The sequence below is a fragment of the Limanda limanda genome, chromosome 11 (genome assembly GCF_963576545.1).
Source record: "Limanda limanda chromosome 11, fLimLim1.1, whole genome shotgun sequence".
Lineage (NCBI taxonomy): Eukaryota > Metazoa > Chordata > Actinopteri > Pleuronectiformes > Pleuronectidae > Limanda > Limanda limanda.
Genome location: NC_083646.1, coordinates 10,182,936 through 10,320,541, shown reverse-complemented (window position 1 = coordinate 10,320,541; position 137,606 = coordinate 10,182,936). Strand labels below are relative to the sequence as shown.

The 137,606-nt window shown below is 43.4% G+C and overlaps 9 protein-coding genes across 11 annotated transcripts; 6 read left to right on the top strand and 3 right to left on the bottom strand.

Moving 5' to 3' along the window:
- The first annotated feature begins 18,016 nt into the window (after positions 1–18,016).
- Positions 18,017–41,314, top strand: ddr1 (discoidin domain receptor tyrosine kinase 1). The gene is made up of 19 exons (XM_061080696.1): positions 18,017–18,116; positions 20,642–20,744; positions 23,306–23,381; positions 23,710–23,862; positions 24,547–24,694; positions 26,293–26,395; positions 27,167–27,353; positions 30,160–30,409; positions 32,253–32,405; positions 32,965–33,021; positions 34,535–34,695; positions 35,087–35,294; positions 36,285–36,404; positions 37,574–37,875; positions 38,008–38,135; positions 39,392–39,589; positions 39,683–39,950; positions 40,188–40,337; positions 41,066–41,314. Exons 1-19 carry the CDS (start codon positions 18,017–18,019, stop codon positions 41,204–41,206), a joined length of 3,006 nt encoding a protein of 1,001 aa, XP_060936679.1. The 3' UTR covers positions 41,207–41,314.
- Positions 41,315–43,381: 2,067 nt separating this feature from the next.
- Positions 43,382–50,206, bottom strand: flot1b (flotillin 1b). The gene is made up of 13 exons (XM_061080745.1): positions 50,103–50,206; positions 49,367–49,417; positions 48,655–48,730; positions 47,395–47,485; positions 47,074–47,217; positions 46,833–46,952; positions 46,399–46,494; positions 46,143–46,295; positions 45,805–45,986; positions 45,678–45,723; positions 45,290–45,427; positions 44,944–45,108; positions 43,382–44,837 (listed from the first exon to the last, which is right to left on the bottom strand). Exons 2-13 carry the CDS (start codon positions 49,407–49,409, stop codon positions 44,808–44,810), a joined length of 1,284 nt encoding a protein of 427 aa, XP_060936728.1. The 5' UTR covers positions 49,410–49,417; positions 50,103–50,206; the 3' UTR covers positions 43,382–44,807.
- Positions 50,207–52,083: 1,877 nt separating this feature from the next.
- On the top strand, positions 52,084–56,488 carry tubb5 (tubulin, beta 5). Its single transcript, XM_061080743.1, has 5 exons — positions 52,084–52,253; positions 54,561–54,669; positions 54,921–55,031; positions 55,133–55,377; positions 55,499–56,488. Exons 1-5 carry the CDS (start codon positions 52,197–52,199, stop codon positions 56,309–56,311), a joined length of 1,335 nt encoding a protein of 444 aa, XP_060936726.1. The 5' UTR covers positions 52,084–52,196; the 3' UTR covers positions 56,312–56,488.
- A 1,333-nt stretch (positions 56,489–57,821) lies between these two features.
- On the top strand, positions 57,822–68,418 carry mdc1 (mediator of DNA damage checkpoint 1). 2 transcript variants are annotated; one of them, XM_061080681.1, is made up of 12 exons: positions 57,822–57,867; positions 58,421–58,582; positions 58,700–59,284; positions 59,365–59,443; positions 59,562–60,817; positions 61,092–61,178; positions 61,269–64,897; positions 65,387–65,527; positions 66,093–66,275; positions 66,383–66,508; positions 67,058–67,168; positions 67,270–68,418. In XM_061080681.1, the coding sequence occupies exons 2-12, from the start codon at positions 58,447–58,449 to the stop codon at positions 67,462–67,464; spliced, it is 6,528 nt and encodes a 2,175-aa protein (XP_060936664.1). In that variant the 5' UTR covers positions 57,822–57,867; positions 58,421–58,446; the 3' UTR covers positions 67,465–68,418. The 2 variants fall into 2 exon arrangements, with proteins under 2 accessions (XP_060936664.1, XP_060936665.1); XM_061080682.1 differs by lacking the exon at positions 57,822–57,867 and having other exon boundaries at positions 58,235–58,582; positions 65,393–65,527.
- Positions 68,419–90,220: 21,802 nt separating this feature from the next.
- On the top strand, positions 90,221–93,681 carry ino80e (INO80 complex subunit E). Of its 2 annotated transcripts, XM_061080782.1 has the most exons (8): positions 90,221–90,284; positions 90,565–90,647; positions 90,737–90,807; positions 90,903–90,955; positions 91,085–91,172; positions 91,756–91,873; positions 92,218–92,316; positions 92,839–93,681. In XM_061080782.1, exons 1-8 carry the CDS (start codon positions 90,257–90,259, stop codon positions 93,043–93,045), a joined length of 747 nt encoding a protein of 248 aa, XP_060936765.1. In that variant the 5' UTR covers positions 90,221–90,256; the 3' UTR covers positions 93,046–93,681. The 2 variants fall into 2 exon arrangements, with proteins under 2 accessions (XP_060936765.1, XP_060936764.1); XM_061080781.1 differs by lacking the exon at positions 92,218–92,316 and having other exon boundaries at positions 90,241–90,284.
- Positions 93,682–95,057: 1,376 nt separating this feature from the next.
- Positions 95,058–98,722, top strand: LOC133014530 (uncharacterized). Its single transcript, XM_061081796.1, has 3 exons — positions 95,058–95,360; positions 96,004–96,999; positions 97,732–98,722. The coding sequence occupies exons 1-3, from the start codon at positions 95,058–95,060 to the stop codon at positions 98,254–98,256; spliced, it is 1,824 nt and encodes a 607-aa protein (XP_060937779.1). The 3' UTR covers positions 98,257–98,722.
- Positions 98,723–99,656: 934 nt separating this feature from the next.
- vars1 (valyl-tRNA synthetase 1) lies at positions 99,657–113,483 on the top strand. Its single transcript, XM_061080693.1, has 29 exons — positions 99,657–99,718; positions 100,220–100,578; positions 101,273–101,416; positions 104,128–104,335; positions 104,423–104,538; positions 104,665–104,740; positions 105,110–105,210; positions 105,301–105,428; positions 105,533–105,697; positions 105,786–105,867; positions 105,969–106,088; positions 106,401–106,509; positions 106,609–106,788; positions 106,948–107,072; positions 107,216–107,319; positions 107,422–107,580; positions 107,968–108,058; positions 108,182–108,287; positions 108,446–108,516; positions 109,215–109,340; positions 109,443–109,547; positions 109,965–110,112; positions 110,295–110,422; positions 110,702–110,857; positions 111,018–111,242; positions 111,313–111,424; positions 112,415–112,590; positions 112,877–113,026; positions 113,113–113,483. The coding sequence occupies exons 2-29, from the start codon at positions 100,222–100,224 to the stop codon at positions 113,191–113,193; spliced, it is 3,849 nt and encodes a 1,282-aa protein (XP_060936676.1). The 5' UTR covers positions 99,657–99,718; positions 100,220–100,221; the 3' UTR covers positions 113,194–113,483.
- abhd16a (abhydrolase domain containing 16A, phospholipase) lies at positions 113,376–121,339 on the bottom strand. Its single transcript, XM_061080757.1, has 20 exons — positions 121,208–121,339; positions 120,643–120,699; positions 120,473–120,539; positions 118,942–119,028; positions 118,602–118,687; positions 118,412–118,485; positions 118,130–118,237; positions 117,883–117,997; positions 117,698–117,799; positions 117,512–117,575; positions 117,371–117,420; positions 116,921–117,044; positions 116,706–116,810; positions 116,561–116,624; positions 116,390–116,446; positions 115,559–115,621; positions 115,390–115,466; positions 114,794–114,892; positions 114,626–114,672; positions 113,376–113,989 (listed from the first exon to the last, which is right to left on the bottom strand). The coding sequence occupies exons 1-20, from the start codon at positions 121,304–121,306 to the stop codon at positions 113,906–113,908; spliced, it is 1,629 nt and encodes a 542-aa protein (XP_060936740.1). The 5' UTR covers positions 121,307–121,339; the 3' UTR covers positions 113,376–113,905.
- A 1,903-nt stretch (positions 121,340–123,242) lies between these two features.
- Positions 123,243–135,625, bottom strand: g6fl (g6f-like). The gene is made up of 11 exons (XM_061081795.1): positions 135,007–135,625; positions 133,257–133,589; positions 132,770–133,036; positions 132,414–132,449; positions 131,727–132,059; positions 129,029–129,283; positions 125,596–125,715; positions 125,313–125,386; positions 124,248–124,274; positions 123,866–123,912; positions 123,243–123,553 (listed from the first exon to the last, which is right to left on the bottom strand). Exons 1-11 carry the CDS (start codon positions 135,623–135,625, stop codon positions 123,532–123,534), a joined length of 2,133 nt encoding a protein of 710 aa, XP_060937778.1. The 3' UTR covers positions 123,243–123,531.
- Positions 135,626–137,606: the final 1,981 nt, after the last annotated feature.

Sequence of the window (137,606 nt, the reverse complement as noted above, 5' to 3'; positions counted from 1 at the left end):
TGCACAGCTGTCAGACCTCGACAGGGGGTGGACAGGGTGCCCGAGAGTGAGTGTGTGTGTGTGTGTGTGTGTGTGTGTGTGTGTGTGTGTGTGTGTGTGTGTGTGTGTGTGTGTGTGTGTGTGTGTGTGTGTGTGTGTGTGTGTGTGTGTGTGTGTGTGTGTTAGAGCTGTCCCCTGAAAGGCCTTTGAGTCAAACTCTCCTATTTCTAATTCCGATGTTTGTGTTTTTTGTCTTAGGTGATAAATTCAAGCTGTACCCTCAGAACGACAGGCCATAGATCATCTGTCATCCCTCCTGAATAGAATTATGGCAGGAAAATGCCAATTTTCTGCTGAATGCAATCACCCTTTTAAAAAAGTAAAAGTTTTTTATTTGAACTTTTAACACAGTTTGTCTGGGCACATGATTGATGTCTCAGCAAACTCGTTCTCCTCTCCCTTTCTTTATCTTTCCTCACAAGTCGCATCAAGTGCTCTCCTGTCCTTGCTGACTCATAAGCGATACAACTTTCCGGCTCGCTCTGTTTGTTTCTCTCACCAAGTGAATTCCTCACAGGATCAGACCTGCTTTTTATGCTTCGCCGGCTTTCTCCCAAAGCAGAATGAGGAGAGAGAGAGAGAGAGAGAGAGAGAGAGAGAGGAGGTAGAAAATGAGAGGGGGGGGATGTGTGTTTGGTGACAACAAACCAAAACTTTACAGAGGAACTGAGCATATGTTGTTTTTAAAATGGAAGGTGAAACAATTAAAAAAGACTAATGAGAAGTGAAAGTGAGTGACAAAAAAGAGAATAGAGAAGCGGAGGTGCGAGGAAGAAAGGGAATAATGGTGAATAAGGTCATAATTTCTGCCAGGGGATTTGCTGTTGCCCAGACGACGAACAAAGCACAGCCAGCTGGACTATGTGCCCGACAGAACGGGCTGAAAAGAGAAGTGAAAAGCTCTCGAGAGTGAGAGAGACCAAGGACCCAGAAACACTGTGTTTATCAGCAGGATCGTTTCTGGGAACCGGTTTACATTCTGCTGGTGAATGTCACAGATAATAACTCTCAAATATCAACAGTGGTTTGATCATTACCCTTTCAACTCGAGCTTACCTCCATCCCAGTCATTTTAAAACGTATTTAGCATTACAGGAAAACAAGGGAGTTGAGAGCAAAACAATACTTGTATGAAACAGACACTTCGAGAAAAGTAAAACATTCATTAATCTTGATTAAATGAAACACAGAGAAAACTGTTGACGCAGTGAAGTTTAACCATTAAACACAGAGGAGAGGGGAGAGGAGGGTTTGTTTTAGCTCTGAAATTGAAAAGTGGTGATAGGATGTTAATGATATGCAGAGAAAACTAGTCCAGGCCCGAAGAAAATCCAACTTGAGTCTTTATAAACACACAGGGGTGAGGACGGGGGAGTGTGCAGGGAGCTGTGACCTTAACGCAGGAGAGGGCAATAAAACAATATCCACTGGAATGGCTCATGCCTGCACCAAGGCCCAACTGTCCCCTGAGGAACACACATTCAAATGTACTATTTCGTGGTTATTTGTGTCGATCTGCACCAGATTGCAACACTCATAAATATCAATCTTCTAAATATGCCTGATTCTTTTCAGCAAGATCCCTGAACTTAGAGAAATCGACGAAAATGTTTCAAAACACCACATCCTGTAGATCCTGGATCTGTCGCCTGATTCGGATCCACACCAAAATATAACAGCTTCTTTCTTGGATCATGCCCCACCCCTCCAAAAATGTCATTGTAATCGTTCACATGCTTTTTGATGCATTAAATATATACCAATATAATTAAAATGCATTATGAGGAATGACATATGAATGATCGACCTCAGATTTGTGAATTTTTTTGCTGTTTATTGAGTGTTTTTCAGAAGAGTTTAAACCCCACAACCTTCACTCAGGAGCAAAAACCAGTCTTTAACCTGAAAAGAAATAAAAATGAGACATTTATCATGATAATTATCTATATCATAAAATATGGAAAATGTTGTATCTCAATGTCATTTTTGTCATACACAATTACAAACACAAATACAGTCACGTACACAGACACACACAAGAAGTGAGCCGAGCAGAGAGGGTCAAAATATAACAGCTTTTTTCTTGGGTCATGCCCCACCCCTTCAAAAATGTCATCGTAATCGCTCATGTGCTTTTTGATGCATTCAATATATACCAATATAATTTGAATGCCTTGTGTAAACACAGTGAGGAGGAATAACATATAAATGATCGACCTCAGATTTGTGGAATGTTTTATTGTTTATTAAGCGTTTGTCAGAAAAGTTTAAACCAACAACCTTCACTCAGGAGCAAAAACCAGTCTTTAACCTGAAAAGAAATAAAAACGAGACATTTATCCTGATAATTATCTATATCATCAAATATGGAAAATGTTGTATCTCCATGTCATTATTGGCATACACAATTACAAACACAAATACAGCTACGCACACAGACACACACCAGAAGTGAGCGCAGCAGAGTGTGTCTTCTCTTCCGTGTTTATCCAGGGTGGGGTCAGAATGTGCTAAGTGACCTTTATTGTCCCCGGCTGGTGATGGAGCTCCAGCTAAAGTCTCCCTCACTCTCATTCACACAGACAGGAACACTGTAATCGCTGCTAAACATTTCCTCCTCTGTCGGTCTCCGTCTGACTCGTCCCACTCTCGGTTCAAACACACGCACATGTGGCTCTTTTAAAAAACATGAATTCCTATCTCACTCCAGCATTGCCTCTGGGTGTCATATCAACAACTCTCCAGGTCCCGGCCCTGTTGCAGTGTTTTACTGCGAAGCCTTCAATCTGACTCATTATAGCCCAGGGCCAGTAATGGTATACAGTTACACCAGCATGGCTCTGTAATAAAGTTCCTTTCAAGGCAGGCTGCTGTGGGCCTGTGTTGAATGCTTCACTCCAGGTGCTGAGAGGCCAATGAGATAATTCAAGGAGTTTACAAGTTTATATTATATTTAAAGGTTCTGTGTGAAGAATTTAGTGACGTCTACTGGTGATGTTTCAGCTGAAGACCCCCCACCTCACCCTCCCCTTCCAAACATGAGAGACAACCTGTGGGAGCCTTCAGTTTCCATATAAACTCACAAAATGTTTTGTTTGTCCAGGTTGGGCTACTGTAAAAAAAGACATGTCAGCCTCTGTAGAGAGGATCCGCTCCTGATGTAAATACAAAGTATGAATCGATGTACTACATACATATAGTATGATTAAACAACAATTTGTTAAAATATCACCAGGGTTATGTTATATTACATTTATGCCAGTAGATCATTTACACACTGAACCTTTAAAACATGGTTGAAACTTCCTGGTGACAGTTTTTCTAACATGCAAAGGGTTAACAAGGTGAAACCACCACACTGTGAGCTGCTGGATCAGATGTCATATTCTGCAAATCTCTGTAACAAAGAAACAAACCCTCTCCCCCCCTCTCTATCTCTCTCTCTTTCTCTCTCTCCTCTCCCTCTCCCGCTTCTCTCTTCCCTCTCTCCCTCTCTCTCTCTAGCTCTCTCTTTCCCTCTCTCTCTCTCCTACCCTCTCTCTCCCTCTCTCTCTCTCGCTCCCTCTCTCTTTCCCTCTCTCTCTCTCTCCCCTTCTTCTCTCTCTCCTTCCCTCTCTCTCTCTCCTACCCTCTCTCTCCCTCTCTCTCTCTCCCTCTCTCTCTTACTCTCCCTCTCTCTCCTCTCCCTCTCCCGCTTCTCTCTTCCCTCTCTCTCTCTATTTCTCTCCCTCTCTCTCTCTCCCTCCCTCTCTCCTTCCCTCTCTCTCTCTCTCTCCCCCTCTTCTCTCTCTCCTCTACCTTCCCTCTCTCTCTCTCCCTCCCTCTCTCCTCTACCTTCCTTCTCTCTCTCCCTCTCCCTCTCTCCTCTTCTCTCCCCTCTCTCTCCCCTCTCTCCCTCTCTCCCTCTCTCCCCTCTCTCCTCCTCTCTCCCCCCTCTCCCTCTCTCTCCCTCCCTATCTCCTTTACCTTCCCTCTCTCTCTCCCTCCCTCTCCCTCTCTCTCTCCCTCTCTCCTCCTCTCTCCCTCCCTCTCTCTCTCTCTCTCCTCCTCTCTCCCCCCTCTCTCTCCCCTCTCTCTCCCTCTCTCCTCCTCCCCCCCCCCCCCTCTCCCCTTCACACTGTATCTCATTCTACAGCATTGTTAGGGTCACAGATCCCGCCCACACCAGGCGCTGATTGGACGGAGGCCCTGTAGAGAGATTCCCTCAGACACCTTGCTCTGGGCTGTGATTGGTCCAAGCCGGTGTCGTTATGTAAATGAGCACCTGGTGGCGCCTGGAGCCGCGGAGCCCCTGGACCGAGGGAAGGAGCCACACACAGCCGGGGATCGGGCTCAGCGAGCGGTCACAAGCGGAGGGACACACCGGAGACCGCACCGCCGCTTTGACTTTTTACTTTATTTCTCTCTTTGTCGTGAAGTTGTTTCCCGAGAGGAACACGTGACGTGACGGGTCCGTGTCCGTGCTCCACCGGGAGAAAGGCTCCGGAGAGTCCCGGTTGTTTCCCTGAGTTCTGACACAAGTCGCCCGCAGCTGCTCCGGAGCTCGGGTTGGATTATCCACTGGTTCCGGGCCGAGAGGCAGCTCCACGGAGGAGTCTGCCCGCTGTCAGAGAGCTCTTCTCCGGGTACTTTAGGTGAGCACCGACCAACTCCTCCAGACCCTGCTTTACGCGCACTTTACGCGCACTTTACGCATTAAAACCTGGCTTATAATGATGATAATATTGCAGCGGATAGAGTATTTCCCGCTGTCTGTGTGTGTGTGTTAGTTTGTGTGTGAGTGTGAGTGTGTGTGTGTCTCTCCTTGTGGTTTGGCGTCAATAAGTCTCGGTGTGAGGCAGCTCAGGACGGTGGCCACGGGCTGTTGGTTGGAGCAGATGAGGTGTAACGTTGTGTGTGTGTGTGTGTGTGTGTGTGTATGTGTGTGTGTGTGTGTGTGTGTCTGCGTGGCTGAAATACTCTGACAGTGTACATCATAGTTGATCGCGTCCTGTTGCAAACCGTGCAGTCCAGCATCTCTCTAAATGTGGGTCCTTGGCAGCAGAGAAAACATTATTCTGAACCCCGATGGGGGCAATGACTAATGCTGCCACAATGTTTATATCCACCTCCATGGACTTTTTATTTCTTCCATCATTTGCAGATCTTTCCCCACACTCCCTCACACTGTTCCTGGTCGTCACCAGTCATTTCCCTCCCTCACAGGCTGTTAAACGCATTCTGCACCAGCCCCACGTCGCACCTCATTCACCAAACCTCACAAGTTCAACAAGAGTAATTCCTCTCTGCATGTGGAGCTTTCAAACCACAGCAGGCAGCAGCCCCGATGTGTGCCTCAGTAAAACTGTCTAATGTGTAGGTTGAGCTCCTCACATCCAGGTGGTCCGTGGCCATCGCACCAGCCATTAACCCCTTCGACCTCTCCCAGCACCACAGGTGACTTCCAGTGGGACCTCCAACTCTGGTTTCCTTCACCTCTGGCCTTGTACATGAGGCGTTTGCTCCTTTTGTGGAGAGAATCAATCACCGAGAACCAAGCTGAGCCTGGCACTGGAGGAGAGAACATGTCAGACTCTTGTGGTTTAGCCGCCTGAAGGTTTGGACTTTGAACAGGATGTTTACATTTCGTGTGAAGACCAGGGAGGTGAGAGGGACTCGTGTAGTGCTATAGATGATTACTGCAGAAACCAATGGAAAAGTTGTGCTCAACGTGAACATTCCAGCTGGTTGCCTCTTTACTTGTGTATGATGGAATGAGAGAGGTGAACATCGGGGTGTGACTGTGTTCGTTTGTGTTGCCATCTTGTTCCTGTGTGTTTGTGCATGCAGCGAGGAGTAAGACCTGGTGGCCTGATGGAGGAATCAACAATGGGCTTCAGTAGGTGTGCAGTGCACCGGGCAGTCACTTGTCCCATCAGATGTGGGTAGTTTGTTATCCGGAGGGCGGGGTGGGGGGACTGAGCAGGCAGTCCCGAGGAGGTGTAGCATTGTTAGACCTTCGGGAGGAGGTGGGGGGGGGGTTGGTGTGGCTCCATGTGCTATTTGCCAAAAGATAGAGAGGCTGTAAAAGGCCACTTTATCCTCTCTTCGCCCCTCCTCCCTCTTCATTCTGTAGCACAGGCTGGAAGTGAGAAGGAGCGCTGAGTGTTGGTCTACAGTCCCTCACGGCGAGCGCAGGTCGGCTGGAGCCCGGCCTAATGGGCATCTGGCTGCTAATTCTCCCAGAGCATCCCACGAGAGCCGTTGGCCCGACGTAGCTGCTTTTTATCAGCAGCACAGTCCAGCAGTTCCAGAGGAGGCGGAATATTTGAAACACTTGCATAAACAAATGATGTGAGTATAAATTTAAATGCACCCACCAGGGGAATTGTTTTAAGCAAAATTGATTTGCCTTTGCCAAAGCACGGTTAGAAGAAAGTGCCTTTAATTGCACCATATATGATTTGTGGAGAAGTAGGGAGAGAGGATTGGTGTGACAACTTTGATGGAATCACTGTTGTTAACTCCACCAAGAGAGTTATGATTTCCCCCCTGTCTGTTTGTTTGTTGGTTTGTTCATATGCAAGGTTGTGGGGAAAAAACTACTGGAAGGATTACCATGAAACTTTGTGGAAAGTTGCGTTACAGATCAGGGGAAGAACTCAGGATCAGGGGGCAGAGCCAGGATTTTTATATCACTGTCATTGACATCGGAGATAGGATGTTTCCCGGGGAATAATTCACATATCTCGATTTAAAAAAAAAGGGGAAATATTTAGGGGGACTATTATCTGTGTGAGGAATCAGGTGAGGGTCTGTTGGACCTTGGGGGAGGCGCCATTCTAGATGGTTTTCTTGGTCTTAAGAGAATTTTAAGAATAATCTCCAAAAGTCTTGAGAGATTTTGTGCTATTTCTGTTTGGTTATTGAAAACACATGGATGTCTCCCTGTGTGCAAGCGTACACACACACAGAGGAGCAGGATTTGGTGTCGCCGGTGGGAACGCTGGTTTGTATAGTCTGGATGATCATTGACCTCGGTCTGCTGTGCTCTATCTGGCTCTTTGTTTTGGTGGGAGTCGGTGCTTTATGCCATTCTGTGTGGGTTTCAGGTCGTTGACTTTTCTGAAAAGACTCTAAACAGGTGGAGAAGAATAGAAATCTCAAGGCAAATCTCGCACAATGACTGAATTGCATGTTTTGCACAGATGCCCGGTCTTTATAGCAATGTGGCTAATGTGGCTGGTAAACCGCATGAAAGACTGCAATGATTTTATTGGTGTTTTAAATCCAAAAGGACTGTTTCCTCTTATAACAATCGTGTGTTAGGCAGCTCAACTCTGAGTTGGGTTGTAATTGGCTCCCGACAGACTGAGCGGGAACCTCGAGCTCGGTGGAAGAATTCATTTAAGTACAAAGAGACAACACGGTGCCTCCTCTCACTATGGCCCTCATCTGATGGGAAATTAAACCAATTGAAGGCAGCACTCCACTGTTCACCCTGTTCTGCTAAACCAGTTCCCACCTCATGTCTAGACAACTCATCTTTTTAATTGCATTTGCCGTGACTTGTGGTCCCATGCAGAGCGAGCTCGACTCAACTGTCTGAGAAACACTTCGTCTTTTGGGCGGTGACACTTCAAAGCGGGATCCGTGGTGTTCTCAGGCATTAGTTGTCAGTGAGTTGTCAAATCTCTCATTTTGATTTCTTGCCTATGAATCTCCAAAGTGCGCCCTCTCCTCCAGCCGGCCCTCATTGACCTGTCCCTCCATCTCACCCTGACACCCAGCACAGCTTTCATCCCCTGATTGATCATTCTAGCAATCTGCCTCTTTCCACCATCTGACAGTGATCACGCATTTTCTCCTTCTTCATCTCCTATCTCCCCATTCCCTTTGAAGCAGCACTAGATGTTTCATTTATCCTCCTCCTCCTCCTCCTCCCTCCTTCCTCTGCTCGTCCATCTCATCCTCACCCTCCCTTTTCTGTTATCATCCCTGCGAGTGTCCTCATTTATCTGTTTGGTTTACCCGTCGTGGTTGCCTCGGTCAGATAGCTAAGTTGTTGTGTGAATGTAAGCACACTGGGGTGATACTGCTGCTGAGGTTTCTTCAAATCCACACTCTCATATCAAGGTATCGCTTAAAACCCTGCATGTGTTTGCAAATGTCCCAAAATGAAAGACAGCATTTTCCAGGTGCTAGTACATATATAATCTAATTCATTATCCATCAACATGTGCCAAAAATGTAAAAATTGGCAGGTAACGGCTCCCTAATTTAGATTATCTTAACTGTGAGAAATGTTTTTGATAATAGATTCTTATCACAAAACTGACAGACAGACAGTTTTTGTCATTATTATTCCATTTATTCCACGCCTATATTGTGGAGATTCTGTATGTTATGCAAGTAGTGATTAGAGCAGCGTAGATGAGGAGCTGGCTACAGATATCTTGGATTCTCTTTTTATCTCCACACCTCCACGTCATTTTTCAGACTTTGCACAGCTCCCCCTGGAGCCACAAAAAGCTTTATGCAACTTTTTCCTCCGTTTCCAGTAGTGCTTTCTCCCAAGTTCCTTTAAACAGACTTTATAATCAGTGAAATCCCCCTTTAGAACCCTACGATGCCGAATTAATGATCCAGTTAGAGAAAGACCATGCTTCTGTACAAGTGCAGAATCCTGTGAGCTGAAACCAATTGTCAATCATATCGTGTTGCTTCTCACGTCCTGCCAACAACTGGCAGTTGAAGTTATCGCCTCTGGAAAAATAAAGATGAACCTTATGAAAGCTGGAAACTCTGACAACTTTAAAAGCCAGTGTGCTCTCTGTTCTCTCCCGCCCTCTCTCTGTCTTTCCTTCTTTAGTTTCTTTTTTCATCCCGGTTCAAGACCTCTCACTGTGGTGGTGTTTTTCGCCTAAGCTGCCACTTGCCAGCACACACCGTGCCTCCCGTGGCCCAGTACACCAGTAATGATTACTACTGGCCTCTGGCAGAGTAGATGCTTTTGAAACCTTGTTTGAACATGGAAGAAAATTGTGTTCCACTTCAAAGGTTACCTACTTCTTTAATATTCAGATGATGAATCGAAGTTCACCGACGGCACATGTGTGGCTGTGTGATGTGTAATAATTAAGCTTATCTCAGTTGGGGTTTAAGTAAAGCCCTGGCCTCATATTAATCAGTTCATTTATCAGCTTGGATCATAATTTGCTTTTCCGACATTGTGTTTTTTTGTTTTCACACCGCAGTAGCCAAACATCAAACTGCTGTGAAAAGATTTTCTCTCTGCTCGACTGTCATTCACTATGAGTAGAAGGCATTCTGTTAGAAGGCTGCGTTAGGTCAGACTGTTTTTCTCACTTTTACTCAAAACGCTGAGTCTCGCTGAACTCATTCCTGTTTGACCTGTTCTCTCTGGTGTACCGTTTCTCTCCGGGCGATCCCTCCCTCTTTCCCTCTATCCCTCTTTCAATTCTCTCCATTTCAATAGCTCCTCCCCGGATGATTAATTCTTGCCCTCCTGTAGGAAAGGAACTGCCTTTGTCCCATCCTCATGAGTCTCTTCGTTCAAATACTGGAGGGATTTTTCCTCAATCATTGCGTATTCTGACTTTCTGTCTCTGTCTGTGGTCGTTTTCTCTCTGCCCATTGTGAGAGTAGCACTGTGCTGTCACATGCCTCTCCTTCATCCCCTCACCTCATCCTCCGCTCAGCCTCTTACTTGTCCTCTGACCGGTGGGATTGAGTCAGTGCAGATTGAATTCAGGGAAGTGGGCTGCAGTTTGCCATCACACCAGAGCCCTAAAACGGCTTCGGTGTCAAACTAGAACCAGGGATCCACATAGCAAGCTCTGCTGCCATGCTCTCATATTAACATGCTAATGCTACCACACACCTGCTAGATTCTCATTATGATCTTCACACTCACGCTTCAGCTAAGGTCAAATTCAGGTCTGATCTTCTTCGCTCAGTGCAGCGGTGATGCAGATAAATTGGGTTCACGTTTAGTTTAGGAGAGAAAGGTCGTTCACCAACTTACTTTCACCAGAAAGTGAAATGTCACTCCTCTCATTCTAGTCGAATTATAGCGAGAGAAAAAAAGAGCTGAAGACAGTTTTAACTGCATGTTCTGGCATGTATGAAGCTTCAGGCCCTGAGAACGAAATCCGTGTTTCAGTTTCTGTCAGTCAAAACGGTTTTCCAGTTTCCCACAAGACACGATAACAGATAACCTAGTGTTTTTCCTGGGCGTGCACAGAGAGAGAGAACTCGACTTTCTGATTTACACTATGCGGCTCATAAACAACGGACTTCATGTCAATCACATCGATCGCCAGAGGGGCTAACAGTTCTGAGCTCGCTGTTCTTTGTCATATCTCAGCTTTCACACGACATCTAAAGTATTGTGCATATGGAGCTCAGATGCTGCCTCTCATCATATTCGCTGAATCACGTGATTTTTCATGATAAATAAAATGTGAATTCAAAAATACTACTTATAGGTTTTTGCTAGCACACCACAAAACATACCTTCTTTGCAAAATCCGCTTGTTGGGCACCCAAACTCAAAGATCGTTTCTTTGAAACAAGCACATTTGTACTTGTAAACCACAAACTATAATATTTTTTTATTTTTATAACCATAAAAAATAAAAGCTTCTAGACTCTTCTACTATCCAGAGATTAAGCTAAAATATACAATCTCTGCCATCTTGGCCTTAAGACGTCTGGGGCCAGAGTGTAACAAATAAAAAAAAACAAAAAACTTACCAGAAAAACAAACATTTGACAACTTCCAAAAATGACAGGAACCATGGCATGTATTTTTACTTTTAAGTTTGGCACATGTCCCATCTGCTAAAATGGAGGAGGCAGGGTTCATGATCCAAACTGCTGCCAGCAACAAAGGAGCGAACAGGACGCATTGGCTTCACTTTTGGGGCGTTGTCCTGTCGTCGATCTTAATATTACAGTCTCTGGTAATGAAACTCAAGTCTGGAGAGCATGTTCCTGCAAAGTACAAACTAGGCACACAAGCCTGTCTCTTTCTTTACAGAAAAATCCCTCGGCCATTTCTCTTAAATCGCAGTTATGACAATTTACTACATATCGTTTACCATGACCTGACTTGAACTTGAAGGGACCACCCTGAAGGACATCAGCCTACTATTTGATATTATTACTTATAAAACGGATAATTTTTTGGCATTTCTAAGTCGCTTTTATACGAAGGACTCTGATCTCTGTGTGTGTGTGCATGTGTGTGTGTGTGTTTGGTGTGTGTGTGTGTGCACTCAGCTGAGAGGTTCTGTCCTGCTGAGTAGAAAACAGAGAGCTTTCCTCAGTGTTTGACAAATCTTAGCAAATAAGCCGATGACAAAACGGAACAGGAATTTCATTGATTAAACAGACAGGAGACATCTTCATTAGACGGACGAGAGCTTAAAACACTGGTGGCAGGAATTTGAGTAACAGTCTTCGGCTTTGTTTGGTACAAAGAGAGTTTTCAATACCTGCTTCCTGACGATAGGTGTTTATCACTAGAGAAGAAAATCCAGAGGAACGATGTCTCTGACAGGCTTTCTAATGAAGATCATGTTTAAAAAATACATGAAAAATGCCCCCAGACCTTCACAGTTGTTTTCTTTTCTAACATTTTTTTTACTCCATATCCTCGTGGAAATAGCTGCATAACAGCAAAAGGCATAATAATAATGACTCTAATAATAACCATTATTAATATAAAAGAAAACGCGCCAATGATTAAAATACTGATGTAGATCACCATGGCAACCACAGAGGCGTAGAAGTACACAGGACTGCCATACTGAACAGTATCTACAAACTGCTCACCTCCCTGTTTTTTGTTTGGTTTGCCCCTGTGTGTTTGAAGGAACTGTGGACTTGGACACATGGAGATTTTGTACATTATACAAAATGTTATGTGTTATTTAATCTAGTTTAAATGTGTGTGCTTTAAGGCTCATTTGTGCTTAAAATGAGATACGGAAACGTACGGGATTGTCTTAATTTCATCCGTAATTATGCTCTTCCCCTGAAAACGTACGGATACAAACGAAACAGACTAAATTAAGCAGTAGTAGTAGGGGGTGGGGGGTGTCGCCAATAGTTCAAGTGAGGGACGACCGTAGGACACGAGGAAGAAACTTCAAACTTTTTGAGGAGACACTAGAAACTACAGGCATCTATGATACTTTGTCAAACACAAATCAAACCCCTATTATTTTAATTTCCTCAGTGTTTCTCGACCAAAAACAGAACCAAACAGAAAGAAACCAGAAGAAATTATGTCTCTGTCTACAAGCTCGACCTAATTCTTTGTCTCTACGCTTTCAAAAAGCCTTGTCTGGCTGCCGTTGATGAAGGCATTCTTCACTTGCCAGAGCAACCTGTGGTAATCAGTCACCATTTGTCTCTGTCCACCATGAGCATATGCTGAGCAGCGCTGCCTCTGGAGTGGACTGAGGGGCCAAGTGGATCTGCTTCCATGTATCCACGAGAAAGAGGAAAGAAGTTTCCCCTTGTAAGCGATGATTGATTTCTGCTTAGTGTAGCCAAGCACTAACTGTGTTACATTCGTTTTCACCTGTTTTTACACAGCCCTTGAGCCTCAACTGTGCTAAACTACCGCCGGTGTTAGCTCATGAATTAGATTTGTTATGAGCTGTGTTGCTCTGCTGCTGTATGATGCTGCCCGAATGAGTCTGTGCCACTGGGAAGGTTTGCTTTGAATTGGTTTTTTTTGTGTGAGAGCTGAGCTGTCTTAATGAGTCATTTCATGTTTCCCACTAGTCTTCCAGGAAATGTGTTTTAATTTTTACAGTCCTCTCACCGTGTTCCTTCTTCATGATTCACCGCCTCCTGAAGTCATCCTTCTGTCTGATGCTGCACTTTCTCCTTCTCTGGTGGCTGCTGTTTAATTTGTTTTTCTGACTCGGCCACTATTCCTGTCGTCTCCATCAGCTCTCGTTCCCTCGTTTAAGTGACTCATCCATCCTTTCCCTCTGCTTCCTCCTCCTGTGGTAAAACTCAGTAAAATCAGATTCCACAGACGTGACTGGCTCTTCCTTGTTTAGGTGAATATTATGACGCACAGTTATTCAATGTGATGACCAGTGTGTGATCAGCACTATGACCAACAGAGCACGGCACCAAACTTCACCTTCTGTTACTTAAAGCTGTTTTCAGACATGCACTGATCTTTGGACATTTGTCGGAAATGTCAGCATTAGTCAGTTGCCTTGGAAATCTTTCATGAACTTTTCCTGCCAGCCCCCTACTTAAATGTCCGAGTGACCCCATGTGAAAATGCAGAAGGACAAATGTTTGGAAAAGCTTGTGGACATGTTGATGGCGTAAAACTGACAAAAACAAAAGAATACAAATATCTCAGGATTAAGAAAGATTCATAGAAGATGTGCATGAAGATGTCAACTTAGAAAGACAACGAGATTCAAGAGTTTTTGGTGATAGAGGCCGACGCTGGTATCATTGTGCTGTAACACAAAAATGTAATTTCCACAGCAGAAGTTATATGTGATGTTCTGCCTCCTTCCTGCTCTACACAGACGCCCCCCTTCGCCTCATTTCTAAAAAACGGCAGAGGTAATAATTAGAAGTACTCTGTGTGTACTCTCAGTTTTAGAGTGGATTTCTCAAGCTTATCTCAAACCTCTTAGTTTCTTCACTATAGGGAGTGGTTGTGTTTTGTCCTTGCTGGGAGTAAAAGAAGTATCACACTGAGTGATATTTTAATATCTAACCAAACAAAGCTGAAGGCAATTATTTCAAGATGAGACAAAAGGAACCCCCTGAACAGATATTTTGCAGCCAAACAACTTCTGCCTGCCCTCGGAGTGCATCTCCAGTAAAAACAAGGAAACAGTGGCTCCACAGCGACAACAACTCACTCCCACTGTCTCCGAGTCGCACAGAAACAAGCCGAATGACCTTGTTTCCCACCCTTCAAAGTGCGGGGAGGGTTGAAGATTAGTTTGAGCTTCCTTCTCTCCAGGACCCCGAGTGGCGGTGCGTGTGTCCTCACACACTGATGGAAATCCAAAACAATGAGCTCACTACTCCCGTCTCCCCTTTGGCCATTAGACACGTCCAACAGATACAGCGTGGTACTTAATATCGGGCCATGATTGGGGACTGAACACGTGATCTGTGTTTGGAACAAGAAAGCTTAGAGAGCAAATCATATTTCTTATTACAGTTTTATTCTCTGGCTTATTATCTTTGTTCAATTTTGTCAATTTCTCTGTACTACTTGCTCATGTGGCATGGCTCAAGTTTCAGACTGATATCTACACATTTACTGGATGAGCCAAAACCAGGGGTGTCAGCTGCACTGTAAAACAAGCTGAGCCTGGGGGAGGGGGTAGATGTAGATTTTAATAATCGGCCCCTAGTTGCTTGTTATTTTATTAATAAAATAAAAAAAGCGTATTTTCTTCCCTAGTTAAGAGAAGAACATCCAATTCAACCAGGCACCACATAGGATTAATGATTTAATCTCTGTTACATAGCTAGAATACTTGTCCGGATGGAGCTCATTTTCATTTGAAAACTTTAGGGAATGAATGTGGATGTCGAACACAACTGTCATCAACAGTTCATTTTTAAACAAGCTGCTGAGAATCTCAGCATTCAGTTTGTTAAGCAAAACCCAAACTCGGCAAACATTGGCTGTGAATGAAAGCTCTGCAGCTCTGTTGTGTCTTGGCTGCGGATAATGTAACTATGAGAGAGAAAAAATGTCTAAACATTGATTGTGATTGATAACTTCTCATAAGTTTCAAGCCTCTTCAAGCCTCTTGTTCACTCTGCTCTGACAGACTGGAATTCACGGTCAGGAATCCTGAAGAAAACCTTTGCTTTGGAAAATGTTCGGTGGTGATGTAACGCATACATTTAATGAGCTAAAAATGCAAAAGCACATGATCCTAAGGTCACTACTGACATTTTGACAGGCTTTATTACCCAACTGGAAGGAAGTGGAAAGAATAACGAACGCTAACATTCGATTCCTACGCGAGGGCCTCTCCTGAAGCTAACTAGTGCCAAGGCAGTCTTGCCACTTTTTACTGAAGCAATCTAATTATAGAGACTCTGGCAAGCTATCTCTAATGATGCAATGGCTGCTATGCAAGAAAGTTCTCCTGTGTCTCTCTGCTCTCGACTGTGTTGTTGTGGTTCGATTGGGTGGACAGAAGTAGCAGCTGTTCATAAGTATTCATTTAGTCCCGTCATGGATTAGCCATGAGTCCAAACGTGAGAGGGTCGATTGGGCTCCATACTGTGGCCTCTCCTCCACACAGCGGGCCCTGCTGCCTCTCCCTGAGCACTAACCACAGCTGTTCAGCAACACTTGACTTTCCCAGCAACAATGTTCTTGGACGACTGTGGTCACTTTTGTTCCCGCTCCTCGAAACATTTGTCTGGTTTTCGTCCCGCGTCAATGACGTCGCGGGTAAAAGTTTGTTCTCCGGCTTCCTCCTCATTGACAAAACGGCGATGAGGCACTGTCGAGGATGATATTCTTTGACATTGTGGTGGTTGTCATGGTGATTGCCTTGGATTTGTTGCCAGTTTCTACACACGCACATATTGCCAGACCATAACTCACCGTTTTGTCATCTGGCATATGTGCATGTATTCTTTGGACGGAAGGATGTCAGCCTCTCTTTCTCTCTGTGTTTCTCTCCCCTCTTGGAACACATGCACCGTGGATCGGGTGCGTTGTGTCTCCCATTCAGGACAGCTGCACTGGCTGGCTATCCCTGAGATCTGCTCTATGGCCACATACACACCCTGCGTACCCAGGCACACACACACCACACACATACAAACACACACATACACACACACACACACACACACACACACACACACTGACTGTGAGGCCATAAGTCACTTTCTACACCACCTCCCTCCTCCCAAACACACATGTACCCATGTCATCACTGCTCTTGTTCCACCGTCTCCGCCCTGGTGTCCCTGAGCTAACTCTACTCTAATATTCACTCTGTTTCCATACATCCCCCCCCTCCCCACCTCCCCACCTCCGATCTTCTGTCACTACAGCTGTGTGTCAGCTGTCGGCCTGTCCCAGTCTAGTCAGAGATGAAGCCGAAACACAGAGGGTCTACAGGGAAGGCGGCCCGGCCCCTCTGTCTCCCCCAGCTGTCACCCCCACTTCAGACTTCCACTTATCACGAAGTTTCCTTTCCTTCCTCTTTCTCCAGCACTGGCAGTCTGCCTCAAACACGTTCAAAAATAAAATATGCACAAAGGAAAGAGCTATGAAATGTGCTTATTTTTATGCCTCCATGCTGGCAACATCCATCAGGAGGCATTATGTTTCCTTGTTGTCCGTCCTTATTTACGTCTGCCTGTCCACGCAATTCTTGTAAACGCAATATCTCAGGAACACATGGGAGCAATTTCTTCAAATTGGGCACAAATGTTCACTCTGTCTTTAAAGAATAAACGGATTAGATTTTGGTGAGCAAAGGTCAAGGTCACTGTGACGCTAAGTATCACAGACACTCTTCATGGAGATCTCATTACATCTGGTACAAGAGTCCAAATAATGGACTTATTAGAAGTAGATTGTCAAAGGTCAAGGTATCTCTGATCTCACGAAAAACGGTTTTGGCTCATTAATTTATAGGCCACTTGTTAGGACACAATTTAACTGACAAGATAAAATTATATAGTGATAACATTTTACATCTGAAAGATCTGCAAAGGTCAACTTCACTCGGACATCATAATGTTCTGGAAAAATTGGTTGGCAGAATCATTTAACCGAAAGTTGGTATTTCAAGATTTCATCATGACTCATATAGTTGTTTTTTAAAATTGTGTGGGTGTTGTTGGACAAAATGCACAAAAGGTTTTAAAGAAGAAAGCATAGAGTACTCTCTCACTTTGAAAACTACATAAGAGAGTTTCTAATTCAACTGAATAATCAATTCGGAGGCTGTTAAAGGGAATTTGGCTGAACTCTATTGTGTTATCTAGAGATGTGTGTTTCTAATTTTATGTGTTAATAAGGCTTAACTAAATGTAAGACACACCTCTGTGTAAATAATATAACTTCAGCCTCCAAAATAGTCATAATGTTGAATCAACAGCGCTCTAAAATAAGTGTTTTTACCAGAAAATGGCCATTAATGATGTGGTAGTACGAGAAGTCTTTTAACTTTGTACTGCTCTTGCACAGACTATGTTTGTGTCCCCATTAACTCGGAATACGTCGACATCTGTTCCCTCACACTCGCTGGATCTAATTTCTCCAATCTTGCAGCGTCATCTGTTCTTTATTAATTCCAAACAATTATCTCCGATGGGGCACTCCACATATGCAGTCTCTTATTAAGGGGAAGGAGGTTTAAAATCAGTAATTTGGATTAATGATTGCTATTTCACAAACAAACAGAATAGATAATTTGAGAGTCAATAGGGCCAGCTAATTACACCATCTTCAATTACCAAACGGCTTGTTCCCCCCCCCTCTGAAGGAAGCAAAGTATTATTGTATCACGGCATTCAGCTGCCAGAGAGAAAAACAAATTAGGGTGTAAAAGTGGCTTTTGTTATGTGCTTTTGTGCTCGCTCCTCTGGAGCCTGGCCCGTTCTTGAGCTCGGCATGCGAACGCTGAGAAAACAAATGACTGTAAGACATGCTATGTGCCCTGGACTGTGAGGATTGGATTGAGAGAGTGGAGTTTGTGAAAGAGATGAGGAGTGTGTGAGCTCTGCAGTGTCGGGTTAGAGCCGCAGGTGTGTATTACTGTTCAGTATGTGAAAATGAAAACTTTGTTGTTGGTGCAGTGTCAACAGGCACTGACAAGAATCCTGAAGTGGATCTAGACTTAAATATCTCTCTTTCTGCAACAGGTATGCCTGTGGCCGTCACTGTGTCTCCGGACAGGTAACCAGGTGTGTTGTTGCCGCCATGGCCTTGCCTTCCCTGCGGCTGTTTCCTGTCACTGTGGTTACAGTCCTGATGGTGCTGGTGTCGTCTTCAGAGGAACACGAGTGGCTTTTTAACCCAGGTAGGATAAAATGTTTACTTTTTATTATTTTCTTTCTTTCTTCGACAGTTATTTTTTCGCACGTTTCAATGTTTTTCTACCCACAAACTCAGACGTGGCTGCTTGAGCCCTTTCCCTCTCCTCTCTTCCCCCCCATCCATGGGCACAGCAACCGTCCGTCCCGCTCCTTCAACATTCTCCTCACATTCTCAGATCAGTAAGGCTCATTCTCCGTCCGCTATCAACAGGCTATCCTGTGTCCTGTCCCTGTCTGCCAGCCAGTCGAGTGTAATAGGAGAATGAGATGGCAGGGCGGTCCTTCCCTGGCTTGGCAAGACCGCTAATGCACAGGCAGCTCATGAAAGTGTCAGTCAAAATGTCAGGAAGAAAGGGGCACATGAGTTTAGTGAATGTGAGCCAACGAGGTGTAACCAGAGGAGACCGTCTGCCTCCTGACTGCAGCAGCTAGACTGTAAATGAGAGAAAACGATTGCCTGTTCCTTTAATTACACGTTGATTCTGCAGTCTGTAAATGATTTCTGTGAGGCCAAGGTGACGTCTTTCAAATGGCAGAAAAACCCAAATATTTTCAGTTTAAGATATTATAGAAAGAGCAAAACAAACAGCAAATCAAAGTTTATTGGCAACTGATTTTATAATAGACTTATTGCCTCATCCTGTTGTTTTGTCTGTGTCAGTGACGGAAACATCTCAACAAGAATTGGATTAGATGTTCGAAATCTGTTGAATTGGGATGAATTGTAATAAACCAGATTCTTTGACTTTGTATTTGGTACTAAGATACAAATTCTCATATACCTAAAGATATTATATGTAACAATTCTTCATTGAAATCGTCCAAAAACACATGTTATATATTTTGTTGACTTACATTATCCAAAATGTTTTCAGCAGTAATCAAACCCAGAGTAATCCACAATTTTGTAACGTAATGTGACAATTCATTTAGTTAAAGGTTCTTAAAAGTTCTGATCTAACATTAGCTGAATATTTTAGGGCCTTGAAGATGTCATCAAGGAATTTGTATTTGTGACAAATTATGATTGAATATTATTGATCTTATTACCTAGCTTTCAATAAAAGAACAATAATAGACAGATTGTATTTGCAGCCCTATTTCAAATGAATGAATTAATTTGAGAACCAATTGTCTGTTGAACGACCAGCTGATTTATGGAGTGGATCGATGGAAAAGAAACAGTTGGAGAGAGATGATGTGCCTCTCACACGTACAAACACAAACACCCACACATTTAGTCGTTTAGACAGAAATGAAATGTTGAGTGTGAGGGAGGAAGTTTTTGTAAAAAATGACAAAAAGGTTGAAAGCAGAGGAGGCTGAGATTGAGGGAGACGGAGAGAGAGGTGGAAAGATTGTAGATGGCCGGGTGTTGACTGGCAGCGTGTGATGGTGATGATGATGATGATAATGAAGTAATGAAATGAGCACCTGTCCGCAGGGCGTGGTTTAAACCGTGTGTATGTGTGAGTCGTGTGTGTATATGTGTGTGTTTGCTGCACCCGTTGGGGTTTTTAGGGTTTGTCATGCTGCCCAACATTCCTGTCCGCTGACTCAATGACAGAAAATGAGATAGACCCCCACTCCACCCCCGCCTCTTTCTGTCACCCTCGGCCTCAGCGTCCATATCACTGTCGGTAACCCCTTTCCACTTTATCACTACCCGAACCCTCCCTCAGTCTGTCCCCCTCCCACCACCACCACCTCCACCTCCTCCTGCTCCTCATGACTGACTCCGGAGCAGATACCTGGGTCACTGGGTAATCCCTGCCTGGGACCATGTTATCAGGATCACTTGATAATGCTGCTGCTGGAGCAGAGTCAGCGCAGATATCTGAGACGTGTCCGTGTTCTTGAATTCGCCCTCCGTCTCTTTCTCTCTTTTGTTCTCGGGTGAAATCCCCAGGCAGTGGGAACCAGAAGAGCGACTGTGAGGGATTGCTGGAGTCCTGAGGATGGGGCTTTGTGTGTGACGGAGAGCTTGTTGGAAAGACAAATGGTCAAAAGAAATGTGAAAAACAAGTGTGTAGAGTGGAGAGCAGTGCGTCCCACAGGGCCACCATATAAAGTATGAGCACGGACTCTGTGTCCATGTGGGTATTAATGGCCGTCTTTGATGTTGTCTCTCTTGACGAGAATAAAAGGATTTACTGGAGTTATGCAAAACACGGCCATTACGTCTAACATTAACATTTTAGTACAGACGAACCCCGAGAGATGGTGTAAAAAGACAGCCGCCTGGAACTATTTAATGCAGACTCTGGTATTTTCTCTCCCTCCTCTGTGTCTGTGCGGGTTTTGAAGCATGAAGTCCGGAAGTTTTCACAGAGATGACATAACAACATTATGCTCCATGACCAAGGAACGCTGCTGACACTCTAATGGAAATATTAAGTTTCCCCCGGACATGTGCTCCATACGAATCAAAATGTCGCCATGTCTTTATCTTCTCTCTCTCTCTCTTCCTCTCCTCTTTCCCCCCCACCCCTCAATTCTTCCCCTGCAGCTCAGTGTCGTTACGCCCTGGGGATGGAGGATGGCACCATCCCAGACTCTGACATCACTGCCTCCAGCGCCTGGTCTGACTCCACTGAGGCCAAACATGGAAGGTAGGGTTGTGTGTGTGTGTGTGTGTGTGTGTGTGCTTCAGAAATGAAACCACAGTATCTAAAATATGAACGCTGCCATCTTGCGCTGAGGAAGCATTTAGAGCCAGAGTCTTCGCAGTAGGGGGGTGGAGCCATGGTTTTGAGGTGCTACCGATACACGCATTTGACCAATCCCGAGTCAGTCTTAGCTGTCAATCATGATGTCTCACCTAGTGTTTAGAACTCCCTAGAAGGACAGAAACAAATCTTTGTGTTAAAAAACTACTCAACATGTACTTTGACTTTTGAGTTTGATCTTTATCCCATCCACTGACATGGAGAAGGCAGGGTTCATGACCTATACTGCAGCCAGCCACCAGGGGGTGACTGAGATGCTTCACTTTTGGAAATCGTCCATCTTTATAGACAGTCTCTGGGCGAAAAGTGAGACCATAATCAAGTGCTTTTTTCTGTGTCCTTAATTTATTTGGTTACAGTCTAAAAGTGTTTCATTATTCTGACTAAGTGGCACCTGTAAAAACCTATACATCACTATAGGAAGATGAAAAGTTAAACCATTAAAAAGTAAATAAAAACAGAAGATTGTCAGCTGGTGGAAAACTGCTCCTCTGTTGTTGTTTTCAGTTACTGTTAAGAACTGCAGACTCCACTGTTTTCTTACAATTACGATGATATTTCACTGAAAAAACAATAACAAAACAGCTTGGCGCACGATTTGCCTGCCCATGTTTGGATGTGTGCCGTAAAGTAATAGATTTCAGAATTTATTCTTCCAGTATGACAATTTTTTATTCTGCCAGTCATTGGTTTGTTATCGATTGGAAACAATACCATGTAATTAATTAAATCAGACGTGATGTTCCCCACGATGGATTAAACAAGTCACTTAAGTTTCAAGAGAGCGTAGATCGGTTTTCACACCATATAGAAATGAAAGGAAACCAAAAGATGGCTGGAACTGTAGAAAGTGCTCGTCCCAGCACTGTGGACTGAGGTGTTTGTCCACATGACTGTTTTCAGCATGTTGGCACCACACTGAAGTAATTTGTCAAAGTCTATTAGATCAGGAATAAAGATGAAAGTAATTGTATTAGTACCTAACCAAAGTGAGACTCACAGGATCACTGTGTGTGTGTTCATTTGTCTCCACTGGTCCGATTGGCTGGGTCTCCTGGCCGAGGGTCCATCCATGTGGAAGTGATTATTTCCTCTCGCTCTTTTTAAGATACACCGGGGAGACACTGAGAGAGAAAGAAAGAAAAAACAGAGAGCAGCTGACATTGAAAAAAAAAAAGAGAAAGAAAACAAGTGAGAGGTGGATCACTGCTGTGGTGCGTTGACAGCTGGAGAGAAATTAATTAGAAAACAGGGTACAGAGCAGGTTGTTGTTTTTCAATTCGGTTAGTCCGGGTCAGTGAAATATCAGCTTGTTGGTGTGAGGGAGTGGCGAAAAAGATGGAGGGAATGAGAAAACTGAGAACAAGGGGAAGAGGAATGAATTGTTGGCTGGTATTTAGTTAGGAAGCGAGAGACAGACGGAGAGAAAAGGCAGAAATGGAGGTACTTGGCAGAGCTGTGTGCTGTGATGTTAATCCTGCTGGCTGGTGCACGCTGGACTGGACCCTGCCCAGCCACATTCCTCCTTCCTTCCTCCCTCCTCGTCCTCTTCTCCTGCCACCCTCCATCACGGGACACTGTGCGGAGCTTTGATGTGTTAATATCATCTTGTGGTTTCTGGCAGAGTCCGAGCGGGTGATCTCACCCATCAAGTGATGAACAGAAGCGATTGAAATACTAGTGCCACTGTCGTAGTGACCGAGTTGATGCAGCGTTTTGCTCTGGCGGTCGGAGCAGCAGCTTTCACTTTGAGGGAAGCCCCCACAGTGGTCAGAACATGGTTACGGCCTGGCGTCTGTTCCAAAGCTCCTCGTACGAGTCGACCCAGCGCCACACACGCACACACACACACACACACGTCTGTGGTCTTCATGCGGCCAATATGTGGTGGTAGTATGTACTTTTCTACTCCGGCTGGGTTGAGGAAGGTCAACAGTGAGTGAAAGCCTTTCAGCGGTGCGTGTGTGTGGTCGTGTCGGGCCCGAGGAGCTGCGAGTACAGATCATGACGTTCTACACCAGACCTTGTTGTGAGGTTTGAAGAATGTAGTAATTTTCTCTCTGCTCCTTTCTCCTCCTCTCTAATGTGTTCTCTGTATTTTCCATTTGCAGTTTCTCTCCATTACCTACAGTGCATCTTTAGCCATCGCCAGGTTTCGGTGCTTTTCTCTCTTTCAGCCAACATTGCTCCATTTATATGTAAATGTTTGGCTCCTGTAGAGTCCAATATACACTGTGGTACTGCAGGGAGGAACTTTTACCTCTGCTTGCTGCCAGCGTGTGGGTTTTCATGTAGACAGCCATGTGTGGGTGTGTTTGTATCTTTGTGTGTGAACATACTGGTGTGCAACCTTGGTTTAAGTGCAATTGTACATGTTTTCACTTTTTTATTAGTTTTTCTTATTTTGTCCTCTAACATTATGAGTCTGTTTCTGTTTCTGGCAGGCTGAGCACAGGGGAAGGGGATGGAGCGTGGTGTCCTGCAGGAGCTGTTTTCCCCGGTGGATCAGAATATCTTCAGGTCAGATGCTTACACTTATACTCTGCTCTGATTTGCTGTTACAGTCAATGCTTAATGTTATATGATTAGTGCAGTTTCAGTTCTTAACCCTCCTGTTTGGATTGGGCTGTTTACTTTGCCTGTGGTGATGCTGGTTGCACAAAGAGATGTTCACCTGTTCATTCACAGTCCAGTGACGGTTGACTCAGTACACAGAACCCCGAACTGGAGAATCAGTCTTCATCTTGTTCATTTAAAGAAATGTTAAAACTTTTGTTGGACAGGTTTGCTCTCGACCTTTTGCAACAGTTTCTGTGTGTTTCAATGATGTATTATCCGTCTCCTGTAGATCGACCTGCACAAACTCCACTTCCTGGCTCTGGTTGGTACCCAGGGTCGTCACGCCGACGGGCACGGCCAGGAGTTTGCTCGCAGTTATCGACTCCGCTACTCTCGAGACGGAGTAAAATGGATGACCTGGAAGGATCGCTGGAGCCAAGAAGTGAGTAAGAGTAGAGTTGTTGTTTAGTTTTTTTAGTTTTGCTATTTACAACGGAGCCAGAATCAACTGACTCTTCATGTGTGCATACAAATGAAGGAAAGTGTCAGGTTGAATATGAATGAGAGATATAATGAGAATAGAGAGAAACCATATTTGAATTAAATATGTTTGTTATTTATTTAGAAGTGGAGAAGTTTGGATTTGTGCCGGCTTAACTTCATCTCCTAACATTTTTGCTCAGGGCAACAAAAGCAGCCTTCACCACCTGAGTTGTCAGCACCATGCAATGAAAACTTCTTGTTATGGTTCAGTTCTGCAATGTGAGCATGGGAGTGTCGACCGCTAACAACCAAAGTTTTAGGAAAGGAGTCTCCTCTTTTCAGTTATTATTGCAGAACATTGTAAATATTCAGAAAAACACAGAGCCAGTGTAAATGTTTGAATAAAGGCGGCTCCGACTGTAACTGGCCCTGAAGCTCTCACTTTAAAAACGGGCGTCCTTCCACCTTTGTGCATTGAAGACGAGGTTCAGTCGGTTCATTTGATCTCTGCTTAGAGTTATCAGAATTTGAGGACATGTTCTGAATAAAAAGTCAGAACCTTCAGGCGAGATAATTCAACCCTGCAGACATCAGGGGAGACCAGCGATGCACTCTGTGATCAATATTTATGTCTCTCACCTAGGTGGTGTCCGGTAATGAGAACACCTACGATATTGTGCTGAAGGACCTGGGCCCTCCCATCGTGGCCCGCATGGTGCGCTTCTACCCGCTGGCTGACCGCGTTATGAGCGTTTGCCTCCGGGTGGAGCTCTACGGTTGTGTGTGGGATGGTGAGTATGCGTCTGTTCCCGCTTGCTTACTTAGCTATTCATCTGGTCTGGATATACTGAGGCATCCCCTCCAGATCTTGATAATTCCGATCAAATTTCATATGTCGAAGATCCTCCGAGAGTTACTCCCGTATCAGATGGGAAAGGGGGGGATTTGTATGATGGTAATAATTACGAGTTTTTGCCATGCATCCCCTTGCATCAATATGAGGTATTGCATCAACTTTATAGCCTCAGAGGGGTTTGCACAGATAAAAGAAGCCACACAATGATGAATGTGTTGCTCTCCCTGTTTCCCGAAGCACAACACTGAGTAACTGAGTATTTATGACTGGCTCACCTCCCTTCCTGCCCCATCCTCCTCCCTCCGACAGCATGAGGCTGCCTGTAAATCAGAGCTGTCTCAGAGGCTAAGAGCCTCGAGTTGCGGTCTGTGTCTTCAGGGAAGACCGTCTCTGAAATATGCTCTCATGTGGATGCTGAGGCCGGGCACCTCAGTTTATCCACATGCCAGAGATTACGCGGATTCTACAGAATGTCAAGTTTTACGCACGTTCAGCCTCTCCTCTCGCCTCCTATCAGATCGTATTGCACCAAAGTGTCTCTCCTGTGTTTATTTTTACACCCAATATGGACCCGCCTGACCCTCAAGCAGGTACACGAGACGCACATCGGAGAGGATAACCACTCAGTCATGTCCAAACAGAGCATACTGCACACACGTACGTTCAGCATTGTTTATTATGGGTAGCGAGGCGGGGGGCTGTAGTCTGCGTTGCTGACGTCACCTCTGTTCTGAGGAACTGGGTTGATTCGCAGAGGCTTAAATTTCACTTTTTAATGTGACTCAGGCTGATCAACGGACCTCTGCGTTTGTTTTAGTGCTTCAAAAGCAGCTGTAGCCTTTTCCCTGCGGCCGTGATTACTGCTGAAAGTTGGCTCAGTCAACATGTGGCTGCTCATGAATAAAATGAAAAGCGTTGCAAATTAAAGGTACGGGTGCAGTGCCCATTCTAAACATGTCTGGTTGGAATGGGCAGTTTGCTGGGTCTGCTGTGATGCTGGTTGCAGCTTTTCTTTCTGAAACTGTAAAAGTGACCTTCAGAAATTGAGCCTCGGCGAGTAAAGACCTGGTGCTGGACACAGTCCACAGAACCCTGCGGCTGCCACTACCGCTACTGTTCATCTGTTTATTCATAGTTCAGTGAAGCGCGACTCAGTATGCAGAACCCTGAACTGGAAGATCAGTTGTCATTTCTGTAATCATCAACCATTGTCGTGAACCTGCTGTTTTTGTGATCAACGCCCCTTACGATGATGAGTCCCAGCCGTCGTCGCCTTAGGTCATCTGTTTATTCAAAGGTTATCAATATTAAACATATCGTCTCTAAATTGTACCAAATTCAACACTGCTCAGCCTTTTGCTTTTAACAATGCATGAGCTAAATTTGAGAACGATAGGATGAATGGTTCTCTGGCTATTCAAGCCACAAACAGACAGATATGTTCTCTTAAATAGAGAAGGACAAAAAAACTGTTTTATATCTCAACAATCACTTGACTGATGTTGAATTTGTTTTGATCCTGGTGTGACTCAGATGGGTTGAAGGCGTACACGGCTCCAGTGGGTCACCTCATGCACCCCTCTGGCATGTCCGTCTACCTGAACGACTCCACCTACGACGGCAGCACCGAGCAGGGGTAAGATATCCGGCCGCTCCAGGCTTCTTTACCGTGGTCATTTTTTTTTTAGCATCTCATTTCCACAGATGCCCATAAACTGCTCCTTTGGATTTTATTTCCATGGAAATGTACAGACATTAAAGTCTTGGCAATAAATTAAAACACAGCTTTGGCAAATGATGTTAAAGATTCACAAGATTTACAACCATGTGCCTCGATCAATGGAATTCCTAAAGTTTCTCTTGATCATATTCTAGCTCTGAAGAGCAGTCAGATCCTTTCTTAATCGTTTATTCTGGTGTCAGCCTGATGGAATGGGAATTACATATATTTTTTAAAGTTGCTCAGGGATTTGAGGCCTGTTTCCTGGCTGTAATGTTTTGGCAGCGAGCAAAGGAGAGTGAAGGAGGAATTTAGGGGAGGGGTCTCCTCATGCAGACTGTGAGGTTAATGGGGCTGAAATGTTTTGCTAGCAGGTGAGGTAACACTGTTGATGTAATCCAGATGTATTTGAAGCAGATGCTAGTGTGACGGAGAGACTGGGAGTGAGAGGAGCTGTTAGCTGATGTTGTTGTGTTGCTTTGTATTTAGTAGAGTGTATTTGTACTTATGTGGAGAACTAACGAGGAAAAGTTGTTTGTGTATCTATATAAATATTCGTATTCATGCATCTTTTCATGCTGATTCATGAATGTCTTTACAAATAGAAAGTGATAAGCAGCGTCTGCAGGGTCGAGTATTGATCCTGCACGGAGCTCCATGTTAACCATTGCAGCGCTCTGTGTGCAGGATGCAGTTCGGAGGCCTCGGTCAACTGTGTGACGGCGTCTTAGGAGGAGATGACTTCATACACACCAAAGAGCTGAGGGTGTGGCCCGGCTACGACTACCTGGGCTGGAGCCGGGAAGCTCTTGGGCAAGGCAGCGTGGACATCGAGTTCCACTTCGAGAGAACACGCGTCTTCCACAACATGCAGGTAGGGGTGCGTGTGATGATGCATGAGAGAGGACGTTGTTATCCCACTGGAATCTCAGACAGCACCGAGCTGCCTGTAAATCAGAGATGTCATCGAGCTTAAAAGGTTTGCATGTGTCTGTATCTTCAGGAAAATTATATTTCTAAAATCCCCGTCTCATCCCTTATCGGATCTCATGGCAGCTCAGGGTCTTAAATACTCACCAGAGTGATGCAAAACTTTCTGATCCCACCAGAGTTTAATTTTCTTTACAATAAGTTAAAAGCCACACATAGCACATCATTTTTCATCTGGGGTCCTCAGTTGTACGTCGTGCATTGCATCATAAATTAAAAGGTTTTCTGCTTGTATCTAAACGATCCATCTTCCCCCACACACGTGAACAAGACCCGAAAATACTTAAAGTCCTTCACCTAACTATTTAGATTTTTATTTTTTTTTAATGAGGAAATCTCTTTTTGTCTGGTGTTATAACAAAAAACTATTTGTTGATTTTAATAACACATTGATTAGATTGATTAGGCAACAGTCAAACATGTCTTTGTGGTTTGCATGCTTAGATATTTCTGCAGCTCCAACCAGTGCAACCTTTAGAATGAACTCCCACAGCAGAGTTTTAAACGACAATGACTCTGTTAATCTGCCTCCTCACCAGGAAGCAGCACATCGACGTGAATAGCTTCGCAGCCATTTAATTAGTTTTAATGTGCCATTGTTTATCATGGGACAGTGCGTCTGTGCTCAGCTCTCTCTGGGTGCCATCGGGTTGCATCACATTCTGTTTGTGCGTCTCTGTGGTTTTCTGGGTTCCTTTATGTAGCGATTGGGGGGATAATGATATGAGGCAACTCAGTTTGAGTTATAACTGTTGTCTCGTTGGATGGGGGTTGGAATGTCGGTTAGGGTGGGATTCCCCCTGTACATGTGGAGCAGCACCAATCCCCAGTCAGCGTCAAAGGACAAGTCATCTTTTAGAGCCCTGGTTTTGACTGAGATCCAGATTTTCAGTATGTTCTCTCTCTGTTTTATTTTTTTTCACATCGTCATTATTGTTCTAGCATTTCTCAGTTACCTTTTCAAATCCTTCCCTGCGGTATTCCACGTGTTTTTCCTCAGCTCATTCTGTTGTTCCTGCCTTTTCCCCCGTGGTTTAACCAAACTAACCTCAGCTGACACACACCGTTACTCTGGCTTGGCAAGACGGATATGTCAGACACACAGGTCAAATAAATAAAGAGTGGGAACCTGAACCTAAATCTGGCACGACTTGTCTCTGCAGGTCAGCGTTCCTTAACCTGCGTCTAATCACTCTCCCAAAGGGAAATCTGCTCTTTAACCTTTTGTCAGCCATAACCTGCACTTCCTACAGGACGCTCAACAGACAGACTCTCTGTGATCTGAGTTTGCAAAGCTCCAGATCTGTTGTGGGAATAACTGGGAAGTCATGCAGAACTTTTCTGTGCAAGTGCATGGAGAAGAACAGGCTACTAGAGGAAAAGATCAGAGGGAATCCACAATGTGGGTTAGATTTATGTTGAAACAAGTGAAATCTAATGAATGCAGGGATATGTTCTCAAATAAAACTTGGTGCAGGTCATTGGAGCCGTACCCCCTGAAGGAGTAGTGAATTACCTCGCTCCTGTTACTTATAAGAACCCACTACCAACAATAACACAGCACATTTTGTCCAGATAGAATCAGTTACATGTCGACTCAGCATCAGGTGCAGCTGTTTCCTCCTGCATGTTGTGTGTGTGTGTGTGTGTGTGTGTGTGTGTGTGTGTGTGTGTGTGTGTGTGTATTAACATGTGGATTAGTTTAGAGTGGCCCTGCATTAAGTGTAGAAGCTAACCTTTAAAAGGTATTGAAGCCCATTTCTGCCAGTAAAATAAAGAAAAAGATGAATATTGTGCTCAAATTCTGGAATCTATAAGGGAGCAAGTCATAATTTCAGATACTAACTCATGATTTTATGATACTTACTCGTTATTTGGAGAGAGTAAGTCATTAGTTTGAGTTAGTGATTCATTATTTTCAGATATTAAGCCATGATTTAAAGATACTAAGTCAGTATGTTGAGATACTAATTCAAGATACTACGTCATTAATTTCATATATTATTGTGATAGAATAAATAATTATGTTAAGACACCAAGTCATAATTTTAATACATGAATTAATTATTTTGAGATACCAAGGTTTTGATGAGCTTCATAAAGAGCACCCTCTTTACCACCTCGTCTCCTTGAGAGGAAAACTACTCTCCTGCTTAATTATCTATCTCTGAGATCTATAGTTTTGACCTCTCCCTCAGCCTTTTAAACACTCGCCATCTTCCTCCATCTCTCCTCTTCAAGCTCCTCTTCCTCCGTCCAGCCACAAAGACGCCACGTATATTAAATCAGCTTTTATTGATCCCTCTCTCTTTGGCCTTTCCCTTGCTTGTAAAAACAGGAGAGATTTATCCCCTGCTCTCCTCCATCAGTCTTCTGTCATACACTTTCTTTCTTCCCTCCTTTCTCCTCCCTCCTCTTTTCTAATTTTGTTCATTTATAGTCCTGCTCAGTTCAAGTCGTGCCAAAGCAATTACAGCTGAACAGGATGAAGATGTATCATTAATTCTTTGTGTTAATTGAATCTCTTCCCTCTACGCAAATAATGAATGATTAGGCCGAGAGTTTTCCTGGAGTTTTCCAGATGTTTGCACAGAGGTCGGGTTAATTCTGATGTTTAGATTTTAAGTGATTACACATCTTCTCTCTTTCATCTCTTTATTTCTCTCACACACTTGATTTCCTTCTTCCAGGTGCACAGCAACAACCGCCACACCCAGGGCGTCCGAGTTTTCAGCAAGGTTGAGTGTCTTTTCAAGCCCAGCCTCCTCCAGCCGTGGTCGTCTCCTGGCCTCTCACTGCCCGTGCCCCTGGAGGATCTGAAGGACCCTTCCTCACGTCACATCTCCCTGCCGCTCGGCGGCCGGCCGGCTCAGATTCTCCGCTGCAAATTCTTCTTTGCCGACCGCTGGCTGCTCATCAGCGAGATATCCTTCCTTTCTGGTAGGAAACTGAAATCAATTTATCGTTATTTATATTTATAATGGCAGACCATTTTTCTCCACAGTCACTTTCTAGGAGGTCCAGCAGAAGTTTGACTTTGTCTAAACAATAACAAAATATAGACACAAGCAACAGAAGAAGAGATACCTCAAAACAGATTGATGTATTACAGAGCTTTTAAATTAGGTTTCCTTACACAGCAGGAGATTGTCCGGGTCAGACTCGTTCACTATAACAGGACAATGTCTGGGACGTTCAGGCGAGGGGTGACACCGTGGTGATCAGGACGTTATCATTTTGAGTCACTTTGTCTCTACAAGTTGACGTCTTTGTCTGCGTCTTCTACGTGTATTTGACTCCTCAGATATTTTTATTCTTCCAGTTTTGCATCTGTTGCGCTTTAGTGTACAACTAATTAGTATTCTTTGGATGCTCAAAGTTAAGTGAAGTGAAACCAAGCAATCTCATGAGCTAAATTTGTTCTCTAACTCTGACCCTTTTAGACCTTAATTGATTTAGGGAATCAGCATTTTTGACTCAACAATATTGTCTTGTCCCTGGCACAATTGTAATGCCGTACTTTATGGAATACAGATTTGGGGAACACATTAGGATACACAAACACATTTTTACCAAATTAGTCGAAAGTTGTAAATGCATTGGCCTTCCACAAACGTAACTCCCTTAACCCTCCTAATCTATTTCCAAATGTATCAAGAGTCTGAATAAGAAAGTGTTTATTGGCTAAAAGCGTCGGCCTGTCCCTCCAGCTGCTGCCGTGTTCTTCCTATCTCCCAGTTTAAAGGCTGAAACACACCAGGTGCAGCGAACAGAAATGGGGTTTCGATATCTCCTCTAAAGATTATACCTATCTGATTGGAAGTCAGGTTGAGGCCTCCTCTGGTGCTCTACAGCTGAGATTGCTGCCTAATTAAACTGTCCTCTGTTCTCAAACACACTGTCAGTTGTGGTGTGATAAGAATCAGCAAAGTGCTCGGTAATCACACTGTTCTCAGGTGGCTGAGAAGACTCCACCCAGCAGTGGTGTGGTGGCTGGACTCCTGCCAGACCAGTGATAAATGTTCCGATTCCAATCACAAAAAGGACCAAATCATCCAGTATGAACTTAAACTGACCAGAGCTGATCCACATTCACAAAGATTAATTGATTAGATTTTGGTGGTCAAGGTCACTGTGACCTTAGACCTCACGAACCACATGTTTTGCCATGTGAATGCAAGATCTCAGGAACACCTTCAGGGAATCTTTTCAAATTTAGAAGCAACATTCACTTGGACTCACAGGTGAACCCATCAGACTTTAGATGTCCAAGGCAGATTTACTGACTGATATTTGAAAGGTCAAGGTCATGGCCTCTTGAACCTGACAGATCGGCTTCATGGGAATTTCTGTTAATTTTGACCTGTTCGTTCATGTTTGTTAAATATTTTATGTCACAGACTCAGCGACACTGGGTCATGCTTGGTGGGATTTTCTCTGTAGGATCACATGAGCAGAACCACACAAAACACTTTCTGTTGCAATGAATGGTTAAACCACTGATGTGTCGTAAATAATTAAACCAGCAACAGTTAGTCGGAACTTGGTTTGCGAGCTAACAGTCATTCACATTTGTCAATAAGTCACTCATTAATTCCCTGTCACAAACAACATAATTGGTTCTCCTGAAATGAAGTCTTTATAGCAACAAGCTGTGACCATAAATACTGTTTCCCAACAGCTGAGGACGTCCAGATGATGTGTTGTGCCATGAGAACAAAACCCCTAAACATATGTAACATGATTCATTCTTATTAAAACATCTCTTTTCCTCCTTATCCAGAGCCGTTTGAGGAGGATGTCACAGAGCCTGATTCATTTCCTCCTACTCCTCCCAAGACTCCCGCCATCAGTTCCTCTGCTCCTCCTGTTAACCACACGTCCTCGTCACCCACATCGAGCCAAAACTCCACCAACTCCACTGCTGAACCTTCTGGTGAGTCCTGCTTCTCTCCTCTTCCTCCTCCTGCTCTCTTCTACATCTTCTTCTCTTTACTATCCTTCCACTCTCTGTTTTATCCATTCATCACCCACCATGCTGCTTCATCGGCCTCATCACCTCTTGACACCATGCCTGTCTCCTTCCCTGCAGTTGTGATGAGTGTGAGCATGTTGGCAGTGTGTCCAAGCCATGTTTCTAAAGCAGAGCCAAAAGGAAAGGCGGTGCCAAAGGGGGGCCCACGTCTGACGAGCCTTGCTCTTTATCACAAACTCTAAAATCCTTTGGCTCCAAGCCAAGATTCACTAAACCTAAAGTTGACGCCAGATGATTATCTCACAGATTCATTATACTTAAAGTACAGGAAAGATCTGGCTAGAAAATAGAGGTAAAATGTTATAACTATCTTCAAATTCGTTTTTTTTACATGTTGGTTTGGCTTTTAATAGATTAAACTTCAAATTCTGCTATCCATGATTGCCTCTCCTCATCACTCTCCTTTGAGTCTTCTTCGCTTCTCACACATTCCTCCTTTGTCCATCCCTCGCTCCTCCAGAAGCCCCAATCAACTCCACCTTCATGACGGACACTACCGGTAACTGGACGCAGTCAGGTGAGAAAGAGCTAAAAACGAAACTGACGAGATGAACTGAGGGAGGAGAGCTCGCTCTGTCCTCTCTGGCCTTCCTCCCGCATCTTAAAACTGTCCCACTGCTCAGTGGAGTATGAAGTATATAGGAGGGGGGATTATAGGGGCAGGCTTTGGCACTGGCCTCTGTCCCATGGGTGTGGAGATATACAGTGCAGCTGTAGGGAAAAGGCGAACACTGTTATAGTACATTATATTTATGTACAATAACAACTTGGCTTCCTGTGGTCTCACAAACAGCATGCTTTTTTTGTTCTCAGGGGAATCGCTCTCTTCTTCTCAGCTAAACAATAACAGGCTTTTTAAAAGGCTGGAAAGGGTTTTTCTGTGGCGTGTCTGCTGCTTTGTCCTTGTTACTGGCTGTGGTCGGACGGCTTTGTTTGGGTTTATTTATTACCCGCATCAGCATGGTGTTGAATTGACAGAGAGAGAGAGAGAGAGAGGGAGGGATGGATGTGTTGTCTGCTATTGTAAAAATGTGGTGTGGAAAATTTTCTCTGGTAAAATGCATGTCTACAAGTGTGTGCTTGCAGGGTGTGTATTTGTGTGTGCATGGAAATGAGCTCACCATGTATTGTATTCAATACCTGATTTTTGGTCTTTTTAACTGAGCCAGTTTTACTCTAAATGTGTTGTCCCTTGTTTAAATAACACATCTCCCACTTGACCCTCAGAGGAGGAAAACAGCTACATGATTCTGATTAAACGTAAACTACAGATCTGCTGAGAAGCAAAACAGGGATCACATTCTGTTCTCATGCAGCCGGCTCCAAGAGTCCCTGTGGTATGAGCGGGCAGATTGGATGAACGCTCACACAGACAATCCCCATCAGATGTTTATTAAGCCTGATGAAACCATGCTGGTGTGTGTATGACTGCGCTGAAAGAGCTAATGTTCAGTGTGACAGTCATAGCAGATAGACAGTGCTACACAATGCTGCACATACATCACATGAGTCTCATGAATACCTTCAGGTTTCTTGAATTAAAGCACATACACAGAAGCTGTTTTCAGATATGACCTCCGGAAACTGTTCCCGGAATATCTGTGGCGCAATCAGACAAGGAGTGGCGTCTGGGTAGGATATGAAGTGGAAATTATAATTACATATTTTTGTTTACAGCACATCAACACCAGCATCTGCTCTCTTTTCAAGTTGACATCTTCATCAACGTCTTCTACCTGTATCGCACCTCTTTTTTAACAAAAGTTTTGCAACCATTAAAACAGCCAGTCGCTCATTGTGAATATTTCTGAACATTTTCCTGCTGTGTTCTCAATCGGATATTTTCCACACATTTCACCAGGGGGCTGGCACATAAAGTTCCACAAAATGTCCAGAGCAAGTGGCTCCGACATGTGCGTTCTCACATCCAGCCCCTCTGGAAAAGTGCAGGAAAATATCTGGACTTTGGGGCATGTCTTCAATCAGCTTTAAAAACATCTGCCACTTCATCCTGTATTTTCCTCCTCTAGGATCGGAGATTGTGACTCCCAGAGCTGGTCTCCCTGTGGCCAAGGATGACAGCAGTAATACGGCAATTCTGATTGGCTGCCTGGTGGGCATCATCCTCCTGCTGCTGGCTGTGATAGCCGTCATCCTATGGAGACAGTACTGGAAAAAGATACTGGGCAAGGTCAGTCAAAGTTGAGGTGACACATGTTTTGATTCACTTCACCCAACTATTTTTTTATTTACCCAAAGTAGTATTTAACCATGGAGCCTTGGTTTTGTCAGCCAATCCTGCTACAATGGAGGAAAAAGACATTAAGTTTGTGGGACTCAAAGCTCAGTTTCATTAACTATATCATTAAGTTAAACTGCCCCTTTAACCAAGTTAAAATGATTGATGTCGAGCTGAGATAACAACTGTCCGTCTCTTGGCAGACGACCACTCTATATCCATGTGGAGAATCATTTCACATTAACCTCTAACTGTTTCCAAGATTAGAGGCAGTTTCCACTGTTTGATCACCATCTGCTTGAGGGATTCAAACGCTGCACTTTTATCACATGTGCCATTACAGGCCCAGGGCAGCCTGTCCGGTGACGAGCTGCGGGTCCACCTCTCAGTCCCCATGGACAATGTGGTCATCAACAACACGCACAGCTACTCCAGCCGCTACCAGCGCATCCATACTTTCCCAGACGACCGTGAGCATGACAGGGAGGGAGAGGGAGAGTACCAGGAACCCAGCGCCCTGCTCCGACCAAGGGATCAGAGAGACAGCACAGGTAATTTATAAACACACACATACGACAGAGTGCATTTAGAGCTATGTTTAATAGCTACTGGGTCCAATGCATTTCTTATAGCTGAGCGGTTCTGTCCATGAAATGCATTCAGTAGCTTGAATATGGGAATATGTCGGCATGCTGCCGTTAAATAAAACATACCACAGGATAAATACATGGTGGCAGAAACTGATCTAGAACCAGCTGCACACAATTGGCAGGAGTCAGTGGAAAATGTGGAAAAATCCATATAGTATTTAATTTACTACAATGGTGTATGTGGTTTGGACAGATTGCTTCATTTGCATGCCCATGTCCGTGCTTCTGCGGTCTCTGTTGGTCATATCAATAAGAAAACTCAGAAAAAACTGTGGTGAAACATAATCAAGAAAACGCTGGTATTCCGATGTGTTTCACCACACCAAGCAAAAGTAAATCAAACCACCCTGCCAGGAAGAACGCCTCTAACAGGATGCACAGCGCAGAGGGGGCACAAAAGAGCTATTGTTCCGAGAGAAGGGAAGAAAAAGAAAAGAGGGAGGAGAAAAAGAGGAGTAAAGAAAGAAAAGGCATTCCTTCACTTGCATTGCACCACAGGAGGTCTGCATGTGTCTTTACTGGGCGCCTGTGGGAGTTTGAAATAACACGAGTAACAGAAACATTATTTCACTGGTTGGTGTTGTGTTTGGTTGTGGCCTGAGTGATGTTAACTCTGCCTGATCTCACTCTTCTGTTCCGTGCTCCATGTGTCAATGCAACCCGCCTCCTCTCCTTTTATAATTATGGATATGCTAACATTGTCATGCTAATGGTTGTTATTATTGTGTTTTGTTGTGTGTGTTTGTGTTTTTTGTCACGTGCCACTTTGTTTTGTGCGTGTGATCCATATCATGGTACCCGTGTGTACCCCCACCTCGTCTTGTGCCTGTTTGTGTGTGTGTGTTACGTGTGTGTGTTACGTGTGTGTGTTACGTGTGTGTGCCCTCCCAGCCTTGCTGTTAAACAACCCAGCCTATCACCTGCTCCTGTCAGATCACAGAAAAGGCTCAAGACCCCTGGTAGTCCCCGGCACCGCTCAGGCTCAGGAAAAGAGCCTCAATGTGCCCCAGGGTAAGACACCTTGGACCAGGCCGACTCCGCCTGGAGGGGCCCCTGCCTCTCTTCTTTATCTATCCAGAGCAGGGGTGTCACAAGGGCCCATGTAGTCCACTCCAAGAGAATACGTCCAATACACTGTAGCATGAGTCTACTCTGCATGCGTCTGACCTTCATCATTCCTCCTCTTACTCACATAGTTGGTCTCTCTCATTCACTCACCACTCGAAATGACTCGTGCTTTGTCTAAAGGGTTAGTTTGGTATTTGGAGAATTCGTACACAAACACAGATTCTGACAAACTCAGACTCCTTTATTTACCCAGGCCTGTGTTGTGGGTCTGTCGATTGCAGTGTGTGTCTTTCCCTACGACACTTTGGTGTCGACGGAGATATCTCAACAACTGTGGAGAATCTTACTGAGTTTTTAGGTTGTGCCACCAGCAGGACAAAGTGTTTACTTATCACATACACTGTATATAAGATGGACAACATGGCTGCTCTACAAAAGTGAAGCCAAGTGTCTTAAATGCCCCCTGGTGGTTGACAACAGCATAGATCATAAATCCGCTAAAAAATCAAAGTACACATCAATGATTTTTCTTAAAAAAGGTTTCTCTCATTTTAGATCATTGTCATCACACTGGTGTCTGTTCAAGTGCTCATTGTTGCGTTGAGTTTGGCTTCAATTAATCATTTATTAAGTTTAATTATTTACTTATTTTTTGTGAAAAATGTCAGTGAATTCTAACTATGTTGCGAAACACTGTGGATTTGATTTGAAGCAGCTGTAGTCGTCCACCATTAGAGTTGTTGTGTTATTTATTATTTGTGGTTTTGACAGGATGAGCTGCTGCTTGATGCAACAGACAGAAATCAGTTTTTAACTAAGATCCCAGTTGAACGTACTGGACTGAACCTTCAAGTATCTGTGAGGGTGTGGAGTTGTTGGGCCTTGGTGGACGTATCTGCTCTACTGATATATCTATCTATAAATCTCTGAAAGTCATTTTTTAGTTATTGTCAAATTGAATTTCCCCAAATCCAAACTATCCCTTCATAACAAGTTGTCATCATCTGATTATTTTACTCATTAAGTGTCTCAAAGCAAAGCTGTTTTTAATCACAGTTCTTTTAGTGTAATCCCTGTGTTTCATCCACCCTGTCTGTCTCCTCTCCCTCCAGCCTGTGGTTTGGATCTGGACATGGAGAAGGGTTTCCCCCCGACTCATGAGGAGCCTCCTCCCTACCCCGGCTCCCCTCCTTACCCTTCCCTCTCTCCCCCTGTATCCCCACCACTCCCACCCAGCGTCCCCCACTATGCTGAGGCAGACATTGTGAGCCTGCAGGGTGTCAGCGGTAACAACACCTACGCCGTGCCCGCCTTGGCCTCCTCCAGCCCGGGGGCCGACGCCACCCCTCTGCCCGAGCTGCCGCGCCAGTGTCTGATCTTCAAGGAGAAACTGGGAGAGGGGCAGTTTGGGGAGGTGAGAAATAATCTGAAAATATTTTCCATGTTTGTACGTACGTGCGTGTGCGTGCGTGTCTGTGTGTGTATGTGTGTGTGTGTGAATAAGGGTAATTGTGCTTTAACGACGTGTGCATGTTTTCGGTTGAAGGTGCACCTGTGTGAAATCGAGAACCCTCAGGACCTTCCCAACTTGGAGTTCCCCTTCAACGTGAGAAAAGGTCGCCCTCTTCTGGTAGCAGTGAAGATACTGCGGCCAGACGCCTCCAAGAACGCCAGGTCAGTGACCTCAGCCACAGCTGAGCCGGCACTCTTTCTTAGTTCTTCTTCCGGCAGCTGATCTCCTCTCTCACATTTTCTCATGACTTCATCAAACTAGAGCTTCATTCACATTATTTCTGAAATATAAAAATATTTCTAGCACTGACCTGTTCATGCGATCAGTGGATTGGGTTCTGTGAAGCGGAAATTGGTATTTTTCTATATTGTATTTGGAACAACAACTAATGAAAAAATTGCTGCTTCACTGATATATTTATCATATTGATGATTTTGGAGGAAAGTACCAGGATTTTTACTTCTAACTGTGATTTTGAGGTTATATGTGACCTTCAGAGGACAGACAGCAGCTTCCAAAACAATCAGCCATCATATAATATTGCTGCTGTGTTAGTAATCAGATTCCTCTCATTCCTTCTCCATAACATATCCTGCAGAGACGTCCAATAGTTCTCCTACTTTGGTTCGGTCCCTCAGAACCCGAGAGAAAAAGTCTCTGCCTCTCTGTGGTTTTCTAGACGTTAGAGTCACTTCACCAGCTGCTTGTTTACTTTGGCTCTCCACCCAGTTTGTGCTTGGCAGGTAGAGTCGGCCCGTGTGTGAGGAGCGGTTTGTCCGCAGGTTTTATATGGAAGGTCAGAGAGGGCTGGATCAACACAAACATATTGACCAGCAAAACAAATCAGAGGGGGAGGGGGGGGGGACCACAGAGCTACAGACCAGGGTGTTGATTCTAGAGCTCGGCCAAGTTATCAGTTGGCCGGCGAAAAATCCGCCGATGTGAGCGTTTCACAGAGATTGGTGTCAATGTTTGTGTTTGACAACAGGCGCTGATATGGAAAGTTCTAATTTACAGAATAAACAATGAAGAAAAGAGCTGTATTTGTGTTTCTAGATATATGATACAAATGTGTTTTGTCCATATATATGTTCTATATATTCGTTGTTTTCTTTCATTTATTTAATGGAAGGTTTATGGTTGAACTGGAAAATATTATGCATCAATTTTGATAATGACATCTCAGGAATCATTGCCTTTTTTAAAAATATATAACCAGCCAATATATTGGTAGCGGAAATGTTTTGCTCTTTAATGTTGCTATTTACTCAGTAGTAATGTAAAAAGTGTTGCCTGATGAAACTTGAATGCTAAAGTGTTGTTTGTCATCTGCTCTCAATTCTTTGCTTTATCTCCTTCCTTTCTATCCCTCTGTCTCTGATCTGATGAATCTGACTTTTCCTTTGCTCCCTCGTAGGAACGACTTCCTGAAAGAGGTGAAGATCCTCTCTCGCCTGAAGGACCCGAACATCATCCGGCTGCTCGGAGTGTGTGTGAGCAGCGACCCGCTCTGCATGGTCACGGAGTACATGGAATGTGGAGACTTGAACCAGTACCTGTCCCACCGAGGGCTCCTGGATAAGACGGGGCCGACACACAACACCCCGACCATCAGGTCAGAGTCTGCACGGACACACACATGGAAATGCACACACGGCCATTCAGTGATTTATTTATTGTTCCCTCCATCTGCCGTCTTTACCCACAGTTACCCAGCCCTCATCTCCATGGCCAGCCAGATTGCTTCAGGAATGAAGTTCCTCGCCTCCCTCAACTTTGTGCACCGGGATCTGGCCACGCGGAACTGCCTGGTCGGAGGCGAGAAGGGCGAGAGCGGGGAAGAGCGGGGGGGCGAGCGCGGCATCAAGATAGCCGACTTTGGCATGAGCAGGAATCTGTACGCAGGAGACTACTACAGGATCCAGGGCAGAGCGGTGCTGCCGATCCGATGGATGGCCTGGGAGTGTATCCTCATGGTGAGAGGACGGGAAAGGATGTTGATATTTGATTAGCTAGTGATGAGAATTTATAATATATACTTGTTTATACTGATGTTTTTAAATGTAAAACAATGTTGGTAAGTTATGCTTAACTACTGAGGGAACAAGGGACATGATCACATTTTAAATGATATTATCAAGAATTGACGTCTTGAGTATAATTTTGGTACTTGAAGGTGAGGGAGTTGATCCGTGTGGTTTCTGCGTTTCCAGGGTAAGTTCACCACGGCCAGCGACGTGTGGGCGTTCGGCGTCACTCTGTGGGAGATGCTGAGCGTCTGTCAGGAGCAGCCGTACTCCAACCTCACAGATGAACAAGTCATCGACAACGCTGGCGAGTTCTTCAGAGACCAGGGCAGACAGGTACATCACACACACACACCACAGGAGGAGCTGAGATATAAGTTCCTTTAATTTCCATTCTTTTGTTTTCCAGAAGACAGAAAGCAGACTTTAAAACAAGCATCTTCATAGTTATATCTACTGTTTGTACTCACCAGGCTCTAGTTTACTTCACAGTGTAGTACATGTCACTGAAAGCTGTAAACAGAGCCCGACCTCACATGACTGTGGAACTTCATGATACCTGATGCCCTCTAGTGGCTGCTCTGTTCAGCTGATGAAGATGTTAGAAGCTACAAAGTTGATCCTCACAGATAAAATATTTGTATAGTTTTACTTCTGTGACTTGATTTTAAGACATATTTATCTACAAATCACCAATCACATCCATCATATTTACCAACACATATGATGCATCGCTTGCACTCATGAGTAAATGTATTATTATTATTATTATTATTATTATTATTCCTGGTTAGCACTGTGGCCCCACAGCAAGAAGGTTCCTGGTTCAAATCCTTCGGCTGGGGTTTTTCTCTGTGGAGTTTATATGTTCTCCCTGTCTCAAGGACATGTAGCCCGCTCCTACTCCCTCCATGACCCTCTAAGGATAAGCAGTATAGATATTGGATGGATACTTATTATTGGATGTCATATTTATGAAAAGATCCAAACTTTAGAAAAACTGTCACTCATCTCCTTACATCTTCATCTCTCTCTCTCTCTCTCTCTCTCTCTCTCTTGTGCAGGTGTATCTGAGCAGGCCAGCCGTGTGTCCTCAGGGTCTCTACGAGCTCATGTTGAGCTGCTGGAACAGAGACTGCAAGCTCCGCCCATCCTTCCTCGACATCCACTCCTTCCTCACCGAGGACGCAATGAACATGGTGTAAAGAGCGACTCGGAGAATCTTTGGAATGAGATACGACGTCACAGAGGGGAAACTTCTCGTGCGTTTTTGCGTCCTTGCTGCAGGGGGTTAGCTTCTGGGTCAGTGTGGTGGAGGGGCTGCACAGCAGAGGCAGATGAGAGGGGGGAGTGGGTTGTTCGCTTTTATATTCAGTAGTTTATGAGGGGGGTGGGGCTGATGCACCGCTGGTTCGGTTGATTTCCTCTTCAGCCCTCAACCCCAAGAGCAAAGCAAATCTCTGCTTTAGATACTAAACAGCCCAAGCTACATGTCAGTGGTTGGTGGTGGGTTCAGTGTGCGTAGGAACTTTCTCTATTCTCAGATGCTTCAGCTACGAGCAGGGTTTGTGGGACTGGGGATTCAGTGCTGTAGAAAATGCAGGAAGTTGCAGAAGCTAAAATGTTTGAAATACTTTTTACCATGAGCAGAGCAAGTTAGGAAATGAACAAGTGTAAGGATTCATGACTTTTCTTCACTCAACACACACACACACACACAGGGATTGTCTTAGTATGAATAGTATGTATCGCCCACTCTACATCAGTGAGATTAAATGATCTCCGACACAGATTAATCCAAGAGAAGATCATAACACTCTGACATGGCTGAGAGTTAACTCCGCTGTGTAGAACTATATCTGATGACCCGTCATCCAACAGAGCAGACACCAGTAAGCCCCCCCCTCTCTGCTACAGATGCCCCTTGTAGTCAGAGAAGAACTCGAACCCCATCTTTAAGAAGAAAAAACAGTGTCCCCTGACAAGAAGACTTCTCAGCTCCGAGGACAACGGCTCAGACGAGTTGAGCCGGCCGCTGCCGATCCACATGTGACGCACAAACTGGAGCAGAGACAATGCTGCCACCTGGAGCAGCCGCCGGGGCATCTCCAGGTGTATTGGTGATTTTTTAAATATATATATTTATATATATATATATATATGGTTTTGACCCAGGCAAGAATAGACGTAAAATTCCACAATCAGCTGCACTTTAAATCCTACAAACCCGCCCCCCTGGCCATGATGACACTTCTGCCTGAGACGATATGATTCCTGTCGATGTGGATTCTGATGCATCTTACCTGCAGTGATCTGCCAGTGGAGATGGAAACTCATCGCAAGATGTCTTTTATAAAAGGACATAATCTCGTTGCCTTTTTAAATCCTGTCCATCGAGGCGTTGCCAAACCATTGGATGTAAAATATTATTTTTGAAAAAAGAAAATGGAATGGCACCACCAGTTCATCTCATTTCAGATGTATGAAACCCTTTTTTGTTCTGAAACTGTCAGTGTGTTGAATTTATGTTTACTCATCAAACCATTTCGAGGAGCACAGTCGGTGGCGTTGTTCAAACAGGTGGAGGCTGGTACTGGTTTCAGTGTGAATGAACATCAGCCTCTTGCGTTGTGTTTCGTACATTAAGCTGACCGCGGTAGAATCGATGCATCTACCTTACTGATTGTATCGCACTGTGAGTGAGTCCTGAGGTGATGGAGATTAGTAAGTCCCAAGTTTACTAATTGTGAATGGTCGTGTCATTTTAAGTCATTTTTGATACACTGTAGTTCAACTAAACCCGTATTTTTATACATATATATACTGTATGTACTTAGACACTCCTTGATGTCTGACTTCATCCTTCTAGAATCTTTGAAGTTGAACATTATAGTTTGTACATAATAAGGACAGAATTGTAATTTCCTTTACTAATATATAGAAAGCTCTTTGTTACATTTGGGGTCTTCTGTATCTCTGTAGAACGCTTGCTACCTTGAAGCCATTGTAATTAATTGTGTCGTCTATTTTTGTAGATGTTTTAATAAAGTTAACCTTTTCAAATAAATCAAGTTGTGCTATAGGGCTGCAACTAAAGTTTTTTGATTCAGTCATTTTAAGTAGATCTAAAAAGTCTGCCCTGTGCTCGTATCCCTTGGCCCACCGGACCTTTGATCACCGAAATGTCAGACAGACAGACAAAGTGATAATTTGTTTTAAATTTGAAAGGATTCTCTCTGCGTTCTCAAAATAACATTTTCACTGGGCAACAAAAATAGTTTGAGGTCACAGTGACCTTGACCCGACCACAGACTCTGAAAACATAACGCCTCCGACCACTGGATGTTGCCGGCGCACAAAAGCTGAGACCAACAAGTATCTGTGATTAAATCATATTTTATTGTCTTCTTCGGTATCATAGAACATTAACTCCATCTTTTAACATTTGACACTAGCATCTGACTTCCACACTATATAATTACTAACTTCTTATATCAATTTAAGAGACAAACATGCAACAACACTTTGTTAAAGATTAGTCACAAGAACCTACAAAAGCAGTATCAACTGATTTGGCTTCCGTCTACAGCCGTGATGGCTCATGGCTTATGGTTAGAAATCAGAAGTTTTCCCTGACAGAGGTGTAATAGGCATTACTGAAGAAGCCAACTTGACCTGGCTGTTGGGGAGTTTTCAACAGGCACTTGAGGGTAACAAACTGCATAAGGCTTGGTAGCTGGAAAACTTTGGACAGATACAAAGACATCTGAGGAAAAAGAAAGAAGTCGGCCCCCAATCAGAGGCTGTGATTCAATACCTCCCTCAGCACAGAGACCGAAAACAAGACAAGATCCTCCAAACCCAGCATCAGCGTAATATAAAAATCACTACCACAGATAAATCACACTATCTCCTGTCTGTCATTTCAAACTCCAGGCAGCAAGCAATGGGGTTAGTAGGTTAATAAGTGATGGTGCGTCTTTACTCTCGTCTTATGATGATCAACACAAGAGAAGACACTGCAGCAAAGATATAGTCACAAGAAAACTTTCCACTGGAACCTACTTTCGTTGCTTTTCACAGGAAACCTCAATGTCTCGTTTCCATCAACCACTTCTCCTCCCCCCAAAAAACAAAATCCTTCCACTTGCACGACAACTGATATGACTTTGGGCCCAGTTAAGAAGTCAGTTACCACAAAGACCTCCCCAGATCTGTTGGACTTTTTATAATAAACACAAAACAAAGTTAAAACTACACTGACTGTAACAAAACGACCTTTGACAATATGAGGTCATGCTGTGATAAAAATGAGCTCAACAGCATTTAGTGAATTGAAAGGCACCGAGAAAATAAACCTGTTTCACGTTAAAAAGTTAAAAAAGAAAAGGGAAAGACCAAGAGTTTGTTGACTCCGTCCCAGTGCAGGGACAAATGAGTCTGAATGCAGTAAGAACTTATTCTGAAAGTCAAGTATCAAAAGACAAAGACAGGAACTTCTATTGGGACTAACACTGACTAAAGCAGGTTGAGGCTTTTCTCTCCTCTGGGCAAACAGAGCAGCTTCATCGATAATCCAAACCCGTGAGGCTGCTTTTGCTGGAACCAGCAGAACAAACGACAACTCAGACCAGGAAAAGGAAAATGAACTACAGAGATGAGGAACAAAAAACCATCACGACTAGATAAAGGAGGAACCAGCAAAAGAGACAAACAAGTGAAACACATGCATGTATTCAGACGATCAGCTCCTGGTTTGAATAACAGTGACGCCTCTTCCCGTTGACTGCGACTCTCCCTGTGTTCTTAACGCACGCGGGAGGTCTGGGCTCCAGCCTGTGGAAGCAATGAAAGAAACCGTGAAATTATGACCGCCTGCCCCAGTGGATCAGCCTTGTACGTCATCGCTCAGTCCCCCCCCCACACAAACACTCCAGCATACCTGGGAGATGTCAATTCCGGTGAGTTTCTCGATAGCGGCCGGCAGCCTGGTCATGATATCCAGCACCTCTCCGGCCAGTTTGGCTGCACCCACCTCGGCGCCGCCGCTGGACACCATGGTGATCTTCTGCGCCTCACACAGGGGCCTGCTGATCTCCTCTGCCATCTGCAGGTCAAACAAAAACACTGAGGTCAATACGCTGAAGAGGATATTCACTCTTCAGGGGAAATTAAGGTGAGATTTTTATTACTAAATATCGTATCGACGAATAAACAGTATTTAATCAGGCAACTCTTGACATTATTTATCCATTGTCCCTTCATCCACCCATGACAGTCTGACTGACCAGTGGCAGTTTCTCCAGCAGCATGTCCACCATGGCTCCATCTTGGTACTGCTTGAAGGCCTCGGCCTTCTTGGTCATCTGCTCTGCCTCAGCACGACCTTTAGCCTCGATGGCAAAAGCCTCAGCATCACCCTTCATCTACACACACACAAATTATAGTTAGACCAATAGAAGGGCACAAGGTGACCAGTCCTGAGCTTGCTGATGTTTGGTAAGAGGATGGAAGGAATAGAGAATTCATATGACATTTAACTAACCACAGGGAGTAAGTGTAGCAGCAATATGACAAATATGTTTGGAAAGGCAGGAGATATTTCAAACATTTCTCACAAATAGGAATAAAATGTGAAACAGAAAAGAGGAGAAAGAGAGAAGTTGCAGCACTCACTCGGATGGACTCAGCCTCGGCCTCAGCCTCCATGATGAGCTGCAGGCTGCAGGAGAGAAGAGAGAATGAGCGACTCTTCTGCGACTGCACATTATGTGAGACAACAGTATAATGCTCTAACACTCACCGCATTGCCTCAGCCAGCCTCTCCAGTCGGTATTTCTCTGCTTCTGCCGGCTTCTTGACTTGGGCCTCCAGCTCCTTCTCCTTGCGGATGATCTCCTGAACCTGCAGAGTAATCTGCTGTGTCCGCTCAACCACCTGAATCTGCATCTTCTCCTCCTCAATGCGCTGCTTTGTCTTGGCCACCTGGTGACGAAAGGAGAAGAACAATTAAACTCAGTTCCCATATTCTGTTGGTCCTCTCGATACAAACTTGACTAGCCAGCTTAGGAGAAGCCTGGGGATGATGTGTAACCTGTCAGCAAAGCACTAGAAGATCAGGTCATGAACAGTTGACTGTACCTGAAGCTGATAGGCCATTTCTGACTCAGCCTTCTTGGTGTTGACCTCCACGTCGTAGTCTGCCTTCTTCAGCTCAAAGTCTCTCTGGGATTTTGCCATCTGAATGTCGTTCTTTAACTGAGCAGACACCTTCTCTTGCATGGCATTAGCCTCCTGCAAATCAACCGGAGCATCAGAGAAATATATTTCAGTAAAAGGACCATCGACATGAGCAAGCAGGTAAAATGACAGGACAGAAGCACAGAGGGTATTTTACCCTCATGACAGCATCACGTTTGTACTGAGCCTCTCCAATCCTGGCATCCTTCTGCACCTGGGCTGTTCTGGCTTTACCCAGGGAGTGAAGGTAGTCCTGCAGGAGACAGAGACAGACAGGGAAACAGTGACGCTCAACCATAAGACAGGGCAATAAAAATATGCATTAGACAAACATAGACAAGAGATGGTGTGGTTACCAAGGAAGCACTTAGGGCCAAGGCCTAATTCATCACTAATGCAGTGATTCAATATAAATCCCTTGAATGCTTTACTGTAACAGAGGAGCTCGTCCGCAGCTAAAAGCTTCCATAGTACAAAGATGTGGGTTTACAGTGACACTGCAGATTCCGGCTGCTCCAGTAATAGAATCATCAGATCTGTGTCATCTCTGTTCACAGAACCGAACCCTGAGCCTGAACAGACATGAAGTACCTGATCATCATGAACATCCTTGAGTGTGTAGCTGACGACACCGATTCCCATGTTGACCAAGTCAGAGGAGGCCACCTTGAAGACCTGCTCGGAGAACTTCTTACGGTCCTGGTAGATCTCCTGCACGAAGAGATTCATATATTTATTACAGGCATTTCATACAGTTTATATATATCTTTGTGGTTAAGTTAGTGTCAATACAGTATATATCACTAAGTGGTCAGTCAATGTCAGTACAAACCTCAACAGTCAGATGAGCAATAATGGCTCTCTGGTGTCCCTCCAGTGTCTCAAGTGCAATATTGGCGATCTCCCCCTCAGACTTCCCCATAAACATTTGACAGGCGGTGGCCAACATCTCCTTGTTCTGGCCCTGGATCTTCACCTGTAAGAAGACAGGAAAGGAAAAGTTATAAAGCAGCTTTCAACAAATGGAAGTGAGAAAGACAGAGTTTTGATCTAAAAAAAACAAGTAACTTTTTGCGGAAAAACAAATGTAATGCAGTTTTTAACTCAATTTAGTACAAGTCGTGTAGTTTCTGTCCTCTTATCAATGTCATACCTGTGCAATGCCAGTGACAGAGATGGGGACACCATGGCGGGTGTAGACTTTGTCACTCTTCACATTCAGAGTCAGGGTGTTGAGTGTGATTCTGTGGCATAAAATATAAGGAGGCGTGTAAAGGATGAAATACAAGAACAGAAATGCTTATGTTGTTAACATTTTTCATCACAGTGAGTGCAATGGAATGGAGTCACAATCACAGGACTCTACAGAGTGATTTTAAACAAACACACGTGGTGACACCGTGGTGTATATGCAGCTGCAGCAGTATGGAGTTATCTTTGTCCTATTCCTCTATTCAAGAGCCTTATCTTTCATTGTAAGGACATTATCAGATCATTTCAATTTTGCCTTCCCTCATAAACCAAAAATCACCCCACCCTCACTCATGTTTGTTCTGCTCCTGTTCAAATCAACAAGAAGTATAATGTGGTTAGCCATTCTGTGCAACCTAATTAACTGTCAGGTGGTAAAGCAGCAATAAGTTGGCGAAAAACCACAATACGTTCATCCCATGTTGCAAATACTTAAAGAGTTTGCCAATTCAATTTGATGTCATTAATCAAAATTAAATACACTCTCTTGCTGGAGAGTGATCCTCTCAACCTGCTTTAACAGTCACTGCCCTTTAGGGACATTGTAAACCTGGCATTCTACATTCTATTGGTTGGTTAATTTTGACTGAGTGTGAGGAGAGGGACTCAAACTCAAGCACAGGACTGTTATGCAGCAGCAACAATATATCATGAGTTCAGAAAAACATTTATGACCAAGAGCAAGGCAGCACAGCAGCAAACTCTATATGGAAGGGCGGGGTTTTAAAGGTAAGCATTACAAAATCAGAGTAGGAAATGAAAAAATAATGCTCTCAAAATGAAAGACCACGCTATTGAATAATAATTGGAGCAAAACTCATACAGTCATGGCTCCAGTTGAGGAAGAGGGGGAGGACAGAAAAAGAAAGCGAAGCAAGGGAATTAACTAGCAAACCTTAAGATTAAATATACACATTTTAATACCCATTGATTTGGGTATTAATGATAACTATATCAATTGAACATAATGATTATTGATACCGCCCCACTGTTGAAAAACAACCAGTGGAAACATAAAACAGAGATCAAGAACGACAAGGGAGAGGAAATCAAATCAGCCTTCCTGCTACTGACCAGCTGCCCAGTGACTGACTGACATCAGGTCAGGCAGCTGGGTTGGACTTGATAAGGGAAACAGAGACAGAAAAGAAAAGTGGATCACCTCTGGATCTGCTGAATACACGGGAGGACAAACACTCGTCCTCCAGCAATCATTAGAGGAGGAGAGCGGCCAAAGCCTGGAGAGAAAGAGAGGGGGGGGGGGGGGATGCACATAACATAAACATTACACGACCAAACTCAGCCAAGTTTCCGTGTGTAGAGGAGCTGGTTGGAGGACATTTCATCCCTGGATTTCCACAACGCGAGTACTACTTTACATTCATAACCGTTTGAAACTGCACATTTTACCAAGCAGGTAAACTCCCATCTGACTTCAAACTGACAGTATGTGTTGCACAATATCCACTTTTAAAAAGGCATGATTACAACAGTCACATGACACTAGTACACAGTTCAAATTTGTCTCATTTTACTATGTTTATATAACGCCCTATTATTATGTATACAACAAGGACCTGCAGTGGTTTCTAACAACAACAACATAGTGTTTTATTTACCCATCAGTGATTATTCTGGTTTTTCTAATCTTTCTGTGTGGAATAATTATACAACAATGCGATGAAGACAAGAGACTAAAAGCAAATATCTTACTGTAAACATCAACACTTTCCATCGAGTGACATTAAATAATAAAGGGGGGATTAACTGTCTTGTTTTTTGTTTCCAATACAAAAGATTAGTTCAGAATTGTAAACAAATTAGAAAATGACAAGATTCTTTTACCATTACATTTCAACATAAAGGAATCTTACCAGACACCACCATGGCTTCATTGGGTCCACAGGTGTAGAACATCTTGATTCCTGATTTGAGAGGAATAAAAACGTTAAAGACTTTGTCAAAGAGTGATAATTATTATTGATCAATTAAAAACAAGATGGCATCATGATTATTTGTAGACTTCACCATTAAAGGTACATGGGGGACCGTGTGTGCATTTTAAATCAGTGGCACCATCCTGGGATAAGACTACATTAACATTTAAGCATTTGCTGACATATTGGGCGTCATTATCTTAAGGATTTGTAATCTTTCGAAAAGTGAGGTGTCCAGGTGTCTGGTCACGACTCACAGACAATAATCCAATAATCCACTCGTGTCTGTGTCACTTAGGCCAGAGCCTCACATCGGGCATGTTTTTTTTTTACTATGAGCCTGAATGGCCGCCCACCTCCTCCTATCAACAACAAGGCAGGGCTCCGTGGAGAAGACGATTTAAACCGAACAGGGAACCGAGGGAACTGCACAAACACCTCGTTGCTCGGAGAACACCGCCGGAGACCCGTTATTACACATGTAAGAGAGCACTACGGTGCGAAATGACAGCTAACTAGCATGCTAATGTTAGCTAGCTAGCATTTAAACGGCTCTCCGGGTCGATGGCGTCACTGCGCTGATGGGAAGAGAAAAAACCGACTGGTACAAGATACAGCCTCGAACCAGTCAAAGTAAAACTATGAGAAGAGACCGACGAGGGGTTCTACTTACCGGAAACTGGTTATTATCCGAATGGACTTTTTAAAAAGAGTAAAATCACGATGTATTTCCCGTCGAGTCGCTCGCACAGTGACCGTTGAGAGGAATGACGAGAATGCGAGCCAGCGGAGGAAAAGACCCTGACCACGCCCATTCCCACTGCAGCCATGACGACTGAGCCGCGGCATCTAGTGGTCGACGGTGATAACTGCAGCTCCACTGGCGTAGCCATGGAATTTAGTGTCAGTGGCAGGCAGACAGGCAGACAGACAGGCACACAGACACACAGAAAGGCAGGCAGACAGACAGACAGACAGACAGACAGACAGACAGACAGACAGACAGACAGACAGACAGGCAGGCAGGCAGGCAGGCAGGCAGGCAGACAGACAGACAGACAGACAGGCAGGCAGGCAGGCAGGCAGGCAGGCAGGCAGGCAGGCAGACAGACAGACAGACAGACAGACAGACAGACAGGCAGGCAGGCAGGCAGGCAGGCAGGCAGGCAGGCAGGCAGGCAGGCAGGCAGGCAGGCAGGCAGGCAGGCAGGCAGACAGGCAGGCAGATAATATCTTAGTGGTGCTGTGACTTCCTCTTCCTAATTTGTATTCAGAACCCGAAAAGATGTCTAATCCTGGAGAGATGGCCAAACAAGAAGTATTATGTGGTCAGCCATTCTGTGCAACCTAAGCAGATGATTGTAGCCATTTAATCCAGTGTGGTTGTTCATTAGCTGCACACAGTTAGCATTTGTTTTTGTTAACTCACACTCAGCTGACTAATAAAGGTCAAAGTTCAGTCAGTATAGAGTTATGATCAGAGAAACATATTATTCATTGATTATTACAGTCAAGTATATGTCGCAGTTTAAAGGCCACTCGTGATAGTCCTTTGGGTTCAGATCAGGCCTAAACCCTGAGGCTTGGGCTGACTGACCCCCATCTCCAAACAGCTGTTTCTGCCAAAAATCGAATTTAGTTTTAAAACGAGGCTTACCTCCTTTTGGCAGTAGGTGGTGCTATCCCTATCACTATATACCGACTAATAGATCTGTTCAGCTCAAAAACACTCTTTTTTCTCTTCAGATCTTATAAACCTTTCACCTTTGCATCTAAGACATCGAAAATTCCAACACCACTGACACCGACAACAAATAATTATTTGTTTAATGAATCCTTTGAAGTGTTCTTTTATATATACAGCTCATTCAACATTTTTTGAGCATGTCTAGGCCCCGAAAAAGCCTCAAAAGGGAAATACAAATCCTTCAAGGAGGCCGCCTACAGAGAGGAAGTAAACAGCCTGGCTTCCTGGTGCATCCAGAACCACCTGGAGCTTTTTATGTACAGTGGCAATTTCAAATATTTCCAATATATGCAACTGTTCAGTTTACTAAGAGGTTAACTTAGTTTAAGCTCAGTTGACAAGTCACCAGAGTTACTTTTACTTTCACACATATCAACACACACAGCTGTTTTCCTTGTAAATTAAAATTAACGGACAGCGCCTATTCCAGAAAATCTCTGCACCTTAGCACTGTACGTGCCCATAACTCTCTCACTGTATATATTGTTTCGTTTTATATTGTTTTATATATATCTATCTATATATATATTGTTGTTTAATGTCTGATTGTTATTTATCTGCACCAACCACACCAAAGCAATTTCCTGTATGTGAATATATACTTGGCAATTAAAAGAATTCTGATTCTGATTCTGATTCTGATTCAAAATACAATAGGGCCCCGGCCTCTCACCTTAGGTGCTCGGGCCCTAAATATGTAAAATATCCATGTGGGCGTTACTGGACACCAGCTGCTGAAAGTCAATTCATCTCTCATCTTAACTCCCTGATCTGCAGCACTCCTCCTCTTCCTCTTCCTCCTCCTCCTCTTCCTGCCGGCTGTGGGACAGTCCTCTCAGCCAATCAGCGTGCCCGGTAGCCGGGTCTGGGGGTGTGGGCTCATCCCGGTTCTGGAGTCGTTCCATCATTATAAAGTCATTGTCCTGCGCTCGCTCCAGTTCTGCTCTGTGTGTGCCGCTCGTCGTGCTCGCCAAGAACAACGGTCCCGCTCGTCCTTGTTGTGAAACTCTCGCAGTTATAATGAGGGAAATCGTGCACATCCAGGCCGGCCAGTGCGGAAACCAGATCGGTGCCAAGGTAAGACAACATAAGTATCAAGAATGAATTTGTTCCTGTAGAAAAGTAAGATCTCCTGTTACTGTCACACCCCTTTTCATTCTTCAGAATGTTATCATTAGACTGGTTCAACATTAGACCTCTTAATGTGCCGGATTATATTTTAATGTAAAGGCAACGGGAACCATGTGTTGCTTTGGTGCATGCATACAAATATATGCCTCTTATGCATATGACACTTATGTGCATGTTAAACGTCAAAAAACGGAATTATCCCATTGTGCATTGTTTTTTTCTGAAAATTAAAATGTCACTGCATTAGTTTTCTTTCTGCCCTGTTCTTTGTGGATCTTGTGCACTGCGGTAACTGGTGGGTGGATGCGGAGCCGCGGACATATACACAACCCCCCTTTCCGAGCCCTTCCGACACTGGAGTCCTCTGGGTTCTTTGTCTCGCTATAGTCCAGACAAAGAGTGAGAGCTGGGATATGAGGTCTGGTCATTCAGTGTTTTTTTTCCCCACCTATTAATGGCAGATGGATCCGCAGCAGAATATTGATCGATGCGATTTCTGCAGGATGTGGGTGCAGACTGGTGAGAAAGCAGGGGAGCTGTGGAAAGGGTGTGGCCTGGATAAGAAAGAGGGTCTCCCCTGTAACAGAGAGAGTTCACTAACTCAGAGACACCATCAGTCCTTTTAAGTAGATGCAATCACTGCCTTATATTGTGTCCATTTAGGATTAATATACTTTAACTGTACATTCTACCCAATATAGGGCCTTACAGCAACAAATACTGCCTGCTCCAATACGCCTTCATGGCCCATCACTATCCCTGTCTCATTATCTCCTTTGTTTCACAGCTGATTATATGCTGCAGACAGCATATGCTTATGTGGGACGCCTCTTAACCCTGGTATTAAAATATAGTTTGTAGAGCAGCAGGAACAATGGCCCATATTTGACAGAATACATCATTATGGTGGTGATCCCCCGCTGACAAGGGATTTTGATGTCCTGTGAGGCAGAGTCTGTCTTTGTAATCAATGTCTGCCCATCTCCTAACCAAATTAGAAGAAGTGTGGGGGAGGAATGGAGGAAGCAGCTGAGGCACAGTGGGTGATGTCATTGGGTTCACCACTGACTTAATGTACAAATGGTGGTTGTGTCTCAGTTCAGTACAAGAATAATAGGGCCTTTATTTTGATGGGTTTTTCTTCAGATGCTTTGCAAAATGCCAACTTCAGCAAACTATTTCTATGTGCTCTATTGGCCTGTTGAATAATAGTTAATGCAGTACATGAGTCACCCTTTTGTTCGAATAAATGTTATATTATTTGTGCTTTTTGTGTGTTCATTGTGGTGTTACTGGTGGCCCGGGAGGGAATCCTCATTTGTTTCCATTCCCTCAGGACTCATTGATTCGTATGTCCAGTGGATATGATTGTGAGAGCTGCTGAGAGGTTCATTGTGGTGAATTAGGTCAGGGTGTGGCATTGCTTTCCTGCCCTTCGTCCCCATTCTTTCTCTTTGATTATTATCACTCTTTACTGAAAGCTCATCCATCACATCACTGTCAACTGTCGGCCTTCTAGCTGTTCCATTTTCTCGCCTCTCAGTCCCGCTGCTCTGTGGTCTCCCTCATATTAAGGTCACTTGGTCATTTTTGTTGTACATGTTCTTATTTGCATGTCATGATACTCAGTCTGTAGCTGAAGTACTGAGCTGCATTTACGGCCCGCTTACCCAGATTACCCTAAATCCGCCTATTGCTGCTGTTAGCAGAAAATCACAAGCTGTATGAGCAAAACAAATGTCGTTGAGAGATACAACAAAAAAAATCTGGCTGCCTCTGTATGCAACAGTCACAAACACTTATGGGATTTAATGCACACAGACTTTGAATGATCTGATCGGGTCCTTTCAAAAGCAAACAAGACTTGAATACAGATCTGTAGACAATCAGTGTCTTCAGTGCACCGCAACTGCCTGAAAATAGAGATGAGTTGTGCTGGTGGAGTCATCTGAAGGCCCTTTGTGCTCCCTCCCCTTTTCATTTGACGTCTGAAAGAGCTGCTTTCTGCTGAGTCGTCAGACAGGAGCAGTGGAAAATAGGAAGTTGCAATGTAAGAAATGAGTTCAGATATGGTTTTGTTGAAGGGGGAACAACGTCTGTGATTTTCATCAGGGCCCCCCCAAAAAATAGCAAACTCACTGCTGTTTTTCTCATTTAAAGTCCCCGGTCCCATGAAGCGCACTGCTAATGGAGAGATGCATCATTTTTTTTGCAAGTAACTGCCATGTAATACCTTCCATTGTCTGTTTGCAGTTCTGGGAAGTGATCAGCGATGAGCACGGCATCGACCCCACAGGAAGTTACCATGGAGACAGTGACCTGCAGCTGGACAGGATCAGTGTTTACTACAATGAGGCCTCAGGTTAGCTGTCTTCTCATCAAGTGATTTATACATAAAGGCTGAACTGTTAGTGCATAACTTCAGCTTGGTCATTTCATGCTGAAGCACAACATTAGATTTACTATTTTCATGTCTCCTGTCATGTGAGAATGTTTTTTACACATTAAATGTATCATTCAATACTGTGGTTTCCTGTGTTACTGAGCTGTCGGCTTTCTCTCCTCTTGTTTTCCTCTCTCTCCCTGTTGTCTCTCGTCCTCTTTCTCATGAAGGAGGTAAATATGTTCCTCGGGCCGTTCTCGTGGACTTGGAGCCTGGCACCATGGACTCCGTGAGGTCTGGGCCCTTTGGGCAGATCTTCAGACCTGACAACTTTGTTTTTGGTAGGTGGAACAAAGACACTTCCTATCTTACTGAATGACTACGGCCTTTTATGAACTGGGAAAGAGAATGGCTCACGTACATGTTCCTGCTTCCCCTACAGGTCAGAGCGGTGCTGGAAACAACTGGGCCAAGGGTCACTACACAGAGGGAGCTGAGTTGGTGGACTCAGTCCTGGATGTGGTCCGCAAAGAGGCAGAAAACTGCGACTCCCTGCAGGGCTTCCAGCTCACCCACTCTCTGGGTGGTGGAACTGGATCTGGAATGGGAACCCTGCTCATCAGCAAGATCCGTGAGGAGTACCCTGACCGTATCATGAACACCTTCAGTGTGGTGCCTTCCCCCAAGGTAACGTCCCCTTGTGAAAGAGCATGAGATTTTTTCGATTTTTAATTTTAGACTCCCTTGCCTTGGGTCTCTTTTCTAAGATCATGAGACTGAAGAAATCATGCGGGTTTTCTTTCCTCAGGTGTCGGACACCGTGGTTGAGCCTTACAATGCCACCCTGTCGGTCCACCAGCTTGTAGAGAACACAGATGAAACCTTTTGCATTGACAATGAAGCTCTGTACGACATCTGCTTCCGCACTCTCAAACTCACCACACCCACCTACGGAGACCTTAACCACCTGGTGTCCGCCACCATGAGCGGGGTCACCACCTGCCTTCGCTTCCCCGGTCAGCTCAATGCCGATCTCCGCAAACTGGCCGTCAACATGGTGCCTTTCCCTCGTCTGCACTTCTTCATTCCTGGTTTTGCCCCGTTGACCAGCAGGGGCAGCCAGCAGTATCGTGCCCTCACAGTGCCGGAGCTCACACAGCAGGTGTTTGATGCCAAGAATATGATGGCCGCATGCGACCCACGCCACGGCCGCTATCTGACCGTCGCCGCTGTGTTCCGTGGCCAAATGTCCATGAAGGAGGTTGACGAGCAGATGCTCAACGTGCAGAACAAGAACAGCAGTTACTTCGTCGAATGGATCCCCAACAACGTCAAGACCGCCGTCTGTGACATTCCACCCCGAGGCCTCAAGATGGCCGTCACTTTCATCGGCAACAGCACGGCCATCCAGGAGCTGTTCAAGCGCATCTCCGAGCAGTTCACCGCCATGTTCCGTCGCAAGGCCTTCTTGCACTGGTACACAGGGGAAGGCATGGATGAGATGGAGTTCACTGAGGCCGAGAGCAACATGAACGATCTGGTGTCTGAGTACCAGCAGTACCAGGATGCCACTGCTGAGGAGGAGGGTGAATTCGAGGAGGAGGCTGATGAGGACGCCTGAAGACAAAGATCTGATGGCTAAGACATCAATGCCAAATGTAAAATAATCGAAAGGGAAAAACCACAGCAGTAACAAAGGAACCAACATAGTGTTAAGAGCAGTGCTAGAACTACTACAACTTTAGCGTATGTTAGATATCCCTTGTCATTCACTTCTAATAAAGTTGTAAAAACAGAAGCTTGTTTTCCTTCCATTAATGTGTGTATACGTGTTTCAAGCTATCAAAATGAATGAGGGTAATTTCATGCAGTGAGTCACACATGAGTACAAAGTTACTGTAATATTTAATGAGCTGTAATATGTAGAGGTGTCTATTCTACGCTGCTCTACTGTGATGGCTAAGGCCACGTGACCAATTCATGACCCAGTGTGAGCAAATGGTTACTAAATAACTGACGGAGTAGATCATCTGTAGTGCTTACAGGTGCAATGAGGCCCCAGAGAAAACATTCAGCTGCTATGCCCATATTCCCTTCACACACTTTCCAAGGTTGTTGTGTGTTTATTTGATTAAACCCACTATGTTAGTAATAGGCAACATATAAACAAAACATAATAACGATGCTCCTGAACTGTCTCTGGACACAAGGACAATTTTCATTTGACAACACTTTGGCAAAATCAACAGAAAAAAACGGTGTCACCCAAGTGTCTGTTCAAATTCGACCTGAAGCGGCGTCATTTATCATGTTTTTAGCCTGAATATCCTCCTAGTTGTGGCTGACAGTGATTACTCACAAGTAGCAATATGCAATATCCAAAAGTGTTATGTGGACTCCAACACTTCCCCCACCTCTTCGTTGGCATAGTGGTGAGTAGATAATGAGGGAATTTTCCTTTTAGGGTGAACTGTGACTCTGAAGCCCACATGATGCAACTATAAATCAATAAATAAAATTTGCTTTATTTATTTTCATATAAATAAAGTAACAGATGACCGGGAGCACCCAGGGCCCCCTGTGGTTCTGAGGCCCCGGGGCAGATTCCCAGTTTACCCGGATGGGAAAAGCATGTTTTCTCTGGAGCAGCAAGAAAATGAAGCGTCTGGACAGAGGAGAAATGTAAATACATCTCTTCAGACCACTGAATAGTTACTATTGTTGAATGTATCTGACAGTTAACTTTAAAAACTCCTTGCAGTGATGATTAATAAAATCTTGTTTGGACAGCACATCATTGTTATCTCCTCTTTGAACTATCTATAATCATGTTGGATCGATTTAAACAACGATTCAATGTGGATCAGTGGCATTTATGTGGTTTCACTAAATCCAATTTTACTCTACGGTCCCTTTAAGAATATTTGGGTACGGCGGGAAAACGACAGTGTGAACCAATCACAGTTGAGGCAGCTTTATCCAATCACAGACATTTAAAGCGGACTAGGCTCAGCTGTCCAATGACAACAGATTTCCGCCTGAGTGACGTCTGTACTATCCAATCGCTAGCGGCTAAAACGCCTCATGTGGGCGTTGTCAAGTGTTTTCCAGGAAGTTAATGCTCAATGTGTGTTTACAAGTGTTGTATGTCCTCGGATCCAGACGAGCAGCGTGAAGGTGGGCTGCACAGAACAGGCTTTATTCAGCAGATGATAACATGAAATACATTCACGTTTCAAATGAACACATAAGCTAATCGGAAACAGAAGAACTGTCAAGCTGCTGGTTTTAGTCTCGTCCACTTCCTCTTTAGTGTTGTGGCTGTTTATAAAGATGGCAATATTCTTGAAAATGGAAAGAAAAACAATTTTCGTCTCCGTGGCAACTAACATGAAATGATACAGAGAGTCGTTTAAAGATGGCGTTTACGTGTGAAGTAGCCAAACGAGCGATAATGGTATTTCCCGTTTGTTTTGTTTTTATCCTGACCGGAAGTGGGATAGCTGTGAACTGATGTGATTCGGTAAGAAATGTTGACCCACATCTAACAAAAGTTGCATCAGCGTTTCTTCACGTTATTTAGCTACACAACTTAATGATAGCAAGAATAACAACAGAGAAATGGCGTTAAACAACACAAGTTCGATGCCAGAGATCCTCAGTTAGTTAACTGGTAACGTTGCTGGGTTTTTACACGTCCTCATTACAAATACCTGTCTGTGCTCAGCAGGGATCCTGTCTGACCCCGTGTGAAGAATGGAGGCTACACAGGTGATCTCTGACTCATTCCTGGAGTCAGATGAGGCAGAAGATGAAGAGGAAGATGAAAACAAGAGGGGTCCACCATTGGCTAAACTGTGCATCTTAAAGAACGAGCTCGTCCCTGAGACAGGTGAGAGGCTGACTGCTGCTTTTATTTTATTTATTTATTTATTTTAAGTTTGTTTGCTGATATAATCAATGGGTCTTGTCTATGTTCATCTTACAATGGATTTTCTCCTTCACCCAGAGTTGCCCCTGTTTTTGGGAAATAACGTGCTGGGTCGTGACCTCAGCGCCTGCACCCTGCACTTGCCATCGCCCTCGATATCCAAGCAGCATGCCACCATCAGCCTCTCTGTGTACAGGAGAAGAGGTCGTCGCAGTGAAGGGGATGTGGAGGCTTTGGTGTGGGACCTTGGGAGCATGAATGGAACCCGCAAAGGCCGCTTAAAGCTGACGCCTAACGTACGCTACGCCCTCAGTGATGGTGACAGTTTGGTGGTGGCAGACATCCCATGTCAGTATGTCAGCTGCCATGTAGACGCAAACAATTCACAAGGGGGCATGAGGACTCCTGTGAGCAGAAATATGGGGGTAAATGCTGGGTCACCGGATGTCACTGAAAAAGAGGGAGGTGGCAAAAGCACAGACAGCAAGAAATGTGAAAACAGAGACACGAAGGCGAGGGTGTCATCAACCAAGACTCCTGTCGGGGTCAGTAGCCTCTTCTTAGAGCAAACTCCAACCCAGCCAGAGGGGACCCTGGTCCCAGAATCTGACGCGGACTCAGATGGAGAAAGAGAGAGAGGAGGCAGAGGGCGTATGGCTTTAGGTATGTATATTCTGTATGTTTAAGATTGGACTCTGTTTTGTTTCTGATGTTCTACAAATTCATCTTTTTTGTCTTTACAGTGTCTGATTCTGACTCCCATAAATTTAGTCCTGCTTGTTCTACATTCTTGAGTCCCACAAACAAAATCGTCCCTGAAAGGTATCCTAGCAACACTGTTTTGGAGCTTTACTAGTCTCTGTGAATATATGCTTTCATACAGTTTTCTTTCATTTCCAAATAACCATGCTTGTCACCTCTGTTTTCCACTGTTTGACAGTGAGGATGAAAGTCCCATCACACCATCCTCCTCCTCTAAAAATAGGCCGTACAGACATGTCAGATTCAGCGAGGAAGAGACAGAAGTAGATGGGGCTGGACAGCGGCTGGAGGAAAAAAAGACACTTGCGATTGTGGATGACAGTGAAGAAGAGGGAGGAGGAGAGAAAGAAACAGTCACACCAGAGGAAACCAAGCCTAAGGAAAGTGGACAGCATGTACCAGTGACACAGGAAAGAAATGTCAGTTTTATGGGAGATGATGAATTGCCTGTGTCTACATTAGCAGTCACCAAAGATGTGATCCTTGTACTTAACATGGACAGTGACACTGATGTGGAGGAAGAGGAGGAAGGGGTGTCATCTGCAGGTCCTGTGACCTTGAACATAAACCAAGTCAGTCAGCCACCGAACACTGCCCACTTTCACATGGACAGTGATACAGATGAGGATGAAGATGCCTTGGACAAAGATCTTACAGCTGTGACTTCCTCTGATGACAGTACCAAACTTTCTCATGTTAATTCAGATATTCAGCCGGAGGGAATCACTATGGACAGTGACACTGATGTGGATGACGATGCTGTTGTGTCAGACGCTGCCACAAAAACAAAGCCCATGTCAGTTCAGAGTGCGTCCACAGCTGACTCTGCTCCTTCAGTGCAGCCGAAAGATTTCCACCTGGACAGTGACACAGATGTTGAAGATGAAGACGAACGGGAATGTGGAACGAATGAATCGAGCTCCAAAATAGATGAAATTTCCATTTCCATTAAAAAGCCAGCTGGGCCTGAATCTGCCGCTGCTGCTCCTCATGGCCTACATTTCGAAAGTGACACAGACGATGAAGAGATCCCTGCCCCTGCCCTCAGTGAACCCCCGGTGGTGTTTGCTGTAGCCTCAGACTCATGCACCGCTACAGACCGAGGGGTTGCTATTCTGTCTGACAGTGACACAGACATGGAAGACGATGCTCCTCAGGTTATGTCTGTAGCTGTCACAACCTTGGCGGCCTCTCCTGGTACCAAGCCGCCCGCTCAGGAGTCAGATTCGGATGCAGACACAGATGTGGAGGGGTCAGGCCAGAGCGGATCCAAACCAACTGACCTCGGATTGGACAGTGATACAGATGTGGAGGATAAGGAGGCAGACATTGACGAGGCCGGTGATGACCAGATCCCTAACTTATGCAGAGAAAACACACCTGGGCTGATGGTTCCTCTTCTGCAGAACTGCTCTACTCCTGTACAACTGCAAGGTAATTAATCAACACAGTTTCAACCTATGGTTATTTTCATTACTGGTTAATTCATTTCTCAATTAACAACAGTTTAAAATAAAATATGATAAAATATTAAAATATGTCTATTGTAGTACAAAGAGGTCACAATTATTGTGTATGAATAACTAAAGAGGAGATACTTCACATCACTGAAGGGAAGACACAGTTTTCAATTTGAAGACATAGTATGACCTTCTTGATCCATTGTAGACATTATTTTATACATTTATTTTTAACATTTGCATTAAAGCCTTTGACTTTGGGATGGTCCCAGAAAGAGAGGTGGAAAAAATGGAGACTCAGGCTTTCGAGAGTCCCTCTTCAGTTCCATTTCAGGGTGAGTAAATAATTTTGTTAATACATTCAGAAAGCACGTATCTTTGTTCTACTACACTGAATATATGTTTCTGTCTTCTCCGTTTACTAGGTGCTGTAGCTGCTGCTGTAAGACCTGTAGCATTGTCCTCTTGCTCAGACAGCCAAGAGGACGAGGACTATTTTGTTGCTGAGACGCAGTCCTTCATTCTTCAGACCCGAGATCTCCATAGCAGCCCTCCAGAGGATCATGCCATTGAACCCACCCAAGCTTTTTGCCCTGAAACTTCTAGTGATGAAACTGATCAACCGTCCAGCATAGAAAGGTCTTTACAACTGGAATTGTCAAGCAGCATCCACCGGCAGTGTCCTGCCCAAGCTCTAGCCATGGAGAACACCCAGGCGTTTGTGGAAAGAGGTGTGAATATGGAAGAAACCCAAGCATATGCAACTACTTCAACTGCAGACAGAACCTCTGCCGACAATGATGCAAATCTGGAGGCTACACAGGACTATGAAGAGGACGAGGAGCCTGCCAGATATCCTGAGAAAGAAGGGCAGACAGTTTTGGTTCTAGAAGAAACACAGGCATATATTACAAAGCCAGACAGTGATTCAGAGAGTGAGACGGATGAAGATGAGAGAAAAAATATTACTGCTACTGCTGAGACTCAGCCTTTTGGCTTTAGTACTTCATGTACTCCTACCATGGCTGAAACCCAACCAATATCTGCCTTCGAGGAAAAGAAGAGTGTGGCAGAAGAGAGTGAGGAACGTGGGGGGACACTTCAACCTCAGCAAAGAATGTCTGGTGAGGTTTTATCAATAGCTCAAACTCAGCCTATGAATACACATAGCAATGGGGAAAGTGATGATGAAGAAGAGGAGAAGACACAGCCTCTCACTGGTTCAGATTTAGCAGTTGCTGAAACTCAGCCCGTGCACATTGGTTGTGCAGAAACTCAGCCCATGGCTACAAGTGATGATGAGGACTTGATGCCAGGCCCCCGAAAAAGGAGAGCAAAGCAGCTGTCTGAATCTGAACTGACACAAACGCGCACAAACTCTGAGGTCTCTGCAGTTGAAACCCAGCCAGAAGATCCAGTTGAAGGTGGGGAAAGTGATGAAGAAGACTCGATTCCAGTTTTTAAAAGACGCCGAGCAAAACCACTTCCACTTGAGAAGACACAATCCCTCTCTGGCTCTGAAGCCTTTGCTGCTGAAACTCAGCCCATGGGTGCACGTGAGGTCGAGCAAAGTGACGAAGACGACTCAATTCCTGGCCCACGAAAGAAAAGAAAAGCAAAGCAGCTGTCTGAATCAGAACTGACCCAAACGCTCACAAACTCTGAGGTCTCTGCAGTTGAAACCCAGCCAGTAGATCCAGTAGATCCAGTTGAAGGTGGGGAAAGTGATGAAGAAGACTCGATTCCAGTTTTTAAAAAACGACGAGCAAAACCACTTCAACTTGAGGAGACGCAATCCCTCTCTGGCTCTGAAGCCTTTGCTGCTGAAACTCAGCCCATGGGTGCACGTGAGGGCGAGCAAAGTGACAAAGACGACTCAATTCCTGGCCCACGAAAAAGAAAAGCAAAGCAACTGCGACTTGAAGAAGTGGAGACACAGCCTCTTATTGTTGAAGACTCGATTCCAGGTCCACAAAAAAGAAAGGCAAAGGCTCTGCAACTTAAAGAGGAGGAGACGCAACCGCTCCCGAGTTCTGAGGTCTCGGCTGTTGAAAGTCAAGTGACACAATCTGAAGCTGGAACCAGTGGAATCAGTGTTAGGGGCAAACGAGGGACAAGGGCAACAATAGGAGAGGACGAAGAACAGACAGAGTGTTCAGAATCTCCAAAGAGACAAACGAGAGGGAAGAGTAAAGCTTTGCCAACTATCAGAGGAAGGAGGGGGAAATCTGGGCCTGTTGGGGATGTAAGTGAGGAAGAGGGGGAGTTAGAGCAGGGTAGGAGAACAAGGGGAAGAACATTTACAAGGCAGCAGAAAGGCAAGGAAGAAGAGGGAGGAAAGTCTGAATTTGAAAGAAATAAACCTGCGGAAAATGGCAACCGAATAAAGAAAAAACAGAAAGCATTAGGAGAGGAAGGAGGTGTTGCAGACCTAAATAAAGAGAGAGAAAATAGGGAGATTGAGGAAATAGAGAGGCGTAGAATGGAAGAACAAGAAAAAAAAGAAAATAAGGGAGAACAAGAAAGATTGCATGCTGAAAACATGGAGAGGATACGACTTGAACAAGAAACAGCAGAGAAAGAGAGAAAGGAACAAGAAGAAAAGCAAAGAGTGGAGAAAGAAATAAAGAAACGAGAAACAGCTGATCGAATACAAAAAGAAAAAGAACAATTGGAGAAGAAAAAAAGGGACAAGGACGAAAAAGAGAGATTGGAGCGTGAAAAGTCAGAATGTAAAGAAAGAGAGAAATTGGAATGGGAAAGAAAGGAGCAGGAAGAGAAAGAGAGATTGGAGAGAGAAAAGAGGGAATTAGAAGAGAGACTTGAGAGGGAGAGCAGGGAAGAGGAACAGCAAGCAAGGTTGCAGAGGGAAGAAAGAGAAAGACTGGAGAAAGAAAAAGAGACCAAAGAAAACAAATCCAAAGTGTCAATTGGAGGTCGAAAAGCAACGAAAAAAACTACCATTGCCACATGTTCAATAGAGCAAGACTCAGCTGTATTGGCCAAAGATGATTTCCCAGCGAGGAGAACAAGATCTCGCTCCAACTCCTCCAACTCCATCAGCTCCGAGAGATCTGCGTCAAGCGTCAGCACCCAGCAGGAGAGCCGCGGGAGAGGTCGAGGCAGAGGAGCAAAAAGGATCAGTGAGCCAACTCAGACGGCCGTCGTCAGAAGAGGCAACAGGAGGAGGACGGTGGCTGCAGAGACAACAGAGCAGGACAATAATGATGGAGTCCTTTCCAGGTCTAACTCCTCCAATTCTCTCAACTCTGATATTTCAAGCTACAGTGTGAGCTCACAAAGCCGAGGCAGAGGAGGCAGTCAGCGGGGAAGACCACGGATAACAGAGGCTGAGTCAGACTCTATCCCTCCTATCAAAAGTCAGAGTGATCAGAATTCTGCTACCAAACCTGCAGCCAGAGGTAGGAAGGGCCGGAAAACTGAGCCATCCTCTAGTGCGGTTCCTCAGGAAGATGATGCAGAGAAGGCAGATTCACAGCAGGCTCGTACCACAAGGGGACAGCGCAGAGCCACGACAAACATCTCTGAATCAACTGCTGCAGACGAGGAGAAGCAGTCCAATCAGGACGAAGGTCACGGCAGTGAGGAATCACGTCCCCCTAAGAGGAATGTCTGGGGCAGAGCCCAAAAATCAGGAGCTTCTGCAGCCAGTAAAGGAGATGAGGCTAAAGACAAAGTACAAGTGAGGAAGAGAGAGCTGGAGCCAAATATAGAGGAGGATTCTCACAGTGGCACCAACATTTCTATAGTGACAGTCCAAGCAGTAGGGACAACACAGGAAGGAGGACAAGATGAAAGTAAGGATGATAATCCTGTCCAACCTAAGAGGAGAGGTAGAGCATCTAATTCTCAAGTCAAGAAGGACACAAATCAATCTCCTGTTGAAGTGGAGTTGAAAGTAGAGAAGGAGAATGTCGAGAAGAGGGGCAGAAGTCGGCCATCAGCGGTCCAGAAAAAAAGGGAAGAGGAGCAGGAAGAGAGTGGAACATCTGCCAGTTCCACCACACAAGAGGCCAAAGTGCAGACTCCAGAGGTGACTTAATGACCACTTTTAATCATGGATTTGAAATTAAAAGGTCTAATTGTTATTTGATATAAAAACACATTAAGGCTCAGACATGAATCAGAGAAAACAGAGTGGAGCAAAGTGTAATTACTGTCCAGGAACTTCTGTCCCTGATAAATAAGTCTTTTACCTAGCACTAAGGCCCTGGTGCATTTCTCTCTCTGACTCATCCTTCCAGCCATCAAAATAAACTGCAGTCAACATCAGGGACTGTCTAAGTCTCTCCCCACTCTCTTTGCAATAAGAGTAGCAGGGCCTGCTGTACATCACCAATAAAACACTAAGAGAATTAAGAGGCTTAGTGGTCACACAGCCACTTCTTACTCTTGTTATGACCTTTGCCTTCTTTACTCTTCCTCGGCTCACCATTCTCCCAGTGTGTTTTTAAGTGTTGCCCTTGTTTGTCTTTATCCTTGCATAACTTTGTTGTTTCCATCTTCCTCTCTCTTTTAAAAGCCACAGACTCCAACCAGCAGAGTATCCCGGAAGCGACAGGCTCCTGCGGCCTCCTCTCCTGTGGCAAAGACTCCTCGCTCCTCCTCCTCGTCTTCCCCTGCAGCTCGAGGTCGACTACAAGCTGCGAGTCCGGCCTACAAAGTTAGTTTGTTTATCTGTGTCTTTTATAAACCTGTGAGCATTTTTGTCAATCAAGTTATGCACAAGCGGGATATTTGATGATAACTGGGGAATACATTTTTGAAAATTGAGACCACTCTCATATCTTAAGTACCGAGCAAGAGCCAGGTTGTGATTAGCCTAAATTAGCATCGATATTGGAGCCAGCTAACCCGGCTCTCTACAAAGTTCCAAAATCACACCTACAGTTGCTACAGATGGACATAACTTGTTGTAAAAAGCACAATTTGACCTTTAAGTTTGTCGAGCTTCAGAAGAGATTTTAGGTACACTTCTGACCTTGCATAGCCAGGCTACCTGTTTCCCCTTGTTTCCAGTGTTTATACTAGGCTAGGATAAGCGCCTCATGGCCATGGCTTCATATGGAATTGACCGAATTGACTTGGCATGAAAATGAATAGGTATATTCCCAAGTATCACATTTACACCAAGGATGTTTAATCCACATCTGCAGAGGTTAACAGTGCTTTTTTGGATTGTGCAGTAATTGAAGCTTTGACCTGAGACACGTATGTCATTCCCTCAGGTGCTGTTCACAGGCGTGACGGATGAAGCCGGGGAGAGAGTGCTGGCTCGTCTGGGAGGCAGCATGGCTAAAGGTGTGGCCGACATGGACTGCCTGGTGACCGATCAAGTGCGCAGGACTATCAAGTTCCTTTGTGCAGTGGCCAAAGGAATCCCAATTGTCAGCACATGCTGGTTGGAAAAGGTTAATCACTGCATCAACAGTTTATCCCAGACTTATTATATTTCTCCCCTCGATAATACAATATGTACATGTACATACTCACATGCTCTCCTGTCCTTGTGTTTCAGAGCGGCAAAGCTGGGAGCTTCCTGTCACCTAATGCTTTTGTTGTGAAGGATCCGGAGCAGGAGAAGAAGTTCGGTTTCTGCCTGCAGACGTCTCTGACGATGGCCAGCAGTCATCTTCTATTACAGGTTCTCCAAGTCATTCATCCTATTTATTCCTGAGCTCGATAGTGAGAGGCTGACCGTGTGTCAGCATGGTGCTTCCCTTGGCAAGTGGTATAGGGATGTTGGGTAATATTGACTCTGAGCAATAGTGAGTCATGGTGGGAATCCAGAAGTGTTATTATAAGAATCATCCACTTCCTAAAACACATCTTATCGTCTTTAAGCTCAGTGTATATGTTGTTGAATGTGCTCACATCATTACAAGTGGACACTGTTGGTTGTTTATCTTGAGGCTCATAGGACGTAATTTGTCATTTACTTTCAAATTTGTGGCTTTATTTGGTATCAATTTCTGCCACATGTTCTTTTTACGCTGCCCTGTCATCAAAACTGCAAAGGGATTGATACCACATGCTGATAAATCTAGAATTAGGAAACACTATACATGTGTGATACAAAAATCCACTGCCAAGAGTCTTGTATTGATTTCCGAGTCATTCTTCCACAGATTAAATTAAAAAGAGAAAAATCTAATTTGTCGAGATGTTGTTTACTGCCCTCCTATTCTCTTAGGGATATGAGATCCATGTTACGAAATCAGTGAAGCCGGATCCAGCTCAAATGAAAGACATAATCTCCTGCAGTGGAGCAAAATTTCTACCCAAGATGCCCTCTTCTCACAAGGTACCAGTCAGACACTAAACAATTCATAGTTGCAATCTATCTTCACATTTCAGGATTCACCTTCAATCATAAATAACAAGTTTTATTTTCTGTCATCTCAGCCTCGGACTGTGGTGATTTCCTGCGAGGAGGACTGGTCACTGTGCGGCCCGGCCGTCTCTGCATCCCTCCCAGTCGTCACTGCCGAGTTCATTCTCTCAGGAATCCTTCAGCAGAAAGTCGACTTACAAACACACGCACTCCCTGCTCCCGTCACTAATGCAGGAGGCAGAAGAAGGGGCAGGAACAAGACATAGCATCGATACAGTCATGCACCTTCACATTGTATGTGCGGTAAATCTGCATAAGTGTTTTTGATCATATAATCTCGATACCCTTTCAAACCAGAGACCTATAGAAGCACTAGTGACTCAGCTGTTTGTTTCTTTTAAAGACTTGACTTATTTGGCAAAAGTTGATTGTACATTAATGTAAAGACATTTTGTACATGTATTGCCAGCACTGGAAGCCTGCTTGTCATTTATGTTAAAAAACTAATTTTATAGGTACAACAACTGTATATAAGAGAGTGATGTGAGAAGCTTTGCGGGGGGGTTAAATTAGGGTCCTCGCGGCTCCCCTTCACCTCCTTTGTGTTCCATCCCTCCTTTTATACATCAACAACCAATAGAGCACAAATTAACACTGCTAAATTGCTGCTACTCAGTATGCTAAGTGCTTAATCAGCATTTTTGGCACATGACCAACCAGGATGCAGCGAGTTGTATAAATCATGTTGGGATGGTGGAGCGCTGGAACCGATGGGATGTGTTTAGAAATCCATCAGCTACGGTTGTAAGATGAAGTGGGGAAAAAAATCCGGTTTCCTTTCCTGATAAGAAGAAGTGCATATAGTGCCTTTTATACCGAGGTAGTCCTGAACCTAACAGTGTATTTGTTGTTCCTATGCCTCCATTAACCACCACCACCCACTCCATTAAGGCCTCGTCCAATCCTATTACCTCCACAGATGAGCGGAGTGTATGCACCCGAATGCTGATGCTGCCTCTACATCAATATCTTATGATGTTTGTCCTTGCCATGCATTCACCAACTGTCTCTTTACTTTTTAGCATGCAGCTTTGAAGGTATGATGTAACTGTATGATAAATGTCATTGGTGTTTTAAAAAAAGACCCTTCAGCTCTACCAAATCATGAAATCAGTCTGTACTGTCAAATGAAAACATTAAACATTTCCTATTGCCTTTAAGCACATGTTTATTTCCTTTTGCATCTGTACAAACAATGTGACCTCAATTGTTAGAAACCAAAACAAAAGATCAATTTCTATTAGTTTTCTCAAGGCTTTTGACCAAATGGACCTTTGTTGCTGAATTTCAAGGTTAATCCCACAATTGAAAAAAAGTTGGAGGTATAAGAAAGCAGTATATTCCATGCAATGCCTTAGGATTTAGCATATAGATGCATACAGAATGTGTCCCTTTAATATAATCCATATGTTGTATCCATGTTATTTTATGATCAATCACAACTAAACAAGATTTTAAGCCTTAATGTCCCCAGTTGTTCTCTGGAGCCGTGTTCGTGGATCACAGCCACTTTGGGCTAAAAACACGATGTAAATTATGCTGTTTTGAGTCAAATTTTAATGCCGGGACTCACAGACACTTGTATGACACCACAGGAGCAGTATGGAGACATGTTATGTATTTTTTCTGTTGTTTCTTTACATTTAAAGAATGAGTAAGCAGTTTCTTCAATTGTATTGGATTTGGCTGCAGCGCTGTTTACCCCTGAAACTCCCAAAGTGATTTGTGGACTCAAAAACTTTACCCACTCCTCCATCGGCATTGTGGGAAGTAGATCATGAGTGGATTTGTTTATTTGTTTATTTAGGAGGATCCCCATTAGCTCTACCCTAAGACAGAGCTACTTTTAGTGGGGTCCACATTTAAGACATACATACAGATATCAAACATTTAAAACGTACGTTAAATTACAAATATCAAAAGTTAAAATACATTAAAATAATGATCATACATTTGGGAGAACTATTCCTTCAAGATCATTCTCTTTATTTAGCTTTCCTTCTAAATCAAAATAAAATCTCCATAAACAAGACGACCAAGAAAATGCTTTTATTTGTTGGGGTAAAAAACGTAGAAAGTGATGTGATGAAAATGAATGCATCAAGCAGAAGCTCAAAAATTACTATTCTGAACTCAATATCATCATTTATGGACCTGACAGCTGAGCTGATTGATGGATGCTCACTTTGCAGCATCAGCATCTTCTGACTCCCGACTGACCGACCACCCCCATCTCCACTGTCAGGGGGGACAATAAGTGGGGGTGCGGTGGGGGGGGGTGCTGGTGTCCGATGTTTCCCGACACGAGTCGAGTGTCTCCGAAGCGCGCGTCCCCGAGCCCGACACATTCTGAGCGTCCTCCAAATGTTGAGCCCGAGCGGTGCAGCGGCTCTGGAGGGGGCGAGGTTGGAGAAGGAGGCAGAATCCAGGCTCCGATCGCACTCACACTGACCTGTGAGACAAACCCCACGTCCCTGCAGCTGTGACCGGACTCCTAGAGGTAGGTGAGCCACCGAAGGCTGCTTTCTTCCTGCCTCCAACACGTATGACGCGTGTGGATGCGTTTTTCCCCAAACCCGGACCGGTGCGCCACGGGTTAAATTCTGCAGTTTTTTGGGTTTATGCGCTTGTCGGCTGTCCCGGCCCCGGACGTGACTGCATGCTTACCGACCTGTGAGGTTTGACAACATATCACACAGTGTCTGAGAATGGGAGAGGAGAGCTGTGGAAATAATGTTCGTCCTGTTTGCTGAGTGAACAGAGCCGTTTCACTTATTTTCCCAGGGGGAGAGTCAGGAATATCCTGCAGATTTATTTAACAGGATGCAGGATGGTGATAAATGTTTATTATAGCCAGATGTGCGTGTACAGATTCGGATTCAGTTCAAGGTTTAATTGAAAACATGAGATAAATTCCATTTTATACAGTCTATAGTCTTATGTCATTCCCATAGGCTGCCTTAAGAAGGTAAGGACGCTTGTATCTTCTCCACTCTTATTACTTAAAAGCTTAGAAGCATCCATTATCTGGGAGGATGCTCTTCCTGGCTGTGTCACCTCTGCCTGCAGTGTGCAGCTCACAGACCTATAACACCAGAGAGCCTTGGTGTTCATCACCAGACCCCGATCCTGTCTGCGGAATCTTTACCATAAAGTAAATCCATACCTCTTGTGTCCTTATCCCCTGTTTTAGTGTGTTTGTCAACCCTGCACCCGGCTCCTGCATGTGTCCCCTTCTCCAACCCCCCCATCTCGGTCCACTGATTTGATTCAATCTGACAGGTGCAAGCAATATGTTGGACAAGTGTCCGCTGTTGCAGGCTTCTTCTCAAACATAGACTTTACATTAGGATTTGGTCTCGTCGAGATTATCCTCCCTCTTCTTTTTCTGCTGTGTGGTTCTAAAACGTGAGATGAGTGGAGGTGATGCAGAGGCCGGAGACGTTGGGTTCATCAGACTGGAAAATGGGAGGTTTTTTTGAATTCCCTCAGCAAAGGGAGACTCCATATTTGTTTTTAGATGCACCTGCAGCACACACCCAGCCTCTCTCCCATGTGTCTCCTGGTGCAGCCCTTTTTTAATGCTTCATGTTTTATGAATGTCTAGCGCTGTGGTAAGAGGGTACAGTTTGTGCATCTGTGTAAGTGTTTGTGTGTGTGTGTGTGTGTGTGTCTGTGCTCATTCTAGCTGCCTCTTTCGGACCAGCATACACACTGACCTTGTCAGGACCAGCAGACTTCTTATAGTTACCAAAGAAAACCGTACTTTCTGAGCTCCAGGTTAAGGTTCGGGTGAAGATGTGAATTGTACTCAGGTTAATGTTAGGGATGAGGATTTGGTGAGGCTGTCCACAATGAGTGGAAGGGTCCTAATAAGGATAGATGCACAAACCTGTGTGTGAGGGCCAGAGCATAGACCTGGCAGAGTAGGGACATTTTGGTTGATCAAGATTTTGCTTTGGTGTTAGAATTAGGTTCGGATTATTTTAAGGGTTAGGCTTACAGTTGTGATGGTTAAGGTTGGGGTAAGGGCTAAGGGAAAGCATTATGTCAATGAGTGTCGAAGATAAAAGTTCAAAGTTGTGTGTGTGTGTGTGTTTGAGCTCTTCTGTTTTGCCTCCTCATCATCAGAGGGGCTTCACCTTGTGCAGAGTTATTCCTCCTCATCCCTTGGGCACAGAAACTGAGGGAAGTGAAACTGAAAGAGAAATGATGATGGGTGAAGAGGACACAGAGGTAGCTTTGTTGGGTCCCCACATCTGCAGTCATTGATGGCATTTCCGCCTCTTTAAAGCCCCTGTGGACAAAGACCTGTCTGTCCCTCCAGTGTATAGCAGGCAGTTTGGAGTTTGAAGGAACACAGGCACAGGCTTTGATTTCAGAGTGGGATGCACAGGCTTGGGTTATATAAGATAAGGAGGAGGAGAGGGTGAAAGAGACATGATAAAAAGAGAGAGAGAGATCTAGAGAGGAGCTGAGAAAGAAAAGCGAAGATAGGAGAGACGCCCCGAGATACAGAGCAGGGGGGTTTGGGTTGAGAGGAGAAGAATATGATGCAGAGCAGGGAGACTTGAAGGAGGGTTGTGATGGTGGTGGGAAGTAACACTTGGAGATGTGAAAATTGCGATGGCAGTGAGAAAAAGGGAGAATTCAAAAGGGTGAAAAGGATTCCAATGAGGTAGAATAAAGACGAGTGAAGCTAAGTGAGAGGAGATGAGGAAGTCAGGGAAGGACAGCAGATGGCATGTCCGTCTGTGCCCAGAGGACAGTGTATGAATGAATAAGCTCATAATGTAGCTTATTGCATGTGTTTTCATGAGGTTGCATGTTTGCGCTCGGCAGGGTCGACCCTCTCGTGTTAGTTTTGGCCTCAATTACTCAAAATCACACAAGAACAAAAGGCGTTTGGACTTTTCTTCTCAGATCCTGCACAGAAACAGCAGATCTGCCACGGTGCCTTGGTGAGGGTCGACTGCTGGGACAGACAGATGGCCTCCTCCACCAGAGCCAACCAGTCCTACATCTCAGATCACTTTATTAATTAAACGCTGACTGTCACTGGGGTCAAGAGTCATTTGTTTGGATGTAATTTATGATGCAGGGACCTCGTTAAAACCCTGAGGAGGAGAATTCCTGAAACAAAGACGGGCACAGTAAGAAGCACTTTGTAATTTGAGAGCTACAGATGACTGGAAACCAAGGTTTTGTTTGAAGAGAGACTTTGTTCCTTGTGACGCAGTTTGGTTCCATATTTTGTTTCAGATACAATAAAAATTCAGTGGGCTTTTAGGCATCCTGCCCAGAGTGTTGTGTGTGGATGTGGCCGACAGGGTTGTGTGAGGCCTAATGTGAAGCAGCAGCTCTGGTTGTCGGATGGCGACACTGTGAAATTTGACTTTTTCTCATTAAACAATAAAGAAGAAAGAGATTGTCTCTGCTATTGCTGTTTAAAAGTATCTTCTCGCTACACATATACAAAGGCTGTTTTAATGCTGCATAATTTCCCGTGGGAATGGGTTGTGTGGTGTTGTGTCTGCAGTTTTGCAATAAGACACTTAAATCCTCGCCGCTTGTTTATTAGCTGCTGCAAAGTGGGACTGGGAGCACTGCAGGTGTTCCCTCCCAGTCCCCTCCTCGGCTTTGTAAACCAAAAACTGCAGCAAGCGTCTTTTGCACAAACTCCGGATGCGTCGCCTCAGATGCCTCGGAAGCAGGAGGCAGTTTTCAAATCATCATAATCCCCATCCGTGTTACAACATTAATCATGATCCCTCTCAGAAACCGTCTAAGTCATAAACGCTCCTGAAGACATGTTTTCCCTGCAGCCCTTGTTCTCGGCCTGGACTGTTCCTGTTGGAATCCTCGGCGAGGCCGTTACTCCAATCACCGCAGTTTGAATAATCTTGGGGGTCATGAATTATTCTTTGTTAAAACACAGGCACATAATCAATAGACGTTCCTTGACAGTGATCTAGAGCCCTGCTAAACAAGTACATACACTATAAAAGAGAAACCTCTCTTCACGACACTAACATTGACCCATAAATCTTCTAACGGTCCTGATTTGAAATTGAGCCATTAAGTTATAATAGCACCACTATTGGTTTTCTCAAAGAGGGTTTCGCCGCAGGCTGCTTTTATGTCTGAAGTCCAATAATAATCTCCAGGTTATGGCAGGTAAATTGAATTTGCAGGGACTGAAAGATTCTCTGAAAATAGTCCCCTCCAGGAGTTTTAGATGGGCTGATTGGATTACTAGTAAACCCTACAGGACAACATTAAGGAAAATCGGAGAGAAATACAATGTTGTCCACAACAACACAGTTAAAAGACGCTATTTTGTATGAAAAATCAAACACAAAAATATAACTCTTATGAGCTCGACAGTTTATAGGTTTTCTGGCCTATATATTATATAACCTTGGCTGCATGCTGTGTAGATGCTGCTCTAACCCGCTGTGAGCGCTGCAGGTGTTTCTTCCTGGTCCCCTCCTGGGCTTTTAAAATGAAAAACCACGGGAAGGTTTCTTTTGGCTCCAGCCCCATGATGCGTTGCCTCTGATGTCTCAGCACAAAAAGATCATCAATATCTCCTCAGTGCTGCGATCAGTCAGGATGCTTCATCAGAAACCCTCTTGTGGAAATGATGCTCGCCCCCCTCCGTTCCCTTTCCCTTGCAGTTACAGTTTCACCTATTTTATTTTTCAACAGTAGGTTTTCTTTAGTCGTGAATCCTATTTGCAGATGTTCTCTTCAAATAGCGAGAGAGAAATTATGATAACGAGATTCATGTAGCTCCTGAATGTCTAGTGTAGTGTAGTAGGGAGATTTTGCACTTGAGATTATTGGCAGTGACCTCACTGAATGGAGGACTCATTCTGCCACCATTTATCATCTAATGGCAACTGACAAGTCTCTACAGCACGGTAAAGATTGATTCTACCTTTGAAGGGAAAGTGTGTGTGAATGTTTGTACGTACGACAGCGGAACATCTCCCCCATGAGATGTGGTTCACAGATCATTTCTTGACACTGTAACAATATATTCAGTTCGGGGACGTGATCTGAATCCAATATTTGGGCCATTAGATTGTTATTGTTTTCAGCCAATATTCTAATAGGAGTAGTCATTTGATTAAAATTAGAGCACATACCTTCCTCAAGGCCCAACAGTCCCTTTAAATTAAATCAAGCTGCAGCAATTTTCACATAATCATAGATATCAAGTCCCTTAATGTGCCTGAATGTGAAAGATACATTAATTATTTCCTGGGAAAACAGTGAAAATGTTGGACAGTCTGTCACAATGTTAAAGAAAGTGAAATTAATTCCCTGGATCCACATCCGTCCAGCAAATTTCGCAACATAAACCAAAAAACAGCGAAGGTTAAAAAAAAAAAGCATAATTTCAGTAACTTCCTCAGACTAACTCTGCAAATATAAATCCATATGTACACGTGTGAAGGTAAACACATGCTGCCTATTGTTTTGACTGTCTGTGAACACATCTTTCTTTGTAGAAACCAACACATCAGCCAGGATGGGGACAGTCAATGTGATCACACTCAGCCTCCTGCTCACCACAGGTACGTCATTAGAATGTAGTGCTGCCCTATAGTGGTGATATGGATATATGTCAGCTGTGTCTTTTTCCACCAATGCCAGTGTTATAACATTATTGACTAATTTAGATGAATGTGTGAGAATATTTTCCATAAAACAGACATGAAAGAGTCCAAATATATCACCTTTCATTTGTATTTCCTCTTTCTTCACAGTTCTGTCTGCTCCAGTGAAAGGTAAGACTTTTATGTTGAGTTTCTCTCTCATCAATGAGGAATCATAAGCCGCCATTTCCAATAATGTGTTTGTCAATTCTCCCTCTTCCCTGTGTCCACCGTGTAATCCAGTCGAGGAGGACTCGATGACTTTGTTCCACGGGGAGGATTTCCACATCATGCTTACCTCTCCCGGGTTGGAGGTCACGTTCCGGAACAGGTCGGCACCGCGGTCGCCCGACGTGGTCCTGATGCGAGACGGTACTGTCGTCAACAGTCGGGCCAAACTCAACCGCCAACTCAGCCACCTCATCGTAGACGCTGTGGGCGAGGAAGACGAGGGCGTGTACACGGTGAAGAACCCGGAGAAGCCCGAGGAGATCAGGCGCATCACGCTTGTAGTCCGAGGTATCTGATGACATCTTAACAACAGCCGAAGTGTCTCAAAGGACATATTACACTCTCACATGAGGTCTTAGAATTTTGATTAAATACTCTACTCGAAGACTAGAATTCATGAAATTCAAATTCATAACCAGTTCTTCGAGGAGAATGTTAAATTAGTAATCAGGGATTTTAAATGGATAATTAACATCTACATAACAAACTATTACCTGATTTTATCCATTTATACAATTATAAACCCTCAATACAATACAGTAAATAAATTAAAATAGCATTTTAGATCATCTTTAGACATAATTCATTATCAACTTCTATTTCTATTTTTTGTTTTATATTATTTCATCAAATATAATCAAAAATGTCAGTGAGTGCAAATAGGGCAGCAATTAAAGTTTGAACAATTTACATTTGAGACTTCGATAATATTTATGTACTTTAACAAAAAAAAAAAAGAAATACCATGCTAGACTTTAACTAATGGAGTAATTTTAAAGGGTAGTTTTTGATATGAATACTTCCTCGTCCACCGCGTTACATCAGAGCTACGACTTCAGGATGAAGAATAAATATTTTACACCTGATCTGGAGTCAGACTCAGTGCAGTGTCTCTTCTTCTTCTTTAATCTTCGCCTCAGCAGCCAAATAAACCACATAGTGACACATCCTGTTCGTCTCGGCAGTGTTTCACGTCTCAGCCGTGATGATGACTCTGTGTTCTGATGAGATTAGACACACAAAGGTGAAAGAAAGAGGGAATGACACCCAGCTGGAGTAAATTCCATCCCAGCCAGGATACAAACCACCATAGTGTAGCAGTGTGTGGAAGCTGTGCCATATGGAAGGAGTAATGTGTTGTGCAGAGATAAACATGTGTGCCTGTGTGTGTGTGTGTGTGTGTGTGTGTGTGTGTGTTTGGTGTTAAGGCATGCCAAAGCTGCCAGCCAGTAATTATGCAGCTCTTTAACTGCCAACCCGCTCCCCTTTCTTTCCCTCCCCGGTTGTTTTCCTGTCTTCATCTGGTCTTTACTGTCTTCCCCTCTGCTCGCTTTGTGTCTGCACCCTTTCATTCCAGCCAGCCGGATATTTTTGGATCAGTGCTCCTTCATTCCCTGCAGTCCGTCCCCCGTTCAACAACATCTGTCCTTTCTCGTTCCTCTGTGTTTTCTTCTCTCTCTCGCTCTCTCTCTCTCTCTCTCTCTCTCTCTCTCTCTCTCTCTCTCTCTCTCTCTCTCTCTCTCTCTCTCTCTCTCTCTCTCTCTCTCTCTCTCTCTCCCCCCCCTTCACTCCTTTTCACTTACAGTACATGCTTGCAATTTCCTCTCTGCTCTCTGCTTTAATTAACTTTGTACTGAAGAGCAAAGTGTTTACCACCCCCCTTCCTTTACCTCCTAGATTGCTCCAATGAGCAGATCATTACATATGGAGACAGCTTCCTGATTCCGCTGTTGGAGGTGACACCTATCGTCACCCTGGAGTACAGGCCCTTGGCCGTGGAGGCCAACCAGACATCAAGGTAAAGAGTCCGCCAAATTACTCTGATATTTAAACCTAAGAGAATCCGTAATTAAATTTTCCCACCATGATGCACATGCAGTGAAACAGATTGTCTCTGAATTAAGAGGGAAGGTGGAGAAATGATTTGACTTCTCCTCCTGCAGACCAGCTCTGGTGCTGCTGACCAGTACGGGCATATCCAGGGACGGCTACCAGGGTCGTATCAGTGTCAACGAGCGCAGCATCGGGCTCAGTGCTGTCACGGGGGCGGACGAGGGAAGCTACACCGTCAGATACGCCGAAGGTGCCATCCTGAAGAAAGTGTGTCTCAACGTCAGGGGTGAGAGGACAAATGAAGACAGATATTAGTCTTTTTCGTCTCCCGTACTTACCCTTTTTGAAACGGCTTTCACCTTCCATCCGGATGTTGTTGTTGTTGTTGTGTCTGTGGTTATTAGACTCTTCTTGTCTGCGGTAATGGCTTTTTAAATACCTGCATGTTAATGGATTTGAGCTAATGCATTTCAGATGCTCCACGGGCCTGTAAACAGAGCTGTGATGTATTTACTCTCTGTCTGTCCTCTGTCCTCCCCTGTCGTCCCTCTGTGTCTCAGAGCGCCAAGAGTTTCCGAACGAGCAGATCGGCAAAAGACTGAAGATCAACCTGGTGCTCAACAGCTCCTTGGTCCGTCTCTATTACACCCCCGATTTTGACTCAACGCCCCGTCTGCTGCTGGACAAGGGAGAATTCACGAGTGTAACTATTAGTCTTACTAACAACTTTATTTATATAGCACATTTAAAGCAGCTGCAACAAGGTGCTTCACAAAGAGAAAAAATAAAGCAAAATCAAAGATGGCAAATAATGTAATGCAATATTTTAAATCAAAGATGATACCACAATTTAAACTTGAAACTGTCAAAAGTAATGGTAAAAATAGAGGATAAAAGAAACATATAAGTCACAGCTAAATGTAAAATATTATAATCCTGTTATGTGACCAGTTAGATTCATATTTACACAATGCCTATGCTGAATGTCAGACTGTTTTAAAGCTGTCAAAAGCTGCTTTAGGACATTTTACTCATTATGAGCCACTTTTGAACCAATCTCTGCTGTTGAGTTATTTCAGAGTCTAAGCCTTTTATCGTTGGTGCTGTGTTTATATTATTTTCTCTTTTACACCATTCAATGTTTGTTACACATAGGTTGTGCTGTTGTGATTTCTGCAACTCAAGGATGTGCATGTCTGTGTTCTAGGCTCAAGAGGAGCTGGGTCTGCAGGACCGTCTCTCCCTGGAAGGTTCACAGTTTATTCTAGATCAGATCAAGGGGTCAGACGCTGGCGAGTTCAAGATTATTGACATACTGGGATTCACTGTGTCCATCACCCACCTGCGAGTCAAACGTAAGGAAGGGGGCTGGATGGTTTATGTTGCTGTGATAGCTGCTGAAGGTTGGCATCAAAACATAAGCAAATTATTGCTTTTTGGCTGAAAAAGAAAGAATAGTCCATTTCTTTGTTGATTATATTCTTGTATTGGAATTGGTCAACGAGTGGTCCGTTGAATAATCTACTCCCACTCCTGTCCCTTCTCTCTCCTTTCCCACAATGCCTCCTTGCAGCCTACAAGCTGGAATCACTGTATGTGGCCATCATTTCCCTGTTGGGTCTGCTGGTTTTCCTTCTGCTGGCCTGCCTCCTGTCCTGCCTGATCAAAGTGAAGAAGAGGGCCAAGAGGGCTGCTACGCTGGAGAAGATTGCCCAGGACTCTGGCAAAGAGGACGAGGGGGAGGCCTTCAGACAGGTCGGAGGGACAAACATCCCACCGACAGCCTGATGGTTATGGTGATGGTTACGATGTTAACTGTAGTTTCTTTCTCACCTAACAGGTGGTGAAGAACATCACCAAACTCAGTGAGGAATCCAAGCACTCCCAGGCGGACACCACAGAGAAGTCTCAGAGCACGGAGGTGGACATTAAAGTAAGGATGTGAAGTGTATTTGTCTCAAAGTGCATCTTTAAGAGAGTTTTAATCATGTCTCAATTTTTCTGCATTCAGACAGCTGCAGCTTATTCAGATTGCTGCTGCTAGAGTCCAGAGAGAGGATCACATCAGTCAAGGTCTCAGAACTTTGCAGTGGCTTCCTGCGTGACAAAAACAAAGGATTTTTTAAATATTACTATTGGTTTTTTAAAGGTTTAAATGGACAGAAACTCATCCCTGATCTGCTGCTGTGTTATGAACCTTCCAGACATCTCAGGTCTTCTGGGACAGATCCACTGACTGTCAAACCTAGACAGAGAATCTGCATTCTGCTTTCATGCAACATGTACGTGGAGCAAACTCCCAGAAAACCTGAGGTCTGCTCCTACTCTCAGTTCTATTAAATGGTTTGCTGCTGACTTTTTACAATTAATTTGGGTCTGTTTATTGATACCTTGCACTTTATACTAGCTGTACAGTTTTAGCTTGTTCTTATCTTCCAGTTTTTGTCCGTCTTTTAAAAATCCCCCCCCACCCCGTCCTCCCTCCCCATGGCAGTGTCCCTCCCAATATTTGCCCCTTACAACCCTTATATGTTAACTTTATATTGCCCTGTATGTCTCCTATATGCTGTCTTCATGTTTTATGTCTGATGTGAAGCATTCTGGATTGCCTCATTGTACAAAGTTGTACAAATTAACTTTCCTTGTTATCTGTCCGAATTCAGGGTCTGGAGGTTTCTTCTAAAGAGGTTGGAGTTGGTAACCTAGAGACCAGTGACTCGGGTGTTGGCTTTAACACCGCCCTCCCACTGGACACTGACACCGATGTCCCTGATCAAATCCCTGACTCTGAGGCTGTAAGCATCTCTATTGAAGAAACCAAACCTAGTCCACCACCTGCTGCCGAGGCCAAACCAAGCGCTCCACCGGTTGTGGAAATAATGCCCAGTCCTGTAGCTGAAACTAAAGCCAGCCCCACACCTGAGATTAAGAAAACCCCCGAGGAGGTCAAGCCGGATGCTCCCAAAGAAGAAGTTAAGCTTAGCCCAGCCCTGAGCTCTGAGCCCAAGGCTGGTCTGAGCCCAGCTGATCCAAAGCCTGCGCCCAGTCTGAGCCCAGCTGATCCAAAGCCTGCGCCCAGTCTGAGCCCAGCTGATCCAAAGCCTGTGCCCAGTCCGAGCCCGGAGCCCAAACCAGCTGCTCCTAAAGCCCCAAAAGCTGAAAGTAAGAGCGCCCTTACCCCCACACCCGAGCCACCTAAACCAACCACACCAGAACCCATCACCAACGGTGCACCTGAGCCAGGCCTGGATTCCAAGCCAAGCCCAGATCACACTGATGTTATCGGAGGCTTGAGTCCAAAAGCGGCTCCTCCTAAAACCCCGGAGGTGGAGCTGAAATCTGGAGGTGCCGTAATAGAGGATAGCAAAGACGACGCCGCGGCTGAGAAACCAACCACCACCTGAGATGTGCCCCTGCAAAAACACAACGGAAGCCCCACAGATCTACCACCACTGTAGACAATTGAACACCCCCAACCAAATAATGAAGACACCACTGAGGCTGGGGCGAGCGAGGGCTTTGGTTTAAACATGTCTAATGCCTGAATTACCTTCATAGTGGTATATCTCACTTGTCTATAACTAACATATAACCTTTGAGACTTTCTGATTCAGAAACACTTCACAAAACTAATAAGGTTTGTTGATTGTTAATCTTTTGAGTTGTAGGCACCTTTGCTGGTGTGTTTTTAGTTTTTGGGTAACTTCACAGTGAAACTGCCAGACTTCAAATGAAATCCTTTGCTGAGTTTACAACTAAACTGTTAACAACACATAAGGTCTTTTCTAACATATAGTGAGGTTTACAAGATTTTATCAAAACAAGAACAGAACGAGAATTTCTTATCTGACCTGAACTAACCATCCTTTACAATTTAGATGGTTAATTAGCTTGTGGATAAAACTGACAAAACAGGTGTAGCTATAACATGTGATGATATTATCTAGACTGGACATAATCCAAACAGAAATCAAAGCCCTTTTCTTTACACAGATCACATTCAGTTGGCATTTTGTACAAATGTGGATGTTAAATGCTTGTGCCTGTCCTCTGGCTTCAGAAACATCTGCAATTCACCATCACACACAACTAGAACTGCACTCTATTGAGGCTATTCCCCCACCAAGGCCAAGCAGTCCCCTTAAATTAAAACAGACCACAGCTAAGGCCACATTACGTTTCTCAGGTGCAGCTTGGTGGTAGTTTCTGGCTCTATTTGTTACCATACAGCAGCTGAAACAAACCTACACCGGTGAAACCACATTTAAATCAGCTAGATAAAGATTTTTATTTGGATCTGCATGAAATTACACATCTTGATTGATACTCACCCCTTAACTATGTCGGAATTTATTCATCAAGACCCATAAAGTCCTGGAATCTGACCTCTGATCCAGATCTACATCAAAATTGTATTTGTTCTTTGGTTCTTCTAAAATTGGATTACTCTGAGTGGAGTAAGAAAGCAGAAAATCCAGACACCATCCGCTGTATGTTGGGCCAGAAGGGAAATACTCAATCAAAGTGAAAGTTCAAATAGTTAGAATGTGCTTGGTCATTATCCTTCCCAACTTCCATGTCTTTATCGAGGCCTTTCTTTTATCTCTCAGTCATTCCTTCTCCAGCTTTCCTTTCCTTTCCCTTAATTCCTTTCTTTCACTTTCCCTTACTTTTCCTAATTTAAAACTTCTTAATTTCTTGATGTAGTTAAACTAGATATACTATTAAATATTAGATTTAGTTGTCAATGAAAAAGAGTAGATCTGTAGAGTAGTAACATTAGGACAAAGATTTAACATTTATAGCTAAAATCTGCAAAATTGTCCTATGAGGCCTTTGTCATTATCACAACATTGTGTGTCCAAAGTTTGCAGGTATGTGGATCCTCAGTTAACTTAACTGAATCTTAGTTAAACTCTTTTATGGTAACAAACAAAAGGAGGTATGCAGATACAGTGTTCACGAGTCAAAATGCATGTCTCTACCTCATGTTTAAAATCATGACAGTCCAGGTTTGATGCACAGAAATCAACAAAGAGCTTTTTGACCTTCTTAGAACAGCACAGTGAGACGACCCTGATAATTCAGTCTCACTATTGGTCGATGTCAAAACATTGTGAGCAGGCAACCAACTGGCCTTTCTCTGTGGCTTTTTCTTACCAGTAAATTACCATCAGGCGAGACGTGTCAGCATTTTTTCAAGCCATAACACGAGATGGGCTTCGATGTCAGATTTGATACTTAGATCAGTAGCTATAATACATAAAACTACCAAAAAAATCTAAATCAAGGTGCCTCAAATTAGATGAACAAACAGCATTAGACTTCCAGGTCAGTTTTATTAGAAATCAACAATAACAATTAAGTGATCAGATGATGATTAAATAACAGTGTCTCGTTTCCAGCCTGGACCTGTGAAGAAACCACAAACCGATTAAATGTTCTTTATATAAACACACACACGCACATAAATCTTGTACTTCTATTTTGACTCGTTGGCATTATGCCCTTACCCTGACCTTAACCTTCACAACTAAATGCCTACTACTTACCCTTAACCTAAACTTAACCTAAACCTTATGCTAAGCCTAATCCTGAGGCAAGCTTTAAACGCTCAACAGCCCTTTGAAAAAGTGAGAACTGAGCCAAATGTCCTCACTTTCTCAAAGTATGCCGGTAAGGTCTATGCTCAAAATGGTCCTCACAAAGACATAAGTACAAATACACACACTCACACATACACCCTCACACACATACAATCACAGGCACACATTCACACTCCAGCCTTGTAAATACTGCATGTGTACGCCACTTTAACCCCCTTGAAGCTGAATGTTTTTAGTGTATAGAACGGTTGTTGTATTATACTTGATAACAAAAAGAGAAAACTAATTTAAACCAAATCCAGAATATAGAATATATACACATAATATATGCTATTTAATATGCACTAACATATTGAACTAATTGAAGAGCCAAATGATGTAAAAAAATAAAACCATCAAACCTATTTTAGATCTTTTATCACCAGTCCAACCACACAGCTTACAGTATCTTCCACAGTATTTACATGTTGTATAACACATTTAACCTGCATCACTTACAGCACTGACTGCAGCATGACCACAACAAGTCCTGAACAACAGGCTTTTATCGTCCTCAACTCGTTTCTGTGTGATCAGAGGTGTGATGTTTTAATATTGCCATTATTGTGTGTGGAGGTTATAGTGTGATTAATTGATGCACGTATGTACAGTATGAGCGTGAATGATTTATGACCGTGTGTGTGTGTGTGTGTGTGTGTGTGGGATGTTTGTACAGAACTACCGCCCTCGTGTGAGCTTCTCCGTGTGTTGTGAGTACGGTTATTCATGTGCCTGCTTAAATCATGTCGCAGTGTGAAGATACACAAGTGTGAATGTGTTTAAAACCACAAAACACACACAAAAAAAAATGCAAAGGATAGCCTATTGTAACTTTGAGATATTTGAGTGATTCTCGTTTTATTTAGTGCCTGTTGGACAGTCGGCCTGTTCTCTGGCGCTTGTCGACACAGTTTTTCTTATAGGTAGAGTATCCACAGATGTAGGACGCTGTTTTCACACCCGACTGAACAAAGTGACATCACACATTGGCCGGATGTGCAGGAGATAAGTGACATATCGTATGAAAGTTGTTGAAAGCCAGGTTTTCAAGTTTGCCGTGTAGCTTAATGAGCGCTGAGGTGTGAGAGAGGGTGTTTGCCATTGATCCAGCCTGTGGCACAGCTCAGACTGTGTGAGTGAGGATCCCTGAGGGTCGAGTTCCGACGAGCGACTGACGAGAGGCGGCCGGTGCAGCATCTCCATGTTCCACCGTTATCGAAAGAATATTGTCCGTGATCGTCACAGCATGGGAGTGGTGGATAGTGCATCGGTGGGGAGAGCCTCTGGTTTGTCACCAGTATTTCAGAGACAGCTCCGATATAGTGGGAGAGGAGTGATTACATCTCACAGGTGCCAGAGGAATTCTGTTTTCATACCCACCTCTGACAACCCACTGTTGATACCACGCTGACCTCTTGCACAACGTGATTCGTCTGAGTGTCGTGTGACGTCCCTCACCTTCTCTCTCCCCTTCCCTTTTTGCACAACACTTCACACAGATGTTTTAATATAGAAAATATTTTTTTTTCTTTATTTCATGTGTAAAGGAATACTAAGAATAAACAAAAGATTGTGACGTTTGCTGTTGCCGTCGTCTTTTGTTCTCCGGGAGCGACAGGCTTGCAGAAGGACAGTCTGGTCTCAGAGCTGTCAGACTCCATCTCAGTCAGTTCTCTCACTTGGTGTCAGCCGTCGTTTGCTCTGAGTGCTGCTGCGCCTTTTTCACACCCCAGGTCCCATCAATGACATAACATGGCGGGGACATGTCACAGCAGATCGGGCGCATCAAAGATATTTATAAAGAGGTCAAAGGTGAGGTCAAAATGGGGTTCACACCTGCTCTGCACCCTGAAGCTCCAGGTCGCCTGTACAATACCCTTGTGCTTAATTTTCTTTAACTCTTATGCCAAGGCCCAACAGTCCCCTCATGAACCCACATTGAAATTCACTAGATCCAGATTATCCCAAAAATAATAATAACAAAAGAATATCTCAAAATCTTTTAACACTTTTTGTTGACAAGTGACAACAATGATCAGATAATAATTTAAACAGTTGCCAAATGTTTTTCGATCGATCAACTTACTAATTAAGTGACTTGTCATTCAGCTCTAGATCGGCTCCAAATGTAATAATGATTCTAGTTATAAAATGAACAGTTTGGACCAATCGGACCAGTCGTCATCTTAAATCTAGTGATAACACTTCTTTATCATAGTGAAGGTTCAAAAATCTGAATTGGTGCCGTGTTCTTTCCTTCATGTGCGTCACAGGGGTTATAGAAGGGGAGCAGAGGCACCATGACCGTTCCCATGGTGAAGGTGTAGATCGGTGCCATGGTAACAGCGTTATAGAAAGACACCTCCTCTTTTTCACAGTTTAAGAACACCCCGATGCGAACAAGACGGAGAGACACGGTAATTTTGGTGGGTTCTGGGTCGGTGCAGGCCAGGACGGATCCATTCTTCAGGGCCAGGGTCCAAATGCCACTGGAGGTGCCTGTGGCATCCATCTCCCCTCTTTGGACATCTTCTCGTGCTACACCCAGCCTCCAAGCTGTCTTACAACCCACCTCCACCTCCCAGTAGTGCCGCCCAGTGGTGAAGCCCTGATGACCCAGCACACAATAATAGTAGTGGAAGCGTCGTGGGTTGGGCTGGATATCGGTTGTGTCTTTGTCTTCCTCGAACCATACTGAGGTGTGAGACTGGGACAGGGACAGATTAGGGTGAGCTGTCTCAGGGTCTAAGGTCACTGATGTAATATCTGCGGGCAAACAGGGATTGAGTAAAATAAGTCCTGTTGTTTAGCATGAGCCGTGTCAGTACTGATGACATATACAGAAAATACACATACTTGGGTAGAGGCAGCTTTTCATACGCTTCCATATCCTGTACTGGATGGGCCCGACAAACTGACCAGAGCGCACCTCAGTGTCCACGTCCGCTGGAGGAACAAAGCTGACCTGAGACCTGTTGGGACAAAACAAGAGAAGGACTGAATGAGGGATGATAGGATATATACGCCCTGTAGTAAGTGGAAACGCAAAGCAGACAAACACATAAGATTAATGAGTTAGGAGAAAAAAACGGAGACAGTCAAATGGAAATTAGTTTGGCAACGACACACTTTGAGGAAATCTACCTTTTTATAAGATCTTGAATTTCCTGTAATGAGAGAAACAGTGGCTTTAAATAAATTTGAATTGATCCTCATCAATCGTCATAAAAGAAAGTACACAGCATTTTAAGACGTCCGGCCGTGAAACCCTCAAGAGACTTTTCATTAACACAAACAGACGTCTTCTGTTGCCAGCTGTCTTCTCAGCCAGAACGCTTCGTGCTGTCCGCCCCTATTTGCTGACTTATGCTCTGACTGCCGTTTGTCCTTTCACTTATAAACGAGAAATTGATTTTGACTTGCAAAATCAGTCGAGTCGACTGTTCGGTCAATCAATGCCCAGATAAGTGGTCAAATGAGTGCCAATGAAGAGCCGCAGAGTAATAGGGTTACCCGGGTGGGTCCCTTCAAGGTAAACCTGCAGGGCCACACTGTTTTTCAGTTTTCATAAGGAAGATGTTGCTCCATCTGCGAATCAGTAAAGCATCAATATATTCAAATCAATAAGACAAACTATATGTTGTCTCTGGATGTTTCCGTCCTCACTTTGAGCAGCGTGTTACTGTCCTCCTCGGCCAGTTTGCTGTTGAGCACCGTGATCGCTCCCTCCAGGTCTCTCGCTTGCGCTGCTATTTTCTTCTCTCTCTCCTTCAGCTGCCTCACTTGTTTCTGGCTCGACCTCCTCAGTCGCTCCACGTCTTTACACTCCTCCTCGTCCAGGAAGCGATGGAGGTTCTGAAACTCGGCTCTGATTTCTCGCTCCAGTTCATCAAACCTGCGCTGAAAGATGAAGGGAAAGAAGGGCAATAATTAAATCAGCAAAGGTTTGACAAAAATATTTTCAAAATTGGCCAGATCAGGTTCATTATGAATGTTTATTTTGTGTTAAACTTGAACTACTATAACATAATGATGCAGCAACGATACCTCTACTTCCAATGACTCAATGTACGTCTCTCTCTCTGCATCTCGGCATTCATCGGCCTCATGCTTGATTCTTTTAATAGCCTGGACAAGTTTTTGCTGTACACACAAACACACACAGACACACACACACACACACACACACACACACACACACACACACACACACACACACACACACAGAGGTGAAGAGAAAGAAAATTGGAGTAAAACAATACACATGCAACAGCTATGTTACAAATTTGAAGTTTCTTTGTCTATGAAATATGAACTTTCAAATAAAAGCACAGAGGAAATGTAAATCTCGTGTCGGTTGACCCACACACAGCAACAGGTGGAAACCATAAAACCTGAGACCTACCTTGTGATCACAGAGAAGACTTTTATTGTTATTGCTTTCGGTGGCTTTAGCGTTGTTTTGGTACATCCCCGTCTGCTGCAAAAAGTTCAAGACCAGAAATCAAAAGACACTATTGAGTAAGGGAAATTAAAGTGAGATGGATGAAGTGGAAGACTAGAAAACGTAGCTATACAGAGAGGGAGAGAGAGAAAGAGGGTGAGGAGGAAAAAACACATGCCAGCTACAAGAGAGTCAAGGACAAACGTCCAAGCATAAAATGAATGAGGGAGAAGCTAGTTCGCTAATCACCGCCTGACTTGAATATACGGATCCATAAAAGTAGCGGAGCGAGAGGGAGAGGTGGGAAGGAGGCAGGTGCCAGGAGGACTCGCTGGCTGGACGCCGGCTAGCAGCAACAATTTATGGCAGCAGACACACAAGAGTCTATTCCTGTCTCTGGAAGACAAAAAAGAATCTGGCAGTGGAGAGACACATTCAGTCCGATATAGTGTTTCATATCAGCAGTTGTTTTGCCTGGAAAGGAGACGATACATATTTATACATTGCTGCCGACTGTATATTGATGTTAATCTTTGCAAAGTTGCACTCTGATGTCTGGGGCTGTCAGAGGATCCAGAGCAGCAAAGCTAAATACCTGCTGTCATGGTTTTCTAAGATATGTTTCATACTTTCCAAAATATTCAACTTTTGTTCAGATCTCCTAAATCTTTCACCACTTTGAACCTCAACTACTTCAGCCAGAGGAGGTTCGGCTGCAACATCCACCATCAGGTTGTTCAAAGACAGACAAGCCCTGCTCCAAACCATAAAAGACAGATCATGGAGGACAGAACGCTGCAGCCAATGACTCTGGATCAGAAGGAGAGACCCCAGCTGGGCCCCAAGATGTTAAGGAACCACACCAAGGTCTGATCAGCCTGTGGTGGGCCTGCCTTAACATGGGCTCGATTAAAAGGCCAAATCACCCAATGACTTTAAGGTACAAAACTGTTGATGTCTCCCTGCTGGTTGTTGGCCACTTCATTATCAAGCTAGTGCGGAAGAAACCTTAAGTGTAGAGGAGGTTTCACCATCTTGTCCTATGTTTTTGTTTGTTGTTTTTTTAATCGGCACTTTAAAGATAAGCTTTAAACGGCGCCTTAAGATTTTCAGTAAGTAAAGTTTCATTCAGCTTTTTGAAACGTTGATGCAATTTTAGAATTATTGCAGTTTACATTTGTATGCCATTCCCCCCCCCCTCCCCCACAGATGAAGTTTATAATGTGGGGTTAGCTTCACTTTGTTCAGATGCCAGCTAACCCATGGCCCTTTCTTCAGAAATTGTGTTTTTCTTGTTTCCTAAAAGGATGCTGGTTAGCTTGTGCAGGGTTTCATCCAAGCACAATTCTCCTTTCTTTTCTGAACGACCTTTTGTCTGTCCACTTATCTAATCAGTTTTTTATATATATATATATATATATCTACCTCTTTCTTTGTCTCTGCCCGTCTTCCTCCCTCCCCTCACACAGAGACACACACACAGGGGGGGTCTGGCTGTGGGCGCATGCACTGAGGCAGCATTACTCATCTCTGCAAATGTTCCTCATCTATAATTCACAGTGCTGGGTCCTGACAAGTGACTGTGCTGAGCTAAGGTTGAGCTGAAAACTCAGTGCACCACAGAATGCGGCAGGTGGAGGGTGAAGCTGGCAGGATGATTCAATAAAACACAAAGGGCTGCTGCATGAAGAAGCATGCCCAGTGATTCCTGCAGCTGTGAATCAGTGTCTGCCTTAATATTCTAATGTCTGAATTGTGTGTTTTATACAACCATATAATATCAGTACATATATGTACAACATTATTATTCAACCAATGCTGTACTCATGCATATACCATTGTCCACGAGCAGCTGCCAGTCCAGCCAGATGTGTCTGAGATTTCCTCTTCTTCAACTATAGTCCTTGGTCAGCAGGTACATGATGTCAACTCTGAAAAGCTGGAGAGGAGAGACCCCATTTTGTCTGTGGTGAAAAAGACACAAAATGCAAAAATGTTCAAGAGATTTTTAAAACCTCCCCCTGCCAATGAAGTACCCCAGGGTTTTCATAAGAGAAAGAGTATACAAAACTCTCAAGTTTCATTTGCCATTTGCATGTTGGTATGTGGATGAGAAGAAAAACGGTTGAATTAGTAGCGTATTAGTATTAAACTTTTATATTGTACATAATAGCACGGCATTAGTATCCGACTTTCGAGATCGTACATTATGTATAGTATTAATATTCGACTTTTTTATATCGCATGTATTAGCACTGCATTATTATTCAACCAGCAGAGGAACCCAGCAGCCAGCAGGGGGCAGCCACAGGACATCACATGGAAGCAGCAGCAGACTACTTAGAAATTAAGCAGCAAAGATCCAGGGATTTGTTGTTTTTGTAGATTCGTGCAGTAGTGAGGCCTCACCTGGTCTGTGCATGAAGCGGAAGTCAACCTGAGAAGCTAAACTTGAAGGAGGACATCCAGAGGGGGACAGAGAGACAGCTCACCTTCAAAGTAAAAGTTCAGGAGGCCGGAGGTTTGATTTGATTAATGAGTAATGAGTGACCCTTACTCCTTGTGCTAGTTGATGGGAAAAATATATCATTTATTTGATCACTGAATAAAAACTAGAAGGTTTTGCATGAATTTTCAGAATTAAATTAAATTAAATTAAATTAAATTAAATTAAATTAAATTAAATTAAATTAAATTAAATTAAATTAAATTAAATTAAATTAATCCTGCGCAGTCCGCTTCTGCGCAGGGGGTAAATGAATAATACAATTAAATAAAATTAAAAACAAATAAATAAATAATAAATAAAAAATAAATAAATAAAAGAGCATGTCAAAAATTCCGTGCATGTCAGTGCTCTTGCCCAAAAAATACACAGAAAATATTACTTTTGTGTTTCTCTCTGAACGAATTTGTATAAGAACATAAATATAGAAATTATGAATTTCAAACATACAAACACTGAGATCAAAACAGGTGCAGCTTCATAGATAAATGAAAACAATATGCAAAAGAAAGAGACAAAATTATTACAATTAAATTAAGAATAAAAATAGTAAATTTGAAATTAAAAGGGCTACGGTTTATTTTCTAAATTACATTTAAATAATGCAGTTTAAACAAAGGTCCGCCCATGATCGAGTCGCATGACACTGACGTCACGATAGTAAACAAGAGCATGTCGCACAGACCAACTCAAGCTAGAGGTTTGGGTGTTTTTTATAAACATTCGCGGTTTTATTATCAGTCGACTTTGTGTTCCTACATTTAAAATAACTCTGTTTATTTGTCTCTGTGAGAGCAGCAGTTCTGTGTCTTCAGCCAGTTAGCCATGCAAGCTAACGTTTAGCTTTAGCTTAGCTTGTGTAGCATGCAGCTCGTTCTCACACATGTCGCGATGCTGAGTGGTTTCTCTCCACTAACAGACCTTTAGAATTCTTATATAAATCTACAGATGTGACTCACCGTTTGTCTGCTGTGTTTCAGAAATGAACGGCCAAGCGGACGTGGAGGTTGACTACAAGCGCAAATACAAAAATCTGAAGAGGAAATTAAAGTTTCTGGTTTATGTGAGTGTGTTCACGAGCGTCGTTTTCAGCTTTTAAAACAAACCCACAGCAGTCGTTTCTTATCTGCACTGTTTGGTTTCCGGTTGCAGGAGCAGGAGTGTTTTCAGGAGGAGCTGAGGAGAGCTCAGAGGAAACTGCTCAAAGTATCCAGAGACAAGAGGTGACTTGATGTTGTGTGTTTATATAAAATCAAATATGGATGTGAACAAGTATCGTGTGAAAGCAGCAAACAATAATCTCATTCACGTGTCCTAGCTTCCTTCTGGACAGACTGCTGCAGTATGAGAGGATAGATGAAGACTCCTCAGGTTGGTGTGAAAACATTTCATTGTGTTATTATACAGTTATTGTATGATACATATTTATTTGAATACTTGTTTTACCCAGTATTGTATCTACTGTGCTGCCGGATCAGGTTTTCTTCTTCTACGTTTCAGATTCAGAGGCAACAGTTTCTTCAGACAACAGTGACGCAGAAGGGCCCAGAGAGAGAGAAAGAGACAGGGAACGAGACGGGGTTAAAAAGTACGTTGGGCATTTTAACACAACATTCAGATGTTAGATTCGCTGCCTCAGGTTCATGCATAATTTTCAATGATAAATCATTGCGTGCATATAGATAGATTGGTCTCTTTAAACCCGCTGTGGTAAACATAATCCTGTCAAATGCATCGCAGTGACAAAACTGAAACCTTAGAAATGTTGGGTTTGGTAAAGGTGTTAAGAGAAATCCATGATTTGTTTTAAAAACCTTTAATATGCATGTGAATAGATGATACCTTTTACAGACTTACCGTTTTAGCGTTTGGCCGATAAAAATCCAAACATCACAGACACACAGGTATCGGAAGTTGATCAGCCTTATAGGCTCCTGTACAATAGTTTGCTATAATCGATGAATTAAACTGACACTTAAGTCGGACTTAAGCAGGTCAAAGTTACATCTAAACAAGATAATCCTCTTGTTTGATGCCAGTTTAATCTTCCCGAGGGTCTTTCTCTGCTATTTTCTGACCATGAACGCCCTGAACCACATTTTTTTTTAAAATAATGCTGTTATTGTTTACCTCACACAATGAGTTTAAAAATATTCCTATACTCTTTTCAGGCGGAGAAGCAGTCCTGGGGCGTGTCTTCCTTCCTCCTCCTCCCCTCATCTCTCCCTGCTGTCCCGTGCTGGTGTTAATCCTCTGCAGTCATCAGGCTCCGGACCATACCTCAACACTGTGAGTGCCCATCCTGCTTTTTCATATCATATTGCTCCCAACAACAGTAACACTGCAGCCATTGCCACCTCCTCATGAGCAAACATAATCCCTGTTTTAATGCATTACTTATATGATTTTATAGTTTTGTCATTTTTATTCATAAATCTGTTTTATCTCTTCCTTTGTTTTTTCGTTTTCTGTCTACAATGGCTTCACTTTCCTTGCATTGTTCATTCTTCTGTGTATGTTTTTATGTTTGTGTGTTATTGTATGTTTGTGTGTTATTGTGTGTCCTTCATGTTTATTGCCTGTGGGCACATGTGGTCATTTGGCAAATTTGGGCCTGCATGTGTGTTGGGCAGATGCCCTTCCCACCAGAGTATTTGGCTCCTCCAGCTGAACGAATGAAGAAAGAGAGAAAAACAAAGGCGCCAAAAAACAAGAGAGATCCTACGGGGAAGGTGAGAGAGGAGATCAGAAATATGGGATATTCAGAGATAATCATAATGACAATAAAGACATATTTTCTAATTACTTCAAAGATAATGTGTATTAAATGTGCCACTAATTCTAGAGAACAGTAGAGTAGACCAGTAGCTCATATTTTGGTTACAATATACAGTTTATGTCCATGTAGACGGTAATCTTAAGCATGTGCTCTTATGTTCTTCTGATATACAAAATCTCTCTGATAGTTAAAACAGTTTATCGGTGCCTTATTGATCATTACACACTATCGCCTGTAATCATGACATTTCAGGACACTCATGTTGTCGAAGATTTCATACACAAATCACTTGAGGCAAGTTTGTCCCCGTGCTGAATTGACCACGTGGACAATATCTTTATAATTTCATATACATGCTGCATGCTTCCTTTTAATCTGGGATGCAGTGATCCATCCATCCCCCTCTTTCCTTCGTCATGTCTTCATCCCTCTCTCTACTGCTCATAACACTTATGCTTCTCTCTGACCTCCACAGGTCGTTGCCCCAATGGCAGCTAATTACCCATCAGCCCCTGCGGCCCCTGCAACAGCCAGCGGCCCCTTCAGCTGGGTTCCCAGACAGATGCTCAGTGGAGACGCAGCTGAGGAGGAGGGGGACAGTGACTTGGACAGCGACCGAGGAGATGAAGACAGGGGGGAGGGAGACGAGGCTGAGTTAGTAATTGACATCCCAAATGAATGAGTGTGTGTGCATGTGCGTGTGTGTGTGTGTGTGTGTGTGAAAGTGTATTTATAAGCAGGGGATGAAATCAAAAGACATAACTTGACTGGAAGTATTTCTGTTCTCAGCAGCCCACATTTTCAAAAGTGAGCCAAGCTCCCTCTGGTGGACTTTTGCTTCACTGCAGCATGGCTGTCCAATATTCATATATCATGAATTTAATTTGTGATAAAAATGCAGTTTGTGAGCTGCCACCATGATGATTGGATATTTATGTTCTCTGTTTCCACTTGGTCTTTCTTTTGTCTAAACATTCTAGTAATGCACAACAATGATCCCAACTAGGTGTGTCCTTCCAACAGGAATTGTGTGTTCAACCTTCCACCGCAGACTGGGAGTTGTTAAAGTAGCTCATGAAAACTGTGAAAGTGGGATACAAAATGTGAGTGTTTACTTGGTCCACATCGTTTTTTTACATCTGTCATTTGAACTATCATGTTGAGGATTATGTCTTTATCATGATGTTGCTATAATACTGCTGTGTTTCCACCTAAAATTGTAAAAGCAAATACGTTTTCCTTGATATTGAATATATACTATTTTTGCACCCATTGAACTCTGCATGTCAGAGAATAAAATGCAGATTTTCTCATATAAGTTGACTGTTTTTTTTAAGGTAAAATATGTCAGATTTCAGTTAGATTCTTCTGACAAAATGCTTAGTCAGTGTTTGTGTCAAAAGATGTGATCATTGCACCATTAAAAAAGTTTTAAACAAATAAGAAGGCAGGATGCCCCACCCATGAGCTTCACACCCTAAAACTCTCATACCAGAGCTTCAGCCTGTGAATCATACCACTCGACTTGTCTGTGGGAATTGTGTGCAGGATGTGTGCACTGATAACATTCATTCTTATTCATATGAATATAAACTAGGCTCATGTTGGTTATTGCACAGGATTGTCTTTGCTTGCTTCTGCAGAGGAATCCTGATGCAAGCCCAGGGGTACGTTTGGCTCATTTTTGCCATAAATCAGACGCAACATGAACTCAGCCTGGCTGAAGTCCACCTCTTCAAGATGTCAAAAAAGAGAAGCGACGGTTATTTGTCTGTTCATTCCTACACAGGAGCAGGTTACAGGATAAAACGCCACTAGCTGTTTTTGTCACATAACCATTTTGCAAAGAGCAGTTGGTGCTAACATCGTGTCCCAACAGGCATGTGTCTGACTGAGGGAGATGAGCTGCAATGAAAGGCATGGCATTTTGTGTGGGAAGTCAGATTTCAGGGATCGCAGCACTGTGTGACAGGGTGACCCGTGACTGATGCTGTCAGGATTAGGCTTTAATGAGGGTTTCATGAACAGACGTTGTTCATTGCCGAGCTCAGTTGCTCACATTTTATCTGGAGGTACAAGTTAGAGCTTCTGCTTGTTTCGGAGCATGTCTAACCAGCTCTTTGACATAATAGAGTCGACACTGTCAGATATCTCTCACCAAGAATAATGGACAACAGGAACGTGTTAATCGAGTGACTTGTGTTGTATAGAAACCATTGTTTGGGAATGCAGACCTACAGGTACTTGACAGCTTTGAGTGGGTGTTGGCTTGGCTTGTGTGCCTAACAGCAAGGGGATTTAAAGGTGTAGCCATAGAGAGAGTGCAAGGGAGGGGTGAAGTGGAGGTACAGCGAGAGGGAGAGGCAAAGAGGGTGGAACTGACAGAGGGGGGGTGAAGTTGTCAGGGAAAAGGAAATGAAGTAGTAAGCAAGATAGTGCCTGCAACACAGAGAATAGCTGACATTAAGAGAAGACAGACATGGCTGGAGACAAACTGGAGGAGAGAGCAGGGAGCGAGTGAGGAAAACAACAAGAGATCAGCAGCCAACCTTGGCCACCTTATCTTTTCCATCTATATACGGAAATCGCTGGATAATTTATAAGCCTCTCCCCCTGGCTCTGTGTTATTGAGTGTGTCGGAGAGAGTGGGAGAGAGAGAGAGAGAGAGGGGGATTTGCTGAGCTCACCACCACCATGCTGTGTCCTGCTGCCGTCAGTGCAGCTGCTGTCTGGCTGCTGGCCGTGCTGGGCCCGGGCCTGTCTCTTACAGCTGAGGAGAACGCCGAGCAGGGCTTCACCCGTTGCAGCGACTGCTTCTACAGACAGACACCCCCCCGGGGAACCTCTGCAGGGCCGCTGCTGCACCCACTCTGCCACACACTGCCCGGGAGACAGGCCTTTGCCACTCTGTCCAAACCAGCCTGTGACACAGCTGTCTACTCTGCCTTCCATCTCAGGCACGGATGGACAGAGGAAGAGGAGGGCGAAGAGCTCCTGGTAAGAACACGTTTAAAGTGATACTATGTCTTTTTGAATAATGGTATTTAAGGAATGACGTACATTTAGGAAAAACATGTGACCTTTTGGGCTCCCGGCCCTCTCCTTATTTGGGCACCGTGGCACCATTAACTACCTAAATGTAGCAATAAAGTAAACCAACCAAATGCAACAGTAACCTCCATTTCTTTGCTGAACAAGTTATTTTACTTGACACTTTAAGTCTATTTAGTTAATTATGTCTTTCTATCTTCAAGATTTTGAACACAAGTAGAGTGTATAGCTTTTGGCTGTTTCATGGGTACTTTTACTAAAACCTCTAATACTGCTTGCATCACTGTACTAAACATAGTCAGCTCTGGTAATTTACTGCAAGATCCACACATTTGGAAAACAAGAAACCATCCGACAAATCTGAATTTTTGTACAAGAAAGGACCTTTTTCAAACATAAACATTTGAAATCTTGCATAATTATCTGCAACATTGGAACATTGACAGTAAAAAGCAGTGATACATATTTCAACTTATCATTTGTAGATACAATACTAGCTCATGTATCTCAAAGGTAAAACCATGAATTATAACTAGTGTACATTTGCACTCATACCTTATAAATTGGTTGTGATTATTTTTTCTTCCAGTCAGAAGAGGAAAACAACATTAAAGCAGCAGCACCAATTCTCCTCAGAGGAGGTGGGGATCCATCTCATTCCGTCTCCCCCTCAGACTCGCCTCTGCAACACTGGGACTCAACGGTCACAACACTGGTTCAGTCAAGCATCAGTCCTCAGTGCAGCACTTTAGAAGGAGATCTCTACATCCTGACCGGGGCGGGGGGTCTCAGGGCGGCCGAAGATGGAGATGAGGAGTGTCAGATGGGGCCACTGTGGTCTGCAGTGTGCTGCGCTGGCCCAGAGGGGAAGGGTGGCTTCAGCGTGGGGTTAATCAGAGAGACATCAGCAGGGGACAGGCAAGTGAGCCTGAAGGAGCTGGAGGAGCTGCTGGGAGTGGAAGAAATGTTCTCTGAAGGCTGTGGAGGAGCAGGTGTTGAGACTGTTGGAATTCTTGTAGGTCTTCAGGGCGAGGAGAAGCCTGAAAATGTAGAGGAGATGGATGTGGATGCTCCTGGCGAAGGGACGAGAGACACAGATGTGGACTCAGACACAGCTGGTCCAGACACTGAAGGGGAGACTAATCGTCAAGACACTGGAGCTGAGAATATTCGTCAAGACGCTGAAGCTGAGACAAACCGACAAGACGCTGAAGCTGAGACAAGCCGACAAGACGCTGAAGTTGAGACAAATCGTCAAGACGCTGAAGTTGAGACAAATCGTCAAGACACTGAAGCTGAGAAAAATCCTGATGCTCAGCCAGAGGAAGCTGCTGAAGTTGCACAGGAAGCTTCAGCAGATGCAGTGGAATCAACGAGCAGCAGTGAAGAGCAGGGGGACGTGAGGCGTTCAGGAGCCGTCACATCAGAGTCTCCTGACTCTTCAGCGGACCAAGAGACTGCGGACGATCAGGAGACAGACGCAAATTCCACCAGCACTTTGGTCTACATCCTCTCCACCACCATTTCCATTCTCAAAGCTCCACTGCACCCTCTGATCTCCAGAGTCACAAAGTTCCCTGGACAGGTGATTCAATTTACTGAACAAAACAACGTGTACTGAATTTCATTTAAACTTGAACGTGTACTTAAGTAATTTTGTATTACACTTCCATTAGTTTGAGGGATTAACAAGAAACTGATTTTTTAAAAATAAGTTGAGATGTACCTTTTATACCCCACAATGAAGAGAATTGTTGCACCAACCTTAAGATGACTTCCTCTACTAACACAAATGAATTAAGTTTGTGCAAATAAAAATTCACAAGCTATGTAAACACAATTAATAACTTTAATTTAGGGAACCAATTTTCCTTTTTCAAATTTTGGTTATTATAATAACTTTATAATTACAAAATAATGGATAAGAATTGCTTATGATAAAGTTAAAATGAGGAAAAGTTTGCAAAAGACAATATCAAAAGTGAAATGCAAACGTTATTCATCATTTCTTTTCATTCATTAATTTCAGTTTTTTTTCCGATAACAAGGGATATTTTTTGTCAGGCTTAATGACCGAAAACGCAGAGAACTGAGCTTATTGTTGTCACTTTTCCTTTTTAAGATTTTAACCACAGTTTCACAGTCATTTAGTCAAATCTCCTCATTCCAGTCTGTGGGTGGAGTAGAAAGGAATGAGGTCTGGTCAGAAACAGGTGTAACTCAGAGTTCTTGAAACTCCCTCAGGTATTTTGGTCATTGCATTATTCACACCTTTTTATCTCACTTTAAAAATGAACCTTTTTCTTTCTCGATTCAGGTGAGCTATGTCCTTCAGGAGGACCTCGGAGTTCTCACTGCGTTGCCCGGAGACACCTACTCCCTGCTTCACCTTGTGACCTCTGACCTCTTGTCCTGGATGGGCTCAGCTGCAGATCTGCTGCTGGGTGTTGGGGAAACCGGTGTCGACAATGTCTACTACTGCACCTCATCCATGCTGGGAGCCCTGTACAGCCACTGCCACACTGGCGTCACCGGCGTGGGGACCCTGGCCGGGGACACGGTGGGGGTAGTGGGCGACGCGGTGGATAATGCTTGGTGGGTGACTAAGTTCTTTGGAGGGCGGCTGTGGGAGCACAGCGAAGGTTATGTGGGCACAGTGGCGACAGAGATGGGCGGTCAGGCCATGGCTGTAGGTGGAGGGTTTGGGAAGCTGACATGGAGAATTGGAAACGCAGTGTGTCATGTGTTTGGGCTGGCAGGGGGAGTCGTTATGGAGATTATGAATTTGCTCATTGGTGCAATGAGAGAGTCCTCTGGGCAGGAGGAACAGACCTTTTCATAGGTTTTCTTCAAGTTTGGTTTGCAAATTTCTGCAGCACAAAAGTAATAGTTGTTGATGTCATTTGATGCCTTAGTTGTTATAGATGGATTGCCACATGTGAATTGTAAACTTCTTCCTATGGGGGCTAAGTGCTTTACAATGTTTTGCCTCCAATTTACACACTCTCATACACCAATGATGGCAGAGCTGCTACGCAAGGTGCTTGCCTGCAATGGGGGTTTAGTGTCTTGACCAAAGACAGGAAGAGCCGGGGATCGAACCGCGAACCCAGTGGACAATCCGCTATATCACACAGCAACACAGCCTCCCTTATAATGTCGATACACCTCACTGTGGAAATCTGGCTGTTCAATAATCTACTGTATTTGAGAGCTGTAAAAACACACTGTGCACACTGTTCTTTTGGATGTAATTGTTCAGGGCGATTCTTGTATGATACTTGTTGCATGTATACATTTGAATAAAAGAAATGGCTGGTCTACCAGTGTAACATGAACCATTTCATCTTTGTTTATTTATTAGTATCTTTCTCTGATTCGGGACTGGAATGTAACTACTATATATATTTACACAATTACTCTAATACTTTAAGACTTTATACCACTACTCCACAACATTTCAGTTTGAAAGAATACAGTTACTAGTTACTTTGCTCATTTACTCATTTACACCATCAGTTTAGAAAATATGACATATTGTTACAGATTAAACTACAAATAAGAATGTAAGGTATTTAGAATAAGCAGCTTCTCCAACTCAATGAAGAGCAACAATTAAAGCTAATTAATATAATGATACAAGAATATAACAATCATATCATTATTTTTCTTCACTATAAAAACCTGTTCGCTTATTGATATAAATACATCTGGCTGAGAAGGACTTTTCCTTGTAAAAGAGTATTTCTACAAAGTTGCATGCTTATTTTGCTGAAGCAAACCATGTGATTACAGTAAGTTAAAATGTTCATGTACTTTTATGAATATTTCCATTTCCATAAATGGTCCATCTCTACTTTATTTATTTTACATGCAAAAATTATATCTTTTGATATAGGATATATTTTTTTAAATGAGACAAACATTGAAGACTTATTTAAAAATCCATCCTCAGCTCTTACATACTCACCATACTAACATGAAAGCCATATTAATAATTGTTCAAGAGTAAATATTATAGATGACTTTCTGCACAATAAATTATTTTATCTTTAATACGTTTGACGGATATTTAATTATCTTTTGTTAATGACACCAAAATAAATGCCGTGTTTATTTTTTACACCACATGTTGATGTTGTTGCTTTATAGTTTAAAAATAATCAAACTTTAACAGACTTCCGTTTGTTGACGGAAGTAGCGATTGAAACCCGGAAGTCGTGTCTTGCATCAGGCGAAGGAGGCGGAGAGAACTCATGTGGCTCAGTCGTGTCTGCTAACCTAAGCTGACGTCTCATTCAAAGGTATGGAGAACAAATTATGATCGTTTTCAGCACCGAGCCATATGTATTTTTAAAAATTGTTGCTTAGAACAACTTTGAAACGAAGACTTTTTGCATAAAGACGCGTTAAGCTCATGGTTTGTACCAAAGTCGTTGTTTAGTTAGTGGCATTAGCTAAAGCTAACTAGCCTGTTAAGGACTTCTTGTTTTCAGGCTTTGACAGTGGAAGGAAACCGACTCCACAGAAAGTGAAACCAGCTGAATATCGTAGCCATCGTCTGACACTTTGAAACGATGTCGTAGAACGAACATTGATTTCTTAAACACGTTTAAACCAGTTTGTTTACACATCTTAAAACCTTCTTTGGCGTCGCCTGAAATGTTAAATTACACAAACACACCCACCATGTTATTATTAACATGCCAGCCATATTTGTTTTGCAGAGCTGGCAGCACAAGGAAAAATAACTGAGTCAGAGTCATCAGTGTTCACCATGTCCATCCTTTGTGTTTCTCCACCAGAGATGGCCGCTCTCTATGTGTCCCCTCACCCCGATGACTTCAGGAGCCTTCTGGCCCTCCTGGCTGCAGAGTTCTGTCCGACCTCTCGCCCTCGGACCATCACAGAGGACCCCCCTGCGTCCCTGAATGTCCGCTCCAGACCCAGCCTGGTGCTGGGAGCCGGGGACGGGGGGGACTCTGTCCTGAGCGGTGCCAGCGCTGTGGCCTGGTACCTGGCATCTCAGGGGAAGAAGGCTGGTGAAGATACCAAACAACAGAGCCTGGTGTGGCAGTGGCTCAGCTTTGCGGACAATGAGCTCACTCCTGTGTCCTGTGCTGTGGTCTTCCCGCTGATGGGGGTGATAGCAGTGGATAAGAAGGTGAGAGGACTATCCAAATTCTTACTGTGGAACTGATCAGACCTGGTATAAACATCTGTCCTGAGAGATCCCATCACAAGTGCACAGCATTAAGGACATGCCTTTTTACACCTGGAGTCAAAATGTGTCCTGAATGTGTCTCCTGTGATCGAATCTTACTTCCCTTCCCTATTTGTAAAAGAAAAATTCTGTGTGCAACGACAAAATTGTTGTTTTTTCCAAGTCCACATAGACAGGTGTGGCAGAAGTCACTGTGTTTGTGTGGGTGTGTCAGTGTGTGTGTCAGAGCAAGTAAGAGAGGAAGATAGAGAGAGTTGAGTCAGGAGGAATTCAATTAATCTTTGACCAATTTAAGAAAAGTATCATTCAATATGTGATTGTCAGTGTTGAAATTGTGCTGGTGGCTACAAACCAAAGTATGAGCACTAAGAAGAGAAAAAAAAAACAGATTAATTATCATTCATCTTCATTTGTGGCCCAGGACAGATCAGTTGCCGGACAGTGAAAACAATGTGGCCACACAGACCAACTCTGAACATAGTTTGAGTGATTGTAGCTCAGGACACATTCAGGATTCGGGTGCATTCAGATCTGTACTTCTCAGGACAGATGGTCTGATTGGGGTCATAGACATTTGAATGATATTTTTCTGGGGAGATGAGATGATGAGACTGTTTGACTTGTGCATTCTCAGTTGCAGCATAGCTCTCGTGCAGAGCTGCTTCGCGTTCTTAAGGTTCTCAATCAGGCACTGGAACCCAGAACCTTCCTGGTGGGAGAGAGCGTCACCTTGGCTGACATGGCTGTAGCTACAGCTGTTCTTCTACCTTTCAAATATGTAAGTATGCTGTGCAACATGTTGTTGTGTTACCGGTTGTCCCACATAGTTGCTTATTGTCTCCTAGCCTGATATCTTAGTTTGAATAAATCAGCCAATCATATTCTGATCATTAGGGCCCAAGCACTGACTTCAAAGGTCAGGTGAGACCCTATTGAAATTGTAAGGATTATTATTATTCAGGCAAATGAATTGGCTTTTTGAGGGCTTTACCATGCTCAACTTCTTAGCAAAATTTGCAGAAAGTTAGAAAGTGGTGAAAATGTATGTAATCTGGAGGAATTTTCAATGGGCGTCGCAAAATGGCTCAACGGTGCCCCCCGAGACCCCCGGAATGTGTTCACATTGACCGATCTTCACAAAAATCGATACACAGGTGTATCATGACCAGACAAACAAAAAACGTCTTAGGTGCGATTGGAAAAACACAACAGGAAGCCTGCTAGTTTGCATTTAGTGGCCATTTTGGCCATATTTCACATTTTTTCTCTGATGTACTTGTACCAGGGTTTTCATCGGATCAACTTCAAATTGAGATGAGTGTCATCACAACAAGATGGAGATAAAAACTGACTGACGGATTGTTTTTTTCGTCACACGGTGTGACCGTGGCGTGGCGTCAAAGTTTGATTACACGCCATTAAAACACGATGTTCTGTAACGCGGACACACATGGACCATGAATCCTTAGATTTCAGTCTTCCTAGATCAAAGGAAACTTTATTTTTAGGGCCCGAGCACTGACTTCAAAGGTATTAGGTGAGACCCGGTGTCAGGTGAGACCCTATTGTAATTGTAAGGATTATTATTATTATTCAGGCAAATGACTTGGCTTTTTGAGGGCTTTACCATGCTCAAATTCTTACCAAAATTTGCAGAAAGTGGTAAAAATGTACGTATTCTGAAAGAATTTTCAATGGGCGTCGCAAAATGGCTCAACGGTGCCCCCCGAGACCCCTGGAACGTGTTCACATTCACCGGTCTTCACAAAAATCGATATACAGGTGTATCATGACCAGACAAACAAAAAAGTCTTAGGTTCAATTGGAAAAACACAACAGGAAGCCTGCTACTTTGCATTTAGTGGCCATTTTGGCCATATTCCGAGCACTGACATCAAAGGTCAGGTGAGACCCTATTGAAATTGTAAGGATTATTATTATTATTAGGGTACGAGCACTAGGGGTGGGAATTGGCAAAAATGTGACTATTGAATAGTATTGCGATATTTGGGCCACGATTCAATAGTATTGCGATTCTGCGATATGTTGCGATACTGCAAGTATTGCGATTCGATTCTGCGATATATTGCGATTCATGTCCCCCATATTATTGAAAGGCATTACAAGAAATGAGGAAAATAAGACTGCTCAACTCACTTTAAATGTCACATTTAATTCTGTGAACAACATAGTCTTCTCCACATTAACTGAAGTGCAAAAACTAAGAAAGGGTAGTGCAAAAACTTTGTCCTTGAACATTCAGGACACAGGACCTTTGTAATTATTTTCTGAATAGGAGACCTCTCACATGAACACTGAGCTCCTAGCACATAACTTACAATTATTTAAATACAATACAGTAACATAAAGCAGACATAATAGAGTAACATATACCTGAGAATAATCATATAAATAAGAGTAACTTAGAGCTTCAATCAAATTGAGAAAAATAAAAAAATGTGTACTACTAGAGTCCAGTCCAGTTGGCTGCAAGGTCATGACCCAAAATGTTAAATTCATTTGGGAATATTGGCATTTTTGTTCAGAAAAAAGAGTTGGTCAACCTGCTCATATGTTAGAGTGCTCCTCTGGGCCGTTACTATATCTCCTGCAGTGGAGAACATCCTTTCCGCATACACACGAGGTATCTTTTAAACTCTGAAACTCTCCTCGTCATGCTTTGCCAGCCAGGGGCTGTTACATATACTTTTTTATTTTTTTATTTATTTTTTTAAATATTGCAATACTTTGTGCTACAGTATCGATATAATCGCGGGCGCAAAATATCGCGATTCTTAACAGAATCGATTTTTTCCCCCACCACTACCGAGCACTGACATCAAAGGTCACGTGAGACCCTATTGAAATTGTAAAGATTATTATTATTCAGGCAAATTAATTTGGTTTTTGAGGGCTTTACCATGCTCAAATTCTTACCAAAATTTGCAGAAAGTTAGAAAGTGGTGAAAATGTACGTATTCTGAAGGAATTTTCAATGGGCGTCGCAAAATGGCTCAACGGTGCCCCCCGAGACCCCTGGAACGTGTTCACATTGACCGGTCTTCACAAAAATCGATATACAGGTGTATCATGACCAGACAAACAAAAAAGTATGTAGGTGCAATTGGAAAAACACAACAGGAAGCCTGCTATTTTGCATTTAGTGGCCATTTTGGCCATATTCCACATTTTTACTTTGATGTAATTGTACCAGGGCTTTCATCGGATCAACTTCAAATTGAGATGAGTGTCATCACAACAAAATGGAGATAAAAACTGACTGAGGGATTTTTTTTTCGTCACACGGTGTGATCGTGGCGTGGCGTCAAAGTTTGATTACACGCCATTAAAACACAATGTTCTGTAACGCGGACATACATGGACCATGAATCCTTTGATGTTGAGCCGCAAACAAAAAACTCCACTCCTGCAGTGTTAGTCTTCCTAGATCAAAGGAAACTTTATTATTATTGTTCTTGTTCTTTTCAGGCACTGGAGCCGTCGGACAGGAAAGTCTTGAACAATGTTACCAGGTGGTTTACAACCTGCATCAATCAGCCACAGTTTCTGAAGGTGTTTGGGGAGATCACTCTGTGTGAGAAGATGGTTCCTGTCACACCGAAGACAAACGCTGCTACAGATGCTAAACCTGCTAATGCCAGTCCTGCTGCTGACTCTGCCGAGGCCACAGCTAATGGTCAGGAGGCTCTGTGCTACAGTAAATGGATATTTATTTATTTTTTGTAAACATCAGTCTGATTATCCGGGACATTATCTTCCTCAGGTCCTCCAAAGACAGAAGCTCAGTTGAAGAAGGAAGCAAAGAAGAAAGAAAAGATGGAAAAGTTCCAACAGAAAAAAGACGTGGAGGCGAAGAAGAAGACACTGCCACAAACAGAGGTAAAGATAACTGACAAAAACAGAAGAACATTGGTGCAAGTTTGAAAACGTAAATATGGACAGAAATTGATTAAACATGGGTTGCTTGATAGCGGTTTGTGTATGTACTGTTTTATCTTTCTACAGAAAAAAGCCAAACCTGAAAAGAAAGAATTGGGCGTGATCACATACAGCACCCCCACTCCTCCCGGGGAGAAAAAAGGTGATTAATCACAATGGGAACTGGGATTCTATGTAATAGAGATATACACTCAACATCACTGTGGTGGGAGGCTGCTATGGTCACTACATCGACTGGAAAACAGAATCATTCAGCCTCTAAAAGACATTAACTTCTAAGAGAGCTGCTGTGCAGATGATTGCACAAATGGATTTCTAACAGACTACTGAAGACTCAGGAGGGGATAATTGTTTTAGAGGGCTGCGTAAAGTTAACACATAGCATGCTATAACATTTATAATAACTAATACATAACTTAGACATATCAAACACTCTGTAATATGAATACATATATCACTATTAGCTCCAGGCCCTTTCTTCAAACCTTCTATTTTTCTTTGCTGGTGTCAGATGTCGTTAGCCCCCTTCCTGACGCCTACAGTCCTCAGTATGTGGAGGCCGCCTGGTATTCATGGTGGGAGAAGCAGGGATTCTTCAAGCCTGAGTATGGGGTAAGAAGTCCCCCCCCTCTCACTACATTGACATAATGTCCCATATTTCATAGATAACCACATGTTTCTCTCTCATTCTTCATTCTGCAGAGGAAGAGCATTAGTGAGGAGAACCCTCGTGGCGTCTTCATGATGTGCATCCCTCCACCTAACGTGACCGGTTCCCTTCACCTGGGTCACGCCCTCACCAACGCCATTCAGGACAGTCTCACCAGATGGTAGCCTCAGATGGACTGTTCGCAGTAACCTTAAAGTAGTAATTTATTCAATAAGACTCTTGCAGTTGTCGACGGCATGTTTGAAATGCTTTGCTCTTCTCCAGGCACAGGATGCGAGGCGAGACCACCCTGTGGAACCCGGGCTGTGACCACGCTGGCATCGCCACCCAGGTGGTGGTGGAAAAAAAGCTGAAGAGGGAGCGGGGTTTGAGCCGCCATGACCTGGGCAGGGAAAACTTCGTCCAAGAAATCTGGAAGTGGAAGAACGAGTGAGTTTAGGAAGATGTCAAAGCTCTAAATGTGTGAACAATACTGGAATAAAAATGATAAACAAACTTTGCTGTTTTGCCTTTTCAGAAAAGGAGACCGTATCTACCACCAGCTGAAGAAACTTGGCTCCACATTGGACTGGGACCGCGCCTGCTTCACCATGGACCCTGTGAGTTTTTTTTCTTCTATAAAATCCCTGAACCTATTTGAATAAACTTTTAATGAATTGTTCCTTGTTCTCACGTCTTTATCATTTTTTTCTACCACCAGAAACTTTCCTATGCCGTCCAAGAGGCTTTTATCCGGCTGCATGAAGAGGGAGTGATCTACAGGAGCAAGAGGCTGGTGAACTGGTCCTGCTCACTGAACTCAGCCATCTCTGACATCGAGGCAAGTTATTTACCTAACTCTTTGATTTAAGCATTTTGGTTAAATATCAATCAGTCTTACCTGTTTATCTCATCACAGTCAGATGATAAATATCTTAATTTTGTCAGTACAATAAAAAGTCACAGGAATGATTGAGCCCACTTGTTCATATTATATGTTTTGTCTGGGATATAAGCGAGCAGTCTGTTCTCACAGTCAGGGTGTTGGCAGTTAGCCCTACTCCATTAACCCTGATAGCAGACTGTAACGGGACAGTTTCAAACCGTCTCTCATGGTGGCCTCTCTTGATTAAATCCTCTGATTGCTTTGCAGGTGGATAAGAAGGAGCTCACCGGCAGGACTCTGTTGCCTGTACCTGGTTACAAAGAGAAAGTGGAGTTCGGGGTCCTGGTGTCGTTTTCATACAAGGTCGATGGTTCAGGTGCGTGAGCTCACGGATCCCCCCAAAAAAGTTTTGAACAAAGACATCTTGCTCCATGTGATTAATTCCATTTCGCTCTTCCTCTTTTTGGTTCCGTAGACGAGGAGGTGATCGTGGCCACGACCCGTATCGAGACGATGCTGGGAGACTCGGCTGTGGCTGTCCACCCCACTGACCCCAGATATCAGCATCTGAAGGGGAAAATGGTGCTGCATCCCTTCTGTGACCGAAAGATGCCGATCGTCTTTGATGACTTTGTGGACATTAGCTTTGGAACAGGTAGACGTTGCTACAGGAGAAGACGAGCTGTCTGCCGGTCTAGAATGTGCTGTGAATGAGTAATTGTAACAAATCGTCAAGTCACTTTTCCTCATTAACGCTGCTGTCGTTTTTTCTCCTTTCCACCTCTCATGTCCCTCTGCACCATTTTCTATTCAGGCGCTGTCAAAATCACCCCGGCTCATGACCATAATGACTACGAGGTTGGAGAGAGACACAATCTGGCCTTCATCAACATCTTGGACGAGAATGGCCTGCTCATTAATGTGCCCCCACCCTTCCTGGTACACTGTCTCATTATCGTCCTTCCCCCTGCAATGAGTGTATCTCCACTGTGACACTGAGAGTCATCCCTCTTTGTAGTTTACCAGGTGCAGCAGTTTTCTTTCTTCATCTTTCATTTTTGAATCTTCTTTCTGTCCCCCAGGGCATGAAGCGTTTTGAGGCCAGGAAGTCGGTGCTGCAGGCGCTGAAGGACCGAGGCCAGTTTAAAGAGATTAAAGATAACCCCATGGTTGTTCCAGTCTGCAGGTAAAGTTAACCTTGCGTGTGAATACGTTATTTTGTGTTTGAGGTTTTATTCAACCCATTCAGGATCATCTTTTAAGCCCCAATGTGCATCTACTCCATCAGTCGTTCCAAGGACATCGTGGAGCCGCTGCTGAAGCCACAGTGGTACGTGAACTGCAAAGAGATGGGGAAGGAGGCCGCTGACGCCGTCCGAGAGGGACGACTCAAGATCATCCCTGATCACCACCTCAAGACGTGGTTCAACTGGCTGGACAACATCAGGTAATTACCTCCAACAACGAGGTTATGTTTCATCTGTTTGTTTGTATCTCAGTTATTTAGCAAGATTACACAAAAACTACAACAGATTAGACAAAGATGTATGGGTCAGGTATTCAAATAGAAATTAATATACCTAAAGTTACTAAATCTACTGTCACATAAAGGAAAGTAAAGCTGCAAATCCTCAATGAATGTTTTGGAATTTTTGCTAAATTCAAAGTCACAAAAATAGTGAATTGATTATCAAATTGTTGCTGATTAATCTTCTGTTGATCAACTGGTCAAATTAAACGACTGATTGTCTCAGCTCTAGGCAATAGATTATTATGAATTATCAAGTGTGCAGTGAGTGCTTCTTCAGGTCGTCTCCATCCATCTTCCTCTCAGGGACTGGTGCATCTCTCGACAGCTGTGGTGGGGTCATCGTATCCCTGCTTACTTTGTCACTGTCAGTGATCCCTCTGTGAAACCAGGAGAGGTAAGACGATGTCTTGAAGCTTTTCAGATGACAGATAAAAGGTCTTTGTGTCTCATTCTGTATGTTTTCGTTAGCCTCCTTTATTTAGTTGTTCTCTTTTTGTGTTTTTTTCTTCTTCTTTAGGACATGGACGGTCACTACTGGGTGAGCGGGAGATCCGAGGAGGAGGCCAGAAACGTGGCAGCAAAACGCTTTAATGTGTCTGCTGACAAAATCGCCCTCAGACAGGGTGAGATAGAACAGCCTCTCATGCAGCAATCTCATCACCACACTGACCATAAAGATAATTTAATCGGTTCATGTTATGCCACATCACAGATTCACCTGATTTAATTAATTCTAACCTACTGTTATACAGATCAGATAACTTTTGTTCCTGCGTTTCAGATGAGGACGTTCTGGACACTTGGTTTTCGTCTGGCATTTTCCCCTTCTCTATCTTCGGTTGGCCTAATGAGGTAAAACACTGAGGTCTTTCAACTTGTTACTGACACAAAGGGCACTTTGCTCTGTGTATCTGCAGTCGATATTACTGTTATGAAAACGCTCATATAAGGTGCAGAACCAAAACAAACTCTAAAACCTAACGATAGTTGAAAACAACCACCCTAAAACCTGAAAAGCTGATGGAATTGCCAACATTTACAAAAAAATGTAATATCTCAACCTGAATTTGGCTTTTAATTGTAAATCCTTGCTTCATTATCATATTTACAAAAACCAATGAATTCATTTTCATATTGTTGTTTTTGTCAACGAAACACTGCTTTAATCTGCTTTAAAATCCCACTCGTCGCTTAGATCACAAGTCATTGCCTTAAACAACACTTTAAAAACTATTTTGCAGGATAAGAGCTTGAAAAAAAAGATTACATTTCCCAGAATGCATTTTTTCTTTTCCCACAAGCATTTTAGCGAATGCATTTGATCAGTCACATTTCTTGAAAATTATGACATGGTAAAAATGGGCACTAATTTGTCTCTAAAGGGAGACGCACGCACTGGGTCTTAGGAGTATATACCTACATGTGTTGCATCTGATGTAAACAGATTTTAAACAGTTTTCTGTCCACGTAAGTAGTGTTGATATGAAAAAAGTGCTCATCAATGTATCGATCAATGTATTTCCGTCATTAATGTTGTGGTCTTCCTTTAGAACGAGGACCTGAATGTGTTCTACCCCGGCACGTTGCTGGAGACGGGCCACGACATCCTGTTCTTCTGGGTCGCTCGTATGGTGATGATGGGTCTCAAACTGACGGGCAAGCTGCCCTTCAAAGAGGTGAGAGACCAATCAAAGCTGTCAAACGCAGCGTAGCACAGGATCTCATCTTCGTTTCATTAACTGGACGTGACTCCGTGATGACTTATATTTTTCTCACAGGTTTATCTGCATGCGGTGGTGAGGGATGCCCACGGAAGGAAGATGAGCAAGTCTCTAGGCAACGTCATTGACCCCCTGGATGTCATTACAGGAATCTCCCTGGAGGTAAATCCTTATCACAATTTGATGCATGTTCTGACACACGCAGTCTTCCTTGTCTCCCATTTGAAATGTCTTTAAACACGGTCGCCACACACTCATTGCTCCTCTGTGGCCAATATTCTTGTGTAAGCTTTATTAAGCACCCTTTTCCTGCTTCCAACAAGCTTTTATTGAGGCCATCAATCTCTCCACCAGCTGGAGGCAAACCTGCTCTGTCAGAGATTGCAGAACTGTCCTCTAGAGGGCACTGAAGGACTAGTAGTAAACTGCACCTTAACCTCAACTTTTCCTCACAAGGTCCTTTCCTGTCGGTCCAATTAAGGCATCAAGACGCAGCCGACGGGGGCTTCTCGTGCCCAAGACCACACATTGTTTTATTTTTCAGTGGTGACATTCCACTTTATTCTCTCTACCCTCCAGGGTCTTCATGCCCAGTTGACAGACAGCAACTTGGAGCCTGTGGAGGTGGAGAAGGCAAAGCAGGGCCAGAAGTCAGACTATCCAAATGGCATCCCAGAGTGTGGCACAGATGCTCTCCGTTTCGCCCTGTGTGCCTACACAGGCCAAGGTGAACTTGTTTGTTTTTTTCTGTGGCTTTCACCCTCTCCCCTGTTCTGCCTGCGTTGGCCGGCGGCCTGCATCTCTGCTTTAAATTCATAAAACACATCAAAACACTGGAAGACAGCGTTGCAGTCCTGTCAGTTTTTAATGCACACTGAATGATCGTTTGTTCCTTTTCGTGTCCCTCAGGCAGAGACATCAACCTGGATGTCAACCGCATCCTGGGCTACCGTCACTTCTGCAACAAGCTGTGGAACGCTGTCAAGTTCGCCATGAGGAGTCTGGGAGACAACTTTGTGCCGTCAGAGAAATCCCAGGTGAGACCAGGAGACGAGATAAAGGACACAAACAACATGAGGAAAGACTGCGCCACATTTTTTATATTCATCCAGTGACATATGAGACTTATTGTGAGCACGTAGATGCTTAGTAAAACAATCTTTTTTCTCAGTTTTTTATCTGTGGGTATATATTGCGTATATGCTGCCCTGTTTTGTATTCATAGGCTTGTACACGATGACATCTGGGAGGTAACAAGTACAAGTGTCATGTTTACTGAATCTGAACATGTCCTCTTTGCCGTGTTTTCCTCCCAGTTGTGTGGAGAGGAGAGTGTGTCCGACAGGTGGATTCTGTCTAGACTGAGCGCTGCTGTCGGCCTCTGCGACGCCGGCTTCAAATCGTACGACTTCCCCGGCATCACCACCGCCATTTACAACTTCTGGCTGTACGAGCTCTGTGATGTCTACCTGGTAAGAACCATTCAGACCACTGAGCAACCAAGGTTAATTTCCCTGACATAGATTTTGTGAGGAAATGTCAAAAAGTTCTGCTAAGGGCTAAGGTGTCTTAAAAGAAGCATTCCACTACTTTTCTCCCATCTCCTCTGTCCTCCTCCTCTTTGATCTCCAGGAAAGTTTGAAACCAGTGTTCAGTAAAGCTGAGGAAGACGAGGCCAGCCAGAGACGAGCCCTGGTTTCCAGACAGAGCCTCTACACCTGTTTAGAGGTCGGTCTGCGCCTCCTCGCTCCCCTGATGCCCTTCGTCACCGAGGAGCTCTACCAGAGGCTTCCACGCAGACGACCTCAGACTGACCCCCCCAGCATCAGTGTCACGTCCTACCCCGACGCCGAGGAGGTGAGTTTGAGAACAGAGGCTTGTGTTAAAATTCACCATTATACAAACGTTTTAATCTCATTCCTTGTAGTTCTGCTGGCAAAGTGATGAGGTCGACCGTAACATGGAGTTTGTGATGACTGTGATCAAGACCATCCGCTCACTCAGATCTGACTACAACCTGAACAAGACCCGAGCTGACTGTAAGTTATTAAACACAGAAATTACTCTTAATTACATTTACTTTCAAGGCCAACTGTGCTTCATCTCTATTAGATATTACGGTTGTCTCATAATGGCTCTTCATAGCGTTTTACTCAACCCCTCTTTTGATAAAAACGCTTTCAAACACTGCAAGATCGTCTCGTTCTTTGCCCTGACGAATATAATGATGTAGATAAGTACATTTACTGAACTGATGATTTACTGTAAATAAATACAGTTTAACAAAACCCTTTGTACTCATCACATGTAAACACAACTGCACATCTTTTCTGCTTTGTTTATTCTTTAAAATAAGATTTCATATCTGCAAAAATATGAGCAGATACATATGCCAATATGTCTGTGAAAGGCTCATATCAGCAGATTTTTTACTGTAAAATTATAAAATGGTCGGGTTCTAAGCCTTTTATGACAGTGTAAAATAAAAAAACATGTTAAAAGCATAAATCAGATTAAACTACTGAGCAGCATGTAGAGTAGTTAAAATTGGCTCCACCTCGAACACCACTACAACAATTCTGTTTAGACAATAATGCATCAGTAACAATAGTCTTGTGTAATGTTACACCAACAGGGGTTACTGTTAGTGGTGGAGTACTTTTACTCTTTGGCCTTTAAGGAAGTCAATTTTACTGTCATTGTTTATTTAGTAAATGCAGGACTTTAACTTGTAAAAGTGTTTTGATTTTGTGGTTTTGTTACTTCTACTTATGAGCCTGAAAACTTCCCCTAACCTCAAATTTGTAACTTTGTGTATGATGCAACGCAGGAAATAAGAACCACAAAACTCCACCAGCAAAACGACACTGCCTGTTACTGCAGTCATTTCATGTGACATATTAAACTGTTTCTCTTCTCTTCACACTAATGGTCTCAGTAGAACAATCAGTGTATTGAATCTTTAATGTATATTGTTATATAAATAATTAAATGACGCCTAACCTTCACTTGGCACACATCTCTTGCAGGCTACCTCGAGTGCACAGACTCTGCTACTGCGTCCCTGGTGCAGCAGTACAGTCTGCAGATTCAGACCTTGTCGCATTCCCAGGCCATCATCCCTCTGACAGCCAACCAGCCCGTCCCAGAAGGCTGTGCTGTGGCTATTGCCTCTGACAGATGTACTGTCAACCTTATGCTCAAGGTGAGGGCCGGTGATCTGCTGGACTGTGTTTGGTTCACTCCCGTCTGTGATGTGCTAATAGACTAGTGGGGGGGACTTAAGTCGTATATCATTTGATCTTAAGGTTCCACATCAGTTAAATTAACCCGAATAAGAGTTAAGAGTATGATTGTACCTAACTCTTTAATAATCAAGGTTCATATGATAGGAAAACTATTAAACTAGGTCTGCTCCACTGTTTCCCCTGAAATAACCAGATTGTAATTTTAATTTGTCATTAATTTGGCCTCATCTTTAATTCCCTCAGGGTCTCATTGATTTGGAGAAGGAAGTGGCGAAGCTAATGACAAAGAAAGGCGACTTGGAGAAACAGATGGAGAAACTGAGAGAAAAGATGGCGAAGAGCGACTACAAGGAGAAGGTGCCAACGAAGGTGCAGGAGCAGGATGCAGAGAAGGTGGGAGGAATGAATTTAACCCTCAGGGTTTCTCCGGGTGCAAAGATGTGAACTCCTGGTAAATAATCGCTTTCTTTTTTCCGCAGCTACGGCAGAGTCAAACTGAACTTGAGAAAGTGACGGAGGCCGTGGACAACTTCAGAAAAATGGTGCAACCTTCCCCCTGAGTGCGGTTTCATCAGGATTTATTTCCACTTCTTTCAAGTTACTTTTCATATTAATTTTTCAAGTTGATCCTATTATGAGGGGAATTCAATAAAGCTCTTAAGATGGGAAATTGTCTTCAGTGAGAGTATATAATGTGCTATTTGTTGAACCCTTTCATCAAGCAACAAACAAACTCAGTCCCTTATGTCAAACATTTTATTTCGCTTATTTAATAGAACATGTTTGAGCATAGCTCTGTTCAGAAAGATAGTGGCCACAGAAAATAAAATAAAACCTGAAAAGCATAAAACTGTCTGGCTGCATTTTTAAAGATTAAACTTCATTATTTCTATTACATTGTGGTTGTGTATATGTTTATTCCCAGGTATTTCTTTACAAATACAGCCAAGAGAGAACAATGGAAGGAGCGAGTGATGGCTTGTGCACTTACTTCAAATGCATCCCTTTCTTTTTGAGGAGACTAACACTTAAAAAAATGACTAAACACTAACCTTAAAAAGAAAAGATGAACCATATTTTATACGTTCTTGGCCGGGTAAGATTAGACCAGATCTTTTCAGAAGCCACCACAGAAGCAATATATGACAATAAATCTGTCTTGCAGGGAGGAGAAATCACTAATACATTCACAACATGCCAGGAACACGCGCTGACCGCGGGCCGTCCAAATCCTATACTGTTCTTTCCCTCTCATCCATCCAGCTCTTTTCTTTACAGTCTCCAGGGTGAGTGGAACTCGGAGGCGGGGAGAGGAGTGCAGTGTGTTGTCTCAAAGTTTCGCATATGCTTCCGTGCCTTGGAGAGAGAAAGAAAAAAAGAGTGGGGACGGAGGAGGAATTGAGAATGAGAGGTGTGGGAGGGCAATGAACAAAAAGTGCAGAACTTGATTATATTAGGCTCGGTGTGTCTGGCTCACTGCCGGCATATCTCTCTCGTCTCTTAAGGGTTTACATGGGGAGGTGAATAAAGTCCAATTCAGAAGGCATTACCCAGGGAGGAAAGCATAGCATTAGCTGTAATTGATGGCACTCCTCTTGTTTGATGTTAAATGACTTCAATAAGCTGAGCGTGGTGAAATATATTACACCAGTCAACCTGAGAGCACAGGTGAACCGGTTGCTATGGCAACCGGGAGAGTGTTTCTCAGCAGTAATGATGTCTGCGAGTAGCTGTGATACGTTTTCCTTTTTTTCTTGATGTGGAGTGTGAGAGAAAGGGGAAGGTAAGCCTAAAGCAAGAAAAATGGGGGCTTATTGAAGAAAAGGAAATTAGACTTTGGACGTGCGAAGGGAAAAGCAGAGTATGTGCAACAACCTGTTTCAGGATGATGAGATAAAGACCACAGGTGGCTGCCCTTTAACCCAGACAGGAAGAAAAACTAGTGTCCCCACTGAGATGGAGGCCATGGTTAACAATAGATCATTTCCTTACCAAGAAAAGAGCCAGCTGCCGCCTTCCCTCCAGAGTCATATCCTCACCTGGGAACAGTGAGAGTGTGTCAGAGCAGACAGGAACACTGAGGTGATACATGTGGCTACGAGGGCCGTGCTGTCTGAAGTTCTATTTGCCTATTAAATGTGAAAGGGACCTGGGGCTTACCAACACTCCATGGAAACAAAGCATCTCCGTCGGCCTTGTACGACTGCAGCACAGACACACACCAGTCGTCGTCCACTTGGTAACCACTGTACACAGTTGCTGCAGGGCGAGAGTGAGCTGCTGTTACACACTGCTGCGCTTGTCCTTTCATTTATTCTGTTCTACACTAACCTGACAGAGTTAAAAGCATTAATTAATGAATCCAACCATAGACTTGATATTAAGATAGACCACACATCTCAATGAAGCCCAAATGGCAGTTTGCTTAGTAGTGATCGGGAATGGAGCCACGGTAGCAAATTCTCCCTGTCATGTTTTATAGCAACTAATTAAAACCAAACCTACCGCAACAATCAACACTTGAACATACATCAGTGTGAAAAGAGCTACCTAAAAAAAAATTGTTGAGAAAATAAATCTAAATTGTTTTGGGTTTGTGACCCATCCACTAACACAGAGGAAGGGGAATTTATGACCCATACTGCAGCCAACCACCAGGGGGTGATTGAGAAGCTTTGGCTCCACTTTTGGGAATCTGCCATGTTGTCCATCTCTTTATACAGTCTATGAAATAGTAATGGTGTGAACACACTCACCTTCCTCTATGGTATTGGAGGCTCCCAGCCAATGTCTGACAGCTCTGATCCCTTCCTCCGTCATTATTTTAGGGTACCTGCAAAGGAAACATGTCACTCAGCAAGTCCAAGTAAACGGAGCAGATTCAAAAGTTGTTGACTGTTGAGATTAAACATTGATGAGACTCACCTGGACTGTAGCAGTTTGAGCAGGAGGTCGTTGCCTCTGTTGGACATGACGTCCTCTGGACCCCTGGAGAACAGGAAACATCTTACTGGTAATGTGTTGGGAGTAAATTTACAGATTTTTTCCCTCTGCGAAGCCACAACGGTGGTGAGCGGAAGAGGTTGTTGTTTTTTGTTTGTTTGTTTCCCAGGATTATGTAAAAACTATAAACCACTTTCAATGACATTTTGAGGAGGGATGAGACCTGGGGAAGAACTCATTACAATTTGATGCAGAAGCAGAATTTCTTTTGACACTTTCTTTAACATTATGAGATATGGCATTTTTCAACATTTTCCTTGATTTCTTAAGAGAATAATTTATGGATCTGGTTTTTAGAAAAGCAAGGGATTGATATGAGTGTGTTAAAGTTAAAATAGAAACAAAAACCTGGATCTGGTGAATGTAAATGTAGTTTCATAAGGGGACTGTTGCTGGAGGTATACGCTCTACTGAGGCACATTCGAGTTATTCTATGCCATTCATACAGTTTCTTTCTGAAAACACTTAGATCTTTGCTGTGAACGTTTTCTTAAAGGAAGGTATGTCAGATAACAGTTACTCTTAGCTCATCATCTTATCAGTAGTAGTTTGTTGAGGCAGTTGTAAATAGCTTTGCAGAACAGTGAATGTCATAAAATCTATCAGGTGCCAGTTTTACAAGCTTCTGGTAACATTTTAATCTTATCCAAACACTTCCTGCATAAATTGCACATAATGTTCCACCAAAAGTAAAATGCACTGTGCTGCAATGTTTACTGACAGATGATTGACAGACGGACTGTGGGGACTTACGTTGTGGTGATGATCTCATCTCTAGTTCTCCGGATCAGCAGGACTGGTCCCTGGTATCTTGAGGAAGAGGAGTCGTATGAGTCATTAACCACATCATCACATTATATTGTTCAATGATGCATCATCATATTCCAATGATGATTAGTTTCACTCTAAACTTCTCCCACTCACTTAAGAAGCTGGTCTGCGTTGTTCAGGTTCATGTACTGCCTGACTGTGTGCTGCACCAGCGGTCCTGAGGGAGAACACAGATGTCTCAGTTATTGAAATAAAACTAGCAGACGCAGAGTTAAGTTCATGACCTTCTAGAACTCACTCCAGCTGTTGGGCATGACCTTGAGGGCCAGCGGCAGGAGGTCATCGAACGTGGCGTCCAACACTATTGATTGGATCTCTGGGTATGACATCACGCCCCAGGTGGCTGGGGGAATCGGGAGAAAGAGGGACAGAAAATGAAGAGTAAGAACGAGCAGAATAGGATGAGTAACATTTACAGCATTAACATGCTGATCATGTCTTGTTCTTGTGTACCTGCAAATCCTCCTATGGACCAGGCATATATGACTATGTCGTTGAGCTGGAAGCCCAGTTCATGTGTCGCAAACTGGATCACGACATCCATGGCATTGGCCTCATTCTGGGGTAATGGTACTCCCTGGAAAGTGGAAAATAAAATAAAAAATTTGGCATAGAACTCAAGCCACAAACTGTAAGACAACATGTACCTCTAAAGGGTTAACAGCTTTAAAATATTTTATTCCACTCCACTGATATCATCTACCATGGCACTTAACCGACCCTGTTTCGCAATTCTGTCAAACCGAAACCAGAATGTCGACATCCTGTTGTTTTCACATTGTTGGTTTAGAATAAGTGAAACTGCGTGCAAGCGCACACATACACACACACACACACACACACACAGTAATCTGATGCCGGTTAAGCTTGAGATGTGGCATTAACTGTGACAACACTGCTCACCGTACTGCCTCCAAAGCCGGGGTGGTTCCAGCCCAGCACTGAGTATCCACCTACAGAACACATCAACAGAGGCTTTAAATCCGATCCGACAAATACAACCGTTTCAGACCAATAGAACATTAATATAAAACTATTCCTCACCCTCCAGTGGAGTGTTCATGCAGCCCACCTCATAGAAGCCAGCGTTCCCCTCACAGCAGATGACCTGTGGCACAATTCATACATTTCAGGAACAGTCTGTAATGCGTTTCATGTAACAGAAGTTTTGTTGGACCCTGGAATTTGCCCAAGACACAAAAAAACCATGAAATCATTGGAGACATTTACCAGAGTTTGGCTGTTTGGTTCCCCTTCTCTCCTTCGGTCCACAAACATTGTGTCGATCTCATTCCCATCACAAGCCACAAGCTTGTTCCTTTGGCCATCAAACTGTGACAAAATAGAGGGAAATTGATGGTGATAGGTATTTATTGAAACGCTTATTGACAGTTCAAAGGTGTGTATGTGTTTACCTCTTCGACCAGCTTAGCCTGGCCTTGCTGGAGCATGGGTCTCATGGCTCTCTGCAGTAAACCCACAGAGCCAGGGTACAGCATCCTCCTCCCGAATGAGTGAACAATAAGATAACTGCAGAGGAAGAGAGTAGATGTGATGACACCGTTGCACCATTGAACACATACTTTGTATTTGACTGGAAAAAAGAAGATGCAATCCTCTCCTGCCTGTATTTTGGGGTCCTGCAGTATGAAATGCGTTTACCTGATGATGTGACATGGTAGAGTGCGCACGGAGTTGAAGAAACTGTCTGCTGCTCCTCTTAATCTGGGCTCGGGCTTCAGCAGAGAAACACCAGCTTTGGACAGTTTCCTGTCACGCACAGAGTCAAAGGCTTACAATGAAACAAAGGAGCCATAAACCATTTGACATTCAGTGGATTCAGGCAGTTAACTTCACAGTACAGTGAATTAACTCGTTTTTTTAAAAGAATTACAGCGAACACAAAGCCATTTGGATATAATGGATACAAGAGCGAAAACGTACGGATTGCTGACTTCTGTCCAGCTGAAATCCGAAGGCCAGTGTGAGAAGTCAAAGTCGTAACACCTCAGCTTTTTCTTTGTGAGAGAACAAACAATAAAGAATCAGGCTTCAAGTTAAATTCTGAGGAACTAGTTCAAAGAGCAAGTTAGTCTTCAAGGTGAATTCTTACTTTGTGTTTCAAAGACCTCACCTTATTTGTTTGAGTGTGATTTTGTTTTGTTTCTTTGAGAATAGAGATAAACTGAACATACTCCGAGTTCTTCCATCTCCCCAACCCTGGGGGGGAGGAAAAGGAGAGATGAAACGAAGAGAAGGGAAAAGCTAAGATTAACAGATAGAAGAACACATCACAAAACACACACACACACACATTGCTGCAAAGCCTCAAGCGTGTGTTTCCTATGATTGTTGGCTGTACACCTTGTCCAACTGACTCAGTGTTGATTACATTTTATTGGCCAACATCATATCGATGATAGATTTATTGAATTAGTCACAGGCCGTGGATCAGTGGAAATCTATAGCCTCACCTCTTAGACAGGCCACTCCTAGGAGACACACCGCCACGGTTCCCAAATACTGACTCACTGGGACCACCTTACTGCTGCAGATGTAACCTAAAAGCACAAACAGCAACAGTTACACAGACGTCCACACAGCCCCCCCACATCTCTGCCAGGGCCGAGCTTCATTAACATGCACCAACACAAAGATTTACAGGCTTACATCTGCCCTGCAACCACGTGCATATCAATATCCAGACCTCAATTATACATTAAGGATTAGAACACAAACCTTACATTATTACTTCCTATTGATGTGCAGTTCATGTCCAACACATGTGACCGAGACTAGAAAGCCTCACTACAAAAAAGAAAGGGCCTCAGAAAGGGCCTCATTTTCTCAAAGCTGGGATGTTTATGAGAGTAACACTAGGCAATGAGGTTGATTTTATCAGGATTTTATGTATTAATCTAGATATTTTATAAAAATCACATTATATTATTTAGGCTATTTTCTGAGGTCTACTGAGCATTAACATTAAACCAAATTCTGTATCCTGTACTTTTTAAACCTTTTTCATAACAGCTTGCTCTGAATCCTTGACTATAGAATTTTCAGCCATGTGTAAAAGTCAATAAATGATGACCATATTAGGCTCAGGAGGATGTGAGATTCGATCCTCAACTCATACAGGCTGCACTCTGAAGTGTCCTTGGGGAAGACCCTGAACCCTTGACCGAGTATGAATATGAAAATGAAAGCACTGTACAAATGTTTGCGTGAATGGATGAAGGTCACTTGTTCTGTAAAGAGTAGAGTGGTTGAAAAGACAGAAAATATACCGTCCATAGTCCATTGACCATTGTCTCTTTCCACAACTAAAACTGTCCATCTTTGGAACAGCATCTCTTTGATTAAATGTCATAACTTAGGCTTCGATAAACTATTTCTATAAATGTATATTCCTCAGTTTGATGTCTGGTGCCTTGTTTTGCCTGAGCAAGACTGATATTCAATTTGCAGAGCTGTAAAATGGGCAAATGCAGCACATCCTCACACTGGTGAGCTGGAACCAGTGAATCCTTTGCTGATTTGGTGGACTCCAATGGTGGATGCTAATGGTGGTGGCATCTGATCGGGGATGATGTTTACAACCAGACTGCTTGACATACAATACTACCATTACTGTAAATATCTGCTCAATACATTTTTAATTGCTGCTCCCTTCATGTACAAATACTTTAAACATTGACACATGTTTTCCAGTATGCTACAAACTGTTTCTTCTAATCAATGTTCTTATTGTTTTGCTGATGGTCTCAGTTACATATCCCTCACATGTGTCTGTCTCTGAGGTTTCTACGTTTTTTTTACCCTGTTAAAATAAAGTTTTTTGTAGTTTTTCCCTTTCTCTTCATGCGGGTTAACAACAGAGGATGTTGCACCTTGTTAAACCCTATGAGACACCTTGTGATTTGTCATTACGGGCTTTAGAAATTACATTTGATTTGATTTGAATTAATCTGGCTCTCCTCGAACAACCATCATACAACCTACCTTTCTTGTACAGGTAGCAGAGGAGCAGAGGGGAGCTGTAGTAGGATATGGACAACAGAGCTGAAGCCTGGGGGGGGGGGGGGGGGGGGGGGGGAAACACACACACATTACCTGACTGAACTTCTGATTTCTGCTTCACATGAAGTGATCGATCATACAGAGCTACTGACCCAGCCGATGATGCTGTCGGTGTGTTTCTCCAGAACCCTGGGTTGGTAGTTACATCCCTGGAAACAGAAACAGAAAGTTAACTATGAGAGGCACTGCACCTGCTAGCGTTAGCTTAGCATGTAGCACTGGCTACAGGCACTTGAATATGTCTGAGGGATCAATATTCAAACTACACAGCCCCTGCCAGAGTTAACATGAATGTGTGTTGTTGCTTTTATTCGTTGTCGATTCTTAGAAAGCTGTTCTACTTCCGTTTGGGCGAAGTCCCCCCCCTCGGCTGCTTGCTAGCCACCGTTAGCACCGGTCTGTCAAAGTTACTGAGCAGTGACTCAGGCTCCAGTCAGACTCTCTGATGGTTTTACAGCAGAATGATGAAGTCAGGATCGAGCTGCAGCGGCCATTTCATTCATTCACCGCCTGAGACCGCGGCGGTGACAGCGGAGCTTCCATAACAAACCCGCTGTCACTTCCGGGCCGGGCCCCAGCGGCACTGGGACATGGAACCCGGCTCCGGTCCCACAGCGGGATTCAAACACACACACAGAGATACTCGGACAATCCTACCCTTCTCCCCCGGACCTCGGGTCGAGATTGATCCGGTGGGCGGTGGATTCGTTGAAGACGAGGCCCTCGAACACAGAGTGGCCACAACCAGCTAGCCATCCTGCCACTACGACGGGTACGGAAGCCTGCGCCCATCAGAGATCCTAAACGCGAAACTCACTCAGCAGAATTAGTTGTGGAGAAAAAAACTTTATTGGAGACAAGAAGCGGTGATACAACAGGATTTATACAAAAAAATGGATATATGTAAAAGCATTGGTGGAAATAACATATATTTACATAAATACTGGACTTAAATACAATTCTCGATTACTGCACATTATTTTTGGTACCATGCTAGTGACCTCTGCTCTTGCATATTCAAAAATATATAAATTATTGTATTTTCTTATGTTCTTAATGCTACTACTAGATTTTAGTTTTAAAACGAGGCTTACCTCCTTTTGGCAGTAGGTGGCGCTATCCCTATCACTAGACTAATTGATCTGTTCAGGTCAAAAAACCTCTTTTCTCTCTTCAGATCGTATAAATCTTTCATCTTTGCATCAAGACATCAAAGGATTCCAACACCACTGACACTGTGACATTAAAGCAAACTGACAACAAATAATTATTTTCTTAATGAATCCTTTGAAGGGTTCTTTAAAGCAGCCAAGAGCACTTCATCCAAAGTTTAAAACATGTCACTTCCTGTAGCCAGCAGGTGGCGCTGTAATGATGAGTCAATATTGATATGGATCTGATCAGGGCGGCACTGTGAATGTGTGAATGAGGTTTGAGGCTGAAAGGACAATGCACAGAGGAGTTATAATAAATCCCTCTTTTTTGGCGAATCATCAATGTCATGCCACGGTCACACCGTGTGATGAAATCATATTTACCGAGGTAGTTTATATCTCCATCTTGTTGAGATGACATTCACAGAAGTTGAAGTTCATCTAATGAAAGCCCAAGGACAAGTTCATCAGACTTATTTGTTTGTCATGAAAAGACAAATGTCCCTATTGATTTTTGTAGATGTCGGCCAATCTTAGTGCCGGGGCTTCACTTTAGGGGGCGCTAGTCAGCCCATTCCTTAAAACCATATAAATATCTTCAGGGGGGTGCTGCAGTTACAGAAATGTATTTTGAGGGAGTGGACTCGATTGGACCAAATATGTCAGAGATACAGAACCTCGTGGTTTGATGGCTTTCTACATGTTCTGATTTTGGTGAAGATTGGTCAAGGGGATCCCTTGGGGATGCGTTCCAGGTGGCGCTGTTGAGCCATTTCCAAATACTTCAGAATATGTAAATTTTCACCACTTTCTAATTTACTGCAAACTTTAGAATATTTTTGAGCATGTTGAAGCCCTCAGAAAGCCACTGCATTTGCCTGAATAATAATAATAATAATCTTTTCAATTTCAATAGGGCCTCCAACCGTTGGTGCTCGGGCCCTAATAATACGTAAATACAGTGGTAGAAATTAAATATATTTACTTGAATACTGTTCTTAAATACAATACTGGATAATTCTACATTCATTAAAATTGTGTTGATCATCTTTGGTACGGTTTTCCTGCCCTCTGCTCTTGTGTTTTAAAAAATACATGGATTATTGTATTTTGGTATGGTCTTAATACTCCTTCTACTACTACTAGAAGTAATAATAATAATAATCACAATATTCATAGTCATCATAATAATCAAATCACTATCAAGATAATATTATTGTTGTTGTTGTTGTTCTTGATACATTTTGTCAATTTTTGTAATACTTTATTTCACACATTTCAGGGTTCACAGCTAATATAATTGTATGCGTTTTTTTCCTGCCATGTCAAATAAAAGAAAAATAAACCTTATTACTGCAACATTCTACCTATTGTGTACTCTTACTTAAGGATTGTGAATTAATGACATTTAAGTATTTTCATAGTCTTGTATTATTACTTATACAAAGCAAAGTCTCTGAATACTTCCCCAACAACTTTAAACTCTAGAAATAACAATAGAATAACATAATATTATCAAAATAAGAGTCAAGGAACCAAGTTAATAAGACAATATCATACATGACACAAACACATTGTGAACAAATTTTACACCCTTATAAGAAAATCCCTCTTCTCTATACGTGAGAATACAATAATCTGTAATAAAAGAAAAAGCACTGCGGCAACAATTGAGATGCATTTCCCTGAAGCACTGAAGTTTTTTTTGTTATTATAAATCCCAACTCAGACATTGAGTTGTTTCTTTTGTTTATGAAGCACTTCTGTTGCAGATGGGAGCTGAGCAGATGTGACAGCTGGATGAGGATGAGATGTGGGTATAGGTGATCAGCTCTGACACTGCTCATATCTGAAAACAGAGCACAAAGACAAACTCGAGCAAAAAAGAAAATCTCCCATCCTCCAGTCTGTTTCATTTTTCCTTAAACGGCAAACACACAAACAGCCCATGCAGCCACAGCACATGGGCGATGGAGCGAATGCCTGTCAGCACGTGGCTTGATATCATGCCCCAGTGCCAGGGTGACGTTCAGGCCGGTGTGATTGGTGAGCGTGAGGAGAATGTTCAGGGGCAATTGACTGACAGTGCAAACCAAATTTACACACACACACGGTTCAGAATGCAGAAGCTCACAGGTGATGCAAAGCTTTTCTTGCTTACCGCTCCAGTTCCTTATAGACATCATCCTCTCCTCTAGGCTTCAAATCCTGGCATGAAGATGATAAAAAGGGGGGAGAGACATGGAGTGGGACAATGAGGAGGAGGATAAAGAGACAGATGCATGGCGCTGAGGCCAGATTTACGTCCCACTATTGTGTAATGGGATTGATTTGTTAATACCACTAATGTAAGGGTGACTGTTGATAGGCAACTGAGAGAGGTGACGGATTGGAGGAGCAGATTGTGGGTGTGAAGTAAGACTGATCTGCTGACAGCTTCAGGAGAGTGGGAACGAGGGCCTTTGGATTGTGAGAGTCTGTATGAATTGGAATATTGTATGTACCAATCGTGTGTTTGTGTGTGTGTGTGTACAATAACTCACCATGTAGACCGAGTCCAGGGCAGGACCCTGCTGGGAAGGGAGGTGAGAGCGAAGAAGAGGTTTAATGAGCAGCAAATGACAGAGAAGGAGTGATAGTGTGAATCAGAGGGAAAAGACGAAGGAGGAGGAAAGCAAAAATTGAATAGTTTATTACAGTGACAAGTAGGGTTGCAAAGGGGCTGACGGTAAATTTCCACGGGAATATTAAGCCCGGGAATTTTGGGAATTTTGAAAAAAAAAAACTATGCAAATTAAACGCTGAGCAATAAAAACATCATTCAAAACTATATTTTAAAGATGTATGGAATGCAGCACACGCTGCACGTTGAGTTTCAACCCTCCACTGTGCATTCTTCCATCACATGCACAGATAACTCCCAGCATCCTGTACACTACAGCAGGGCTGTTGAGGCCTGCTGTAGTGTGCAGGACTAGTCAGGTAAGTTTCGATGATATTTCTGGGGACAATATATTAGCATGCTGATTGAGGATTGTTCATCTGTTCATCTAGCCTATTTCCATTAATTTATCCATCAATTGTAAAATATTTTTACAGACGATTTCAATTGTTTGGCTAACTATTTATATCTCTGGCATTGCATTAGTGTTTTTTTACAAACTTTTTTCTCATCTTATTCTACAGAACAATGCCACGTGCACTATCTCATGTGTGGAGACATTTCACCCCATCCAATGTAGGAGGAAAGGCTGTGTACATTTGCAAATACTGTGCAAAGACCTATGTTAAGAATGACACAACGATGCAGAAGCATATAGTCAAGTGCCCAAAGTTTCCTCAGAGCTCAAATCAGCCTACGACACAACAAAATGTTTATATTTATGTCTGTATATGACAAGGTAAATACAGTTAGTATAAATAGCACACAACATTTCCAGTTTATTCCCGTTAATTCCCGTTAATTCCCGTATATTCCCGTTAATTCCCATGGAAAGTTTACCAACTTTGAATATTCCCGGAATTTTGCAACCCTAGTGACAAGGCACAACAGGTGAGGGGAACAAGAGGAAGATGAGGAGGGGAAATTCACTATTTATATGATGTACCTGTCTGATATCATCAGGATTCTCATAGACGTTTTCTACTTCACCCGACTGGACAGACAGCGAATACTCGATATCTAGCACAGAGCACAGAGAGATAGTCACCAGTAAAGTCTGACACACACAATCAGCTGCACGGGGAGGGAGGTGGAGGCAGATTCATTACAGAGACCCCAGAGGATGTCACGGCCCGCATCACTCAGAGGCAGCCGATAGGGCCCGAAGATGGACAGAACATGGAAAGCTGTCAAAAAAAGAAAGAGAGAGAAAACGCCGGAAGACTCACCACGATGAGAAATTTGTTTCTGTCTCCATAGCAACACACCAACAGCCGCAGCAACCAGGGGCACCAGGAGTAATAAAGCAGAGAGAGAAGGGAGCATGGAGGGGGCGGTGACACCAGGCTCTAGAAAAAGGAAAAGAAAGCGTGAATGTTTCCAGTGCTAATGAGAACTCACAGAGCTATGGAAGTGTATGTTTGAAACACATGGGCACTGTGCACATAGGTTCTTGCCCTTTGTTCTCCGGTTTGCTCATTTTGTCCACGTCAAGAGGGAGCCACCTTTTCTATTATAAGATGTGTTACAGTTAAGATTTCCTCGACACATTACAAACATTTGCATCATGCCGCATGTCAGTCACGGGCCGGAGGAGGGCGAGGAGATCCAGGCTCCGGCAGACACAGTGAGGCGTCTCTGCAACAGCTCAATAGACGTCAAACTGACAGAACCTCAGTCTGGACACTGTAAACTCTGTACATGTCAAACGTGCACAAAAGGGGAGAGATGCAGCAGAATCTAAGAGACCAGATTCTGTCAGGTTATTACACAGAGCCTCAGTAAATGTCAGAGTCATACAGGGGGTAGTTTGATCTAAGTCTTTGCATATTCACATATCCAGTTCATGTTTGAACTGTACAGAAAGTCCTGAGAGATCCCTGCACACACCCAAACAACTGCAGTCTTTAAACCAAACTGTGTGCATGCCGCTCTGGACAACAAGTGGAAAGAAAACGAAGGCTCGAGCATGACAAACACGGTGCCTAAGCAAACCATTAACTCACTGAAGTGCAAGTCAAATTTTGTGGGAAGAGCACACGCTCCTGATCAGACTTGTCAGGTTTGTTTGCATAACGAGGATGACATCAGTCTTGTAAAACACAGCCACAGGGCGACGGGAGAATCGGGGAGGGAGGGAGGCGCTGGTTTCCACAGAGACTGCTGTAGTGTGGTGTGTGTCCTGAGCGAGTGCTGCATCGCTGCCTGTTCACGGAGCACACAGTTATCAGATGTGTCGCACGGCTTTGAATTACAAAAGAAGAAGGCAAACAAAGAACTAAGACCAAAACAGACTTTCTTACGCAGTTCTTTTCATTTCTAAACAATTCAGTGTCCCCGTGTGGAATTTGATGGGCAGACACCTTGCTAAAGTTCACACACACACACACACACACACAAACACACACACACACACACACACACACACACACACACACAGACACACACACACACACACTCATCAACTTTTCCACAAATGTTGTTTGTTGAAGGATTATCCCCTGGGCTTCACCTTAGCCTTGGTGTTACAGCTTTTAGCCAGCTTCAAAATAATCAATCATTATGTGCTGTGTGAGGTAATTGATTGGCGAGTGTGTGTGTAGAGGTTGCTAATGGAATGTAGCAGTGAGTGTTGACCCGGAGACTGACCCGCACTGTTCTCCATGCCAACTTTAACGCATGAATTATGGTAATCGAGTGCAGTGAAGTGAGGCATAAATTCGCCCAGTTTCTCACCACCACGTCTCATCTCTCTCTCGCTCCATCATCTCTCCCTTTCCATCTCTCTTTTGCCACTTCTTCTTCTCCACCTCATCTCTTTCATCTTAAATGAGGTAGCTGGTGTTGATTTGTATCGGTGCGATCGCCGGGGAGTGTGGCTGATAAGTGGCAGACCAAAGAAGTGCTAGAAAGCTTTGCAAACAATGGGCCGACTCGGGGGTAGAAAATGATTGCAGAACACCACTGACATTTGAAGTATTCTTGTGCCGCAGAACACAACCATCGCTTCAATTTAGTATTCTCTGAACTGTGCCATCAATGAAAGAAATGTAATTATGCAGTGTTGATTTAACTGCTGGTGCTTTTTTTGAGATTTGTCTTACAGCACAGTATATATATTGTAAAACTAGAATGACTCCCAGTAGAGCGCAATCCTTATGAAACCACATTTGAATTCACTAGATCCGGAATATTATTTGGATCTGCACCAAATATCAGTTCCCTTAAAAATGTCTGAATTTTTCATCAAGAGCCGAGAATCCTTTTCTGAGGAATCGATGAAAATGTTGAAAAGAGCCTGTTCTCACAATGGTAAAGAAAGACTTTCACTGCAGGCCTGCTTGTATAAAGTCCATAGGAAACCAGGAGAAGTCAGTGGGAGAACACAGCAGGGGATCCCCGCTGGATTCACCGCAAGCAGAGGGGGGGGGGATCTCACTTCAAACATGTGAAAGACGATAATGAAGAAAACGGAAAACGAAAAGAAAAGAAATACGTCCCGGTGTTGTTGTTGTTGTGTGATCTTGCCTTTAAACTAACCAACCAACAAACAATAAACAGACAGGGGTGAAAACACAACCTATTTCATGGAGGAAATTATCACTTGTTGTATCAGTGACTTATTTCCAGTGAACCAAGACGTTTCAGTTTTCTCTTAAAGCTTTACATGTTCAAGATCCCACTGTCCCTGGATGCAGCCTTGTCACCCAGAACAACTCTTTTTAAACCTTTAACAGACAAACGTTTCATCATCAACCTAGAATTTCTATGCACTGAAAGATGGAGGTCACCCCACACTTAAATCTATTGAACTGTTTCGTCTAAATTCCTCACGACACATCGGACAAGTGCAACACTTGTCACTCACGATAGATTCATCTTTTTTCTCTAATCCAACCTTTCCAATCAGAGAAAACTCTTTCTCCCTCTTTCCCTCTCTTTGTCTTTATCGCCCTCTTTCTCTCTCTCCTCCACGCCCATCCCTCTCCTGGCCGTTGCATCCGCGAGCATCATGATGAGCTCCGAGCCCCTCAGCTCAAGTGATGCATTAGGGTATGGGGAGTGAACTCATCTCGGCTAAGGGATCCATTCAGCTGTCACATCCTCCTGTGCTCCCCCACAGCCCCTGATACAATAAGCCTGAATAATTTAGTTTTTGTGCGGGGAGATGTCCTGAGGTCTTGTCTTCTCATATGTGCATAACAGCAGGGTGAGTGTGATGAGAAAAACGATAGCACTTATATTTGATATTTTATAGATGAAGAAGTGGTGGATTAAAGCTGTGGTGGAGTTTTATAAAAACTTGCATATATATATATATATATGGACTGAGTTACTCTGCAGATATTATCAGTAAACCCGAACCTTCTGGAGGACTTGACATGTGAGCACTTTAATTACAATAAGAAAGCATAACATTTGGTATCTGTCAGGAGCTTTCGCCTCGGTAAACATCTGGGAATTGACCTGCGGTTGGCTTGAATGCACCGTAGAACTCTTCGCGGAGTACATATCCGACAATCATCCACATTTATGGTTCATTATCTACACGGAGCTGACAGGGAGTCTGCCAGGACTCCTGTGCGGGCAACACATTATTCTGTTGATGAAGAGAATCAGAAAATAGACATGTGTTTTGTGATGCCATACCATCCAACTCACCTTCAGGGGGCAGCGTGACAGCTTGCGTGGCCAAGATGGTCTGCCCATTACTCAGCGTCAGGGTGCAGGTGTAGGTTCCAGCTGTGTCGGGGGTGATTGGTAAGGGCACAGTGGTGGTGATCTGGCCCAGGCTGCTGGTTGACATTTGCAGCTGGCGGTTGGTGTTCTGGTGGTTCCACTTGACGGTCTGGACCTGGGAGCGCTCTGAGTACAGGCAGATCAACTCCAGCTTTGAGGATGAACGTTTGGTTTTAACTGTGATGGTAAGAGGGGGAGGGGGAGGATAGTGAGGGATACTGATGAACATACGAAGAGAAACCGACGGAAGGACGTGTGAGTGAAGAAGACGAGAGAGGAGGGGAGAGAAATGAATGGGTCAGGATGAGAAAGGGAGTGAAAGGGTAGTGTGTGAATACGGAAAAGGCCAAGGACAGATAGAGAGTAATGCATTACCCGTGGGGTAAAGGGGAAAGTGATATGAAAAACAAAGAACATTTCAGGGAGGGGGTCAAAATAATATATATTCATTAAAAGTGATTTGCAGCTAATGCATTGGTTGACTGTGACTGATGCTTAGTGTCTCATCAAACTGAAATGAGAATCCATCTGGGTGTAATCAAGCTCCACAGACCCACAGGCACACATAAAAACACAATCATTTCAACCTTGATTAGTGTGATCAGTGTGGGCCACCCACAGCCTTGGTGGGAGGGTAGCAGGTATAATCATACATAATGATACTTATAATGAGGTGGGGTAAAAATATATGCGTCACATGATTGGTGCGTGGGTGGATGTTCGTGTGTGTGTGTGTGTGTGTGTGTGTGTGTGTAGGGATGCAGATGTGTGAAGCAGGGTGACAGTGACAGTGATGGATCGGCTGGTCATGTCTGGGCAGCTGTGATGGATGCCACTGGGACTGTGATTAGTAAAGCCTTCCAAGGCCGCCATGACAGGGCAATGTATGAGTGTGTGTGTGTGTAGGTGCAAATGCGATTGGTGAAACCTCCCCAAGGCTGACTCATAAAAATCAACAGGTGCCTTTTTCAATTTATGAATTGAGCAAATGTTCCATTTCAAGAGCAATATTGTAAATGTCTTCATTTCATAATTTGACATTTTGTCAATGGCTGTGGGAAATTCTCGTTTTGTTTAGCATGAATAAATCAGAGCAAATGATCCGTGAGAATAATCCACCGGCAGCTGGCGAGAAGTCAGTGTCTTGCTCAAGAACACGTGAGCAGTGCAAATAAATGACGAAATGCCTCCAAACGTGGGTCCTCCGCTTGTTAACGCTGTCGGCTCAAAGCAACTGTGGGACATTTTATAAAACATGTTCTTTTTCATTGTCTTGTGTAAAGCGAGAAGGGTGATCGTATATGACCTGACACATTATATTTCCTTTCTTAATTATAATCATGAAGTGGGCGGTTGTGGCTCAGGAGTAGAAGAGGGTCATCCCCGAATCAGAAGATTGCTAGCTCCACCTGTCTGCATTTCCAAATGTCCTTGGGCTAGATACTGAACCCTAGATTGTGTGTATTGTATGCATGGTGCTATTGAAAATTCTAAGAATTTGTGCATGAATCAGAAAAATAAACTTGTACTGTAAAGAGCTTTGAGAGGTCGATAAGACTGGATGGGCTCTAATCATGAGTCATAAGCAAAAAGTTATGTGCTGCAAGCATGTGTTGGCAAGCAAACATCAAAAAAGAACATCATCAAACACCGACTGTTGCTCAACCAAAGCTCTTCATGCACTTTAATCCCCCTAAACCACGAGTGCATCTGCACAGATTAAAGAGAACTTTACAGGTGCTCAAGCTATGTGTATTTTTGAAAGCCAGGTTAGCTTTTTGCAAATCTTTATCGTCACGTCTTGACTGTTGCCAGACACAAGAGTGCTGTCAGGGAGCCTCATTCACCAATATCTGCAGATATATGTCAAAAAAAGAGTCAGGACGTGTTCTTAAATTGCAAAATTTAACACCAGCAAAATATTATAAATAATAAAAAGGTCACAGTAGTTTAAATGCTTCTATAAAACTCTACAATTTAAGAAAACATATAATCCCTGATTATTTTGCACAAGCCTCTCAGTCAGTGTGCTCTGCAGTGTGTGCAGATTCTGTTCTTACGTAAGAACGAATCCCAGATATGAAAATATTGGTGAATGTCAGAATCTTTGAAAAACTTGTTAAGAAGAAATTCTTAAGAAATGTCTTCTTAAAAACGATAGGTGGTTGAGGCCACATCTTCTCATAACAGCGGAATTAAAAAAAATTGAAGTAGTACTTCAAATATTCTACACACAAATGACAAATTATGGTTAAAAATTGGATAAGTGAGTTTAGAAACTACAGGAGAAAGTACAGAACCCTGTGAAAACTCTTTGAATAAGAGGAATATTTTCAGTTCAAAACATCAAATAGGATCATCTTCTTTTCATTAGGAAAGTGTTCAATACAGCAAAGTTTGCAGAGCAGTAGAGTCTGTGCCCAAAATAATATGGGGCTCCTAATGACTAATGCCATCCATCTGGTTATTTTCCCCTTTCATCACAGGTATATTACATAACACCCCCCACATCTTATATAACACAAACACAAGATTATGATGAAACTAATACCGCTTAATGAATCCACCCTGCTCCCTACCACCTCCCACTAATGTTCTGCCCGCTCCTCCTGATGTTTACCTTTCATTACGGTCACCCTGGTGCTTTGGATGGTGATCTTGTCATTGAGGTGCACCTCACAGACGTAGAGGCCGCCATCATTGAGCTCGGGCGTGAGTCGTATGGCGAAGCTCCCAGCCTCTGCGTTATAGGGTGGGCCGGCCAACTCGACTCTCGGACTAGGCTGGGGCGACGTGGTGGTGCCCCTCCAGCGATCATACAGCATCACCCCCTTCATTCCGTTAGTCCTCTTGTCTGTGGATTTCCACTGCAGCTTGACCAAGTCCCCCTTACCACCAGGACATTTCAGGAGCAAGGGCCTCTGAACCTGTGTGGCAGTGAAGATTTCCTCGCCTGTAGGAATGGAGGGAAGAGGGAGGACAAAGGAGAATGGTAGAACAATCGGGACAGAACCATATAGAGGAGTACGCAGATATGAAGATACAACAGGGGGAAAAAAACACATAAAAAGGGGGAATTCATAAATATAAAGAGGGGGAATGAAAAGTGAGGCGAAGACAGCGTAAACAGAATAGAGAGTATGGAAAATGAGATGGGGGTGGTGGTGGGGGGGATTCCAACAACAATAGGGATTATGTTCTTATATGCTGAGAGTTACTTTGTCACTTGGTCTTGCATTCGGCTCTGCATGATTACCAAGCTGCTGACACAAGACTTTGAGACTGTTTGTGTTACAAAGTCACTCACCATATTCGATATCAGTGAACAAGGCCTGTCTGTTAGCTGCGGAGACAAGGGAAGGGAGGAAAATGTGAAAAAAAAGAACAGAAACCAAAAAAGCAAATAATGAATAAAACATAAATGTAGCAACTATAATATTCACGGAAGGATGTGATGGGTTTGAGAGCAGATCTAACTTTTGAATCTCGAAACTGGTCTACAGAAGTAAATACTTTGAAGAAGAGTAGCTACAGAATGTTTAAATAAATAATGCAGCTGCACTTTTCTGGCACTGATGCCCACTCACACCATCGACAAAAGCAACAACATGTGTTTTCTGTTCCTCGGTGCTCCTTCATTTCTCTTCTTCAAGTGCAGCTCACCAGTAATGGTCACGTTCACACTGAAGGGGAAAATTGGGCTGCTGCTCTTTCCCCAAGGGTGAACCGTGCAGACGTAGACTCCGTTGTCCGTGTACCGGACCAGTGGCAGTTTGGCCTCTGTTTCCCTGTTTGTTGTTTTCTCGCTCTTTATGGTAACGCCCTCCGGTGATGTCCAGGTGATTTTGTCTACGGCATTTTCTGGAGTGACCCTGGCATTCATTCGCAGGGTGCTGTGCACAGGAATGATCGGAGAGGGGAGGACAGTGACTGGAGAGGAGGGCGGACACAGGAAATAAGTGGTGGGAGAAATTGAGAATAATTAAATATTTTATTAACACTAAAACAGTGAAACGCTCACATAAATTGGACAAACTAGACCTCCATAATGATTGAAAATTCTAGAATTCTGAAAAAATGTTTGAAAGGTAAAGATTATTATTTGTATGAATAATCATATATAATGTATGTATTATATATGTTTTTTTACCTGTAAGGATAGCTAAAAGGATAATTCTCTCCTTCAGTATCCTTTCTTGCTGCCTTATCGAGCATGAGTAGAGGCCTATGTCCTCCATTGTGGGGGAGAAAAACAGTGAGAAAACCCCAGTGTCTTGAAAGTTGGGGTCAGTCAATTGCATTGATGCCTTCCAGGCACTTCCAAAGAACTCCTTCCCCTTTTCAGCTGATAGAACCAGTTTCCATTCATCCGCACCGAGTGACTTTGCAATCCAGTTAAAGGTGAAGGGACTTCTCAACGCTGGATAAGCACAGACCAACGTGGTGGATGAACCTTCTCTGGCCACCACGACATCGTCCCAGTCTGACAGAGAGTAAACACAATTTAAGAATGATAGAGAGGGAATTATTCACTAGAGGTCTAGAGGTTGTCTATAGGTTTATGTTTTCAAATCTGTCTTAAAACAATAATCACAGATATGTATTGAAGAAGTTTTTGGTCATTATAATTGTTCCTCCTGTTTGTACTGGCATCAAAGCGCTATTAAAACAGTTTCACTGTGAAGGAAAGTTGAAAAGTGAAGTAAACTTTCATTTTTGAAGTAAAAAATGTAATTTATGGCATTATTTTTGGCAGAGTGCCACAGTATAATGAAAACCACAGAACGTTGGAGGGGCAAGGGGGTCTGCAGGGGGTCTCCAACGTGTTTCAGGGAGGATCAGCCAAAATACACATGTCCTATTATATTAGCTATCAAAAGGAGATCACTTAAAATAGACTCAATGTGTGTGATTTGGTTAAAAAGATAGTTCAGAGAAAAAAGTGTTGGGAACTGTTTATTTTTATTTGATGGAGTGTGAAGTTATGCAAATGAAGAGTTATCGTTTGTCATCCCAATTGTCTGATGTCTATGGAATCAAGCAGCATCATCATGATGGTACAGGCATCTAGAAACCCAGGAACTGAACTGGGGAGAGGGGGCCTCGTTTTTCCAAGCTTTATCCGAGAGAAGACTTATAAACTGGTGTTAACCAATGGTCCTTATATTTTTATACCTTTTCTCTTCAACTTCAGCTTGTGTACACGCCAGAAATGTTTTAGTTCTAACTTGTGTACCTAGTAAACCGTCAATCAAGTGTATTCTACTTTCTGCCCGGCAGCCGGCTCAGGCATTTTGTCATTTTTAAACTTAAGTGTTTGGACAGATGAACAACACGTGTTCATTGGTGAGCTTTAGAAGAGCCACTCTTGCTGTTTCCACTCACACCTAAATCGGCCGCCTAACTTGAACTCAAGTGTCTAATGGCTCCGTCTGACATGAAGAATTCTGCTGCCTGGATGATAGTTGATCCACAAAACTTCTTTTTTGGTATTTGGCTTATTTGAGATTCCTGTACCTTAATATTTTGAAAAGGGAAGTAGGGCTGGGACGAGGCGTGGTATGGAAGGTAGCTCTAATCAAAGCATGGATTCACCCAAAGTTTTATATGGTTGTAATAATTTTATTCATTTTTTTATTTTTATATTTTACTGTGACCCTGAACATTACGTTACATTACATTATATATTACATTACATGTAATTTGGCAGATGCTTCTATCCTTAGTGACTTACAATTAGTGCATTCAACATCTATTCAACATCTATGAGGGCCAATCTCAGTCATCAAAGAGCATCTTCCAAAACTTCTTTCTTTGTCTCTTTTTCTGCTCCTGAGGTTTAGTCTCGTTCACCTCTTGCTCGTCCTCATTCACAGTTTCCATCTCCGACTGTGGCTCACTGTCTTTCTGCGTGAGCTCAGGGTGTTCTTCGTTCAGCAGAGTGACCTCGTCCTCCAGAGCCACATCTTCAGCTCTGACATCCTCCACCTCCTCTCTCCAGGTCTCTTCCAACTGAGGGAGCACCACGAGGTGACTTGCCTTCATTGCATCGCACTGGGTCTCACAGCTCTTCAGCTCCTTCTCCTTTACAATGAGGGCGATGACGCATTTGAAGAAAGCGATGGATTCAGCGTGCTTTTGGTCCAAAACCTTCAGTATGAATTTGTCCTTCTGTCGAACCTCATCTTTAAGCTTGTTGTTTTCGCTGGTCAGCCCGTATGCCATTTCCTTCTTAGCAGTGTTATCCTCCTGGAGAACCTCCACCTTCTTTCTCCAACTGTCTTCCACCTGACTCATCTCCAGGTGGTGCTTTGCCTTGAGTGCATCACACTGGGCCTCACAGGTCTTCAGCTCCTTCGCCATCATGGTGAGGGCGCCCAGGCAGTAGATGTTGGTGTTGGTTTCAGTTAGCCTTTTCACCATCTCCTTCCGTATGAGCTCTTCTTTAAGGGCTTTAATCTCGATTTCAGCGCTCCGGAGTTTGTTCCTGAGGCTCTTGACAAAGTATTTCTGCTTCATTCTCGGTTTTTAGAAGTTGTTGTTGCGATTGAGGGAAATCTGCGTCTCAAGTGGTGGTTCGGTTTCTTGTCAGAAAATGCTACTGCTCTGTTTAAGCTCCAGGAAGCAACTGAAGAATCTCCTGCAGATTGTTACAATTATCTACATCAAAGGCAGGAGATCAAAGTCAAACCTTCTAGAACTCTTTAGAAGTGTCAGGTGGTAACTTGTATTCCTTTGATGTGGCACTTTGAACTGTATCATTTTTAATGTACAAAGTGGAGATGACACAGTGTCTCATTGTGAATATGTAAATAATGTGCATGTTTATTATAAATATATAGATATAATACATAAGATAATATCTACCTCTATTTCTTACTTTGTTGAAATAACATTGAATTGTACTTCCTTTATAATCAGTTTTTGACTTCATACAGACATTGATACACCTTCCAGGCTACTTCAAAATATATGGCACTGAATCATAACGCATGTTAGACGTCATGATGTTTTGGACCTTTGCTTGGGGAAATACTCTCTAACTGGACCTCTTTGAATTTTCATTGAATACCCCTGAGATAAAATGTGCGAATTTATAGTCAGAGACCGGCTTTCATTTATTTTGTTGTTGGACAACTTTATAGATTGATATATTCCTTTTACTTGAATGGAACAAGCTCTTGCACTCATTTTATTTTGGAGAGTTATGGAACTGTAAAAGGCAGATTAGCAGTTAAGACTGGGCTATTCTTTGTTTTTTGTCATATTTGTTTGTATTAAAGAGAAGATGATAAAATAATGAAATGACAGAAGTTAAAAAAAAAATGTTTTGATCAATTGGAAAAAATTATCGATATATTATCGGTAAAACAATTGGTGCAGCCCTACAGTGAAGACTTTTACTCACACAGAATATACACCTTAACCCATCTTTTTAAAAGAAAACAACACTGAACCTTGTAGCTAACTGCAGGAATATTAAAGTAATTTTATTGCAGGAAGTGAAACTCATTGAATGTTTTTTTTATTCGGTAAAACCCTAAACAGCGAAGAATTTTTCCACACTGTGATGGACGGCTATGTGAAAAGAAAGAATTAAAAAACAGTGGATCCTCTGAGGTGTACACAAACCAAAGGTTCATTCATAAGTTTTCTGTCCATGGCAACAAACTCTCTTTTGTGAGTTTTGTGAGCGCGAAGCATAAAAAACAAATCCAAAGGAATGGAATAAAACCCTCTCCTTACAAGCTGCAGAATTATTTGAGAAAATACTCAAGCATATTGGACCATGCACTACATGGCCTAAAGTAAACAATGGTCATATTTACACATAATTCACTTTCTAATCCAGGTACAGGCCTGTATTAAAGTCCTTCCTGTTTCATTGAAGAAGCCACAGAGCTGCTGTTCAACAAAAATGAAAAAGCTTCGTGAATTTAAAATGATCAAAGTCTTAAGACTAGTCTGACATAATTTGAAGTGGATCGGATTAACTCCCTGTGGAGGATTTTGTCAAACTAAAGAGCATTGGGAAATCAAATAAACTGCTCAAATCTGGACAATGAATTAAAAATGGCGGATTGCCTGTTGAGTTTAGGGTGTGGCTTTGAGAGGGTTTTTTTTATTTTTACGTGTTGGCTGAATCGATGTCCTTCCCTCTAAAACAAGCATTGAAAGACAGGGGAAATAAAAAACCTGACATTCTGGTGCTGAAGCCCTAACGATGTGAGACTAAATCCAAAGTCCTATACGGTTCTATATATATGTAAAAATGTCCTCTAGAGTTCAGCTAAGGCTAATTTGTTGCTTAAACATTCAGAGTGAGTTTAATCAAATCGATAACTTTCTTTCTTTTTAGGGCCAAATTCCTTCTTTCTATTTCCCTGCACAGCATGTCCTCGCTGAGTTGCACCAGATGGAAAGTAACAAGAAAAGGAGAATTTTCTTGTGAAAACTGCTTTTACTTTGAAAGATTGATTTACCAAATACTGACGACTCA

Excerpts from the sequence above, each read along its gene's own strand:
- LOC133014530 (XM_061081796.1), top strand. The coding sequence starts at position 95,058 with ATGCTGTGTCCTGCTGCCGTCAGTGCAGCTGCTGTCTGGCTGCTGGCC. Across the intron at positions 95,361-96,003 it reads AGGAGGGCGAAGAGCTCCTG|TCAGAAGAGGAAAACAACAT; the intron begins GTAAGAACACGT and ends TTTTTCTTCCAG. Across the intron at positions 97,000-97,731 it reads TCACAAAGTTCCCTGGACAG|GTGAGCTATGTCCTTCAGGA; the intron begins GTGATTCAATTT and ends TTCTCGATTCAG.
- tubb5 (XM_061080743.1), top strand. The coding sequence starts at position 52,197 with ATGAGGGAAATCGTGCACATCCAGGCCGGCCAGTGCGGAAACCAGATC. Across the intron at positions 54,670-54,920 it reads TTACTACAATGAGGCCTCAG|GAGGTAAATATGTTCCTCGG; the intron begins GTTAGCTGTCTT and ends TTTCTCATGAAG. Across the intron at positions 55,032-55,132 it reads ACCTGACAACTTTGTTTTTG|GTCAGAGCGGTGCTGGAAAC; the intron begins GTAGGTGGAACA and ends CTTCCCCTACAG.
- flot1b (XM_061080745.1), bottom strand. The coding sequence starts at position 49,409 with ATGTTCTACACCTGTGGACCCAATGAAGCCATGGTGGTGTCTG. Across the intron at positions 47,218-47,394 it reads CTGTCACTGGCATTGCACAG|GTGAAGATCCAGGGCCAGAA; the intron begins GTATGACATTGA and ends GTCTTCTTACAG. Across the intron at positions 44,838-44,943 it reads CCGGAATTGACATCTCCCAG|GCTGGAGCCCAGACCTCCCG; the intron begins GTATGCTGGAGT and ends TTGCTTCCACAG.
- g6fl (XM_061081795.1), bottom strand. The coding sequence starts at position 135,625 with ATGAAGCAGAAATACTTTGTCAAGAGCCTCAGGAACAAACTCCGGAGC. Across the intron at positions 125,716-129,028 it reads TGTCACGCTGCCCCCTGAAG|AGCCTGGTGTCACCGCCCCC; the intron begins GTGAGTTGGATG and ends TCCTTTTTCTAG. Across the intron at positions 125,387-125,595 it reads GAAACAAATTTCTCATCGTG|ATATCGAGTATTCGCTGTCT; the intron begins GTGAGTCTTCCG and ends GCTCTGTGCTAG.
- vars1 (XM_061080693.1), top strand. The coding sequence starts at position 100,222 with ATGGCCGCTCTCTATGTGTCCCCTCACCCCGATGACTTCAGGAGCCTT. Across the intron at positions 100,579-101,272 it reads TGATAGCAGTGGATAAGAAG|TTGCAGCATAGCTCTCGTGC; the intron begins GTGAGAGGACTA and ends GTGCATTCTCAG. Across the intron at positions 109,341-109,442 it reads GCAAGCTGCCCTTCAAAGAG|GTTTATCTGCATGCGGTGGT; the intron begins GTGAGAGACCAA and ends TTTTTCTCACAG.
- ino80e (XM_061080782.1), top strand. The coding sequence starts at position 90,257 with ATGTCGCACAGACCAACTCAAGCTAGAG. Across the intron at positions 90,808-90,902 it reads AAAGTATCCAGAGACAAGAG|CTTCCTTCTGGACAGACTGC; the intron begins GTGACTTGATGT and ends CACGTGTCCTAG. Across the intron at positions 91,874-92,217 it reads CCGGACCATACCTCAACACT|ATGCCCTTCCCACCAGAGTA; the intron begins GTGAGTGCCCAT and ends TGTGTTGGGCAG.
- ddr1 (XM_061080696.1), top strand. The coding sequence starts at position 18,017 with ATGGCCTTGCCTTCCCTGCGGCTGTTTCCTGTCACTGTGGTTACAGTC. Across the intron at positions 24,695-26,292 it reads CTACGGTTGTGTGTGGGATG|ATGGGTTGAAGGCGTACACG; the intron begins GTGAGTATGCGT and ends GGTGTGACTCAG. Across the intron at positions 32,406-32,964 it reads CTCCACTGCTGAACCTTCTG|AAGCCCCAATCAACTCCACC; the intron begins GTGAGTCCTGCT and ends TCGCTCCTCCAG.
- mdc1 (XM_061080681.1), top strand. The coding sequence starts at position 58,447 with ATGGAGGCTACACAGGTGATCTCTGACTCATTCCTGGAGTCAGATGAG. Across the intron at positions 59,444-59,561 it reads AACAAAATCGTCCCTGAAAG|TGAGGATGAAAGTCCCATCA; the intron begins GTATCCTAGCAA and ends ACTGTTTGACAG. Across the intron at positions 64,898-65,386 it reads CCAAAGTGCAGACTCCAGAG|CCACAGACTCCAACCAGCAG; the intron begins GTGACTTAATGA and ends CTCTTTTAAAAG.
- abhd16a (XM_061080757.1), bottom strand. The coding sequence starts at position 121,306 with ATGGCTAGCTGGTTGTGGCCACTCTGTGTTCGAGGGCCTCGTCTTCAA. Across the intron at positions 118,238-118,411 it reads TGGACAGAAGTCAGCAATCC|GAAACTGTCCAAAGCTGGTG; the intron begins GTACGTTTTCGC and ends TGTGCGTGACAG. Across the intron at positions 117,576-117,697 it reads AACCAAACAGCCAAACTCTG|GTCATCTGCTGTGAGGGGAA; the intron begins GTAAATGTCTCC and ends ATTGTGCCACAG.